This window comes from Hirundo rustica, chromosome 9, assembly GCF_015227805.2.
Source record: "Hirundo rustica isolate bHirRus1 chromosome 9, bHirRus1.pri.v3, whole genome shotgun sequence".
Classification (NCBI taxonomy): Eukaryota; Metazoa; Chordata; class Aves; order Passeriformes; family Hirundinidae; genus Hirundo; species Hirundo rustica.
Window position 1 is genome coordinate 21,111,713 of NC_053458.1, and position 116,929 is coordinate 21,228,641.

General features: G+C 39.5%; 6 protein-coding genes across 10 annotated transcripts; 3 read left to right on the plus strand and 3 right to left on the minus strand.

Moving 5' to 3' along the window:
• Positions 1–855: 855 nt before the first annotated feature.
• On the minus strand, positions 856–23,831 carry SLC25A24 (solute carrier family 25 member 24). The gene is made up of 10 exons (XM_040073295.2): positions 23,561–23,831; positions 12,511–12,637; positions 11,944–12,031; positions 11,421–11,532; positions 8,670–8,828; positions 8,168–8,320; positions 6,999–7,106; positions 5,214–5,381; positions 4,002–4,152; positions 856–3,338 (listed from the first exon to the last, which is right to left on the minus strand). Exons 1-10 carry the CDS (start codon positions 23,744–23,746, stop codon positions 3,160–3,162), a joined length of 1,431 nt encoding a protein of 476 aa, XP_039929229.1. The 5' UTR covers positions 23,747–23,831; the 3' UTR covers positions 856–3,159.
• Positions 23,832–31,317: 7,486 nt separating this feature from the next.
• Positions 31,318–55,241, plus strand: EEIG2 (EEIG family member 2). The gene is made up of 11 exons (XM_040073383.1): positions 31,318–31,536; positions 43,812–43,932; positions 44,566–44,595; positions 45,079–45,195; positions 46,749–46,795; positions 49,169–49,275; positions 49,816–49,911; positions 50,456–50,657; positions 50,745–50,872; positions 51,231–51,300; positions 52,843–55,241. The coding sequence occupies exons 1-11, from the start codon at positions 31,388–31,390 to the stop codon at positions 52,883–52,885; spliced, it is 1,110 nt and encodes a 369-aa protein (XP_039929317.1). The 5' UTR covers positions 31,318–31,387; the 3' UTR covers positions 52,886–55,241.
• A 535-nt stretch (positions 55,242–55,776) lies between these two features.
• Positions 55,777–66,235, minus strand: HENMT1 (HEN methyltransferase 1). Of its 3 annotated transcripts, XM_040073380.2 has the most exons (8): positions 66,174–66,235; positions 65,382–65,577; positions 64,095–64,229; positions 62,474–62,586; positions 60,591–60,725; positions 60,016–60,198; positions 58,253–58,430; positions 55,777–56,718 (listed from the first exon to the last, which is right to left on the minus strand). In XM_040073380.2, the coding sequence occupies exons 3-8, from the start codon at positions 64,212–64,214 to the stop codon at positions 56,293–56,295; spliced, it is 1,155 nt and encodes a 384-aa protein (XP_039929314.1). In that variant the 5' UTR covers positions 64,215–64,229; positions 65,382–65,577; positions 66,174–66,235; the 3' UTR covers positions 55,777–56,292. The 3 variants fall into 3 exon arrangements, with proteins under 3 accessions (XP_039929314.1, XP_039929312.1, XP_039929313.1); XM_040073378.2 differs by lacking the exons at positions 65,382–65,577; positions 66,174–66,235 and adding an exon at positions 65,197–65,349; XM_040073379.2 differs by lacking the exons at positions 65,382–65,577; positions 66,174–66,235 and adding an exon at positions 65,223–65,284.
• A 2,960-nt stretch (positions 66,236–69,195) lies between these two features.
• On the plus strand, positions 69,196–77,677 carry PRPF38B (pre-mRNA processing factor 38B). The gene is made up of 6 exons (XM_040072400.2): positions 69,196–69,535; positions 72,786–72,854; positions 73,136–73,287; positions 73,371–73,431; positions 75,983–76,206; positions 76,459–77,677. The coding sequence occupies exons 1-6, from the start codon at positions 69,257–69,259 to the stop codon at positions 77,312–77,314; spliced, it is 1,641 nt and encodes a 546-aa protein (XP_039928334.1). The 5' UTR covers positions 69,196–69,256; the 3' UTR covers positions 77,315–77,677.
• Positions 77,678–80,773: 3,096 nt separating this feature from the next.
• FNDC7 (fibronectin type III domain containing 7) lies at positions 80,774–93,443 on the minus strand. Its single transcript, XM_040072396.2, has 14 exons — positions 93,364–93,443; positions 92,559–92,688; positions 92,118–92,136; positions 90,154–90,408; positions 89,246–89,506; positions 88,554–88,811; positions 87,049–87,303; positions 86,086–86,343; positions 85,384–85,635; positions 84,724–84,978; positions 83,963–84,235; positions 83,369–83,398; positions 82,745–82,807; positions 80,774–81,652 (listed from the first exon to the last, which is right to left on the minus strand). The coding sequence occupies exons 1-13, from the start codon at positions 93,441–93,443 to the stop codon at positions 82,770–82,772; spliced, it is 2,364 nt and encodes a 787-aa protein (XP_039928330.2). The 3' UTR covers positions 80,774–81,652; positions 82,745–82,769.
• Positions 93,444–93,554: 111 nt separating this feature from the next.
• Positions 93,555–115,848, plus strand: STXBP3 (syntaxin binding protein 3). 3 transcript variants are annotated; one of them, XM_040073339.1, is made up of 19 exons: positions 93,555–93,650; positions 96,499–96,548; positions 97,299–97,380; positions 98,760–98,836; positions 99,484–99,562; positions 100,955–101,055; positions 102,926–103,080; positions 103,951–104,041; positions 104,989–105,113; positions 106,542–106,646; positions 107,151–107,208; positions 107,423–107,488; positions 107,902–107,982; positions 108,615–108,753; positions 109,336–109,442; positions 109,905–110,003; positions 110,889–110,974; positions 112,620–112,768; positions 114,740–115,848. In XM_040073339.1, exons 1-19 carry the CDS (start codon positions 93,608–93,610, stop codon positions 114,829–114,831), a joined length of 1,785 nt encoding a protein of 594 aa, XP_039929273.1. In that variant the 5' UTR covers positions 93,555–93,607; the 3' UTR covers positions 114,832–115,848. The 3 variants fall into 3 exon arrangements, with proteins under 3 accessions (XP_039929273.1, XP_058277781.1, XP_039929271.2); XM_058421798.1 differs by lacking the exon at positions 93,555–93,650 and adding an exon at positions 93,774–93,792; XM_040073337.2 differs by lacking the exon at positions 93,555–93,650 and adding an exon at positions 93,913–94,055.
• The last annotated feature ends 1,081 nt before the right edge of the window (positions 115,849–116,929 follow it).

Genomic DNA, 116,929 nt, shown 5'->3' on the forward strand with positions numbered 1-116,929 from the left:
GGAAAGAACACTGGCAGCGCTATTTTAGATTTCATGCCATTTCCGCAGTGTTTTCTAGTGTTAATGGTACTGAATAGCTGTCACACCCCACATACATCTTGAAGGGAAAACAAATCTTTCACTTTCCCTTCTGGGCTCTTCTTGCAGAGCATTTGCAGTTTAAAGCATTCTTGCCTCAAGTCAAATTGAATGTCGAATTTTTCACTTAGTCGGGAATCATACACTGTGCATCTACCTCTTCCATTACTTAAAAGAAAACTTCTAAATCTTATGTTGCAACAACTGTATTTGCAGTAGAGACCAAAAAAGCTTCCCCTAATTTGTTTACAATTATCTTTAACATTTGAAGGATTGGTGTGAAAAACTCAAAAGGAGCGGTCAAAACCTGGCTGCTAACAAGCTTTTAGTAGCATAGCCAAAAGTAAATTAAGTCAATTACCTTGAAAAGATGTTATATTGATCCTTTGACTAACGAGTAAGATTAACAACAAAGCAAGATCAGCAGTAATGCAAGCATGTTTGTCCCTGATTATTTAGAGTTGTCACGCAACATACACAAGAAGCAAATTACTGGCTGATACTGTCCAGTGAACAAGCGAAAATATATTAAACTTGTGGTCTCCCATTAAGCAATGAGACAGTTTTAAACAGGATGATAATCAACTTATCTCAAACTGTTTTCAAGTATCAGTGTAATAGCATAGTCTAGTCTGGAACCTATTTTTAGATCAATTGCCTTCATTTTTTACATTAAGTATTATGCATATAATGCAATAAAGAAGTGTCATATATCAGACCATGAAAAAAACCAAAAAACAAACGAACAAACAAAAAATCAGCACACTGCAGCCAGATAAGGAAACAAAGATTTATTAGAAACTGGTACTTTTATAGAGCTAGAAAGGTAAACATCCATTTAAGAGACGAAGAATACACAATTGAATACAGTCATCATCAAGGCACATAATGAAAAATCAAATCTGAAACAGCTCATCTTTCCAACATTTGAAAAGGTCACCATAATTTCAATACTCATAATGGCACTTGCACACTATAAACAAAATGGAAATGTCTGGAAGATAGAAATGCTAAAGTCACCTTTACATCACACACAAAATACATTTTCTCATTGGTCACAGTCAAACAAAATTATCAGCAACTGATCTCACAAATCCCACGAAGGTAAAAAGATATTGGCAAAAACCAAGAAAAACTCTGACCAGAAAGGCATTATACATATAAATGATTTGGACAGAATGATTTTTTTTTTTTTTTTTTTAAAGTGCAAAGTCCAACGTTTCCCTAAGGGGAAGGCGAAAATACAGCTAGAGCTGCCATTTTCTGAAATGTGATAAAAAATTTTATAATACAGATTTTATGGAATTGTTATGTATCAGTTTATGGAGAATAAACACCAGCCATTGAAGCACTGAACACAAATTTACATATGATTGCTGTTTGAACAATATGGCCCAAAGCATATGTAGAACAAGGGAGACTGAGGCAGTTATTTTTGCTTGCTTATTTGTCTGCTTAAAAAAAAAAAAAAAAAAAACCTAAAAAAATATGCACCCCTCATGCCCACCCCAAAAAAGAAAGAATTAAAAAGAAGACCCTTAATGACCTTAACAGAATGAAGGTCTTCCTTCAGTAATCCAATTTCAGAAAGTGGTCTAAGAGCAATTGCTTTGAAAAGGTCAAGGTAAGTATAATCTCGAATTTACCAAGGTTAAGACACTACACATTACAGAAAGCAGAAAAAGCCTAACAAATGAGTCTGGTAATAATTAATATATTTCAGTGTTCAGGCCTGAAGGCAACTGTGTGCCCCTCCACACACACACACACAAAAAGTCCCTTTGGAAGGACTTGTACATGGAAAAACCTATCTTTCTGCATTGAGGAAGGACTGCTGTGTTTCTTGAGGAGGAGCTGTTTCTCAAGCACTAACAGGCCTGTGTGCATGCTTTGCATGCTACACTGACATCAATCTGATGGGCACCCGAGGTCAGCACTGCCACTTGGTCACTTGGACAAAACACTTCAGTATTTCATTATCCCAATTTCACACCCACAGCTAGTGTGCACAGAAGACTGATCTCACATGACAAAACTGGAAAAAAGCCTTTACATAATAATGCAATCCTCTGCTGGGTAAAAGCACATAGTGGATGCAGCCCTCTGAATAAGGGAAAGAATGGAGAGCGCAAAATGAGAAGCATTCCTGTTCCCAAGGCAGCTATGAACAGCTCTGCCATTGGCTGTACTACAATTCCTACCAGCTTCATGTTGGATCCTCCATCCTGTTTTTAAATAGCAACTTGCACTTGTATGGAATGGGTCTGATATCCCAGCTTTTCCTGTTCCTTTGTATTATTATCCCATAAAACCTGCAGCTGTAACCCAGACTTTGCCATGGTTCACAGTGCTGACATTTACAAGTGCAATGAAAAGCAGGTCCAGTGAAGCAAGTTATCAAAATTGCTGATTGCATTACAAAAATACCGTGTAAATCCATTTGAGGTATTCCGATACCGCAGAACAGCAGTTTCTCAGGCTCTTTAAATAATGAAAAATTAAAAAGAGACGACAAAGGTGATGGGCTACATTTTAATGTGTTATTCCATCATCGTGTGTATCCAAGATCCTATTTCTTATGAACTTAATATTCAGTCTTCAAAAATATTAAAAGTGCTCACTTCTAGGCATGCAAAATGTCTCCTGTGAATTGCTTGAATATAGGCAGCGTGACAAAATAAAAAGTCACTTTCATATATTCAGTATCAAGGCAGTATAAATTTCTCCTACCTTTGGTTTGATCCAAGACAAATACACATTTAGAAAGGACAATTTTTTTAAAAAAAAACCCAATGAGTAAAATATGCATTATTTCATAAAAATAAAAACATACTGCTGATTTTAAAGACAGTTTCTTGATTTTTTTCAACTCAGTGACATTTTAAAGTGCAATATAGGTATCTGTTTAGAAATGGTGAACTAAAATTTAAGAAAGTTTCTTCCCACTTAGGGGCAAATGTGGAAGTTGCAGCATCTCTCTATAAAGATCTGTCTCTAACTGTGAGAGCAGATTACTTGAGAAAACATTCTTGTTCTGGTGTTTCCAACAGTATTAGAAGTATCTCACCTTTTTCCTTCATTTCATGCTATTCCCAAATTCTGTTTCATTTTTTCATATACAACATAGCTGATGCTGACAGCTGGAAGCACTTTCATAAAATTAGGGGCTATGCCCCTATAAAGTCCTCGGAGTCCCTCTGTAGCAACAATTCTTTTAAAGAGACCAACCATGCTTAGCTGTGGAGCTCCTTCCACTGAGGCTAGAACAAGAAGATAAGGTGTTATAAAACAGTTCTAGTGATATTAAAAATCTTGAGCAAGTTTCAAACACCTGGATCGTGAACCTGCTATCATAGGGCCATTGAAAAGAGATCTTTTAATCCCAGACATTTGGGAGATATCCATGTGTCTAAATCCCACTGGAAAGCATTATCCACCTAAGTTCCTTTGGAAATCTAGGCTTCCATCCTTAAATCTGTGCAGAAAGCTATCAAACAAAAATCTCAACTATGAAACTATGCTAATGAAATGTCCTACAGAGCAAACATTGCTGTCTACCCTCACAGGACAATTCAAGCCCTATCATTTGACCTCTAAAATTTAGAAAACATTGTAAAGTTTAAAAGAGTGTTTCCAGACTAGGACAGGGGCTGTGTCTGGTAGTCTTGCATGGAACGTGGCTCTCAGAAGATACAAAGCACCAGTGCTTGAAATGTTACTTCTTAAACTGAGCATGAAGAACAACAGTATTGGGGGTAAGAGGGAGAAGGGACCAACATTAAGAAGAATTTTCCAGATATATCCTTAGTTTTTCCAAGTTTTGTTTGTTTGTTTTTCATTCCTCTGTCTCTGCTCGAGCTATCCCCACATGATACAATTTTCATGTGACCACACAGAAGCACTTTCAGCACAAGAGGACTCACCTTGAGCCTGCATGCGTGTTCTGATAAGGGCGAGGGGGTAACTGGCTAACTGCCCACACGTGCTGGAAACGGTGCCACACCCCAACAACACAAAAACACCTGGGTTGGCAGAGCTCGAGGCGTAGTGTTCTAGCCACGTACTCTTTAAGAGCTGCCAAGGTATAAAATTAAACAGTAAGAGGAGAGATCTGCATTCAAAAAGGTAAACAAATACATCTTTATGCATAACAAATCCTAAGGGCTAAATCCTGAAAAGCACCGCTTTCACTGGGCCGGTTCTACATGCTTGGAGTGCACAGGTAAACACCTTAGCACACAGGGAAGGACTCCAACCAGACTACAACACTGGTACCTAGAAGAGAAATCCTTAAAAGATCCAGCAGCAGGAAAGTGCCCATGCACCTGTAATACTTTGGGGGGAGGAGGAGGGAAACAACTCAGCACCCCACAGGGTACAATGAAACCTCCACACAGCTGAGCACATCGTCCCATGCAGAAGTAAGGATGCCAGCTGTAGAAAATAAATTCCATACAGCTTTGAAAATGTTTATTCAAGCAGTTCTGGTGATAACTAATGCAGTGTTAAAAAAAGATTTGTCTAGACTAGAAAAAAATTAATCTGTGCATATGAGTTATTTAACTCATTTTGAAGTAACAGATATTATATAAGGTAGATGAAAGACTTTCATCATTGCTGGTGGGTGAAATGGGTGCCAGCTTCTCTGGAATGGAAAGACAGCAATGTTTCAAGTTCCTCAGAAAAGCTGTGTCAGCCAGAAAGAATTCTGGTTGCAGAGACATACAAGGAATTCAGGTTAATATAATCCACTCATAAACCTAACAACTGGCAAAAACCCCCATATAAACTACCATAATAGGGATATCCTTTTAAAGGCACATATTTCCTGTAAAATGGGTATGTCTAACAAGGTTAGGTGAGTATGAAAGCTTGCGGTGCTGCCAAGGTCTGAGTAATCCTCTCAGCACATTTCCTGCTTGGTACTCTTGCATGGAAGGGCCCATCAGCCTAGGCACTCCTCAGGGGGAGCAAACAGAAACACTGAGGACTAGTAACATTAGTGCAAAGTCTCGTTTGTCTCTTTAAAACTGAACCAGCTGTAATAGTACAATAATACAAACATTCTAAAAAATATTTACGCTTTTTGTGAATTAATTAATGACAGCTACACGTATTCAGTGATCTAAACTCACCTCATAAACAGCAAGGTCAATGCCAGCATAAGGAATTATACCCAGAATATTAGGAATATAGCCTTTGTAGAAGGCCTTTGGACCTTCTCTTTTTAAAATCTTCTTAGCACAGTCAAACATCCCAGAATATTGCCCTGTTTTGCCCACAGCCAATCTGGTCTTTAAAACCTAAAAGGAAAAAAATAGCAGTCTTAACTACATACCTATTTATTAATCTATTTTAGATACACAGCAGATTTCTGCTTATTCCATTCTCTAGAACTGCTTTGCACTTTAGAGCTGCAAATCTCTGATTACTGCTGCACTGTTAGCAGCAGGCTTATTCAGGTTCTGTCATCAGTGCAGAGCACCACACATTACTATATACCAGCTTACAGATTCTTAGCCTTTTAAATTGCATTTTAGCTTTATTTTCTTGATTAAAACAGGCAGATATTTGATCAACTTGAAGGCAACAGTGTAGGCAATATTCAATAGAAGTATTAGCTAAGGTGCAAGTGAGGGTACTGACATGCTAGCAGATGATACTTCTGGTCTGGGAACACTAAAGCATATTAAGAAAATAATATCTCAAAAAGTATGACACTTAGAGAGGTAGTTGTGGAATATAAGGATTGTGTCTCACTACTGAAATCCAGCACCTGATTAATAATTCAAGTAAGTCTGTACTGCATCTTAGGAGTAAGAAATTAATAACAGCATCCAAAAGAAACCACAGAGGAAGTTTCCTGAGCAACAATTTGGTCTACTTTAAAGCCTCATAAGATTGCATCTTTCTCAGGAATTTCCTGGCATTTGGCTTTTCTCTCTTACTTAGAAATATTCTAGAAACACTTCTAGGGCAGTACCATATCTTTGTGAGGAAAACCAGAAGACACTGTAGAACAGTTCCCTTGTCTCCACTGATCAGTGTCATGCAGACAATCTACATCATGTTTCAGTTCTTCCCTAACTTAACCCATCTGTGTGCTCAGGTCAGCTGGGATTCACCCTCTGGAACAGCAAGGATGCTCTTTAAAGAGGTCATTATCACTTCAGCAATGATAACAGTTCTGTTGCTGCTGAAATCCCCAGCCATGAGAAAGCTATTTCGGTTACATTTGCCATCATCACCAAACTTGATGTTGGTATAGGTTTAGTCCCAGCCCCAACACCTATTCCACCAAGGATCTGCACAAGTGATAAACCTTCTGGGGAACCAGCAGTAAAGAAAACACATGCTGTTTCTGTGAAACAGTGTGTGACAGTTACACTGGAGTGGTTAAGATAATAACACTAGTTAAATTGCAGTGTGTAGTACCACCTACAGGTATGTCCTGCAGGGGAAAGAGCAGCCAGTCCACCCAGCCTGAGCTGTAGCTGTGACATCCTTCCCCCACACTGTTCTCTTCATCAGGCACAGCTTCCCATCATAACAGAACTTCATGTCTGTCCAGACAAGGCCATTCCTTGCTTACATATAGCAGGAAAAAGGTTTATGCCAAATTTACAAAATGCTTGAATACATACTGAATTTTAAATGTTCTCGTGTGATCTTTTTTCCTGCACTAGGTGTTATTTAAATATTGTTTTAAAAAATATCATACAGCAAAATAAATGGAAAAATTACAAGAATCAGAACACAGAGTATCTAAAATACCTAGCACTGAAAGCCTGAAAGGAAGTCTAAAGTAAAAATAAATTAGGATATCAGATTAGAGAGGAATTTTTACAGTATTTTCAAACACAAAATTTGGTTTACTTAGGAAACAAACCTAAGGCTCCAGTGGAAGCAGATTCTCTTACCTCCATGGGATAAATAGACGTTTGTGCTGTTGCTCCAGCCAAAGAACCAGATACAAATCTTTCAACAGTGCCTAACTTCCCATCATCCCTGGTGAGTATCTTCTTATACTGTACAGTTAAAACACAAAAAACCCACACGTTCTTCAGGAGTGGCAAGAGTTATTACAAAAGGGAAGAGTAAAGTACAAAATGCCTTTTCAAGCCGTTCTTAGTTTTTCATGCATTTACAGTCGCATCTGCTAACGCAAAAAGATTCTCCAGAACACAATAAACACTCCAGCCTGCAAGGATTCTTTAGATTAAACACCTCAGTCACCCACAGCACCATCAGGCGCTCTGCAAACAGCCAACTCAAGGGTACTGGCGCTAAGAACTCCAGAAAACAAAGAGCAACCAGATTCCCTTGCAGATCCAGTTGTCCAATCAAAGAATGGAAGATAAATTGTCAATTCCACGGAAGCACATTGAGTGCTGTACATACTGTGCCATTCCACAAGAATAATGTGCCCCAGGTTACTCCGTGGCACCAGAATCTGCTGTTCAATCTTGCACCATCCCCCCTGAGTTTATTTGGTATTTTGTTGCTTTTATCTCCTCCTGGTACAGAGATAAGCGCTATGCTCATTCGGTGTTACTTGAGGCACTAGCAAGCCCCACGGAGCAAAAATAAAGCTCATTTAAATATACCAGAATGGGAGTTCATTTCCCAAAGGAGGATTAGGCCTTAACATGATGCTTAAAGCTGATTCAGAGGTAAATATAACTCTGAAATCCAGGATGAGGGCATCATACATAGCACTGTGATATTTGACTTTCAACGGATCCCCTGTAAGTTCAGCTAGCGTAATGTGCAAAGTTTTTGCCTGCTGTCACTTCACAGCAACAATCTGGATACTAATGCAGTACACCACACAAAGCCATGCAGAATCAGGAACAGCTTAGAACATGTAACAGGTATCGTTTATTTGCACTGCTTATAATACAACAGTAAAATCTGCCCAGTAGTAACTATTCTATAGGCTATCTTAAATCTGAAAGTCACTCAAATTACTATGACAAAATCCCCAAGCACGACAAGTCCTATATAATACAACAGTGCCAATAATGAACAGTGAGAGTGATTTAGGACTTTATTTAGCGTTATTTTCATTCTTGGTTTATCATCCTACCTGTTCATAAGCCCAGAACTTAATAGCTGTTTCAGGAGCTATTTTCACAACATTTACACCATTCCCCCTCCAAAGGGATCGGACACCACCTTCTTTCAACATTTGCTTAAAACCGCTGGCTATATTCATTTTGTTTGACTTTGAACCATGAACCTAAAAAAAAAAAAAAACAAAACCAAAGTCACAGTGGAGAACACAGCTCTGATTAGATTATAAAACTCATCAGTATTAAATTGATTAAATATATCAACTAGTGAAACCATATGCACTAGTGAAAAAAATCTAATTTCAGTAGCACAAATACTGTAACATTATGCTTACATTTTCCCCCCACTTGTCTACAAAATACCATTTTTATGAACACAAAAACTGGCAATTGTCAAAACATAGCTGGATCCCTGCAATTTAAACACTGACATCGGCCCTCAATTTTTTCCCAACAGATCTCCAAAAACTGAAGTGATACACTGGAAACCAAGAAATGCTTGAACATTTTACCTACCTGCATCATGACTTTAAGACGATCTAAGGGTGCTGTACCTGTTCGAGAGACAGCACCAGCCACTCCTCCTGCCAACAGCTGCTTCCACCACTGCCCAGTCTTCTTCTCTTCCTCCGTGAACTCATCTGGAACAGTCAAACTATCTCCTATATCCAATACCTTTATGAATCCAAAGCAAAGGTGTGCAAATAATTATCTCATTCCATGACCTCAGTTTTATCCACAGTTCTAATTCCAAATTAATGTACTACCTAAGAACGTGCAAATAAAGTGCCAGTTACAAATAAAAAATACCTCTAATTTACATTCTATAATTAACTTGCTATGCATTGCTATTCAATGAAAAGCAGCTTTAAGTGACTTCTACATAGATATTAAGCAATAACACCACAGACCCACCATTTCAAAGACTGCACCATCATCATTAAAAATTATGACAAATTTCCTCCTTGAGTACGGCCCAAGCAAAGACATTCTGTCATGGTCAGCAGTCCTTTAAAGTCAGCACTAAAGCTCAAATGCTTATACGTTGCAGCTAACCTTTCACCAGACAGTCTTGTGGGATTACTTTGGTAATCTCCTAAGGTTGCTAACAAGAGATTTCTCTCACGGTAATTTATTCACACATGTGGGATGTCTCCTTCCCCCACACTCCCCAGCATTTTAAAGCAGGGTTTTAACAGCTGATACACCCGAATATTCTGTCTCTGATAACTGCTGCGTATTATCCTACAAAATGAGAAGTTTGAAAAATGCCTTATAGATTTTTCTTATCATCAGTTATACTCAAAGACACCTTAATTACTTTTTTCAGCTATAAAAGTTTGAAATTTCACTAAGGGGGGCATGTTTGTTTTGCCATTGGATTTGATCAAAGAACAACATTAAAATAGGTTTTAACGATAAAACATCACACTATGAAATCTCACATGTCACTTCTGCTCTAAGCGTAACCTATAATCATGGTACATGAGAAAAAGTACACTGCAAATAATGCAAATCTGCTCTCACACATAAATTAAACGTATAAAAAACCCAAAAATGTATTAATAACTGATAAGTACTGACCAGAAAGTGTATTAACTGATAAACCTTTGAACCATCATCGATTTGTAGACATTACATCCCTAATTTATGCTGCAATCTCTCTCTGTTAGTAGACAGAATATTGCCCTGGTCATTTGGAACAAAAATTGCAGAATGCAGAGTGTAAATATAGCCACTGTAAAAAAAAGATAAGCACCAACTGTTCTGGATATTGAACACAGAACAGATTAATTGGAAAATCCTTTCATCTTTCTCACATTTGAGGTTTCAAAGTAAGGTGTCACCAGTTGCTCAACTACATGGAAACATCAAAAGATCAATCAGAACTCTCAAAACAAAAACTCAGTGTTCTAAGAGATATTATGCATCTCTACCAGGGTTTAAACCTTGTGTGTACTGAGACCTAAACAACTAAGGAAAAAAAAAATAAGAATCTGCGGGTGTTTATAACAGAAAGGCCACAGCTACCATAATAATTCTATGTCAATGTAGCTATCTGCTTGGGAGAGTCTGATAGCAATTGTATAATAAAAATGGAATGGTAAGAGCTGTCTGTCAATGCCAGCGAGGCTGGGAGGTCTCACATCTGCTCTTATCTCAAAGACCAGCTGTGTTGCTGTGTGGCTGGATTTTGCCTGCTGTGATAACTGGGTCATCAGCTGACTGCAACACTAAGATCACAGGAGACTCCCTCAGTTATTTCTCTGGGGCAACTAATGACATTCCATAATTAAAAAAAAAAAAAAATACAGATCTTACGTTTAAAAATCATAAGAAGCATTCTATTAAACTTTTTAAAAGAGTTTTTTTTCTACCAAGTAAGCTGTGACCAGGACTATTTGACCTCACAGCAGTGCTTCAAGTGCTTTCTTCAGCAAACAGGGAGCTAACTCCCTTTTAGCAAGCATTCCTGAACTGAGGTTGTACAGTGTCAAACACTCAAAGCTCTCCGATCTCATAAACTGGTTTTTTATTATGGAAATGCTGACTAATCCCCAGAGATATAAATGGTCTCACTATATTCAAAGGCATCTAACCTTATTTTATTTCCTCCAATAATCTACAGGAAGGCTATTTAGCAAATAGGATTACTGTTGGTTTACTTACTTTATTATTGTTCTTAAAAATCAGTCACTGAGGTGTCAACAGCTCCATTCAATAAAAAGTTAAAAAATTTCTTTGCACAGTGAATAACCTCTTGCTGTATATTCTGTATGCTTAAATTAAATTCTATGGCACAAAAGAGCACAATGTGCACAGAAAATCACCAGTAAAGACAGCAGTGATTTTATGATAATTATAATGATACTGTATAACTGCAAATACTAATTTCAACATAAGAAAAGTTAAAATGTCTATATAAATTGTTTCAACGAATCAAATCATACTGTAATATGCAAAGAAAAATATTTAATATTGTGGTTATTATTTTTCTGTGAAATATTTCCAAAAGAAGAAAAAGATTCTGTCCTTAGAATTACTGATAATTAATTGCAAAGTTCAGATGAAGTTGTTCGTTCAGAAGGAACTCATCTGACACAAACTCGTTTGTAAATGGGAGAGCATGAAGTGAAAAGGAAAACCAAACAATACTGATATGCTTGAAATGTAACAAGTGTGAAGCTGTTACACTCAATATCACAAATTAACACAGCAGAGATGAACCTAATGGCTGCACTAGGTTAAAAGAGAAGTTGAACTTACAGTGGAATGTTTCCAATACCGAATTATTTCTTCAATGTCTGTAGCTGGATTGAACATAAAATGATCTCTCCACTCATTCCAGTCTACTGTCATTGTCCCATCAGCATCAATACTGAAAAGAAATTGAACAAAACTATATAAGGAAATGGTAATGGTGGGGGGTTGTTCTGGTTTCCTGCTTTTTCTTCCCCCTCCCCACCCCCCTTTTTTTTAACTTGGGTTATCACATCAATAACAACTGACTGTGAATTCCATATAGTGACTTCAAGGCTGAATCTGCCATGGCCTTTCAATACTATGCTTCTCTTATCCAAGTGCATCAGTCCTATTCCATTTATAAACCATAATACAGTGCTTCTTCCTATCAACAACATTTACAGAGAAATAAAGTAACATTCTCCTCCCAGAACCAATGTTCCAATGGTAACTACCAACACCGTCCAAAGTCATAATCCCATTTATCCCCTTCTCTGAAACAGAAAAATAAAAAAACTAACAATACAAAGAAGATGAAGTTTCTGACCTTTGCAGGATCTTTTCTGCCTGTTTTTCTGAAATGTTTATACCCAATATCTTGAGGGACTGGACAACTTCTGAGGCTTCAATTTTTCCTTGAAACATTAAAATAAAGATGATACATATTTAAAATGTGGATCCTAATAAACTTAGCACCTTGGAACTCATTTTAACAGCTGAATAATTGAGAAGATTAGTTAAAAATTAACTTACCACAGATGATGTGTTTTGATGTCTACTACAAGGACCAAGTAAATGGGATGCAACTATACAGTTAGTTAAAAACTGGTTTACCTTTAATAGCTAGAAATAATCAAAAATTTCCTCACAGTTTCTCCATCTGGAGAACAAGGAGCCCCAGTTCAGTATACTTAGAGAAAATAGAAAGAATGAAGACTATAATAGTATTTTTTTTTTCAATCTATAGCAAACTTTAATTATGATCATGTTAAGAAAAAGAAGTAAGGATTGCATAGTCACAACTTTTTGTTCAGTTTAGACAAATATAAGTTACATTACTTTTATTGTAGTTTCTTTAAACAATGTTTGAACAAATAAAATAAATCAGGTATACCATCATTGTTTTTGTCCAGGCTCTTAAATGCCAGCTTCATCTTTTTCTCATGTTCTTTAAGATACTGCATAAATTCTTCAAAATCCAGCTGTCCATCCTGGTTTGTATCCCCAGCTTTAAAAATTTTCTATTGAGAGAAAAAGGAATGTTTTATTTGTCCAAATTACTGCAGGTCACAAAGCATCATTTTGTTTTCAGAATTTAACATGCTCAGTATTTGCATACAGAGAGAAAACACTCAGCAGTAAATATATATTTAAGAAAGCATTATTTACATAACTTTTCTGTGCAGAAATTTTAAGGTTTCTTACCAGCACTGGCAAGTTATACCTACAGGTATCAAATAATTTATGGAGGAAGAGATGCGGAGAGGAGAAAAACCCGAGAGATAACAAGTTTCCTATACGTGAAATCTGTCAGTAAAATAAACAGAACCTTGATCACCATCTTAATCAAGTGGTCTATTAACTATGAATTATAAAGATAAAAAATACAAACAGCAATTAACTCTTCAAATGCTGACAAAAAAATTACAAAGATCTTTCCCCACTGGCACTTCTAGCCCCCAGAGCCTGAGAGAACATGGCTTTGTGCTCCAAACTGAAGCCCTGAGTACAATTTTAAATGAATTGTAACAAATACAAACACACTTATCTTCCTTTCTTGCATGTGCTTCCTAGGAATTGTCCTGCAGATAGAAACACTTTGTGTAAAATTAACTATGCATTGAATGCATGGTATGCAATTGCCAGGACTGCAGGAAACAAGTCTCGAGCAGGCTGCCAGCTTCTCCAGGAGTGTGCTGTGGGATACAGTGTCAAAAGCCTTGCTAAGTCCAGGTAGACAACAACCACAGCCCTTCCTGCATCCACCAGGTGGGTCACCTGGTCATAAAAGGAGACCAGGCTGGTCAAACATGACCTGCCCCTCCTAAACCCGTGCTGGCTGGGTCTGAGACCCTGGCCATCCTGTAAATTCTGTGTGATGACACTCAGTACAAACTGTTCCATGACCTTACAGGATACTGAGGTCACGCTAACTGCCCTACAGTTACCGGGATCCTCCTTCCCACCCTTTTGTGAATGGGTGTCACGCTGGCCAGATTCCAGTCACCTGGGACCTCACCAGTGAGCCAGGACTGTTGGTAAATGATGGAGCCTTCACAAGCTCATCTGCCAGCTCCCTCATCACCCTGGGATGGATCCCATTTGGGCCCATAGATTTATGAACATCCAAGCATCTCAGCAGTTCTCTGACTGCCTCTTCCTGGATAACAGGGGACCAATCTGCTCCCTGACACATCTACCAGCCCAGGAGGACAGCTGTCCTGAGGACAAGCCATCTTCCCACTGAAGACTGAGGCAAAGAAGGCATTAAGCACTTCTACCTTCTCCTCATCTGCAGTTACTAAGTTCCCTCCCACACAGCACTTCAGGTTACCTGTAAAGCATATGCCAAAAATTCTTCCAGGTATCTTCCATTTAGCAAACTGCCTTGTGCAACTGTAGTTTCTGCATAAAGTCACCCCAGGACATTAATCCTCAACAAGATTTGAACGGCTGTTCTAATCTGCAAAATCTGGTTTTAATTTTGTTTACTCCTCTTTAATCAGCAGAAGTCCTCAAAAGACCAAAGTCCAACAAGTTCTAGGCTACAGAAACTAAACACAGAGGAAGCAGAGAACTGGTGCATTTGTTGCAAGTGTCTGAAAAAGACTGAAGACATCTAAGTACATTTATGTTGCCTCCCTCATCTTCCCTATCCCTCTACAAAAAGTAATGTACCTTAAAATTCCATCTCAAAACCCTAACATTTATCAATTATCAAGGATTTCTCAATGAAATGGAGCAAAATTATGTGGCACATCACCGTGAAATGAGCAAATTATTTACCTCCCATAATACAGCAAGTTCTGCATAGACAGATAGGCTCATCAATTCAGTTTCGTGCTTCTCTCATATGGTTAGAGCAGTTCAGAATTTTCCATTACAAAAAAAAAGGTTAGTTCACATTTATAGATATCATGGATACAGTCCTGACCACAACCTTCTAACAAGAAACTAAGAAAGGCTAGTAGATTAATAATAATAATAATAAATCCAACCAAACCCCACCATTAAAAATTTCTCTAGTCTGAAGGGTCCCCTCTCAAAGACTCTGCTATCTCCAGCCATCTTTTCCTCCACACACGGCACCTCATGCTGCAGGGTCCCGGTGTCCTGCTGGGCTCCCACCTCTCCTGAGAAGAGGTGACTTTTGGGGCACTTGTAATCACTTTGCCCGAGTTCCACTCCACACAAATTGTCACTGTTCCCAATTGCTACCCAAACTACACAAACCAAGATGCAGAACAAGGAAAGATCTGTCTCACAGATAGGACAAATCTAAATTATAATTGCAAAACCTCCGCTGCTGAAGATGATGCAAGCCAAAGAAAACAGGAACGCCTAAGAAGTTTATCTGATAATTTCTGTGTGTGAAGGGGGGCACCTTTCAGTTCTTCTGCCAAAGAAGTGGATTCCATATTGCAACAATGAGAAAATGGTAAGGACAAACATACTCTCCGTTTCCTACTTCTGTTTTGACAGTTATTTTCCAGACTTCAAGGCAGTTTCAGCCACTCTCAGTGAAGCAGAACAGAAACAACAGGCAACAAAAACGTATGGCACATGTGTTATTCTCTCAGCAGAAATCTAAAATCTCATGCAAACAAAAGCCTCTTGCTGTCTATGAAATGAACTAATTACGTGGGTGTTAAAGTTTCAGATTAAAGTCAGTAATTTGCAAGTTTGGGGAACTAACAGGAACAACGAAAGAAGCCTGTCTTCTACTTGGCAGGCAGAAACTTCCTCCTGGGGGTTCCATACTCCATGGGCATAGCCAGCAGGAAGACACCTCCTGGATTCTGTAGGGACCCTGGCACACTAAGTCCAAGGTACAAACTGCCCCTTCAGAGCATCAAATAATAATTCAAGTTGGAAGGAACCTCTGGAGTCCATTAACCTCAAGCCCAGCTCAAAGCATGTCTAATTAGATCTAATTAGATCAGGTTGTGTGGGACCACATCCAACTGAGCCCTGGACACCCTGAAGGATGGAGATCCCACAGCGTCCTCAAGCAAACCACTCCATCAGTCAATTCAGTTCAACACTGAATCCAACTCTGCTGTTCTACATTTAATATACTACCAGATTTTTCACAATTACAGCCACTTGTCACTCTGCCAGTGCCTGGGTCACCAACTTTTCAGATGGAGGAGAACTGGATGCATTTTAAAATAGGCCTGCTTACAATAGAGCAGGAACCAACCAAGGTGCCAACACTCCCTTACAAGTCCTGGGAAACAATGTTTGGCATGCCTGCCACATAAAACCTGCCATTTCTTGTTACAGCCTTCCTGTGGGATCACCTCGCCTTTACAAAGGCCCAGACCCAAATGTTTGTTTTTCAAGGCACACCATTTCTTTTCCCATAATCTAAATACTGTAACCCCAAGGAATTAGGATAATTCACTGGATAAAATGAAATGGTGACCACATAAAGGATTGGTAATTACTGACAGGTATAGGAGGACATGATGATGACACGAGCTAGCAACGTGTATGTGCAGCTCAGAAAGCCAATCATATCCTGGGCTGCAGAAAAAGAAGCGTGACCAGCAGCTCAAGGGAGCTTCCATCCCTCTGCTCTGCCCTCATGAGACCCCACCTGGAGTTCTGTATCCAGCTCTGGGGTCCTCAGCACAGGAAAGACATGGACCTGGTGCAGAGGGCCCTGAGGAGGCCACAAAGATGATCAGAGAGCACAGGCATCTCTCTGTGAGGTGCTGATGAGGAAAGGCTGGAGGTTTGCACACTGAGCAAGAGAAGGCTCCAGGGAGACCTTACTGCAGCCTGCTGGTGCTTAAAGGGGCTTATAAAAGAGATGGCGACAAACCTTTTAGCAGGGTCTGTAGAAATAGGACAGGGAGTAATGGTTTTAAATGCAATGAGTGTCAATTTAGATTACATATAAGGACGAAGTTTTTAACTGTGATGGTGGTAAAACACTGGCACGGGTTGCCCAGAGCCTGGCAGATGCTCCACCCCTGGGAACATTTGATGTAAACTGGGTGGGGTTCTGAGGAATCTGATATAGTTGAAGATGTCCCTGCTTATTGCAGGGGAACTGGACTACAAGACCTTTTAAAAGTCACTACCAATCCAAACAACTCTGTGATCTTTCTTTTTAATGCTACAGGCCTTCACAAACAGACTAAAATGCCCCTATGCTGACCTGTTTGGTCATGACACTGTCACCTTTGCCTTTTCTTCTCTTTTCTTTTCTTCATAATTCTACTATTTTTGTTCTTTTTCTGTTGCATATTTTGTTAATACAGGTACTTTCAAAGTCCTGCACAACCAGGCAACACCAACACAAGAGGCCAAAAGCAGACCAAAACACTGAAGGTATTTAAAAAAAAAAAATTCCCCATTATATAAATCATGTTGCAGTGTTGAATTCCTGCTCTGTCAGAAGACCTCTGTATTTGGTGTGGAAATGCAAGTAAGTCAGCAGGTCTGTTGAAAAAAAAAAAAAAAAAAAAAAGAATTACAGACAGGCTTTATATACACATCAAAAACTCCCTACCCTTCTCTGTAAGCGTCCTGATGAATTATTAGATTGCCCTATGCCAAAGTTATGAACTTCAACACATTCATGGCTACAACATAAAGACAAAGAATGTAATACACTAGAAATCTTGATGTTTTATGCAGACTTTTCTTTTAAATTCACAGTCTAATTTTTACATTATTCATTATTTGTGTATTGTGCATGAGCCTTCACATTCACATGTTTACAAAATTGAACCATGCATGAAAGGTGGGGCTGCTGAGTACAAAGGATTACCAATCTATTCATCAGCTTGTTATTTCAGTTAATTAATATAATGTAAAGAATATTTAAAAGGAAGTGATTCATCAAGAAGTTACTGGCTTCCTATCGTGCTATCTACAAGACACAAGCACAAAACAGCACTTCAAGATACATCACTGGTGCAAGTAGCAATTAGGCGTTCTGCAATCTGCAAGCAGAGTTCCAAAGGGCACAGACACAAAAGCTGCATACAAAGAACTCCAGCAGTACAGTAAGAACATCATCATGCCTTTAGACACTCACACATTTTACATTTGCTTTTAAAATCAGAACTACTATATATAAAACCAAACACGATTTTTTCTCCTTTTTCAATTCTTTCCCTCAAAAGTATTTTTTAGCCATTTGCATAACTCTGCATTCTATTATTTTATGTTATACAACTGTAATATTATTGGATGCCAAATTCAGTCACAGCTGAAGTAGACACAACACTTCTCCCTTTATGGGACACATAGCGGACAACAGTCTTCTCCTATTTATATCTGCTAAGACTACACAAATTTATGCAGACTTTAACCTAAAAACCACTAGCAAAGATTATTAAAGTCAGCCTTGTCAAACATGAGTTGGGAGATAAACCCAGCATAAAGGGAAAGGGCCTGAGGACGTGTTCACACAGCTTTATAGCCCAGTGAGTCCACATAACACATGAACAAAACTGACACTTCACCTCCAGAAATCCAACACAACACTGAGTAAAACGGCAATCTGCACTGCCCCTAAAGGCCTCCCAACTTGTCCAGAATCAGCATTCATATTTACTCTCTTGCCTCCCAAAGGATACTACCAACATGTAAGCAGTATCCAACCAGACCCTTTAAACCTGCTACAGCCAGCCATTAGGAGCCCCCCGCTCCGGTACAGCAGACTTGCACCCTAGAACAGCAGCAGATGTTGCTGTCAGCTGCAGAGCTTCCCTTTCCTGTTCCTTGCCCTAAGCACTGCTCCTCCCTGCAACAGAACAGCACTAGCAGAGATCTTCTCCCTGGTCCATCTCAGCTAACAGAATCTCTAGAGAACGAGACAAAAAAGGACAAGATGCAAGTATGCTCTCCCCAAATGTCTCACAGAGGCTGCTCCTCCAGGACCTGGATAAACTCTCTCAACTCATAGCTATGAATTAAATTTCAAGAATCTGAAGCAGCACACATGGGAGATGCAAACTATTCCTTGAACTTTCATTCAGCATTCTTTGCAAGTTACACTGGTATTTTTGACTTTGAACATACTTGGTAGAGTGAGTTTTCCCATTAAACAGGATCACTCTGCTACAGAGGCATCCTGGCCATGGTCACCTCAAAGATTTAACAGTTTCCCTTGTTTGTTCACCTGGGACACACTGCTGTCTCAAGACAGGGATTCAGCAAAGCATTTCAACATAGAAGTTAAGACATGTCTCAGAGGTGAGGCTTCCCATATTTGGGAATTCTTGGCATTCTTGCACTCTGCAGCAAAAGGAGGAAGAATTAATCGTTCACTGTACCTGTCATTGTTAAGTAAAAAAACCCTATCAAGATAGTATTAAAAAATAATTCATTTTATCTCCTTGGATGTTTAAAGCATTCTTCAGATTCATCTTGCTCTTTCATATGGAGACTTAGAGACTACAGCACATATGAAAAAAAGCCTCTGAAGCTGGGCACACAGAAATGAAATAATGATTTACATGTTTGCTTACAATGAAAGCAAAGTAAATTGAATACATTCAATTTCAAAGTTACAAATTTTCAAAGTTACAAATTGAATACATATTTGTGGTATTTCACAATTAAGTCCCCATAACCAGTCATAATTATCACATCTATTATCACCTGAAATGGGAAGTTTAAAGGAACTAAATAGTTCCAGTTTTCTACAATCACATGACATGACATCTGTTTTGATAAAAAGTTGAGGATGCCAGAGTACTCTAAATCTATAATACCAGGGATTGGGCAAACTCTCAAGTTTGAGAGAAAGCTTCAATGCATATGAAGAACGACACAGAGACAGGGAAGTACTGAAGTGTTTAAGACTGTAAATCTGTATGTATGGTATACAGGTATGATAAATTCTAAGAGTAGATACAGCGTGATATAAGATATTCATGTATCTTCCTCAAAGTTGCCAAAGTAATCACTGTTTCCTCTGTTTCTAGCCAAGCTGCAACATGATGAAGGAGGCTTCAGTTACCTTGGTCTACACTACCCCTGTAATTTTGCCACATAGGTAAAGTTACCAAAATTGAAATAAGTGCAAAAATCTTAATAAAGCAGTGGACAAATATTTGAGGACATATTTAGCTCAGTCACTAAACAAGTGTGTGCTTTCTGGACTAAGAACTGTTCAAGCTCTGAAGCACTATATAGCTGCAGTTTTTAGAGGCCCAAGAAAAGCACAGAAGGAAACAATACACACCTGGGCCGTTATCACCCATCCTCATCCTGAGACAGCACTGAAACACAGCACAGAGGCCTGCCCACCTTGACAGAATTATGATTTTCCTGTGGTTAAATGCAGAAACGTGTTTCAAGTGTCCCCAGTATTTTTAGACTTGATTGGACTCAAATTTTCAGAAACAGTCAATTACTCTAAACAGAGTATAGTCTGATTGTTGCAAATTTAGCCTCATCAGGCCCTGTCTCCACCACACAGAGTTGTCTCTTCACACTGTTTCTTTATCCAAAAAGCTTTAATGTAGCCAAAGAATTATGTCAAAATGTTGCAGAGAGTCAGTCCCAGTAGGAGGATTAGACTGGTTCCAGAATGCAGTTACACATTTCAGTAAGAGCCTCCTATTCCTAGCTCCAGAACTCAATGTATAAATAGTACCTGAATTTGAATACTTGGCTGTTCCTATCCCAAACTGAAGCTTGAAATATGGGGTTCACCTCCTACAGATTTATTGTAAGGACTGATTGCAGCAGAAGGATGAACAAAAATAGTACTTCATCCAACCACTCACACCATTTATGGTGCTCATGGCATTCTGAAGACACAGCATGAGATCACTTGCGATCTGATCCCAGCATCTATTTTGTGTCTCTGCTTATCAAAGTCACTGTACAATAGCTGTTAATATTGCTTACAGAGCAACATTTGATAGTTACCACCCTGAATTCCTCCTTCATATATAATGACGCATTACGTCGGGAATCTTCTGCAAAGCTTTGCAAAGTAACCCATTCCTGGCAGGTAACAAACTACAATATGAAACAGGAGTCACCCTGGAACCCTGGCGGCCTCCAAGCAGCACACATTCCAGATTTCCCATCATTTACTTTTGTCTGTCAGATACTGCCACAAGGCAGGTCAAGTAGAACACAGTCAGGAGGTTCTGTCAGGTTGAGCTATGATGTCTTGCTATGTGAAAAACGATTCTTCCTTAGAGGGAGATGCAAGCCACTTCCAAAGCGTACCACACAAATTCACAGCCGATGGAAGGTGCACACCTGTAGTCTATTACTCAAATGGATAGTAGCTTTGCCTCTTTTAAAAACATGCATCTTCCTTCTAGAGAGGAACTGCACTTCAACACAAAAGCACAAAGCAGTACTTGTAGCACAAACACTAATTTATACAGTGAACCAACTGACTTTGCAGTGGAAGCCAGGAACACTCAAACAGTCCCTTTTCCACAGGTCAGCCAGAAAGCAGCTGTGCAGCTCAGAAGAACAATGGCCAGCCCTCCCACATATATGGATTTCATACTGTGTGTTGGAAGCCAGCCTTGCAAGAGATTTTTTGGAAATCTAACACAGACCAGCATCAACAGAATAAGGTTTGAGTCTCTAACGCACTCATGAGGCACCAAAGCCGACTCTGCTCTAGGATATCCCAAGCTCTGCCCATGCCATGGTGCCACTATGCTGAGCAGTTCAGTAGATAACACTTTGCCCCATTGTATAATATTTTCATGTCTCAATTCCTTACTCATTAGTTATTAGCAATTATAAGACTACTTCTGCCTCTCCAAATATTATGATCTGACTTCATTAATAAAATACCTTTTTACCAAGCACTAAGAAAAATGAATTCAACATCACTTTAGAGCTTGAAGTGGGAGAAGGCAGCTTTGAGCTTCAAGAAAGTACAGGAAGCAGATTAACCACATAAAGGCAGGAAAGAAGCAGAAGGCAGGACTTACTGAGGCTCTCGTATTACAAAAAGTCTAGTTATTAACAGGTACACAGCACTACTCTAGTTTCTGGTTCCAGTTGTGCCCACCATAGTTTAAAACCATGAGCACACAGAAGTTTCTCTGCACTCCAACAATTCTTCCACCCCTCCCAAATGAGAAGATGACTCATGGCATATTTTGTTTACTCTGGGTGTCTTTAACAACTAAGGCAGCAGTTCCTGCTCTCTGTTACATCCAAGTTATGTCTATTTCATGGGTATCCCTTTCAGTTTATCCTGAAGCAACTGAGAATAATCTGACACCTACTCAGTTGTTCACTGTTAGTGAAGATCACTGATTTTGAGAAAGAACTTGAAATTTCAATGCTAAGTTGCTCAAATCTTCAGCAGCACACCAGGGCTTTTGGTGAAACATGTGGGAAGACCACCTCTGTTAAACACCAGAAAATTAGCTGGTCACCTGTTTGCCTGTTGTTCAATATAAGCAACCCCCCCAAACTGTTACAGTCAAACTGGTACAACAGGTTTACAACAATGTGTGTATAACGTGTGACTGAAGTTCATAGCCAGCATGCTCTGAACACTGACAACTCTCATGGATAACCAAAAAGGCCAACCTCTGTCCTCCTTTAATTATGAAAACCTAAGAACACAAGAAGTGCCTATTGTAAAGATGATTTTGACCAGCAGTAATGCTGAAGTGAAAGTGTGCTTTCATTTATACTCTTGCATAAACACCATTCAACTCAAGAGGCCTGTTGGATACTTTTCTCTTAAGTATAGGAGACGGAGAATTAAATATAACAGAAAGAGGCAAAACAGAGACCAAATAATGAGACCACAGGGAAAAAACTGTCACACAGTCAGCATAAGGTCACTGAATTATTGACCCAACACATCTTTTAACAATGGAGTTGAAATTCAAGTTCCTTTTCCTGCACCTCTTTCAGAAAGTATGCAACAGCTAGTCTAGGCTAGGCAATGGAATGCCATGGAATCATTCTGAAACCGATTTCATCAAACTGAAACAAGCAGAATTGTTACAAAAGTAGCTCCCCCCACACATCTCACCTGTACCTGCTCAGCCTAAATGAACCTATGTGTGTCTTGCCAGCGCAGACTTACCTTACCACACAAACACTTGTGCCTACAGAACTGCACATTAAATGATTTTATATGCTGAAGACTGGGGATTACTGAAAATAATTAGGAAAGAGAAGTTTCTCTTCCAGGTAACAGGTCAGACCTGCTAGAGTAAGTCAGCATCACACTGGAATGCTTGATGACTTAAGTTTTACTGACTCCCGAGGTCACAACATTGATACAAGGGACAAAGGAATGCAATAGTCCAAGTGACCACTGCAGAAGCCACAGCACAAAGAGTTTCGGCACTGTCGGTTTCGTGGTTTGATGGCCACTGTTACAAGCGTGCATTTTCTAATAAAGGGCCTCGGTATCTGACAACAATCCATGCCAAGAAGAATAACTTCCATGTCTATGTGTTTAGCTTAAATAACTAGTTCTGAAATCGCAACCTACGGCTATGCAGGTTTACACTACCTGCTGCCCAAAGCAAACCCTAATGTACTCTGATCTACATTATGCATGGGTGGTGCGGCGGAAAAAAGCTGTAAATTACCGTCCTTTATCATGCTGCAAGAGGAATGTGCTATCGAGTATCACTCAACAAGGAATCAAAGGATGTCAAAAGTCCACACGCGATGAGTAAACCTACTTGGCAGAGGAACCGCCGACAGCCGTGCGCGCTGGGGACCTTCTGCCTACAACCCGGGGCGTGCCCGCACAACACGGCCCCCGGCGCTGGAACAGCGGCCCGGGGAAGAAAAACGTCAGGCCCGAGGCCGCCTCCATCAAGGAGCGGCCCCAAGCCCCGGAGGCGGCTCCGGCCGGGCCGTGCCCCGTCCCTCGGGCCGAGCGGCGCCGGGCCCGCCTCGCCCTGCCCTCCCCAGGGCCGCGGGGCGCCGGCAGAGCCCGCTCAGCTGCCGCTTACCTCCTCCGCCTCCTTCCCCAGAGGGATGCCCATGGCCCGGAGGCCCGTCTGGAGCTCGGCAATGTCCACCCTCCCGTCCTCGTTGAGGTCCAGTTTTCGGAAGAGGTTGGCGTACCGGGAGTCGCCATCCCTGTTGCCGTCGCAGGCGGCCGCCGACAGAACGAAGCCTCGCAGGAGCTGGAACATGTCGGGGCCGTGCAGCGCGGACACACGCACAATGTCCCGCCAGCTGGGCGCGGACGAGGCACCGCCCGCGATGCTGCCAGCGCCCGCGGCTGCCAGGGGCGGGGAGGGGAGGGCCGGGGAGGGCCGATCCGGGCCCGCCCGGCGGCGAGGGGCGGAGGGAGGGCCGGAGGGAGGGCGGGGAGCGGCGGGGAGCGGCGGGGCTCGCTCCGCCCCAGCCTCCCTCCCGCCGCCGGGCGGGAAACGCGCGCTGAGGGAGGGGAGCGGCCCGCAGCCCCCGGGCTCGTCACAGCCCCCCGCCCGCACTCACACGCTTGTGCCAGCTCAGCGTTTCCAGCACAAGCAGAGAAATACCGCAAACGGTGCAAAAGACCTCGTTTGGATACTTGGGCTCATTCTAGTCCCCTCCATTCTAGTCTAGCGTGGAGGGCTCAGTTGGAGGTCTATGAAGAGCATCCCAACCTAAGAGCAGTCTCAAAGAGCTTGTCTACTTGGCCTAACAGGATAAGCATTAGAAGAGGAAACGTCTAGGGTTTTTTTCCTCATAATGCTTCATAAATAAATCAGTGGAGTTAATGGAAATGTACACAGCTGGTCTGAGAGTAAATGGATAGAAAATGTCACTGAACAGTCTCTCTCCCCACAAGAGAGTTGCAGTGAAAAGGAATTTCAGCTGCCACTGAACTGAGTCTTGCTTTCCTGGTGCATATTCAGCCAACGCACAACCATGGAAAATGCATTTCAGCCTTACAGCAAAAATGTAACCTTGCTCACAGAGTAATTAATAACACTGATGTGCTACAGTGTCTGACCATGGACTAGTGTTTGAAAAAGGGCTACAGGCTACTAGGACTTGCATATATAAAGGCTACTGGATAGTGTTACAGGTTCATTGTGTCACAGAGTAAGTGGGGTGGGAAGGGACCTCCTGCTCAAAGTAAGCTCATCTGTGGACTCTGACCAGGTTACTCGGGTCTTTATTTCGTCCTTGAAGACCTCCAAGGATGGAAACTGGACAATCTTTGCAGGCAGCCTGGCCTAGAGCCTGACTATCCTCACAGGGAGGAAGATCTTCCCTTCTAAATGCTGAGCTGTTCCCATTCCACTTTGTGTCTGCTGTCTTTTATCATCTCACCACACCCCACTACAAGAAGCCTGATCCAATTTCCTTTGTAAACTCTGCCAGTACCTACCTCTCTTTAGGTACCAGCAAGGTGGAGGCCTCCTTTTAAGTGGCCCCAAAGCCTTACTTTCTCCTGGTTGACAAGTTCAGTTTCCTCAGCCCCTTTTCACAGAGCAAGTGTCCAGCCCCCAGAGATCATGATGGCCATCTGCTGAACACTCCATGATCTTTATCCATGATCTTCAGGTATTGGGAAGCCCAGAACCAGAGTAGTGTATAAATACAGTCTAGCTTGTGCAGAGTAGAAGGGGATAATCTCCATGTCCTGGCCATGCTCCTGTTAATACAGCCCAGGATGCTGCTGGCCCTTGCTCAGATTGCTCTCTGCCGAGACCCCCCATGTGCTCTCAGCACAGCTGCTCCCTGTGGCTGCAAGAGACCATTCCTTCCTATATGCAATACTTCATGTTTGTCCATGAATTTCATAAAGTCCCTGTCACCCCATTCCTCCAGCTTCTCTAAATGGCAAGCACACCAGGGGGTCCTCCACAGTTTGTGGGAAATACTGGAAAACACTGGAACAGGCAGAGCCTGAACATATTTTACCCCTATCTGAAATAAGGAAAGTGAATACTGCTGAAGGTCACTGCATCCCAGCAATGCAATAATACTGCTGGATAATACAGCCTTTGATTCCATTTTTCTTCTCATCCCATCATCCTTACATCTTTATCTAATGAAGTAACATTCTCTTTTATCTCTAACCAAAATACATAAGTAGTATCTGTACTCATTACTGAATACAATACCTAGATAAATGCATGGCAATGAAAAACAGTGCTACCCTAAACTCTCACTGCCTACCAATAGGCTCCTAATAATATCCAGCATTTTCCCTGTCTGAGGTTTCAATGTTACACTTACTTTCTTATGTACCGTACTAAGTGATGTATGTGTATACTAAGACAATACATGAATTAGAACCATTCAAAAGGTAACACCAACATTCTGTCATCAAAACATGTGAAAAGTTAGTGCCAATAGTCCAAAATTCAAGGTAATCAAGTAAGAGATGTATTTGTTCTTCCTGAACAAGAATAAAAAGCTACTTGTGGCAGACTTGGCTTTCATAAATGCATTCTGCATAAGGATAATTTATATGGTGTGTCATACTGTTCAGAGTTGTGTAGGAATAAAGAGGAGGCCACGGGGAAAAAGCAGATAATAGCTTGCTTTGACAATGAATAGCTTGGTTTGACAATGAACTCGTGCAAATAGGTTCTGCTTTGACTTGTATGCACGGCAGAAGTTGGAAGTAGCAGCTGCATATCCTTGATGCAACTGTTTATCCACAATGAGACACAACAGGGAAATTCATTCTTCAGGTTTGTACCGGTCTCCCTGAAAATGGAGTGAATAGCATAGAGCTGTGCAGAAGGCTTCAACGCTTTGACTTTAGTATGACTGGCTGATAATAATGAGGAGATAAGAGCCGCAGGGATTTCACACGTGTTGATAGAGCCATTGGGTGCACATTTGAGAAAGCCATTGCTCTCTGGAAGATACAGACACTCCTTAGGTCTAGTTAACCTCCTACAGGGACGTCAGAGACTGTGACCACAAACACACCTCCAGAGAGCTGCCTCGTGTACATCAACAAGAAAATGAGTCTCCCCATTATTTGGAAGCTAGCTCTAACACAACTATAATTTCTTCTACAAATGACCTTGTTTGGCAGGTTTGGAGCTGTACCATTTACAAAGTCCCTGTTTGTTAAAAAGGAGTCTTGAATAGTCCATGACTTTGCACATTGATTTTTACCTTGCTTGAAGGAACTGCAAATGAGCTGCAAAGGACATCTGAGTCAAGAAATACTTTTGCCCAAGACATCTTATTTTAAATGTTTGGGTGGGGGCTTCTGTTTTTGTGGGGGGTTTTTTTGTTTATTTGTTGGGGGGGGCGTGTTTTGGTTGGTTGGTTTGGGGGTTTTGTTTGTTTGTTTGTTTATTCTATTACATTTGTATTGATTTTAGTATTATACAGCTTTTTGATATCAACACTGATCAGTATCAGAAGAGCAAAAACACGGAAAAAAAAAAAAAAAAAAAAAAAGGCATTTAACTTACCAGAAAAAACTTTTAATTAGTGTTACATCAATACCTATACAATAAATATTTAAATTACATCAATACAATCCACTTAGATGCAGTGCTATAAATATCACAAAACCTCAGAGACTGGAAGCAGACTTGATATATATTATTAATAGACTAAAAGGTAACTGAGCTGAATTACATTATTAGGTGTCTGCTCTAGATACTGTAGCTCTTTTTCCATGAGTAAGGAAGCTCTTCATCATAATCCTAAGATTTTGAAAATCATCTACTGCATGAGCCAGAAATAATTTCTGGCGTAACTCCAAGGACTGCAGGGAAGATGAGTAATTTTTAAATTATCTAGAGATCAAATCCAGTTCTGATACACATTTAAAAGGGCCTGTTAAGTACATCCAGAAGTTTTATGTCACCTGATGGAGCAGTCTTCAGTACACACACAGGAGGATATAATTAAAGAACACAAAGACAATAAATATTTAAGAGGCAACAGACAAAGTTCAGTGGTTTTCATTTACTAAGGTAAAATGAATACTTGCTTCATTATATAGATATAATTAGCTCAGTTTTAAACTAACATGATAAAATAATTCTTAAAAGAGCATATGGAATCTCATTATCATATAATTAACTATAGCAAATTTTATTTATTTATTTTCACATCTTTACCACTTCTTGTCTAGCACACAACATTGGACAGGCTTAGCATGAAAAAGGTACTATGTCTTAATTCAGACAAACTGGTGCCATAGTTCAGGTAAATATCATTTACAAGCTAAGAGATCATGATTCAAAATCATCAGTGGAGGTTCAGCTGGGTTCTGAGTTCTCCTGTGACACATTCCCGTTTTGGAGGGCACAGAACACCCTGGGACAGGGGCTGTTACCTGAGCTGGGTTTACAGCACAGCTTCAAACAGCCAAGCAACACGAAGGCACTGATCTCTCAGAGGGCAATCCGAGGGCCAGCCCTGCGCGTCTGTACTAGACAGGCACAGACACATTTGGAGGACTGAGACTTCAGCAGCATGAGAAATGTTGTTGTTATAGAGTACACACATTGCATTTAGCTCCCACCAACCTCACTTTTTGGTTTAATTTCATTTCAGGCATCCAAATGAATCTCTTCCACGACCCAGACAAAGTGCTTACAATGTGCTGCTGCTGGAAGCACTGATCTGGGTACAGGCTGAACCCCAGACCTTACATCAGGGCCAGAGCAGTGATCCATCTGGAGCCAAACCTTTCAATGCTTTTCTGATGCTACTATTCTCAGGAAAAAAGAGCTATAGGTCAGAATTCAAGTGCCCAGCAGGAAAACGGTGCCACAGAAAACATACGGGCTAAGTGGATGAATACAGATCACGTTAGCGCAACCTCTAACAATGATGATGCTCTGCAGGATTTAAAAATCCCAGAGACCTGTGCTTCTGCTGTCCACTGAGTCACCTGGTCATAAAGAACATTGCTTATTAATTCCTGCAATTTTGTAACTGAAATATTTTGTTCTTCAGGAGAGTAAACAGCTCTTGAATTATTTGTTTTATTCTACTGTAACTGGGGCATTTTGTAAAACATGTTTTTCTTGAATACTTGAGGTTTTGTACCTGTAACATCCAACTTCTTTAAAGATTTAGAAATTTCTACCTCCAGTGCTTTAATCTTACAGAAGTTTTTTATCATTGACAACAAAGGACTGTTACATTACCTACAGTGTTATTCTGTTTTTTAAAATCTCTTCTGCTATTCTGAGAATCTTTCGATTAAAGATTCTAAATGCATTTTAAAATCTACACTTCTGACACTTTTGACTTTGACTCTTTTGGTCAAGAAGGTTATAATTGAATACAGAGAGTCTTTTCTAGTCACCTGTTCAGAACGTAAATATAGCCCTAGAATAGATTGGGCTTTTTCAGATAAGGGTTGTCTTTGACTCAAACCCCCTAAAATCATTTGGCACCCCCGTTTGTCGTTTTCTCAGCAGGCAGCCCCGCAGGCTGGCAGGGCACAGCAAGGGCCAGCTGTGTCCCAGGAGCAGCAGGGTGAGTGCGAGAGCCCAGAGAGCAGGGCAGGGCGGCAGGCAGAGCCCACCCGGCGGGACACGAGCACGGGAGGAGGCAGCACCGCAGGGAGGCGGCCCCGAGGCTGTGCTGGGAACACCGCGGGCTCCAGCAGCAGCAGCCACAGCCAGGAACACCTACAGCAGAGTGCAAGCTAGGAAAGCAGCCTGCGGGTCAGGGCCCTCAGCGAGGCACAGACAGCACGAGAGACTCAGCAGACGAAGAGCTAAACCAAGGTTCCGATAAGGACTGCTGGCTCATGGCTGAGCTGAAAAGGGTCCCTGAGCAGGGGACGGGTGAGGGCCCAGGGGAGGCTGCTCAGGGCTGTCGATGGGTGAGCTCTGCCCAAGGAGCTCGGTTATACGGGGAAGCTGCTTGCATGGACTAGTACTTGAAGTACACAGAGGCTTTTATAATTTATGAGGGTTACTGATCTACTGCTTTCATTGAGTGAAGTAATCCAGTTTTTCTTTAAAATATTGATTAATAACTGGATCAATTGTATTTATTGAACTTTAACAGAAAATTTATCAGGTCTGTAACTCTGTTTTTCTTTCTACATCTTAATGCAATGGACCTTCCCGCTAAATAGGGTGATGTCTTTTATCAACCAGGTTTTTTTTTAAAAAAACCGAAACTTCTAGAGCTGGGTCTTTTACTTGAAAAGAAAGGAGGCTGTTGGGCTGAGTTGATACCGACTAAGTACTAATTTAGTCCCTTTAGGTGCTGAGAGCTTTTCGCCTTCCATTTCTTTGAACAGAGAGCTGATGAGTGCAGTACCCAGAGAATTGCTTTGTGTGAGATATTGTAGGCACTTGTGGTCTGTTAAACAGAAAAGACTTTCAGGATTATTTTGGGAACGTTCTCAAATGGGATATGGCCATAGGTCAAGGTCAAATGCCTAGATCTCCTCTCTAAGATATCTTTTTATTAATTTTACTCCAGTAAAAGACTTCTTTTAGAGCCAGTTATTTCTTGACATTCAGAAGTTTTGTAGGGAATTCTTTGTCAGGAATGCAAAACTAACAGTGGCATCAGAACTACCTTTGTAGTTTATTTTTTACTAGAAAACAGTATATAAATTCCTTTTATGTATGTATTAGGACAGGAAAAAAAGCAAGAACATTTCTTTTCCAGACACTCAATTTCTATGTTTGTTCGTGTTTTTTGTTTTTACTCTTTACTACTTTTTTTTTTTTTTTTTTTTCCCTCCTAGGATTATGTTAGGATGGTTGGGGACATTCGGTATACTTAGCTGCATATTACCTGTGCTACCTGTCTTCATCAGGCATGTATTCTATGAAAAACATATTGCTATGTATTTATACTGAATGAGTGGCAGCACTACTTCCACAAGCTGCGAGAGTATTACGGGGCAGATCACACTGCATACGTAGTCTTACAAGTTCTGTTTCTTACCATGTGATTAAGTGCTTGGTTGTGGGAAGACATACTGTGTGTTCCTTACGCAACGCTGTAAAGAGGAAACTGATCTGCTGTTGGAGGCTGCTCGGAGCTTGCTTCATGTTTAAATCTTCTGGAATGTTTTTTTAAGACAAAGATGTTCCCTAAAGACCCCGTGCCGGCGTTGAACTATACATTAAACAGGAGCGTGGCGTATGTGTTGCCGTAATCATCAACGCCACAGGACAGTTCTAAAAAGGTAAACACTGATATGTATACCCCCCCTTCTCTACAAGAACTTGAGCATCTGTTGCTTGTAGCAGAAGCAGCGCTGGTTGTAAATCACAGGCTGGACGGCTGTACACGACTCCTATATGCTTTAAATTACAGTAGAAGGAACCTAAATTCAGAGTTGAAATGTGGACGCCTAAACGATGCTTTGTTCTGCTCCTGTCGTCCAAATGACGAGCTGTGAGCAGCACAGGAGGTTTCCGCTGCAGCGGGGTCCCTGGGAGGCGGGGGAGCTGCACAAGCCCCGCTGGGCCGAGCCCGCGGCCACGTCTCCGCTCCGGACGCCGTGCGGGGCGTGGGGAGCGGCACGCCGAGCTCCCGTTATCGAGCAGCCTTGTCCCGGCCCGAGCCAACTTCTTCGGGAAACGGCCCGCCGGCGTTCGAGCCCTCGGCGGCAGCGCTCGCCAGCCGCCCCGGCCGCCGCTGGCGGCAGCGGGCGGAGCGGAGGCGGGCGGGTTTGAAAGGGAGGCGCCGGCTGCCATGTAAGCGCTGGCCGGGAGCGCCGCGGCCGGCAGGGGCCGAGCTGGGAGCGGCCGCGGCTCCGGCCCGTCCCGCGGTGCCGCCCCCGCCCCGGGCATGGGAGCGGAGCGGAGCGGGGTGGCCGGAGCGGAGCGGAGCTGCCGCGGGGGCGACCCCCGGGAGGCCCCCGGCCCATGGCCTTCATCATGATGAAGAAGAAGAAGTTCAAGTTCCGCGTGGAGCTGGAACTGGACGAGCTTTCCTCCGTGCCCTTCGTCAACGGTATCCTCTTCTGCAAGGTGCGGCTGCTGGACGGGGGCAGCTTCAGCGGAGAGTCCTCCCGGTAGGTGCCTCCGGGACCGGCGAGCCGGGTCCGGCGGGCTGCCCGCCCCACGCGCGCAGCCCCGGGCGGGCCGCGGCCGCCCCCGTCCGACGGGCTCCGCTCCGGCGCCGCGGGCAGGGGGAGCGCGGCCGCCTCCGCAGCCCCTCCGCCCGCTCCTTGGCTCCCTCGGCGAGCCCGGGGCTCAGCCGGCTCGGGCAGGCGGGCGAGGGCCCGGGGAAAGGAGGGGTGGCTGCCCCGGGGCTCCTGGCGGCTGCGGCCGTGCTGGTCGCCGTTCCCCTCGCCGAAGGGGAAGCTCCTGTGGCACGGCGTGGCACCGGGCGGGCTGTGGCCGTCTTCTCGTCCCGCCTGCTTTCAACGGCGAGAGAACGCATGTGGGAGCGCTTGGAACTCCTCGTCTGCGTGGCTGCTCGCTGCCTGGAGTCGTAACGGTGTAAAATAAATACCGAGGCTCCTAAACACGGAGTAACAGAGGAGAGGAATCCCTGGGTGATGAGGGTTGTCCCAGAGAAACGGGTCTCTTGTGCCATAATGCTGGAGCTGCTGAGCGTATGGGTGACAAGAAGGGAGAGAGTTTCCTGTCCCCAAGCCTGCAGTCTGAGCTGTCCCCTGTGAGTTGTGCGACCTTATTGTTGAATGATTGAACACTGTCTCGCCGTGTTTCGTTCTGCGGATATTTACACGGAGAGCTCAGTTCTATGGAAAAGTCCTCAATTTTTCCCCTAAGCGCTCGGGTCATGGGTTCCCGACTTTGTTCACGCTCAGTTCTGCAGTGCAAGTGTGGCAAGGCAGATGTCTTTTTTTCCTTTCTTTTCCTTCATTTGTGCCTCAGCAATGGAGCAGTTATCTGTTGCGACACTGGCTCCTTAATCCACGGGTAGTGATGGGTAAATAGAGTGCCAGCGCATTCATTTTTTCCAAGTACCAGGCAGAGGCAGAACCTTGTCAATAGGAAGGATGTGTGCTGTGGCTTCAGAGGGGCTGACTCCCCTCCCATTACACTTGTTCTTGTTGTATAAGTTATTGTTTTACTTTAATATTATTACAAAAAGGACTTACTGGAAAATGTCTCATAGAATTCTGGGAGAAGACAGTAACAAATCCATGAATATTCAATTATTTTCTTATAAAAGTACTGTCATTACAGAGCTTTCTAAATTATCTGCTTTTGATTCTGTAAATTAATTTAATCTAGGAAAAGTAATAAAAATGGAACTTTGGCTTAGAATCTCATTTAACTATTCCATTATACTAGCATGTATAATTGAAGATAAATTTTTCTTCTGTATGATTGGAAGTTGTTCTACTCGTTAGTGCTCTGTTCTCATTTCATGTCTTTCTTCAATGTTTTTCTTGTGAGCGACTTCATAAGTAATGGATGATGATGATGACAATCATGATTCAGGCACTAATGTGCCATTACTGTCCTACTCCAGCCCTTATTGCCTTGAAATCATTCCCACAGGCTGACATACATCTTCTGGACAGGATGTCTATTTTCAAGGACTTGCTTTCAGCTGAGCAGATGGTTTTGACACGTTATGGCGATCTTAGGCTTTTTTGCCTTGCCTATTAATGATGCTAAAATTAAAGGCTTGAAAGCCTACATTCATATCTTTATGAATGGTTTATTAGAGTAAAATGTGTTTGGTAGGATGTAGTGTCTGTAGGGAAACTGATGTAAAAAGTTGTGTTGGAGCTAAAGCTTAGAAATTCTTCCATTTTCTTTTTCTGGGGCAACAGCTTAAAAACAGCAGTGGAACATATGCTTGTGTGTCAAGGCCCCTGTGAGTGTAATTCATTCCTGCTGGACTAAGAAATGTTTGGGTTTGCTGGTAGGGAGGTAGAGAATTCTTCTGCAGTGATCCTTCAGTGCCAGTTTAGGGAGTGCCTTTGCTCTTGGCTTAAGAATTAACAGATGAATTTTCAGAGTGGTGATTCAGCAAAGGACTGAATAAATAAGGAAGAAATTAAGTTTACACCAGAGCGGTAGTATTTCAAAACTTGTCAGTTGCAAACTTTCTGATGCCATAATCTTCTAGTTGCATGCATTTGTTAGTTTTGCTGTGAGCTGGCAGTTATATCCCTAAAGTAGTGATCTTTTTAGCTTTATAAGAGATATTCAAAGAATTCTATTCTTTCAGAAAGTAATAGACAAACTCATTCCAAAAAATTATTACACAGGGGGAAACAGACTCTGTTTTCTCATTAGCTTTATTTTCACTGAGGTCTAGTAAACTATATTTTGGAAGTTATGAAGTTTTCTAGTTGGTACCCATACAGACCAGTACCCTGTGGTCTCTTGCCTTAGAAAGTTAAAAAACAAAAAACAAAAAAACCCACAAAACAAACAAACAAAAAACCCCACTCAAAACCAATCAATAGTCTATAAACCACCCTAACATTAGCATTTTATTCCCAAAGCTTGCTCACAGAGAATAAAGTCATAAAAACCCAGGGCAGCAGTTGCCTTGGAACAGGGGCCCATATGTACGTAGCAAGTTGTCATGAGAACAGTTTCAAGTGATTGTCTTGGCAGCCCTCAATGGATCATGCAGTATGAATGATTAAAGCCCCGATCCTGAAGGAAATGTGGTACCTTCATCATCCCTCTGATCACTGAAGTGAGGTGAAAAGAAGACTGATGAAAGTTCAAGCTACTGAAAAATAGGGGCTTTTTCACTTCTCAGATCTTTGCTGAGAAAGAGCTACCTAAGAAATACATTATGGAGACATGGGCCATGTTACTGTAGACTTGTCACAGTCCAGTTACTTTTCTAGCTCCCATAGATATGTGCATGAAGTGTACAGAAATTCTGTGGCCAGGTGAATCCAGTGTGTACACAGCACACAGTGATCTGGCTGGTGTGTAAATAGCAACTACATCACTTTGCATTTTTGTGTTTGCATGTAGTTTTTTAGAACTCCAATTAGAAAACTTCTATTTGAAACATCCCTATGCACATCTGTGAATCTTTACTGTAGGGAAAGAAAATTCTGGATTATAACACTAAATGTTTAATTACCTGGCAAGAATATTCAACTTTAAAAGTAATCTGGTAGTGCCAAATAAAATTTTTATCCAAGGACATTGACCAGTCAAGTGGCAGCAGCATTTAAACTGCGAAAGATGTTTGGGAGCTTCTGCAAGAGCAAGACCCTGGAATTCTGACACGAATGAATGTGTTTCAAGCTCTGACTCTAAACCAGGGAAAACCTTGAAGGGTGTTGTGGAAGGGAAGAGGTTCAGCAAACTGACAATCAGCCATATAGTGGCTCCTGCCCTCTCCTTTTTGAAATTGCTTTCTAGCCTGACTTCTGGATCTTTACCACTGTGTTTTAGATGTTAGAATAAAGGCTGGATTTTCAGCCAATAGACCAGATATATGTGAGGTTATGCTAACAAACCTCATTTTCATTTAGGAAACTTTCCTAACTTAAGCCTGGTTTCCTGTGTGGCAAGGCATCTTTCAACCTTTCCCCGGGCCAATGACATTAGATCTCTCTCTTTGAAACTGGATACATTAATACAGGATACTTGTGCAGATTCCACAGGATACTGTGTGTCTATATACTATATACTGCCTGGTCATAAAATAGTGTGCACATAATGGCTAATGCACCATGAAAGGACACAAGATCATTTCCAGGCAGAAATTACACCTATGAATATTTTGAACAGGAAGAAATACTATTTTAAGGTACAGACTTGACTAAATTCTAAGCATATTTATTCGTGGGCATTCTAACGTAGATATAAATATATAGCAACTTTCTGCAACTGCCCTCATTTTAACAGGCTGAATCAAATATTAATAGGTCCCTAGAGCGATAACTGAGGCTCGGAGGCTGAGCTGTGGCTCAATCAGCAGTAAATGAACACATGGAATATGAGGAAATTCAAGAAATTTTGGGAATAAGGGTCTGATTTCTTGAGGGTGTACTTTCAATGCTCTATTCTATCAACTGAGGCTACAGTAGCTGTAAGTCTGCTTAGTTCCATTTTTAGCTTGGTTTCCAGCTGCACCCCACTCCAGAAAAGGACTTGGTTGGTGTGTTCTTCTGACTGCAGCCTTCAGCTTCGTCATATTCCCCATCCTTTCAGATCTGATTTCTGACAGCAATTTAGACTGCTGATGTTTCTGTCCTCTTTCTTTTACACAATAACATTCTAACTAAGAAGCTGATTATGATTGCTGTATGTGACAGACGCATTCAAGGTGGCCAAGAGCTATAAGTTTTCCATCAAATAATTTTATTTTCCAACAGATTTCAGCAATAAGGGTTTTGTTTTTTATGTACCCTCTTGAGTTCTGAGAGGAAGTCTCAGGAAATCATGCATGAATATATTCTTATTCCTAAGAGGTACAGGCTAGAGCATGTCATTGTTTTCTGTAGAAACTGACTTCTTATCTTTCAGGTAAGTACTTAATTCCAGTGATGCATGGCCACCTCCTTCTCAATTGTCTAAAACTACATTTATTTTTTGTGACACCAGCAATTAAGTTTTCTGCCTCACTGGGTTCTTCAAGTTGTCTTTTTACCATTCTTTTCTTAATTGCTGCTATTGCATTTGAAAAACTCTCCTGATAGTAACACAGCTTAAATAACTCTCTGTTTTTAAATAACAGTAGTTGTTATAAAAACGTACCTGTCACATGGAATCACTGTCCATATCACTCTAATCTTCCTGCGTGACGTATGAATCCTGCTGACAGTCTTCAGAGCTGGATAATGCTACTTCCAATAGCTTTTTCAGCTGTAACTGGATTTGCAGTTGGGGAACTTGAAACAAAATATGTTTTTAAGTACTGCGAGGAATATTGGTAGTGGGATAAAAATCCTACCTTGCCATTTTGTAGCTGCTTTTTTTCATATTCTGGAATGCCCACTTAATGTTTCCTCAGTTGTGGAGAGATACTTGGTTCAGCAGCTTTCAGACCCTGTCTTCTGTAGGGAGGAAAATGTAAGAAGGAGAAGTTCTCTACACAAAGTACAGCTTTTTAACATGTAGTTTGTACTTCTCTTTCATTAATAGTTAGAGTAAAATATGTTGTGCCAACTGATTTAAAGAGTATGGTTGAGAAAAAACAAAGAATTAATCAGAGGAGTAAAGAATATAATATTAGTTTTGAAGGGGTTTGTCTTTAGGATACAGCAGAGGAAAATAAAATGTTTGTACAGTCTGCTCTTTGCATGACGTGTAACTGGTTATTGCAGATATAAAAAAAGCTCAATCTTGGGAGACTCCTGTTAATGTAGTTGTAAGACCTGATAAGAAAAGTCTGAGAAGAGATACACGACAGACATCTGTTAAACAGGGAGAGGTGGTGGGGAAAGCTTTCATGCTTAAGGTACCTGGCTTGTGCAGAACTGGCACTTGGGTTTAAAAGAGCTGGTGTTGTTTTTTTGGTTTGTTTTTTTCCCCTGACCTTAGCACAGTACATGGAGTACAGTATTTTTCTTGCCATTTGCAAGTACCATAGCACCTGATTGCCTTTGTATTTTAAGGACTATTTCTGTTCACGGAATAATTTAGGGTGAAGGAGGATGCTAGAGATGACACAGTCCAGCTGCCTGCTGAAAGCAAGACTAATTTCAGCTGGATCAGGAAGCTCAGAGCTTTGTCCTGTCAGCTTTAGCAGATCTGCAGTAATGGAGGGGCCAGTTCTTGTAGACAACCTGCCCTGTTGTTCACCACTTTTATTGTGAATATTTTCCCCCTTATTTTACTGGAATTTACCTTGGTTTTGCCTCTTTTCCTCTCTCTGTTCCCCACTAAGAAATGTCTGTCTCCATCTTCTAACATTGTAGAGCTGACTGTACATGGCAATTAGATCTTCCTTCACCTCATCATAAGATTGTATAAGTCCCATGTTTCTGAATTCTCCTGCATCAGAGAAGAATCTATCCCTAACTCTAGACCCTCATCTCACACCCCCTGGACTTGCTTCAGTTCATCAGCCTTCTGCCAAGAAGGCTCCAAAACCAAGCACACTGCTGCAGATACAGTCCCAAATGTTCAATTTCCTCTGACTTGCTGACTACAGTCTTCTGATACAGTTTGCCCTTCACAGTGCTAATTCCCTTCTAGGTCTCTGCATTTGCCTGTAATCAGCAGTTTTTCACCCATGATCAATCTATATATCTTTTATAAGAAGTTGTTGACATGAAATGTTGCTAGTTAAAAATGTAACCTGTTTCATTATGAGTAAAAACATGTGGAATAGAAAATGATTACTCTGTTCAAATTTTGCACGTACTAACAGCAAATTAACTGGAGAGCTGTGCACTGTAAACAAGTGGAGCTCTTCCTGCAGAGCCAGCTGTTTGCTTAGTCCTGAAATTTGTGAACCATTGAAGCTCTGTTTGTAAATGACTTGTTTTGTTCGGTTTTTTAGCAATGCTTAGGAAAAAATGTTTTTGTTGGAGAAAATGCATCCTCTTATATGCCTCAGGCATGGGGGAAACAGAGTATTAAAAGAAAAGTAAACTGAATTTGTTCCTGAATGGAGAAATACATTAAGTTTTGCATAAGCAATGTATTTTGGAGCTCATGCTCCAAGCACTTCAAGTGATGCACTTTTCTATATGAAGCCTAAATTTAGCATTTTGGTTATTGGATAACAGTTTAAAGTGTAGCTTAGTACTGGTCCAGGACCCTGCTGCATGGGTAGCTGTATCTTTCCCTGAACTATGACACTGCATGAATTTTACATAGAAATAGATTTTGGGTAGGAGGAGTGCAAGAAAGTATTTGTCTCATGCATTCTGTGTTAATGTACAGTATAAATGAGAACTTTATAGCCAACAATACCTTCCTAATACTAAAGATAGCTTAGGAAATGTTGAATCTTAAAGTACCTGAACCTGAAGTCACTGATAGTGGGGCTACACTGTCAGGTTGTAGGTTAATGCCTTAATTCCTGTCTCTGTAAGGCAGGATCATGACACTGGCCTTTGTTAGGAAGGTGCAGAAGAAATATGCTAGATATATAAAAAAGTATACATATAAAATATTTGCATGAATGGAATATTGCTCCCATTTTAGAAGACTATTTACTACAGTAAAAGAAACTCCAGTCTACTAAATACTGTATTTTTATCTGAAGGACAGAGCTACCTGTATTAACTTTATTCAGAGAGGCGTGAATCAAAAGAAGCTTTAGGTGGTAAAAGTCCATTTACTTACCCACAAATGAGTGCAGTCAGCAAAGGCAGCGGAGGGTGGAGGGCCTAAAATAATACCCAATTCCAGTTATTCCCAGTACTGCCACAGGAACCATCAGCCCATCAAAGCCCATCTACACAAGCCCAGGGACACACACAGGCAGGTGGGGAACTGAAATTAAGGGGACACTCTCTCTGGGCCCCTCCCAGGGCTGTCCCAGGAGACCCTTAGCCCCATTGTCCAGGCAGGAAACCCATCACTTGAACTAAAACTAAAGCCTGTTTTGGACTGAGGGGGGTTGCTGCCTATGAGACGCATCATGGGATACAAGGGAAGAGGCTTATCATGGGACAGTTTGGGGAGGAACTAAAGGTGGAGGAAGGGATGAGTTTGAGGAGAAACAAGTGTGGGGATAAACATGGAGTTCAGGGGATAAAGGGCCAGTTGGATGTAAACAGTTTGCTGGCTGGTACATTTGTCTGTTTCTAATTCATAATTAGTCTCTGCTATTGAAGTACATTGTGACTCTTTCCTGGGGAAGGGCTCTCTGCTCAGTGTGGGGTGGGGGATGTCCGAGTGCCAGCAACTGCAGTCAAGAGTGTCCCAGGACTGCCCGCAAGAGGAGAGGCCAGAGTGAGCACACTTACACCACGGGAGTGGCCCCGTGTGTGCCCTGTGCCAGCAGCTGCCCTGGACTGTGGGCCAGAGCACTTGGAGAGCCCAGATGGGTTACAGCAAATGCCAGCCCCTGGGGTGGGACCGGCAGCGAGATGCCTTGTCCCGAGCAGCACAGAGGAGTGCTGGACACACACACAGAGAGAGACACCTGTGTATGGCTCCCAGGCTCTCCCAGCGGCTCCAGGGGCAGCTCCATCCGCAGGGCAGGGCTCAGGCTGTCGGTGTGCTGCTGTGTGCTGCCAGCGGGGATCCCCGGAACAGCTCTGCAGCCAATGCTGCTTGCGTCTGAGGAGTGCAGTGCAGCAGCCTCACTTCTCTCAGGCTATCTTATCAACATGAGAAATCTTCTTCTAAAATAAACAAACCAAACTTAGGTGGCTCTTCCATCAAATTATCAGCTTTAAAAGATAGTAATAATCTTCTCATTTACCTCATGTAGTGAAAAAGCTAATTTTTCACGGTATTTCTAGTGAGTAGATAACTCATGTTCTGTTCAGATGCTGTAAGATGCATTAGCAAACACCACTTTCTTTGACATAAAGAAAGAAGTGTACTCGCCCAGTTGAATCCAAAAGTAGTTCTGGAACTATTTTCACGTGAACGTAGTCTGATACAAAGACTGAATGGCATCTTAAATGATCCAAATTTATTATTTCTTTGGTGACCAATAAATCTAAAATAATTGCTCTACAAACACAAGCAGTTTAACATAATCATCTCCATATGGCTAAAAATCCTAATAGACTGTTTAGAATAACTCAGATAAAAACTTGAGTAAATTTTCTGATCAATGGAACACAGTTTTTTGGTAAATGTCCACAAGGAGTTTTGGCTTCTTTATTTCAGAGCCTCTCATGCTAAAGCTTTTCCATTTAGCAAGAAGGGATTTTCCCCATGACACTGAAGGTCCTTAAAAGTGATTTATTTTGGGGTTTGTAGCTATTTGCTGGAACAAGCCGTTATTCATAGATTTTATCCATGTGGTAATGAACAAACAATCTGATGAACATAAACACCTTAAAAAGAGTCCATCACTTGTTAACAATTTAGGATGAAGAGGTGACTGGATTAGGATTTACGGTCTATTATTTGAGTCTACTTTTTTTCCTCTGTTGTATGTCAGAAGAAAAATCCAATACTTTTATTCAACATTTCAGGTGACAATTGTGTACAGTACACAAAGCATCTACAAATGATTCTTTTTACACTTAAATCTTGCATTTGCAATTGAGTCAATTTCTCTAAAGAAAAAAACAGTGATGGTAACGCACTATACTTCAGAGTCATTTTATCCTACAGTATCTGTTTATTGAATTTATTCTTGGTTACATACTACTGATGGCACTTATTCAATGACACCAAAGCACTACAGCCTACTATGTACTGCAGTGCATCTTGGTAACTAAGATACATTTTGATTAAGAAAACAACTGGTTTTGCTTTGCATGTGGTAAAGTGACTGGGAGGCTCATAGGAAACTGACTCAGAACGGAAAGCTCTCCCCAGCGTGCCTGCAGCACCGGCACCGCTGCCAGAAGTTATCTGGGTTCATTTCCATAGCAGCCAATCAATACAGCTGTTTATTTTCTAAAGGCCTTGCACTTAACTAAGAATCTTGTAAACTTAGATGTTACTGTTGAAGTTAAATGTTCTGATTATTTCACCTTTTTTCAGCATGATGGGAATAGCTAGATGGTATTACTTTTTACCAAAAATTTTCCTGAATTTAAAGACATCGTTTTTTTCTTTTATATAGTGGAAATAGAAGAACTGTTTAGTGGGAATAGGGACAGTTGGTTGGGTTGTGGAGTTTTTGTGTTGGTCTTGTTTGTTTGTTTGTTTTTGAATTGTGTACAAATTTTTCAAATATCTTGTGATTTATATGCCAGTGAAAGAAACTAGTGATATTTTTTTTTCTGACATCCTTATGAGAAGGAAGCAGAATTCCTGGGTTTATTTGATTTTATTTTTAGAAAAATTAGACCATCAGTAGCCACAACTGAAGCCTTTTTACTGCCACTTCTACTTCTTGTTTGCAAATCCTGGCCTGTGACTCAGTGGACCGAGTCTATTGAAAGCAGAGTGGTTTTTTGCTCTCTTCCTTACTTGAACCATTATACCCATATAGTAGTATTGGTATGTTGAAATAAATTCAAAATCCTTAGAGGTTTTAAGGATACTTGCATTTCTCAAGCAAATGTTACTTACATTTATCTTGTGTTTACAAGAAAAAATGCGTTTAATGTTCACTGCATTATCTTTTGCTACAATGTGAGTGATGTCTGGAACATTGTAACTGTAGAATGTGCAGCTGCTTTGACTTTGCTGTAGAGGCAGGAGGCTGCTCTGAGAAGCAGAAACAACTTCAACCATTACATTGAGTAGTACAAAGATTTTGGCATATCACTTTGACTTCATGAGTTTACAAAAACACTTTTTCCGTGGAAAAAAGTATCATTATTACTAACTAGAAATGTTACAGAAGCAAAAACACTACAAGAACTTAGCAGAATGATGAATAGCAGCAGAAGTGATGCAGTTGTTGGTACAGCCAGGGGTGTCCTGGGTGACAAGGAAAGGGTGGGAAGGACGATGATGGCTGCTGTCCTACTTCTGTAACCAACAGATGCAATGAGAAAGGATTTTCTGACCTTTATGGATGACCAGTGAGCTTTTTCATTTTAGTGTCACAAACATTAGCAGTTATCAATTATCCCTTTTAAGGGTGTACTTTATGTGATGTCTTCTTGTCTGAGCCTATTTCAATAGAGGTGTAACTATTTGTAATTTGCCTTTTTTGAATCCTGGTTCTTTTGTGTATTTAAATAACTCACATGGCAGCAGGATGGGATTCTTTTTTTCCCACAGTTCAGGAAAGTTTGCAATGTAAAAATCCCAGATAAAGAGCAAATCATGGTGTTTACAGAGCATGTTCCTTTCGGGTCACATGCCTGAATGTGACTCAGTGTTGTATCATCAGAATCTGTTAGTCTGTTGTGGTCATTAAACTGACTCATTTTAGGCTGGCTGATTTATTCCCACCTTAGGAAGTCACAGTGCCAGTGAGCCCTGAAGTTGGCAGTCTCACCAGCACAGCAAAGGGAGCTTTTGTGAGTGCCCTGAAATTCTTCATTTTTCTATACATGTGATGAACTCTGGCTCCAGCTTCTGCAGAACCATAGGATTCTATCTGCTAAAGACTTCAGACTGCTTCTTCAATAGTAAGCTGCTGTCAGAAGTTAGTATAAAACATAGGAATGTATTAGGAAAATGGAAATGGGAAAAGGAGAAATATTTTTATATGTGAAGATGGTACTTCAGTGGTTAGACTGATAGAAGAAATGATCAGTTTCTTCACAGTTCCAAGTTGTGAATTTAGAAATATGGAGCTAGAAAAGAACTTTGGATTATTGAGGCAAGTCCTCAGAATCACAGTCCTTATGCTCCCTGTTAGTGACAAACTGGCCAACCTTGCCATAAAATACAGTAAAGAAAGACTTTTTATGTGTCTACTTCTCTTATTTGAAAGCTGTTCCAGAAACTTGCTCTGTAGTTTGGGGCCTTCTAACTTTCAGTTTTAAAGGGATGTTTGGTTATGCTTTATTTTGGTCTTAACCGCTTCTCATTTGACTTAAAAGTTATTTTTCTCTCAACTACTTGACTCACCGGTTTATTTGTTTGTTTGTTTGTTCCTTTTAAGATACAGGGGTTTTCTAGTTGTCCTCCCTGTGCCTGTTCATTTTGGAGTCTGTCTGAGCCTTGCAAAATGACATTCATAACTGAAAGCTTCCTACATCCTGCCCTTTTCTCACTGCATCACACTGTCAGATTGTTATACGCCTGTGAGAAACAGATCCCTTCAGATGTGTCAGCTTATTTTGCTCTCAAATGGCAAACTCACAGTATGTAGCTGCAATTCTCATTTGCCCCAAAAGCATTACTTTGTGTCTAGTTATTGCACATCATGTCCTTTCTACTTTTCCAGGCCTCAAATTTATGTAGTTTTGCTTGTATGATGCTCCTTTCCTCTGAACTGAAAAACAACTTGTCAAAGATGCTATGTTGAGCGCATTGCAAAGCTCAGCAGCTTGGGAGACAGTGCCTGGGAGCTGATGTTCAGGAAAGTTTCATTCTCCTGAGGCAAACTGCAGAAATTACACTCTCATTCATTTGCAAAAACACATGGCCGTTGAATTCTTCTGGAGGTCTAATACTGTGTTCAAGGTTTGAAACAGTTGTTAGTTGTGCTACAGCTAAGAGCAGAATGGGGGATTATTATTATAATTATTCAGGCCTTGGACCAGAATTTTCATGAAGTATCCAATCTACAAAAGAGTGGAACCAGTGTTTGTTCTTGAGCTGTCTTATTGCAGTGTATGGTTCTGAATGTATGTGCAACTAACACTGAGCACATGCTCTCTACTTGCAGGGAAGTAGTACAGGCAAACTGTGTCCGCTGGAAGAAAAAGTTCTTCTTTATGTGTAAGATCAGTGCCAGTGCCACAACAGGGATTCTGGATACTTGCACTTGCAGGGTGTCTGTACGGAAGGTAAGCAGTTTTTCCCCCCCTCCTCTCCTCTTTCCTAGCTCATTCTTCATTTTGTTTTAATTTTTGAATGTCTGGTAAACTTCATAAAGCAAATTTTAGCTTCAATCACATCAGGTATTCTTTAAGTCAAAATTTTGAAGTAATCTTATTACTTACTTTCCTTTGACTAGTTTATGGGGTTTTTATGTTTTTAGTGAAGAAAACCCATTTTCCAGAAGGGCAGCAAAGGAATTTCTCTTCGGTGTTTATAAAGTTAGTTCTTGATTGACAGTTCCAGCAAGCAGCAGTATGCTTGGAAGCCTGAACTATTCTAAGTACCAGAATTTTGCATGGAGCATATCCTACCTCTGGGGCCAGAACTTGTAACAGCCAAGTGCCAGCTGGCGTTGGGCACTTGCCCTTGCTGTCTCCAAGACAACAGTATCATGCTGGCCTGCTCCAAAGGCATTATGAATATTCGGGTCTAAATGACAACAGCATAGTCTAGCAAATGTGTGGGGAGATATTTTAAAATTAAAGATTAATACCTGCTTGTCTAAAAAAAAACCAAAAAAAACCAAACCAAAGAAAAATCCTAAGTCAGTATATTTAATGGCTTAATGGCGTGTCTTTTTTCCTTTTTTCTTATTCTAGGAATTAAAAGGAGGAAAAGCATATGCAAAGGTAAATTGAAATGTAGCTAATTTTGCCTATAGATAAGCTCTTCTTTCTTGCCATTTTATGCCCTTTTAAAGTAATTCCAGAATATTACTTAATACCCATGACTTCCTAATGTGCATTATAGTGACACAGTGCTGTTGGAACTTCCAATCAGTGTGTTTAATAAGTATATAACAATGTAATACCAGCAGTTTTGGGCTGGTATGCCAAAAGGTTTACTAAAAGTAAACACCTACATTAAAAAAATAAAGAAAACTCTCTTCATTCTTTTTCTCTCTTGGCACTTTAAATTTTTAACTGAAAATAGAACTATGTTGAATTTTACACTCTGGGTTTGTTTTCTGCTTTTTGCCTTGTTGCATTCCCTTTAACAGTCACCCTCTTACACATTATTTGAAATAAACTGCTATTGAGTCTCAACGGGTAATTAGCAAGTACCTTCACTTAGCCAAATGCTTACTACTAATTGTCATTTTCTCTTAACAGCTGGGATTTGCAGATCTAAATCTAGCAGAGTTTGCTGGATCGGGAAATACCACTCGTCGCTGTTTACTGGAAGGTTATGATACCAAAAATACAAGACAAGACAACTCCATTCTCAAAGTAATTTCTTTTGTTTATCATACTTAAAGCAATAAAGCAGAGAACAAGTGCTATTATTAAGCATCTAATGAAATTTAAAACTTATTTGCTGAACCTCTTTCTGGAAAGAAAGCTATTTGAAGACAAACCAAAAGTGTTGTTTAGAGACAATCATTAAAACCCACGCAGTAAAAAAATAGCATCTGTCCTATCTTTGAAATGGAGCTGGATAGCTGTCACCCTAGTTTTTTTGAGTTTTTAAAGCCTTTTGATTGTTCAAAAAATGGAGTCAGACCTTTTAGCTACTGTACAATATTAGGAGCAGTTTCTACCTTTTTCCCACATATGTAACATAAACAAATCCTTTGTTTTTCATTTTCTGTCCTTTGTTTGCATATTTCTAACCTGAAAACAATTGTAACTAACGGCTGGTCTGGCCAGTTGGCTGAGAGGTAGAAACTCCAGAAGCCAATCTTCAGCCAGACCCACAAATGTATAAAAAGTAAGAAATAAACAGGGAGAGGGGCTTTTGGGCCTTAGCTCTCTTGGAGGAACCCTCTGCCCTGCGAAATATCTCGTCTCTCGTGTGATTGCTTTGCGTATCCCAGTCACAGACAGCTGTAAAAGAAAAGCTTTTAAAAGGTGTTCCTAGTCTAAGGGGAGCTGAAAAATGAACAAGTTAATATATGGTATCTTCAAGACTGGGCAACTTTCTGTGCATCTTTCTGAGAATGAATCTATTAGTTGGCTTATCTATGTACAAGCCACTTTCAATACCTCCGTGACTCCTGGGATTTTCCTGTTTTCTATCTGATAGTAATCACTGTAAGAGCTGGGGAGAATTCTTGCAAGACACCCACTCTGACATTTTCTTCCCTTAGTCCAGGGAGTTAAAAAAACTGAATACGCTCCATAAACCTGAAAATAATTCCGTTGAGATTGTTTCAGGTAATTAAAAAAAAAAAATCCTTTCCTACTGAGACACTGGGATTAACTTTCCACATTATTCAGTATACAGCCTGTGCATGGACTTTCTGATCTGACAGTCACAGACTGTCCAGAACACTTGGAATTGATGGCTTTGACCTGCCTAACAAGCCTTCAATGCACTGTGTCCTATGGCTTATTCACCCTGTGTGCTTTCACTGTCTCTGATGTTAGCACGACCTGCCCTGAGAGCCAGCAGTTTGCTGAACACCCTCAGCAAAGAACTGGCTTCAGCACCCACGAGTTCTGTTTGCTCATTCAGGTTTTAGGTTTCTTGACTCTGTTTTTCCCTTGAATCCATCTTAATTATTAATAATTCTAAGATTCTCCTTAATATGTGTGTCTTTTTCAGAGTCTTCTACATATAACTATGTTACTTTAAATGGTATTTTGTGTTGTTTGTATGCCTAAGACAAAATATGTCATTTTTTGCCTAAGTGTGTTTATTTGCATGTGTGATTATGACATTTTATTTTCCTTAAATATAACATCTGTGGCTAATATAACTTACTTACAGTACCATGTATGTGTCACAGACAATTTTTTTTTATTATTATTATGGTGGATTTTGTTTTCTTAATGTGTAGGTTTTGATCAACATGCAGCTGATGTCTGGAGACCCGTGCTTTAAAACGTAAGTTTGTAGAAAATCTCTGTGTGGTGGTGTTTTGATCGCATGTTCCATGTTGAGAACGACACTTCTAATTTGTGGTTTTACATATCTCCAATTTCGCAACAGTATTAGGGAAAAAAAAAAAAAAAAAAAAAAAAAAAGGAATGGTAGCTGCCAAAGGACTAACATGGTAAAATTGCCAGTAGAAGTGTCATAGTTCTTGCTGTTAGGTACTTAGTATCAAGCACAGAATACTTCACCTGAACGTTTGTAATGTAAAAAAAACACTTCAGGGAAACTAACTGTTCCTGCAGTAATCTTATACAAATATACTTGGTAGGGGGTGATCTGACTAACACTTGTGTCTGGAAAATGTGCTGCTATACCTTTTATTCACAAATCTCAAATGATTTTGAAATATTCATTTGCAGAAAAAAAAAAACAACCCAACAAACAGAAGAGTGATATAACTTAGTACAAGAGAAAGCACTCACACATACTTAGTTAGCAAAGACATGTTGCAGCTTAGTAAAAGATGCAAGAGGTAACATCTGAGGGGCAGGTAGCTAGGGAAATTCACTGCTATACACTGAGGATCCTTTGGCCTCGTTGTCCTTAATCTGGAGTTAAAGAAGTAATAGTTGTGTTGTGGTTTTGTACCAGTCTAGCTTAGGTGATTCACTTCAGAACTCTTCAATGTCCCCTTGCACCACTAAATGCTGGGTTTTTTCTCTTCTACTAACCTCTAATGAGAAGAATAGAACACTGAAAACTGTAGAATCTCATCTTGTGGTTACTGAATAAATACAGCAAGAAGGTACTATCTGAATTTGTCTGATTGGGCAAAACTTTTCTGTATCCCCAGTTACTTAGCACCTCTTTTACTTCAGAACAACTTTAGTAGGTTTACTTTAGAGTCAGACCTACTAACAACATCACTGGAAGAGATAAACAATTCTTCAAAGGAAACTAATCATTAGTCTTGGGTACTAAGAAAGTAATGTATTTGCTTTTACTGCCCAGTACTGAAGGAGTTGAAATTAGTACCTAGATAGCTTTTTGGCTCCCTAGGAAAAAATTCTCTTGTTCAAATTATTCAGACTTGGCCTTTTCTTCCAAACTGGTGATATAACCATTTCCTGGAACATAAACTTTCAACAGAAACAGAACAAAAAAATTATCTATTCCAGATGTCCTTTGTAGAAGGAAAAATAAACCTTAAAACTGTTTCACAATCTGGAATCAACTACATATTTCATGATGAAGCCTAGAAGGCTTGGTGTTTGATCTGGGATGACGTCCCTGAAACCATTCAGTTCTTGCTTTCAAAAGTGTGTTAGGCAGTTAAGTCACACAGACACTGTATTTCTAGAAGTGCTTTTTTCTTTCTCTCTTTACTTTCAAACATAAGCTAAGAGATGTTATGTTACTCTGCTTGAAGTCAGTGACTAATTTATTGACTAAGGCAAATCTAAAAATGTCAACAAATACCCATTTGTTTGCAGACCAACAGTCTGTTCCCAAAGTAGAAAATAATGACGCATTAAAAAAACATGTAGGTAACATCTTGAAATGTATTTTGGTTGTATTTGCTTGCAAGAGATTGCTCGCACTTTGTCATTTTCTAATTAGTTTCTTTTGCACTAGCAAAATACAAACTAAGAGATCTATTAATTTACTAAGATCTCTTTTGGGGTCTTGGTATTAACTTAAGTACTTCAGCTTTATAAAAAGCCTTTTAATATTGAACCAAAACTTAAATTATGTCATACATTATGCATTTTTGTTTTGTAGGAGGTAAAATCTAGAGGGCAATACATGTAGATGGTGCCATAGGCCCCTTTATTAGGAGCTGGGAGGGTTATCAGCCCAGAATAATTTCTTATCCTATGACAGGGATGACACAAAGCCAGGAGTATGTCACAGCACAGAAGCCAACTTGGCCAACTGTTGTGCATGTTAGGGTTTTTTTAACTCGCCACCTTTTCATGTATTCCATCAGGTACTGAATTACATGTATTCTTAGCATGTAAGCCGTCCTGTGATTCACGCACTTTGAAAAAAAGAAAAAAAAAACCAGAAAACTTCAAATTAAAGCTATATTACTCCACCAATCACCAGAAAAGGAAAAGCCTTTCCCAGGAATCCTAGAAGCCTGAGGGCTGAGCAGACTGATTCTGTAAAATGTCCTTAAGCTCAACAGCAAAAGCTTATTTTTCTTCATTTCCTTCAACAGGAGACTAGACAGCATGTTTCCAGAAAAGAATTGTAGGTCTGTTAACTTGATGCACAGTATGAATTATGCCAACATATTTGAAAGGAAAACTATGTGCTGATCATTTTGGAGGGATTATAACAGAAGTGCAGCAAATCTTAACCACCTTTTTCTTACAGGCCTCCTTCCACAGCAACATCTATAGCAATTGCTGGAGAATCAGAGTCTTTGCATGAAGACAGGAAAGGCGGAGAAAACTTAAAAGTAGCACATCTGGGTATAGCAGGTATAGAATAATGCTCTTAAGTTTTCAATGCTTGTATAACTGGCCTCATAGTTTCAAGATATTCAAAATACTTCAAATCTGAAAGGGATGCTGACAGTTGGCCTGCAGAGGAACCTTCTAACATGGCTTGTGACTTTCTGCGTCAAACACACCTTAAGTTTTTAAGCACGTTAGCTTTTCAGACTGAAAACATCTGGCACAACATTCTACTATGACACTGAAGAAAGAATGGCTATCTACTTAATATTGACACCAGAATAATCTAAAACTCACCAGACAAATCTCAACATTTCATACAAATCTATCTAACCCAATGGTACTTTCTGTTTTGCTCAGATACTTACTATGACTTTTATTTTTTAAAGAATGTCTATTCATTAATATGCATGGTATTTTTGCAGCACTTGAATCTCCAAAAGGTTTGTAGAAAACCAAATATAATCCCTCTGGAAAATGTGACTTTTGAGTCTAATCAAGATTACAGGCAGAGTAGAAATGAAGCTGGCTTTAGGAAAACTGTCTGACTTGCACATGTTGCAGATGTCTCATCGAAGAGTGCCTCAGTCCCAGATGAACTTGGTGCATGTGGACATTCCAGAACATCAAGCTATGCAAGTCAGCAATCAAAACTGTCAGGTAGCTGTTCACAATTTGGTTATGAGTTGTCCGGGAATATTTTTCTGTCACAGGCTTAGACAGTGGAAGATAAGTTTACTTTATGTTTTAAAAAGTGTTTGGGCTGAGTGCCTTTCCCTAGGAGTTTCAGGTGTGGCAAGGGTAACTTTTTTTTTTTCCCCTCTTAAAGTTTACTGGATTCACTGGATTATCTCTTCAGATGCAAGACAGCTTTTTGCCTTTGTTCCCTCCAATTAACATATCTGAATGAGATTCTTACCTCTTCCATGAATAAAAAAATGGAGACTTAGATCTAAAAGCTGGAGGGGATGATATTTATAATTCTGATTGTTCTGATATACACAGGAGCTACTTAGAGCAAAAAGAAAATGGCAGGTGCTAGAATACAAAACCTGGAGTCAGTTGTCTAGCTGATGTATGCAGATGTATTCACAGCACTTTTGAAAGTCCCTTAATAAGAAGAAAAACCACAAATTCTGCTTTCTGAAAGGACCTGGCCTGTTAAGAACATACCTAACCCATCTCTCCTGCATTCTCCCCACAGGATATAGCACATGTCACTCTAGATCATCCAGTCTGTCTGAACTCTGCCACAGGAGAAACACCTCAGTGGGGAGTACCTCAGTGGGAAGTACCTCAACAGGAACTGGAAGTATTCTAGAGCCATGTGAAGAGACTGAGCCAAAAGTAACTGAAGCTGATATTGATACATCTACTGAAGATGCACCACCAGAAAAACAATGCAGGTACACTTCATCTGAAGACACATCCTTATCTAGCACAAATAAATTACTTCATCATGTCTAAGAGTCTAAATATATTTATTTTTGCAGACATCCTGTAAAGCAAGACTCTGTGGAGTCACAGCTGAAGAGGGTTGATGCTACCAGAGTTGATGCTGATGATATAGTTGAAAAAATCCTCCAGAGTCAAGACTTCAGTTTAGACTCAAGTGCAGAAGGTATGGAGATAAATAAGCTTAGGGAAAATTGGTGTACATTACAGGTCTTAGGAAAAAACACTCTCTTCACAGTCCCTGTTGCTCATATTCATAAGGACTGTGGTACATTTTCTACTTCATCTTATCTACCAGAAATTGAAAATACCCTTACATGACTCAGGGAGCTTTCCCAGATAATTACTTTAAGCCTAGAAGAGCAGATGCAAATCTATGACAAAGGTACTTTCTCCAACCTATATCAAGTTGGTTCTTCATTACCTGAAGTATTTGCATCTGAAAGTATCAGCTACAAAACTGGTAGATTTAAAATCACTTAGATTAAAGAAGGCTAACATATTTTTATTCATTTGCCTTTTAGAAGAAGGTTTAAGATTATTTGTGGGCCCTGGTGGAAGCACTTCTTTTGGAAGCCACCATCTACCTAACAGGTATGTAGTCTGAGCAACTAATCCACGGGCAATACTAAATAAAAATCCATCTCACACAGCAATTATTCTGTATCTACATTCTTGTCCTTTGTATCTTTCCATTCTGTGTCATTTAAAAGCACCAAGAGAGCTAGACTGTCAGTTTTTAAAATAGGACACATAGATTAGTTCCAAAACAGAACTGATGTGTCAGCTGAAAGAATTGGAACTTTTAGAGTTTTTGAAGAGTCTCAAGGTTCTTAGAGCAACGTTTCATCAGGGACACAGGAAACAGACACCAGTTCCAAATGGGAGCCTTGTTACATTACTCTGGAGTGGGAAGAAAATTTTAAGTGTTTTACACATCTGCCTTTACAGTATCAAACTGTTATGTCTTCCTGATAACAAGCCTCATTTTCTTCAGTTTATTTTTTCTCACAAATCCTGTTCCATTTGTTATATTACTTGTTTCAATGGTTTGTTCACCTTTCAACTATCTGCAGCCCTAAACTCTTTCTTTTGATAATCTGCTTCAGATTATCTTGTCGTTTAGAACCAGAGGCCTTATTTTTCTTCTCTAAACATTCTTCAAATACCCCGATATATGACTTGACCTGAATGTCTTAATCTTCAGACTAGAAAGCATGAAAACCAGGCAAGAATATGCTCTAATACTGGGTTACTGCAGTCCAATGTAATTCAACATTTTTAGCTGAAGAAATCAGAATAGCCTCAGCATTTCACCAATTTCTATGAACTTAAGTATAAAGGCAGTTGATAATATATTGAAAGTCATAAAATTGCATTTTACATGTGCACGTAATACTAATGGTTAAAAGATGATTCCTTGGGTCATCTGCAAACTGCAAACACCAGTATCTGTCTAGGATCACGTGAATGGGTACAGAACACACTCCTGTAGCACACAGAGATCTGTCCTAGTGCAGCTGCCAGAACAGTCCAGGCACAATACTGTACTAAGGAAGAGCTTCCCCTACTAATTTTTTACATAATACTGCAATTTGCTGAGGAAAACCACCCACTATGGGCTGTCATGTGGGAGATGAGAGAGTTTTGTTTACAATTCAGAGAGAAAAAAAGACAAGATGTTTTTCTTGTATCTTAATGTAAGATGACAATCAGTTTCTGGGATTTTTAGACAATTGATCTGTTTATGTATAAATGTATAGAAAGAGTATTAGCTGTATATGATATAGCTGTGGGGATGTGTACCCTAAACATGATGTTTAAGAAATTCTAGTGAAGTCAAACAGTAACTTCTTGTTCAGTAACATTACTTTTTGTTCATTTTGACTGTAGTTTAACAAAATCTCTTCAGTGCATTAAAGTGTAAGTGACTCCATGGCATAGTAATAATGACAAATGTTTTTTACCCTTCACATTTAACTGGTTTGGTATTTGCTGTTTGGCTGAAGAGGTTTTGTTGGGGGTCTTTTGGGGGCTGTTGGTTGGGTTGTTTAAACGATACACTTGCTGATATGTGATACTTGCTATTTAGCTTCCATTAAATTAACATTGAACTAACTATTTTCAAACTTTCAGAGTAGGATCTGGAGCATATGAGCAGGTGGTGATAAAACGCTAAATGTCAAATGAGGAAAACTTGGAGCTCTGGTGTTGATACTTCTGGTATTGTTTGCTCTGTTGCAAGAGCCGAGAAAGACAAAATGAACTCAATGTGATCTTTTTCTAAAAAGCAGTGGAATGCATCTTGCTCATAGAGCATCATCTTCTGTGGTATAAAGGCAATGTGTACCTTGTGAGAGCACTTGGACTGTTTTTGTAAGCTTTGTCTGATGTTAGTGGAAGTACTTAATTTCTGTGAAACATCTGTGGAAACATGTCCCATTTCAATATTTTATATAAGAGATTACTTGAGGTGATGGACTTTGCTCGTAATGTTGTTTCTAAAGAAACTTCTGAAAGTCGGTCTTAAGAGAACATGAAAAAAGTAATTACTGAATTTGATCCTATATGCCATTTTAGTTATACAGAAGCTAATTACTCCTGTCAAGTCAGTTGTTATCAGGTCAAAGTTACGGCCTTCAAAAAACATGCCAGCTATGTTTTAACATAACCAAAACCTTGTCTTAAAGAGTACTGAGCACAACTTCATTGTAAGGCTCAACAGAAGAGGTGGGTGAACATCACGTACATTTTAAACAAACCCACAAAATGAAATAGATCTAAACCAGCTGCTAATCAGTTGTGTTAACTGTAAATTAAGGCTACAAGTTTAAATGCATCAAATGTGACTTTTTTTTGTTCAAACGATGAAAAAAGTGGGATTCCACACCAAAACACTAAGGCACAGTAGCGTTTTATCAAGAAAGCTGCCTTTATTGATAAATCTGGAGTTCAGCAGCTGCTCCCACAGAAACTCACTTCCATAATGCATAAACATTGAGATTCAATGGGATGGTACTGTTTACAAACCTAGTCAGTAGTTTACTACCACTTAATTTTTTAAATTGTAGTTTAATCCTTCATAGTCACTGCTTTGCTTGTGTTTTGAATGTGCCTTGTGGGATTGGGGGTGTACAGTGAGATTAAACCATTTACAAAGGAATTTAAGCTTTAAAACTAGGTAAACATCTATACTATTATTAATATAACTTGTTAAGAGAAGCACTTTATTGTAGACATACTCTGCACACTGAAAAAGTCTTGGTGTGCAGCAGCAAAACTTTTTTTTTGCTATCTGTCCACTGTTATATTAGGTCAATGTACTGTATTTAAATTTGCACAAGTAGTGATTTGCCTGACAGGCAAGAAAGAGCTCTTTAAATTTTCATTGAGAATATGAAAGAATCCATTTTTAAAGGGATGTGTTGGGTAACAAATAAGTGTAATTAATTGTAAACTGCAACTTACTTAATTTTTTTTTTACATTTAGTGGTACTGTTTATCAGTTAAAGCCTGGAATAAGTAAAAAAAAAGTGGCCACTTTTTTGAAAACTCAGCATGCTTCAAATTTTGCTCACAGTGATGTTTGACATCTTTTTATTGACATAAAAGTGGGCCATATTTAATAGGTTAACTTAGGAAAAGCAGACTTTGTTTTCCAGAAATCCATAGTAGAATTATTACATTTTAATTTGTATTTTTAAGAGAATGACTATGAGCTGCTTCTCAGTCTTGGTACTTGCATACTTTTATTTCTTCTGTTAATTATAATCTTTAGAGTGTCTAATTAGGTAAAAGAATTAATACAAAGATTCTGTTTTAGTTGCTCTTAATAGAAGTGTGGTATTACCAGTTTCTGTTCTCCACAGGAATTTTAAACAGAAACTACTCAACTGCTGTTGAGTATACAACTCTCTCTCAGAACATTATAGTCTCATTTCCTGTTATAGCTAATTCATACCAAAAAATCCCATTGCAAGCAAAAGATGCCAGAAATTTGAGTATGTTCTTTGCTTTCAGTACTCTTTGACACTGCTATACTTGTTGACAGATCTATTAAAACTAGTAGTAGATAAATGGTAGCTTACTTACATTTAACTACGAAAACTACATGTAGTTTGAGGAAAACAGACTTTTAAAAAACACTGTATAGCTACTTACGTAATTCTTAAGGGCATTTCCTTTGCCCATTGCATTTTATGTTAAACAGCTAATGGTCAGAGATTAGATAATTTGTTTACTAGAAACAGTATTTTCTTGCCTGAGCAGATCTTTTAAATAATAGGGAAATTGACATAGAAATCCAGCTTTTCATAAAACTGTATCTTAGTATTTTATTCTTCTGACTTTACTTACAACTCTTCATGAAGTGATAATCCAATTGTGCTTCATGTAAGTGGAACATAACCTTCACATTTAGGTGCTGTATTTTTTGTTTTTGTAAACTGTGTTATATGAATACTGGAGACTTCCATGTTGTAAACCGTTTGGGATGTACTGGTGGATTATGTGGTTTTTAAACTGTATTTAAATACAAATCTCTCAGACATTCAATAAACTCATGTCTTCAGCTTGGAATCCGTTCCTAAACAATTGTCTCCTTTTTTTAATGCAAAAAATTACAAACTTAACTGGAAGTTTGAGTCCATTTCAGTTTCTCTTCCAGTTAAGAACTTATTTTTTAAAGGTTTGGCTTTTTTCTGCTTTTGTGTTATCACAAAGTGACATCTATATTATGAGGAAAACGTGTCATTTAGATCTCATTTGTTTTCTAATATAGAAGGAAAATTTTTAATTCAGAACACTGATCAGAAGTGTTCTGTTCAACTATTGTGACCATAACCGAACAATAGATATCCACATGATTTCCCTTATATTCAGGATACTGCACTCTTTTCTTGATGTTGGTGTTTGAGGGTTTTTTTTGATTGTGTTGTGGGGTTTTGTTCTTGTTACATTTTTTCTATCTATTCTATTTGGATTTTACAGTTTTGAATAACAGCTGCACATGAAAACAGAAAATTTTTCAGGCAAACCAGAACCAGGTTAACATTCACAATTACTGCAGTTCTTTAATTTTTAATTTTTTTTTTTCAAAAACAGAACAAAGATGCCAGTTCCATATTTAAATTCAGCTGGAACAACATTTGGTTTTCATCAAGGTTGAATATGTATTCATCTTGAAAAAGGCATCCATAAATTTTATAGAAACTAAGAAAAAACTTGCCCTAAACTTATGTCTGACACATTATTCAGCACAACACAGTAGATGGTAAAACAAACTATCCTTGAAACTAACAAGAGGCTACCAGAAATAATCTAGTAACGATAGCTACCATAAAGCAATAGAAAGCAAACAGAAATACTCAATTCTCTTCTTGGGAATTAATTATTTCCTTTTAGCCCCTGCTACTCTGCTTGAAACTCCTATGAGTTACTGTTACCTCTATCAGAAGCACTCACCTTCACTCAATGAGAGGTGCTGACAGATAAATACCAGTGATGAAAGGTTAGAAATGATTTTGTGGTCTAGTTAGCATACAGATCACACCATTGACAGCTTCTAAAAAAACCACTTTCATTACTTCACCTGAACTTCATGTGAGAAATCTGTGATCTAATTCTCTTCATTTCATGCTCAATATTGAACACCACAGCAGAACCATCACTGTTCAGTGTGACCTTGCCAGCAATAAGCTTGCATAACTTCTCAAAGGTACCACAAAGTCGATTCACTTTGGGAAAAGAAAAGATTGTTGTGAGAGGTATGTAAACCTCATTTCCACTGACAAATGGTTCCATGCTTTTTTCAACAACCAGTTTTTCAAGATAGTCTGAAAAACAGTCCATTGAAGATTGCAATTTGGATTTTCTCTCAGGATCATCACCGTACTCCTTCAGTTTTGACATAAAACGATGCTTAATGATTTGGGCTGTGAAAATAACTTCACTGATCACTGCATTCTGCAAGTACTTCTCATCTTTAAGACTTGGGTACACTGCTTTGAAGACCTTTACAATATACAAGAATACATAAAATGTTTATCACTATCACACGCTCAGATTTTAAAGTTTGCTGTCCAAAAAAGCTTCTAAAATGTGAATATAGTTTTTTATTCATTCCTGTTTTGCTTGTTAAACAGTTTCAGGTAACAAAAACTAGGCAATATGAGCTGGTTTTCTGCATTACAACTACACTGGTAGTTAACTGAACTTAACCAAAACCCAACAGGCTCTACCTGCAAGCTACACTTGTAGATCAAACAAGGTAAAGCCCTGCAATTCTTTACCTCTTTTCAATAATTCTCTTACTTCTCACACTGTGGGGTTCATTATGGGAACGGTTCCATGGTGATGGAGATTCTACTACTTCCGAAACTGTTGTCTGGAAACTAAGACTACAGCATGTCATTTATTGTTTTCAGAGTAAAACATTAAATATGCTCTCACAGCTGTAGGGAGTGCTAAAAATAAATTGTGGCATCAAAATCTGTGAACCTGTAGTGTGTTCTACAATGAACTACACTCCAAGGCAATTAAGGAAACTAAGTAGGCAATCTCATTCCCACCAGGTTACTAGGAAGTGCTTTATACTAACACACTACCAGTGAAGTTCCACTGTGTATAATTATTTCTTACTTTCCAATCACATCTTGAAATGCTGAATTATTCCCAAAAATTAGTTACCTAATAAAAATTAATTTGATAAGAAAGACACAACAATAACACTCTTGTTTAATCTCAAAGGATACCTGTGCCAAAACTCTCTCCAAAACGACCCTGTAACAGGAGCTAATGAAAGCAATTTCTAGTACGTGTCCATCACCTAGATGTATTTCCAAGCTTGGTGAGCATTAAAGAGCACTTAGTGATTCTGTTAATGGCAGTAGATGACAGGTGGCATTTCACATGCATAGAAATTTCAAATACAGGAATTACAGATGTTTTAATAGCTTGGAAACCATAAAAGATCAAGCCATAACACCACTTTACGTTTCAGTTCAGGTCACAAGTCATTTGAAGGTATTTAGATATTTTTACATGAAGAACTGAAATATTAGGGTATGTTCGCTGAAACAAATAATTTATCACCTTATAAAATTGAATAAAACCCCAACAGTGTATTTATTTTTGCATTGTTACTTCATGTCAACTGTGAAAAAAGTTTGATTTATACCACATGGCATTTATTAAGACACGCTTCTTTAAATTTTTTTATACATCTGAAAAATCTGTCATTGCCAACAGCCACATAATAAATAAAATTAATGACAAGAGGAAAAACAGCTGACAGAAAGGAAATATTTTATTCCAGAGATAGAAGTATCTTAAGATAAGAATTATTATCCATGTTGTTATTTAGCAAATACCCTAAAAGTTTAAGGCCTTTGTACACCTGGAAACACAAAGAATGAGACTGTCTTGTTCTGATGACCATCAGAGCTAAGACAGGACAGTAGCAGTATTTAATGGTAACAACCTCACAGGCAGTCATAGACAACTTTACTCTTTATTCATAGCTCTAAAGGAAGAAAATAATACTTACTGTTTTGTAAACTGGTTCAGTGGGTTTCTCAGACTGAACAGATTCACCAGTTTGAGGATATTTTCTCACAAACACACCTATTTGGGTACAAAACCCAATCTTCTCCATTCCTGCTGGTGGGTGCCCAACACCAGTAAATTCCACTGAGTAGTTATAGCATCTAGCAGTCTCTAGAGCCCTAGGAAAGACAAATGATTCCAATCATATGAAATATTCATCTTCCCATGTGATAAAGATCCATTCTTAAGGAGAAGCAAGACTCGAAGGCTGTGAAGACTTGAACATCATTCCTCTAACAATACTGATAAGCCTGAAGATAAGCACTGTCACATCTTGTTGAACCAGAGCTGTAAGATGCCACACCATAGTCTGAATCGTTTAGTATCAGTAATTTAGCCATCCAAACATTACTGTTTCTTCTAAAATATGTGCATAGAATGTTAATGCTCACAGTTGCTTAGTCACCAACCTGGAAGTGCGCTAAAAACTGATTTTCAAGAACAAAATTATTTCAGAAGAACCCATAAAAAACATACACACCTGTAAACCACATGACACCAGTTAATAGAGAAAGAATGGTTTGCTGTAAATATAGAAAGACTAAAATCTACCTAATCAAGATTACAACAGATTACATAACATCTAAATGAAAAGTAGCTTGCAGTACATCAGCCAGTGTGAACAAAGGGATGGGGCAGGGAACCAAAACTGCATCATTCTCCGTGGAAAGAAGAAAACTAAATTAATATCTCATGTACTTTAGAGAATAATGTAATATTTCTATTTCACAACACAAAGGCTTTCTCATGTTTACAGCTAAAAAAAGGCACACATTTCTTCAGTGGTATCATTTTTTTTAAAATTCACATCTATCTAAAAGCAAAATCTAAATCTACTTGAAGTAAGAGAAATTGTCTCTAAGGTATGCTAAGGTAGCCAATTACAGGCAGGTTGTAGTGTCATTATGTAGGGAAAAATACATGCTTCCAGCTTTGCAAAACTATTTACTCAAAAATCACTGGAAACTTTAAAGTGTATGGCAGAAACAACATCGTTTAAGGGGCAAAATTTCCAGGATAGATATACCAAGTGCTGCCTACTGAGGTATGGCATTCTTTACTGTACCATGTATTTTCTTCCACAACTGCTTGACAGTTGAATGTTATCACAGCATCCCACTTTCTCTCTGTTTAATTTTTATTACATTCCTGATATTAAGGGTGTGACAGATCTCATGTAACCCTCTGTCATGTGCACATGATTTGCACTAAATCCTTCACTGTGCCATGAGCCATTAAACTATCCTGCGTTCAACATGCCCCACTGCTGTGGTTATCTGATAAACCTGCTTTCATTCTCTTACTGAGTGCTTTGATTGCACACCATAATATAGCAAGCCCATTTCTTGGATTTTACAAAGAATTTCTATAGCAGGGTATTATGCAGAAAGATTAACTGATATATTACATTTCAACTGTGTTAATTGTCATAAAGATATATTAAAAGTAAGTAAAAGTTTTAAATCTTTTTTGCAGAGCAGTTGCAGTAAAAGCCAATTTAACCACCATCATAAAATACAAAACCCACAGATTATGCTCAACTGCTCTCAACAGCAAAGAAACCACCAAATTAGGAGGTGACACTGCACTGACAGCAAACCACATAAGGGAACCATTCTGAAAATGCACAGCCACTCATTTCTCACACTACAGGCACTCAGAGCTGCATCATATACACCCAGCATATGATGTTTGGTACCTTACCAGCTTTGAAACTGTGCTTGGCTCCACTCGAATTTGTGGTCTGGATGCCTGTATAACATCGCTCGTGGAAACAAAGGGTTAAATTCAGAATTTGGAGTGCTGATCACAACTATGCTTGGAGCCATGAAACCAAACACCACCTCAGGAAACTTCTTCAGCTCTGATTCTTCCAGGTGTTCTATTCTGAAAAGAACAAGATGTCTGTGTTTAAAAGCACACTATTATAATCTTAACAACCAGTCAAAATAACCCCAAACCTGCATCTGTAACTTGTAATTTTATACATACCTCTGCAATGTGAGCACTGACACCATGGCCCAAGTGACAGCACAGGGTTTTAGTCTGAGCAAATCTCCTCTTGCATTTTGTACATTTTCATCAATATCCTCTTCCCACCACAAGCACTACTTGAATTGCTTAGTATTAAACACAAGTTAGAAGATGCCAATTTTCTACTTTTCTAATTCTACTCTTCTGCTAGAAAGGTTTGATCAGGCCTGTTTGGGGCATGCACAACATTCCAAACTGAACTCTAATAGACTTAAAAAACCATTTTGTATTGCCCTAATACTCACAGTTCAATACATGTCACCAAGTCAAAACCAAGCATGCAAGGATCTTTATGGGCAACTGAACCATGATGCAAGGTAACAGTTAGGGATCTTTCAGATGGTTGCAAATAATCAACAGGAAGAGGAGACAATATATGCCTACAAAAGTATAAAAATATGTTACAGGAAGAACCTTAAGACAAGATAAATAGTGCATGTAAATGAACTAGCTAACACCCTGCATAGATACCTCATAAATCTCAGAAAGGTTAACTGCTTTACATGGATATAAAAAAGAATATGCAATACTAACACTTTTTGTGACTACCTACAGTAGGACAGAAAGAGCAGAAGTTAATCCAGAAACTGTCCTTTATGGTTACAAAAATTTCCATTATACTCTCAAGCCACTTGGAGAGCCACTTGTAAATTATGGTAACAGTTCAATTCCAGACACACAATAAGTCTGTTTTAGACAAGCTTTGCAGGGTTTTGGGGGGAGTTTTAGGCATGCATATTACCAATTTTTTCCAAGTAAAATACACAGAGAAACCAAAGCACATGTGCAAATTTCATTCTGAAATACAGCACTAGAGAAAACACACAATAAATATTAAATATAAAAGGTTACTTCTCTTCATTCTTGAGAAAGAGCAAGAAATCCCACATATTTATTGAAATTGTATTAATCTGCTTTCAAGACACCTACATTCATCCATCAGCCCAATGTTTCAAAGACCTCATTTTAGAGAGATTCTAAACCAAACACCCCACACTGAACTAACCTTCTTATTTTATAAACAAGAACAAGTCCCCACCAAGGTGACTAATAGTTCCATGTACATTTCAAAAAGATCAAAACTGATCTTTCTGAAGACAATAATGCCACATATAAGCATACACAGACATTCCTAACACCATGCATTAGTGCCTTTACAGTGTATTTTTCACACGTGCACACCCTGAGGGCCTCTGCATGACCCAGACCTTTGGCTACATGTTATGGGTACCTACACCAGGAGTCACCAGGCACAGATCCAATGTAACTAACAGTGACAGAGAGCTCTTCATTTGCCAAACTGCTGTTTCTGCAGTTACCCTAATTTTGGAAGCCTGTACAAGAAATGCTGCACCGTGCCACTTTTACTTGGTTTGCAGGGCAAGGTGACCAGGGGGCTACAGGAGGGGCTTCTCTGAGGGGAAGTCCATGCTGGAGCAGGCTCCTGGCAGGAAGCTCTGCAGAAAGGAGCCCAGACTGGAGCAGCTTGGCTGGCAGGACCCGTGGCCCTGGGGGCACCATGCTGGAGCAGCCTGCTCCTGAAGGACTGCACCCTGTGAAAAGGGACCCGGGCTGGGGCAGCTCACGAAGAACTGCAGCCCCTGGGAATGACCCATGCTGGAGAAGCTCATGGAAGTCTGTCTTTCCCATGGGACAGACGACATGCTGGAGCAGAGGAAGGACTTCTCTTCCTGAGGAGGAAGCAGCAGCAGAAATAACATGTAATGAACTGACTGTAATCCCCATTCCTCATCTCGCTGCAACACTGCAGGAGAGGAGCTAGAGAATAGGCAATAAAGTGAAACCCAAGAAGGAGTGAGGGGTAAGGGGAAGGTGTTTTTAAAATTTGCTTTACTTCTTATTATCCTACTCTGATTTTGATAATAAATTCAACTAATTTCCCCAAGTCAAGTCTGGTTTGCCCATGATGGTAACTGATGAGTGATCTCTCCCTGCCCTTTAACTCATGAAGATTTTGCTGTATTTTCGCTCTCTCTCTCTGTCCAGCCAAGGGAGGGGAGTGACAGAGCAGCTTCTGGTGAGCTCCTGGCCCCCAGCCTAGGCCAACCAACCCACCACACCAGTAGGTCAAGACAAACACAAACTTCAAAACAATCAAAGAGCTTACATTTTCTCTTTCATTACATTTGCACAGATATCTAGCCCAGCTAACACTTCAATGCAACTGCAGAATTTCAGCATCCAGAGAAGGCTGCAATCAGCACATCCTAAATCTGCCACCTGTAAATTAGATATTAAAAAATGTATAAACGCTGTATATTTCTATGTAATTTCAGAGACTTGCATAAAATTAAAATTCCATACTTGTCAAAATAACTTTTCAATAATAAAGCATTTCAGAATCATAACTCAAATTTATGGCTGCAAGCAAGCAGAATAGATGCAAATTTGAAAATTATTAAAAAAAAAAAGTATATGAAGCTCCTGAAAGATTTAAAAAAAATATTTAACCTTTTGTTACTACAGCTGTAAACAAGTACATGTAGGACATCCTACTGACTCTGGAGAATGCCTTCCACATAGGTAACAGTAAGGTGTGATTTTAAGTATAAAAGCTGCAGCAATTTTCACATTCACCACTGCTTTTCACCAGGCTGTTCTACCTCCAAAACGCTGAGAACAGGCTCACCAGCAGGCAAGTTAGCAGCAAAGAATCTGCATAAAACAAGTTTAGGGCTCGATCTAATGTTTAAGTGAGGAACTCTGGGAATATTCAGACCATGGAGTCAAATAATAGAAATTCTTTCCTGTAAGCTAAAGAGATAGTTGAGTATGTAAACCAACCCCCACTGTTCTTTTCAGGCTCAGTCAAGGTTGAAGCACACTGCTGCTCTCCATGTGAAAATCCTGAGTTGTTTCTCTGCAGTTTATCTACCATCTGTGTTAACAGCAAGTTCAACCCCCCCCCACCCCTTCTGCATCCTAATCAGAAAATTCAAGCCTTTAAAGACAGATGTAACATGGGTGAATATGTTCTATTTGAAAGCAGATTACAGTGCCACTGCATCATAGACTGGATTAGATTTTTATTAGCTACTAGAAGTATGATCCCGTAAGTAATGCAGGTGCATCAGTTTCTTGCGTGCCCCCTAAAATATTAACATCTGTTCAAGGGTTAAACACTGCATACTTGAGAAAATCTTTTGAGGAAGGAAGTGGGGAGGACATATTGGGTGAGAGCAATCACTACAGAACATTACTTAAATTATTTAACTTTTCACAGTGAGTAGTGAAACAAAAGTTCTGGTATATTGGGAAGACACAGGTGACAACGTAGGTGGAGGGCCACAAGACCTTAAGAAAGTGGAGATGAGTTAGCCTCACATAATCCAACTTCTCGTCTGAAAATATCTACGCAAATGGTGAGGTAAACCTGGCATGCTACACAGAACTAACAGCTCTGGAAAGCAAAACCCAACTAGGAGGAAAGCAGCTTGAACCAAATTCTGCAGCATTAAATTAAAAAAGAATGCCCACTCTCAAAAACAGTCAAAGGCATGTCTCTTGTTTAAATATTCTCCTCTTCCCATCAAGTAAAAATAATTTTATGTACCCCTGAAAGACAACATATCACAAGGTATCTGCTAAGGCCATTCAGTTTTAACACCTCCTCCACTAGTGTTGTTTGATAATTAGGTTAACAGATTATTTACGCATTTTGTCTTCCTCAGATACCTAGTGTCAACTTCCTTTCGAGTTTCCAACCTAAAGAGACAAAACATACCCACCTTCTTAGGTTTATATTTCTCCACTAAATCTTTAACGAATTGGTGGCGTTGTTTGTACAAAGGAGGTTGAAATTTAATAATTTGCGTAAACTCTTCTTGAGAGTTCTTATCCATATCCATAGTATTCTGGCAATGCTAAAATAAAAAGATAGCTCTTATTTTCTGAAGCACTTCATAACATATCCAATCACAAAGTTTGCTGTTTTCAGTGGTGTTTGAGTCCCAATTAAGCAGGGGTAGACCTGATCTGAGTTCTATTCAAAGAATGACAAAAATATTTGGATTAGCATGATTAAGCTGTTCTCTCCACATGTAATTATGTTAATAACCTTATGTAAACAACTACAAACACACATATAAATCTAAAAAAGCAAATTTCATACTCTGTCACTATCCAACCAGCACACCTGGACAGAGACCACAACCAAACCTGGCCCAAGCCTGCACACAACTTCACTGCTCCGCGAGGTCTTTTACACACAAATAGAAATACGTGTTTGTGTATACATTGGCACAAAAGCCGGCTCGGTGCTCAGGGCAGTCCCTCGCCGCCTCAGGAGCTCGGCGGGCCTGCTGGGCTCCCCTCAGCCGCGCCCGCATGAGGGGCCACCCGCGGCACGCACCGCCAGACCCGCCCCGGCCACCGAGCCCCGACAGCCGCTGCCTCCCGAGGCCCGACAGCCGCTGCCTCCCGAGCCCCGACGGCCACCGCCTCCCGAGGCCCGACAGCCGCTGCCTCCCGAGCCCCGACGGCCACCGCCTCCCGAGCCCCGACAGCCGCTGCCTCCCGAGGCCCGACAGCCACCGCCTCCCGGCCCCCGACAGCCACCGCCTCCCGAGCCCCGACAGCCGCTGCCTCCCGAGGCCCGACAGCCACGGCCTCCCGAGCCCCGACAGCCACCGCCTCCCGGCCCCCGACAGCCGCTGCCTCCCGAGCCCCGACGGCCACCGCCTCCCGAGCCCCGACGGCCACCGCCTCCCGAGCCCCGACGGCCACGGCCTCCCGAGCCCCGACGGCCACGGCCTCCCGAGCCCCGACGGCCACGGCCTCCCGGCCCCCGACAGCCGCTGCCTCCCCGCCCAGCCCCTCCCTGCTCCTTGCCGGGCTCCCCGCTCTTCCCGCTCCACCTTCTCTCCCTCGGCGAGCTCCCGCCCGGCACAAGCGGCCGCTCCCGGGGAGGTGCGGCAGCTCCGACGGACAGCCCTCAGCGCGGGGGATGTTCCCTGCGGCACCTCTGCGCGGGACGATAAACCGGCACCAGGGGATAAACCGGTCCGAGGGCCCACCTGTTGTACTGATCCGTGCCAGCTTCCCTCAGTGTGATTAAAAGGTGACTGGCGGCGGCGAGCGGTGTCCCTGCTTTATTGCACTAAGCCCCAAAGAATCTCGACGCTCCTCATGCAAGCCCCTTGCGGGGCTGCTGTGTCTAGTGCCGCGTTTGCTGTGCCGCAGAGGGGAAACGCCATAGGCAGTGAACTAGCCCTGTGTGGGTGAGTGAGATAGAGAGCACAAACATCCAAAATCCATGTATTTTGCAGGGTTTCATTAAGCCTTTTCCACAGTGGAGCAAATTTGTCTCTCAGTGAGCAGGCAGCTGCGTAGCTGCACGGTGAAAGTAGAAAGGAAAGTGCAGCGTTATATGTCCCATTTCTTCTGTTAACAGCATGTAAAGCGTTTGCTAATCACAGGGCAGGGCTATTATTAATAAAGGTAGTGTATTGTGTAGGCCTGGGACCTAGAAGGAGGCAGGACTCTGGTGGCAGCGAGGATAAAGATCTGTTAGATGAGTTAGATCATAATTCAGTGCCCTTTAAGATTTCAGAATATACTAGAAATGCATATGCCAACTCTTGGCTAACATTTTAAGTTTTGTGGCCTAGGCAAAGCACACAGTTACTCTTTTTGGCTCTTGAGTAATTGTTTAACCCTGAACTATCACTTAGTACCTATGTCTCAACTAGATAATTCTATAAACCCTGCACAGTGTTTTTTGTTTGTTTGTTTGGTGTTTTTGTGGTTTTTTTTTTTTTTTTTTTAACCTCAGAGAGAAAGTTTATTAATAGAAGTCTTTCACTTACCGGCTTACAATGCTATGGATTCTGGTATCCTGTGAAATTCTGCTTACAGGTCACTATAATGGATTCTTTAGAACAAAAAAATAGTACTGAGAAGAACAGTAATAAGGTTTATAGTAAAATTCAATTCATAACACATTGTAAATTCACACAATATCCTCCTAAAAGGTCATAAGAATTCACCTCAAAATGTGCCACTGTAAGTGAAACCTTCAGAATTATCAGGTGTTATAATTCTCCACTATGAACAATATAATCCCAGAGATATCCTTTCTGATTGTTCCATACTGGGTGACGACATTGGATTGGAGATCCAGTCTTTGGAAGATTGGCAACATGAAAGAGATGGGGAGCACTATTTGCAGTTTGGAGTTGGAAAATCTGCTTCGACTCCAGGGTGTCTGATCTACTTGCCGAAAAAAGTATTGAAAAATTCTTCTGATTTTCCCCCATTAAATAAAATAAAGGCATTTTTTACTATTTTCTCACTGAAAAAAAAAAAAAATCTTTGATTTAGTCTAGTTGTGGTCAAAATTTTTGGTTTGTTTTTCCCTTATGCAGTGGTACATCTACTAAACAGTGTCAAGGCATCATAGAATAATTTATGTTGGAAGGGACCTTTAGAGGTTACCTAGTGCAGCCCCTACTTAAAGGAGGCCCAAGTCAATGAAGCTACTTGGCAATTTCAGTTCCAAGGTAATTTTCACATTATAATCTATAATTTCAAACTGAATACTCAAATTGTGTTAGCTCAATAGGCCACATATCAAGCAGGAATTTTTAGAGAAGCCTGTTACTTTTGCACTCTACACAGAGCAAGAAATGATATGACTATATTGGAATAAAAGCATCTCACAATACAAAGTCGTGAATCGAGAAATCCTAAACTGCTGACATTTATTTCCTCCAGTAACCAGAATGAGAAAGACAACTGTGTGAAATTCCAGTACTATCCCCATAAAGCTGCAGTGCACATAATTAAATCTGATAGCAAAAGAAACTTAATGCAGCAGTGCTATCAGGAGACACTAGTCCATATTGATATTTGACAGGAATATACATACAGCAGGACTGCTTAATCTGTAATTCAAGAGCTAACAACCAGTCCTCTCAGCCTAAATTTAGAGGATGTTTAGTGACTGGAGTACTAGTCTTTTTCTCCTCTGCTTCAATTAATATATTTGACCCTTTTTAAAAAATTAAGAATTCATCTGTGTGAATGAGAAGTGAAGCTGCCGTTCCACACAAATCACATTCTTCTTACTCTTTTATAATTATACGTAGTTTCTTGTCATTTGCGAGTGAAAATCACCTCATTTTGAGGTTCTTTGGTTTGGTTTTTGGTTTGTTTTTGGTTTTGGCTGTATTCTCTAAAAACCAACTATGATGCCTAAGGGAGGAAAATCTAATCTGGAGGAAATGGATTTATAGGTTGCAGCTATGTTAGGTTTCAGCATCACCACCAAAGAGTGAAAGAAGCATAAAAACATGATCTTATAGAGAGTAAAAAATACTGAGGTTTGGAACATATTTGGCTAAATATTCCAACAGGAAAAGGTAAATGCATGGAAACAGAGTTGGGCAATATAAACTATAACAGAAGTATGGGCTGTATTGAAGTGGTTACACAATAAAAATTAAGGCAGTGCTCCAAACAACAATAACAAAACCACTCATACTCAAAGAAAAGTTACTACTCTAGCTAACTGCATCCAGAACAAGAGCGTTGTTATAAAGACACTTTCTTGGAATTAGTTTTTGTGATTAGTTCTCTGATTTGATATGAGATTGTTAAATTGGTATTTACTGCAACAATATGGTAGAGCCATGCAAGTAATCATGAAGATTTTGTGAACATCTTTGGAAATCAGCCAAGGTGGGAAGAGGAGGCCAAAAGGAGACTGGTGGTTATTTCTACAGAAGAGGAGTGAAAAGCCTCGATAGCAGAACAGGCAGCTTAGAGAAACTGTTAGCTGCCAGGCCCCTGATAACACTTCTCTGCTACAGTACAAGCTCTAAGGTACCTGAAGGGCCAGTGTAATGAAAATAGACTGTTTCTCAATGTTTCAATGTGTAATTAATGTATTTTAATGTTACTTCCAATTGTATTTATCTCCTCTAAATTAAAAATCTTTAGCATATAGAGATGCTATTCCCATGGATGATTTCATATCAGCCTCTCCCTCTACCTGTTTCCTGATGCACTGAGCCATGGGGAGCCCTTCTGTGTACAACTTTGGCACATTATGCCCAGCTTGCAGTCATTTCACTGAACTATCAGTTTATTTTTGCACAGTCATTTGATGTTTAGAATATTTTGGCAATTCTTCTATATCACACTTTCAGTCTCCCTTTTGCACTTTATGTTTAAAGACTGACACCAAAGTATGTAACTAGTTATATTTGGTTTGGGGGATTTTTTTTTTTTATTATTTTTTTTTGGGGGGGGGGGTTGCAGGCAAAATCAAAGAATTTTCTCTTTTTTGTTTTCTGTTTTCTCTTTTATGTTGGTAATTTTATGTAGATGGGGCTTGAAGCAGCCTGGTTGAATGGAGGGCGTCCCTGCCAATGGCAGGAAGTTGGAACTAGATAAGATGGTTAGGGTCCCCTTCCAATCCAAGCTATTCTATGACTTCTTTGCTTTTCCACTGCCGTGGAGGCAGAAGCGGCCAGCGCCAGCTGTGCCGTGGCCCCACTGCCAAAGACAAGGGGACCAGTTTTCAACTCTGTGAAATCGGTGGCCTAATCTACTGAACTCCGTGTAACGGTGTCAGCAGCTGTCCCCCTTCGGGCCACAGAGTGCCCTCGCTCTCCCTGGAGGCGACGTCCCGCCTGCCGAGCCCCCGTGCTGCCGCGGGGCGGAGAGCGCGGGAAGAGCCGCGGGAAACGCCCGGGGCGCCAGCGGGAGGGGCCGCGCCAAGGCTCCGGAGCTCCCCCGCCTTTCCCCGCCGCTCCCCGCGGGTCGCTGACGCGGCCCCGGAAGGCGCCGCCGTCACTTCCCCGGCCGCCATCTTGTCGGGGCTGAGGCAGCGCCCGCCGGCCCCGCTCCGTGTGCGCGGCCCGCCCGCCCCGAGCGCCGACCCGCCATGGCCAACAACAGCCCCGCGGTGGCGAACTGCCAGGGGCAGCAGGCGGCCCAGCACCCGCCCGGCGCCATTCCGCCCGTGCAGCAGCCGCTGCAGAGCGGGGGCCCCAAGCCGGCGGCCTCGGGAAAGCAGGGCAACGTGCTGCCGCTGTGGGGCAACGAAAAGACCATGAACCTGAACCCCATGATCCTCACCAACATCCTTTCGTCGCCCTACTTCAAGGTGCAGCTCTACGAGCTCAAGACCTACCACGAAGTGGTGGACGAGATCTATTTCAAGGTGAGCCCGCGGGCCGCGCTGGCGCCGGGCCCGGGTTGGTTGCGGCCCGCGCCTTTTCGCCCCTTATCTTGCGGCGAGGGATGGGAGTAAATATCGGTTGTGTTGCTGAGCTGGGGGAATCCAAGGCTCTGCCTTCTCTGCCTCACCGAAGAGGCGTGTTCCGCGTCAGATTTGGAATTGCGGAGCTGCAAATTGGGTTTGAAGAGGGCAGCGTGAGCCGGGGCGGAGGGGGCGAAATGGCCGTCTGAGGGCTGCGCCTTCAGCCGGAGAGAGCGGGGAGGGCGCGGATCTGCTGCCGCTGCCAGAGGCCGGCCCTCCCCGCAGCGCGGAGCCGCCGGCGCGCCGCGTAACCGCACAGAAGGGATGGTGCTGACCGAAGGTGTCTGCGTGTGGCTTTCTTTCTCAGTTCCAGGTTAGGATTCTCTCCTCCGTAACTCAGCTTACAACTTAACGAGTTCGTTTTAGTGCTTCTCCTGGCATTAGGTAGGATCTGCTGGGGAGATGAATGGTCTGTATCAGGGCACCTATGTCTCGGTTCTTGTTTTATTAGCAGGATTGAATCAGTTTTGCACCGAGGCTTCCATCAAGCCACTCTCCCAGGTAGAGGTATGCATAATTAATGCTAATCAATGCAGCCACTTTCTTTGTTCGGATAACGAGACCAAAATTTAGATAATTCAAGCTTAGATAATTCAGTTAGTCACCCGTGTCTTGGTCGTTATTGGCTTATTTTTTCAGGTGAACTCATTTAGCTTGATAATGTTATTGTGTCAGCTGGTGGGTTTCATTATATTTGAAATAAATAAAATAAAAAGCAAAGGTAGCCTTTTTGTTTAATTTATCCAAGCCATATAAAGTTACTTAAGGCACTATAACTGTGAAAAATAACTCCACCACAGTATTTTGAGATTTTTGGCAGTTTGCGCTTACTTATGCTACTGTTTTTTCACGTAAAGATAGCGTTTCTCTGCCTGTGCTCTGTCACTTGGAGCTGATTATTTATTTCTCCTAATGCCTAGTGTAACATACATTGTCGGCAGCATCTCTCCAGTTAATTTGCTACAGTGCTGCACGTGTGAGAGACTCATGACTGTCTGAAGAGAAAGTAGCAGAGCGTACTTATGCAACTGATTTTTAGAGCTCAAAAAATGATACATGAAACATATTTTCAGAAAATTTGAGAGCTTACTCTATTTTTAAAGTGAACCCCTTAAGATGCACTAAAAAGTATTTGGTGTGATTTGTCATCTTTGTACTGAGAGAGCTCAGCAGCAGTAAGTTAAATAGTTATTTGCTTGACCAGCTTTTCATTCCAAAAGTGGTTTTATCTTAAATTGGGGAAGAATTTTGACATGCCACTAAAAATCTGCATATTGATCTGATTTGTTTACTGAACTTGACAATTAGTGACTTGAAACTGCATGCTAAATAAAGAAAAAATTCAGCCCCTTACTCACTCATGAGTAATGGCTGTGAGGAAGAAGATAACCTGACGGTTAAGCTGCTTCATTGATATTAAGAAGATTCAAATTTCCTTCATGTTTTAAGACTCCTGAATAATTGCTGTGGAGTTTTTTGTTAGTTGTTGTTTGGGGTTTGGTTTTTTTTGTGTGTGTGTGTATTTTTGTTTTTTTTAATGAGTGTGATACCTGTCATATCAGCTGTATTTTCAAGTGTATTTATCTGTCTAAGAAACAAGTGGCTCTTCCAGAAAATTTTAGAATGCTGGGTGCTGGATTATCAGGAATGGTGATTGTAAGTCAGGCAGGCTAGTGATAAGGACCATCTTTGAAAATATGGGCTGTGTCCAGATATTTGAATTAATTCTGGGCTCCTGTTTCAGTTCTGTATCTACGGAGTGCAGGACTTCCTCTTTCTTTATCCCTGGCCTTAACACCATGTGAGGACATCTCAGCTTCATTGCATCTGTGTATTTCCAACAAGTTAAGCATACAAAGTAGTCTTTGTGGGATCAAAACTTTAAATACCCCTTTTTGAAATGAACATTATTTTCAGGGTTTTGTTTTTTGTTTTGATACCTGTCAAAAGCATCATGTTTACATTGACTATAATTTAAAAAGTTGAAGACTGGCATTTGTGATAAGTGTTATACTTGATCCTTTGACTATAAAATACTTTTCATTTCCTGTGAGAGGCAATACTCTATAACCAGGATATGCATTATTATTTATGTAGTATTTGTGAACTTCTCATGCTAGCAGTACAGGAAGTCATAGTGGATTTTGAATCCTACAGTATTGGCACCTCTCATATTTCCTGTTTGGCAAAGACAGCAACTGTAAAAAACCCATGCAAAGAGTTGAGCAACTTCTGCTGTTGGGGTATCTCTGATTTCATGTGATTGTGTACATAATTGCTTTTATTTCATGTATTGTTAAGGAATATTAGTTAGTGAAATATCATACAGCGTGAACTCTTATTCCCTATCCAGTGTAGCACCATTGTATCCTTTTTTGTCTCTTACATATATTTTAAGTTGATGTGTTTAGGAAATATACTTGTTTTTTGAGCCAGATATTGCTTCTCTGAATTTCAGAATTTCATTTGTAGCGTAGGCAGTTATCTGGTTCTGAGCTTGTTTATGACTCTTATTGTCAAGTTTTAGGAATGGTGTTGATTAACTGTGTTTGTGCATTCATCCCTAAACATATCTCACAAGATTGTTTTGGGCAAATTTTACTTGTTGGTATTAGGAATCATTTAATCTAAGAACATCATTGCAGTCTAAGGGAAAAAGCATGGACTTTATGTTAAAATATGACCCATGATAAACATATTTCTTTTGTCCTAATAGTAAGTGATAAAGAAATCTCTAGTTAAGTTCACTTCAGAAGTGAGACTTAGGAATATGAAACTGTATATTTTGACTTTTGTAGTTGTCATCAGCAGTTATCACTAAACTTGTAAAGAGATGGTTTAAACAAAGGCAGTTGTTAAATTACCCAAGGAGTATAGAATAAGCATGGATATTTCCTTTGGGGTTATGGGATTTGTTTGTTTTAAATTGCTTTCCAGATTTTGCCTGTAATTTCTTAACACGCTAATTAAAAAAGCCAAGTGCTTTGCTTTAATGACAAAGCAGACTTGATCTTGAATTTGCTAGAAGACAGTTTTTTAGGATTGGTTTAGGATATCCATTGTTAAATCAGGCTCATGTAGTCACCTAACATTATGGAGGTGTAATGGTAATTTTCTTTCTTTCCTCCTGTCCCCCACCTCACTCTTTCAGGTTACGCATGTTGAACCATGGGAGAAGGGCAGCAGAAAAACAGCAGGCCAGACAGGGATGTGTGGAGGGGTAAGTAGAAGTACGTGCCTTCTTAAATTTTTCTGTCTGGTAAATAATTTTCCAAAGCATAGATAAAATGTACTTGTATGTTGGCTCAGTCTCTAGGTATAAAACATTTATTACAAATAGTAGATTCTTCTCACTTCCAAAGCTGTGGATGTAAGTAGTGTTGCATAGCTTTGTTTATAGATTTAGATTTTATCCTGTGTTAGTTCTCATATTCTTTTGTAGGTTTGGGATAATGTCTTTGTGATTTCCTGCATCCTCACCTAACTTTCTGCTTTTGAAAGGTGCGCGGTGTTGGAACTGGAGGAATTGTGTCTACTGCTTTTTGTCTGCTCTACAAATTATTTACACTGAAGCTCACTCGTAAGCAAGTGATGGGCCTTATCACTCATACAGACTCCCCATATATTAGGGCTCTTGGATTTATGTATATAAGGTAAGTATGTATATCATCAACTAATGACTGATCTAATATGCAGAAAGCTGTATTAAAATTTTATATTGTTTTTGTGCTTAAAGGTACACACAGCCACCTACAGATCTATGGGACTGGTTTGAATCCTTTCTTGATGATGAGGAGGTATGTCGGCGAGGGTAATAATTTGTTTTCTTTTGTTTCTTTTCATGTTACTACTTTAGGCTTAAACATTGCTTGATAGGGTTTTCTGTAGTTTGAATGTTACAGTGTTATGTTCTTGTTTACATTGTGTGCATTAATTAATGCAGGAAACAGGTTTGAGCTTGGGACCTGGGTGATTTCTCTTAGATTTTGAAGATCTAACAGATTTTTTCATTGGTTTAGATGTCACTGTGTCAGATTTACAAAGCCATGTGGAACAGATGTACTGAATCAGAATGCAGACAGCAGGCTGTGTGAATGTGTGTCTTCTGTGTGTCTTTTAAAATCATAGTTACTTTTAGGTAAGCTGTAGGAAGTCATGAGAGCACTAAATTTGTATTATCTATTTATTACTGGGATAGGGGAATTGATCCTTACATAAAAGAGTGGGAATTATATGGTAGAAACCAACATTCACCTTGAAAAATACTGCCAGAAATCTTTGTGGTAATTATTAATGTCCTGGAACAACTAAACCCAGGATTTCTTCAGAGAAGCAAAAAGCCCGATAACTGCATAAGATGGCATTATTTCTGGAACCTTAATGTCTTTGTTAATGGGGCAGATAAAGAGATGAGTTGCTGAAGAAATTCAGTAAAGAGGTTGCATTATTATGCAGTCAGGGGAATACCTTTAGTATCCTAGTCCTGATTTACTGTTTGGAGAAACAGTCGAGAGCTGGTGAGTGAGGTTTCTTGGGCTATGAAGGTGAATGCCCAATCTGCTACATATTGCTGCAATTGGTATTTTTTGAGCAGGTTTTAAATTACATCCTAAATTTAAGACTAGAACAGGAAGGATCACTTGCCATCTTCAGTGTGACAGTAGGCATCTACTTGAAGACATTTCAAATGTTGTAGTTGCAAATGATGTCCAAATTCGGGTATTAAGAATATTGTTAATTATACCTGTGTCTAACTGCAGTGCAGTGTATTTATTTTAAATGGCTTCTCTCATGCTAAGTATCAAAAACACTGAGCAAAGGAAACAACTGGTAATTTCAGGTAAACCCATGCTGTAGTAGATTTTTAACAAAAGTGAAATCAAATTGGCCTCTTGTTTGAATCGGTGTAGTATCCTTCTACCCTAGGTGGGGCTAGCTAATATGAATTCTCCTTCACAATGTTGGACTGCAATTTATGAGAGCGATTGGGGTGGCTTCATTCTCAGGGTCCCACAAAGTCAATTCCAAGGACAGTAAAGCAGTCACAAGTACAAAGCATTTTGCAGGTCTTAACTGGTACATGTTTCAAAGCACTTATTTTAGTTTATACATTTCAGTTCTTGCTGATACGGGGTATCAAGATGTGTTTATTTCTTGTTTAAAATCTCCCACCATATTTTTGGAATTAGTGTTTCTTTCCCAGCTGCTATCAGTAGCTTTATGTTATGTAGAAAAACTGTTTGGGGCTGCTTAAGTTTCTTACCAGTCCTGGTCAAGCTCAATAGGATGAAGCAAATTTTTATATATGGAATTATTTAAACCTACAGGATTTTTTTTTCCCTCCAGTTCATAAATATGTGGAAGCAGTTCATCTTTTGTCATGCTGCTGTGAAAACCTTCCCAGGACACAGAGTTACTTTTCAAAATGCTTCTTATGTTTATTTTGTTTAACTGTACGTACTCTCCAGGTGCTACGTTTAACTCCTCTTTTTCTTCTTTAGATCTCTGCAGCGATTATATTTGGAAAAACTGTATATCTGAACACTTAAATGTGTGTGAGTGCAAGCAGTTTTACGTTCAGATTTTCTCTTCCTGTTTAGATAACAAATCTCACTTTCCTTGTGTGCTTGCACTATAGGTTTGGGACTGACAATAGCTGACTAACATGTCCTGAGCTGTGAGAGGGCATAGCAAGAAGGCCTTCATGCGGTAATGACCCTTTTCAGAGACAATGGTCATCATGGATTATGCGTTTCCAATTATTTGTTCATTTATTTATTTTTTTACATATTTCTAAATTAGAAACCTCACTGCTTCATGGCAGTTGGTTTGCTATTGCTTCCAATTCTGTTAGGATGCCATTTTGTACTAGAGGTTTTTCTATGATCATTTTTAGATAGGCAATGATGTAGTTCATAAATGATTTAGGCCACAGGGTTGGGTATGATGGTACACAGTTGAACATCCACAAAATGGAGAATTAAATGTAGTTTCAGAGGACTTCTCAACTTTGTGGCATTTAAATACAATGCAAGATCATACGATATAACCAGACCGTGTAAGGGGATTTTGCGTTAATCTCTTCTTCCACAGTCCCTTACCATCCAGATGGCTGCAGGATTAGTATGTGCCTGCATGCGTATATATTAAGTCCCGTTCCCTATCTGTAACATTCTGCCAAATCAAAAGAGTGCAGAGTTTGAATTTCTCTTAAGGAAATGTATTAGAATGAGACAAGTAAACTTTCATAATCATGAGACTTCAATAGGACAGTAATGTAGCAGCATTTTTTTAAAACGGTAAAGAATGTCTTTGACCATCAGGATATTTTTTGCTTGTATTTTGCAGGACCTGGATGTGAAGGCAGGTGGGGGTTGTGTTATGACCATAGGGGAGATGCTTCGTTCCTTCCTCACTAAGCTTGAATGGTTTTCTACGTTGTTTCCAAGAATTCCTGTGCCAGTCCAGAAAGCCATCGACCAGCAAATTAAAAGCAGACCTAGAAAAATCAAGAAAGATGGCAAGGAAGGGATGGAAGAAATAGACCGGCATGCAGAACGTAGACGTTCAAGGTCACATAAACATTATTTTAAAAATTAATGTTAAAAGTTCAATATTGAACTACTTATTACTAGCAACGTGTTGTCTTTTCACTGAGATAGGTTTTAAGGCAAGAGTTTATGAATGCTAGTGGATTAAAATAATCAGATGATATTTGGTATATAAGATTAAATACAGGCTCTGTATGTAAAGTATAAACTAGAAAGAGGATCTCTTAACTATTGAAGGAGGTGTTTCATAAAGAATATCTTCTATTTTAAAAGGTCTCCAAGACCAAGATCCATCAGTCCCAGGAGGTCTCCCAGAAGATCCAGAAGCAGAAGTCACCATCGTGAAGGCCATGGATCATCTAGTTTTGATAGAGAACTAGAAAGAGAACGAGAACGGCAGAGATTAGAACGCGAAGCAAAGGAGAGAGAAAAAGAAAGACGGAGATCTCGAAGTACCGATCGCTCACTGGAACGGAGGCGAAGCAGAAGCAGGGACAGATACAGAAGCCGGAGTCGAAGTCGTGACAGGAAAGGAGATAGAAGAGACAGGGATAGGGAGCGAGAGAAAGAAAATGAGCGGAGTCGTAAAAAAGAGAGAGATTATGATAAGGAAAGAGGTAGTGAGAGGGAAAAAGATCGATCTAGAGAAAGGTCAAAAGAAAGGAAGAGTAAGGGTGACACGGAGGAGAGAAGACACAAGGATGACAAAGATGAGAAGAAACACCGCGACGACAAGAGGGATTCGAAAAAAGAGAGAAAGCATAGTAGAAGTCGAAGCCGGGAACGAAGGCATAGGAGTAGGAGTCGAAGCAGGAACACAGGTAAGCGCAGCAGAAGCAGGAGCAAAGAGAAATCAAGTAAACATAAAAATGAAAATAAAGAGAAGTCAAATAAACGGAGTAGAAGCAGAAGCAGAGGAAGAACAGATAGTGTTGAGAAGTCCAGAAAACGAGATCAGAGTCCCAGCAAAGAAAAATCCAGGAAGCGTAGCAGAAGCAAAGAACGTTCCCACAAACATGATCACAGTGATAGCAAGGACCATTCTGACAAACATGATCGTCGAAGGAGCCAAAGTACAGAACAAGAGAGCCAAGAAAAGCAACAGAAAAACAAAGATGAGACTGTGTGAATTCTTTCAGAAGTGGATCACATTGAATCCTATAAATGTTTGATTAAATCCTGCTTATTTTTTCTTAAAGTTGAGATTGTGCAGTAGTTGATGAGCACTCTTCTCCAACCTCCCTCTAGGCTGCAGATTGTCATTTCCTATTTTGGGTAGGGAAGTGCCTTTGTAAACCCATTCAATGCATTGACGGTTTCAAACCATTTGTTTAGTTTAATTTGTAATGCGGAGATTGTTCTTGCATTTTTATTGTTCAGATGTTTCTGAAATGTACAGTCTGTACATATGTCCTGAAAATGTTTTAATTCCTTTGGCATGGTTGCCATGTTGGTTAAATTTGTATGAGGCAATAAACTGCCACTAATTATACTTTCCTTTTGTAGAGGTGAAATTATGGTTTGTATCCTAAAGTTAGCATGGCTGTGCTTTCCATAATAGTATGGCTTTTAGGGATGACCTGGAATGTGTATTATAGCTGAGATATTTATGTGCGTACAATGTACATTGAGGGCTGCAGATTTAGAACTAACATTTATGTCCACTGTACCTGCTGTTTTGTCCAAAGCTTTTAAAATGTATTATGTTGATCACCAGTGGTGTTAAACTGAGTGGACGTTCAGAGATAGTGGTTTTGATGCAAGGATTTAGATTTCGTGGGGGCTTGTTCATTAATTCTGTAGAAAGGCTACCTCAAGCGGACACTGTAAAGGTTGACGGATGAGTACCGTAGCCATCTATGCATTTTATTTGTTTGAAGAAAATCCATGTAAGCTTCCTTTTTTTTTTTTATTAGGAAACACAGTTTATCCATTTGTGGTCCTTTAATGTTTTTAAGCAGCTGCACTCTGTCGTTTATGATAATCCTGGGCTAATAAAGGCATTTAAGATGGGAAGAGGGAGGTAGGAAGAAGAAAAATATTACAGAGGATTTCAGTTTCAAGCTTCCAAAGCATTTTTATAAGTGTAAACATTTAAAATAAGAATTAACTGATAGTGTCCTTTTTTAATTCATATTTTCTACAAACAGTAAAGATCACAGTTTGTGCTGAACATTTCATCTGGCAGATTTTTTTTTTAAACTGGTTCTTAGAAGCAAAAACCAAAATGCATTATAGAAAAAGATCATATCATTAAAGTCCAAATCTATTTCATAGATTATTCTGATGACTTGTATACTAAGTGAGGAGAACCATCTGGAATAAACTCTCAATTAATTCCTTTGTATTGAGTGTCAGCTTTTCCCTGCATGTTCATTGCCAGTTAAAGAGTGCTTCAGTTCCTCCACATTTTATTTTCAGATCAGATCAAGTGACACTTTGTATGAGCAAGGGATTTTATGTAATAAGTAACTTACAACAAAGATGTAGCAAACAAATACCCCAGTCTCTGGATAGGAAGAATATGAAGCGGGACTCAATCATGAAGTAACCTGAGGGTAGACATAAAATATTTGTGCCTTTTTTTTTTTGCTTCCGTGTGATGCAGGTCATCTAGGCATATTTTAAGTATCTAAGGAGAACGGTGTTCTCCTTAGGTACTTCATTCCATAGTATTCCAAGAAGCAAACTCGTTCTCCCCCTTCTGCTTTTCCTGTTTTCTTAACTTTTAATAGTGTTTCCTTTATCACAATGATCCTTAGTAATCAAGATTTTTTAGTTTTGATGTTGTTAAGGTTGTGTGTTTATATTTGTTTCACCTCATTTTAAATCTGAGCTTGAAACAAACTTAAGCTTCAACAAATTCATTCCCTTGCAGCATAAAACTAAAACACTGAGCTTTCATTTAAGATTGGAGAAGACAAGAAATACCCTGTCTAGTAGATTACTGGAATTGTCTCTGCAGTCTGGCAAGGGATTGCATGGATTCTGTCCAAACAGTGAGGACAACTTTAATTTATCTTGGTTGTGTCTAGAGGGCTTCTTTTGGCCTTGTTTTTAGCCTTCAGTTTCTGAAACAAATATGTTAGTGGACAGAGAGGCTGTAGAACCAGCATTTTGTCAGAGAAAATGGATTACTGATTTCCAGTTGTTCCTTCAGGGCTCTTCCTCATCTTCTGAGACTCTTGGGCAATACAATGAAAGAATGGATTATTTGCAGGAAAAAAATGCAGGTATTTGAGAGAATCTGACCTGAATGTGGACAAGCACTGTTTCACTACAACAGAGATGGTAAACATTTTGATACAGCTTGTGCAAAGACTGGCCCATCCCAGTATCTCTTTACAAGTGCAGTAATTTCAGGACTGTTTTATTTTCCTATTTTATAAATAGTCCTCTTTGACCTCTGAATTTAGTATGATCGATGTTATGTACTTGAGTTAGCAGTGTAATGGACAGCACAGTATTCACTGCCAACCAAGACCCATGAAAATTACTTGAACCAAGACGTGTCTGAAATTATCCTTGGGATTTACTATCGTACAGCTCTTGAGTTTGTATCTGGGGTCTCTTAATTCCTTTTTGTCTTTTTGGTGCCATTTTATTTCATGTGTGCCCACCCTTAAAGGCAGAAGGAACTCCAGGGTGGTGAAGGCAGCTCTGATGAGCAGGGGTGAGCTAGTGGAGGTGCCAGTGTTGTCCACTCTGGTGCAGTTCTTGCAATGCAGTACAGCTGCACTGGACATTCATCTCGGGGGTATTAGAAGAAAATCTCTGCCAGTTTTAGCTGGAGGAGCTGTGGTTGCAGAGCTGTTGTTTCTCAGTCTGTGCATTCAGTTCTCAGGGTAAATGACCATGACCGAAGCACTATGAACCCAAGTTTCCATAGTATGCCAGATGTCCATAATAGCCTAGCTGGGATAGTTATCCTTGTGAAGCCTCATCTGTCTTGGAAATTTCCTGTGGCTGCAATGCTGAGTACTGGAATGGTAATATTAACAGCCTCCTACAGCATACAAGTTCCCCTCTTAAGGGGAACCTGAAGGAGTTTGATGAATTCTGTTGGCTTCAGATGTCTGAGCCCTTTGCCCCAGTGTGAAGCGCATGTAGCTTTAGGAATGGATGACCACCAGCTATTAAGCAAGGTAAAACAGCATTTAAGTGCCACTCTTGATGTTTTGCAATGAGGTTGTCATTGTGTCTTTTTTACTCTTCACCAGCAGTGGATGTGGTAGAATACTAAATCTCACTAAATTCGGGGTCATGTCTGAAATCAGCTGAAGGGTAGATTTTTGCCAGTTCCTTCAGTGGATTGAAAACCTGAGTTTTGAACTATTACTTCTGTGTCAGATGCAATTAAAAATGACGTGTATTTTAAATAATATTTAAAATTTTTTGCAAGTGTTCATATTTGTGTAATTCCAACTAATACATCTTTACTATTATGCATTGAATTTAAATATTTTATTAAGCTTTAATGAAGTCATCTGCTGTGAAATAACCTAGGTGGTTTTTAATCTGTTAGTCCACATGATTTCACAGATTCTGCTCTGAAAGCATCCATTTCATATATCCATATGTTGCCTACCTCCTAGCCTTCTTCAGGAATTTTCTTGGTTCTCAAGTCCTCTTTCAAGAAGGGTTGGGTTGCTTGGAGTTTTTTTGGTAGGATTTTTGTTGCTTGGTTGAGAATTTTTTTGCTTGGGTTTTTTTTTCTTCATGAAGTCCAGAGCTTCATAAAAGTAAATACTACAGAAACAGTATCTATTAAAACATGACATCTGATTGTCCTTTCCTGTGATCGTAAGTCAGCATGACCCATAAAAGTGCGTTTACCTCAGTCTGGAGAGAACCTGCAACCAATCCTGACCAAACTTTTAATCAGCTCAGTGAATGCTAGTGCTATTTCACATAGCAGCAGTGTTAACTATTAGACAATTGTTATTCGACAGTGTCTAATACCTGAATAACAACATCTTGCAGTTACACACTGCCACAGTAGGAGGTGTGTATCTGGCTCAGGTTCATTGTGTTCCTTCTCAGTTTTGCTCATTGTACACATCTACCCACTTTTTTAGAGCTGAATCAGTGTTTTTTTCTTGAAATCACGACTTCTCTTCAGCTTTTCACTTTTTTTTCCCCCAACAGACATACAAATAATACATTGTGATACAATTACACTTCAGTGACCAAAGGGAGAGGAGCTGATGTAGTACTACGACGTTTGTAGTGTGTAATTGAGGTGTTAAAGTCTGTATGCTAGGGAGAATTAAGAAAACGGACACCAACAGTTTCAAACGGCTTAAAGTACATTAGAGTTACTATTAGAGCATGGAATGATCAGAATTGCTGTGGTGAAAAGAAGTAGTTTGGAGCTTGAATTTGGTTCCAAAAGGAACCAGTTGTTCAGATATCTGAAAACCCAGTTAAACACTTATGCTGTGGTGACAATATTTGGCAATGATATCTGCAAAGAAGAAATAATTGAAATAGAACCCTCAAGGAATAAAGCTGTTAATTTTTTAAAAATTATTATTAAGTGAGAAATAAAGCAAACTTTCTATTAACTAATGCAGAGCAGTTTTAAATAATGTTTCCTAAAGAAAGATTTATTTGATTGTGACTAAATGCAGATCATGTTTTAAGAAGCAGCACATAATTCCTGGGCCATCTACAAGCAACTTACTGAAGTGCAAGATTCCCATGAGATTTTGCACAAATGATCAGAGGCATTGGCTAAGATACCTAACACCTAATGTGTTCTCTGAAGAAAGGCAATTTCCAGAATGGATAGTATCTGTTTTTATAGGCTGAAAATAGTGCTTAAAAACCCTGTTGTCTTTGGATACCTTTGTACACATGAGCTTCTGAATTCTGTGTTAGATTACACATACATTTGTAGAACTATTGACCTTAAACTTTGCTTTCGAAGTTGGCTGAAAACCACTGTGGAGTGTGAGAAAAGGTCCTGCCTGGATTAGGTCTCAGATATGTCTATGTGTTCAGCTTCCCTGCTTCCAGTCCTCAAGCAGCTCTGAATGTTGCAGTTAATCACAGATGTGTCTTTCCAGCTTCAGGGGAAAAAAGACTGAAACTAACAATTTGGGAGAATGGTGTTACGAATAATCTTAACATGCAGTCAGGATAGCAGTAGGTGAACAGCAGCAAAAAGGAGATCAGCCTTATGGGGAAAATGTCAGCAGTGATTACTTGCCATCCCTCTGAGACAGGAGCAGAAAATAGTCCAGAACACCAGGAGAAAGTAAATGAGTGCTGAAGAACATTTTTATCTGTTTGGATTTTAAAGGCTTTTCTGGGGAACTATAGCATGGTGACATGAAGGCTTAATTAAGGGAAAGAAGGTTGTTATAAATGGAGGAGAGGACAAATCAGTTGTGCTAGTAGAAATAAGAGATTTCAGAGGTAAATATGATGGATTTTAACAAACCACTTAAGATACACAGGACTGTGAAGTGTTTCCCTCCAATCCCAAAGATTTAATCAGCAGGAAAAGTTGGATTCATACATTCTAATATGAATTTCAATTCTTATAACTTACCTCCTTATCTGAGCCAGAATTTCATCTAGATGTGTTTTGCATTGCTCTTTCCTCTGTAAACAACTATAAAAGAAGTTGGAAATTAAGACAATTACAGTTATGGAAAAGCAACTGTCTTGAGAAATTTTTGTTACAGTGGCTGCTTTTGAAGTTGTTTCTAGCAGTTTCTAGGCAAATAAAGCACTATCCTGCTGAAACCCAGAAGAAATAAGGTAAAATAGATTGAGGTGGGGCACTTTTTTTTTTTTTTTACCCTTCTGAAAATAGAAAGCAGAAGTGCCACCTATCTTCATTTGTAATGGGATGTGGGAAGGCTATAAAAGATAAACCTGCCTTATTTTGTGCTATCAAATAAGTAGGAAGTGTTGTGACCATGCATGATACAATGTTGTGACATGCAGGTCACAATATAGGTAAGGTGGGGTGTTTTTGTTTTGGTGGGTTTTTTTTTTTTTTTTTTTTTTAAATTATACATTATAAGATGGGGGAGGGGATGAGATAAACCTGCATAACACTTCCAGAAGCCTTGACTATCAAATCTATATGCTATATGCATCTTATTTGAACATGATGTAAAAATATTCTATAAACTTCATGAATTTTTAATGAATGTACTGCTCTTACCCATTCCAACAGAGCTTCCAGAGCAGGTGACTGAAATGACATGAAACAGTGGTACAAGTGTTAGGTGTCAGGTTGTAAGCTGGAAAATATTATTAGTATGTAGTCCATCCCTCTATACTACTATGCAATCCCATCAGATAGCAGTAGTTTTATAATGGATTAAATCCATGCCTTGGGAAAGGCAAAGTAATTTCTTCCCCTTTAAATTTTTTTTTTTAACTTAAAAAATACGTTTAGGAGTGATTCATTGCAGTTATTGTTTATTTAAAAAATACATTAAAAATGCTCAATTATTTGCTTCTATATTCTAACCATTCCTAGCCTCCCAGCTGAACATTAACTTTTCTGTATTCACCAGGATATGGGTGATCCCATTAAGAGGCACCTGTGTAGGTAAGTGTGCCCACACCCAAAATGCTGCTGTGAAGTTCCCATCACAGATATTGCAAGAATGCTCTCATAAAGTTTACTCTGCAGTCAACACTAGAGCAGAAAAGTTCTATTCCATGCCACCTTTACTGGCGTAACTTTGGATTATGTTTTTACCCATCTAGCATGCATGGACCTAGGGGGGAAAAAAAAAAATCAATCTACCTGAATATATTTTCTTAGGACAAAATGAAGAAAATAAAGTGAGCTTTGGCCCCTTGTCAGTCACTGGAGCTACCACCACAGTGTAGACATCTCCACAAGGTATCTTGGTGACATCACAGTGACTCAGACCCGAGCTGGGGGTACAGCTGAAATTGCCCTTTGAGCCATGTAAATCAGCTTTGTAGTTTATTGTTTCATCAGGAGTTCTCCAGAACACCCTGATGCCATTGTTGCTGAGTCTGTAGAGCTTCACTCCAGAAGGGCAGCAAGCACCTAAGAAAGTAAGAAACAGTCATGAGCAAATTTTGTGAACTCAATGTATTATAAATTTCTAGAGTCCGGTTTAAACCAGATTAATATGATTACCAGCATTTCAAGGAGAAAATTATTATTTCACAGAGCCAAAATAATTCTTGAATTGAACTAGGAGAGAGAAGTTTTATTAGTCATTTTATGGAGCTGTAATTCAGTCATTGTTTTACATGTTGGAATATTGTTGCCATAGCATAATTTAAATTTAAAAAATTGTTTCTGGAGCAATATTATTAGAACTTCCTTATATGGCAAACTGATGGCTGTCATAAGAACAGATTATATGATTATATGAAAATAATCCAAAGTGCATTTATTTAAAGAGGGAGTTGCAGGTGTATTAGCTGTGTGTTGAATTTCAGCTTTGCTATTTTTATGAGAGGAACACCATACCAAGTACACTGTGTATTGAGTGTTTTCCTTCCCAATTGCATTTACCCTTTACGTACTGGAAGAATATCCCTGATAGGTGCAGTTGGATGTCAAACCCGACTCGCTAACGGCTCTCAGAGACACTGTGTAGTTGGTGCCACATGTGATACATCCCAGGAGACAGTAGGTCTGAAGTGTGTGACACTTTGCCTGTCCTTTTGGAGACTCCAGTGTTGTTACATATGTCTGTGCACCCCTCCCAAGAGACCAGCTGATATTGGTTACCGACTGTGTCACTTGAGTTAGTTGCAGGTCATTAGGGCAACAAGGAGCTGAAAGAGAACAAAAACCAGAGAAGTGAATTCTGTTTTGTACCTGGAAAATGGAAGGTATTTGGAGGGTTGCAGGTAGAATAGTATATGATCAAGAGTAAAGGAATAAAGATGTGCATACTTTTCAGGCATGCTGAAAAATAGTTGACTCTGCTGGCAAGCCTCTAATAAACAGACTATCAATATAAGATCAATTTGTCTCTCTCTGTCTGAGGCAACTGCCAAATGACCTTCCTTGTCACACACACAGACGGGTTTACAGAAAAAGACATTCAGCAATACATAGTACAATGTGCACATATTGTAAATAAAAAATAGCCAAAACCATAGAGTCATGGAACTGTTTTAATATTATGCTGCTAAGTATGTTGTATATAGTTTGTAACTAGATACATTTTCCCATACCTGTCTCTAAAGGAATACTGTAGCTTGGGAAGCTCTGTCCTGCTGGTGATCTTGCTATAGCACTTACAGAGAAAGCAGATCCACAGGGAAGATCCATTAGGGTACAGGAATTCCTGGTGCTTGTGCAATGCCAAAGTCCAGCCTCTCCTCTGGCAGTGACAACATACGTAGCTTCTTCATTGTTAGGTTGCCACTGCACACTTACAGATAGACCCTCCTTTGAGATATTTTTAATTTCAGGACTGCAGGGAGCTGAAATATTTTGTATTAAGAGTATTTAAACAAATTGTTTATGCATACTATATAAGTCACATGTAAATATTAAATTCTAATTAGAACTGGCAAATTACTTTGGAAAAGTATATGATGAATATATGCTTTACTCCTGGTGAGAATTTAGAAATTGTGACAGAAGACAATGTAAGGATTTTGTGTATAAATTGTAATTCTGATTTTCAAAATATTGGAGCTATCATAAACTTCCAATACAAATTTGATATAAGTTCCCTTCTTACGGTACATTCTTAAGGACTTTCAGTCTGGGGGTTACTGGTATTTTGGGTTTTCAAAAAATTTTTATCAGTAAACTTAGTAAAACAGTTAACCGGTAATTTAGCACTCCAGTAACGTTTTTCATCCACGAATAAGTGTGGTGTATAATAATGATTTCTTCAGCTAAAGGAAAATGGGTGACCACATTACCTGTTGCCACGTACTGGGGGGTACATGAGGTGTTGCTGCCCCTGGCCTCGCTGAAGGAGTACACGGTGATGTTGTAGGGGGTGCTGCACTGCAGAGCCGACAGGGTGCAGGCCGTGGCCGTGTCCCTGCAGAGCACCACACCGCTGCCGCCGGCCGCTCGGGTCTCGTACAGGTCAGCGCCTCGCACAGGAGCCCAAGTGACCCGCACCGTGTCGCTTGACGTGAACACGGCCCTGAAGTCACTGGGGCAACAAGGAGCTGCGAACAGAAAAGGCAGACAGGGAAACCCGAATGGCAGTGGAAAACCGGTGTAAAAAAAAACCTTGTTTCATTTATCCTTGTGCTTCATGTCTTCTCCAATGGTGACCAATACTGTGCAAACAGTCCAATGAATCACAGATTTACTTCTTACATTAATTCAGTACCACTCCTTCGATAGAGAACATACTAGTGTTTAGGTCAGACACAGGAGCAATTATGAATTATGTATATCCTTGGTTTAAAATTTTAAAGGTCTAGAAGTTAAACAACAATGTTCTTCTCAATTTCCCATTGAACTTACTACTTATTTCATTTACCAAGTATGAAAACTCCCTATAAGGAAGTTGAAGACTTTGGTACATTCTTCCTGAGGTAAAGCTAAAAAAAAAAAAAAACTTGACAGGACTAGAGTTCAAATGTTATGCCAGGTCTGTGTGTTATTCATATGTCCTTGCCTGATGATTGTGAATTGTTAAATTGTTTTCAAGTTTGTATGCATGTCATTGCACTTGACTATGCAAATTAAGTTTAATTGCAATGTTAACTGTTTCTTTTTCTCTGCCAATCTTTGTGTGTTATACCCAAAACCTGAATAAAAATAGAAGATTAAGTCATTATCTTTCCATAAAAATGTCCAAACAGCTCTACCATAAGTACAGTTAAAGGATCCAAATGAATTTGCAGGAATACATGGCTACTTACCAGTAGTGTAATTGAATACATCACCTAAAGGACTCTGCCCTGCCTTGTTATATGCAAAGACACTAATGAAATAAGTGAAACCACAGTCCGACTGGAAATGGCATTGAGTATACGATGTGTTGCAGTGCACTTCGAAGCCATCGTCGCTCTTCACAAAAACCACGTAATAATGACCCAAACTGACGCTAGACCATGATACCAACAAGTGACCAGGTTCATCCTCCTCAATTGATATGTTCACTGGTGCACAAGGAACTGAAAAAAGAAAAGAAAAAGAAAAAGATCTCAATACAATTATTTTTTTCTTTCTTGAAGTTATACTCTTGGGGAATAAAGGAAAATCAGGGATATATAAAATTATTCTACTCAGCTTGAAGAGTTGGTCTGTCTTGATCAAGAAAACAGCAACTTAGCTTCCTTTGCAGAGGTTTCTGCTTATATTTAGATGATACAGAACAAAATAGATGCTACCATCATGTTTTACAGCAACATCTCCTTAAGGAGCCCTCTGAACAAAAACAGTGGCACCAGACAATATTTCAAAAGGGACTGGCACAGTGTGTGCTCACAAATAGTAGGTTTGGATAATCTGGATAATTGGAATACTAGCATGAATACCATGTGGCATCCAAAAGCCTCTGTATGGGAAAACCTTTTATTTTTTTGTATAAAATTTATTGGCTGTGTCTGAGTAGAACTATCCTTTGTTTAGGTTTCTTTTCTGTTGGCATTCCAAAATGCCACATTAAACTGCAAACTCCATGGCTTTTGTTTAAATAACATTTACTTTCTTTCTATTTCAGTAAAGTGTAGCTTGCTGCTATTTGAATATACGTGATCTAGCTGAAGCAGTGTTGGCTGAGATTACAGCCCACAGCTTAATAGTTGTCTCTTGCATAAGGCTCTCATCCTGTTAGATGCACCACAGAGTTGCTCACATGATTGATCTCCTAACTCCTATCAAAAGTCAAAATGAGGCAGGTTACATCAAATAACTAAGTAATAATGTTGTGTATTTCAAGTAGCATATAATAAAAAGAAATAACTTAGATTTTGATTACATGGGCAGTTCATCTAACAGGTCAGGAAACAATCTGACATGGCAGTGGTGCTGTAGCTGAACTGAGCAAGCTCTTGTCCTGAATATGGTTGATGGTTTCTTAATTTAGTCTAGTGGTGTTAGTTTGGCTGAATGTGCTTCTGTTGGCCCCCTTTCTAACTAACAACTTGACGTGGCCCAGGACAATTCTACACTCAGAGGCAGTCCTTCATGGCATTTCCTCACAAATTTGTTCCACCACTGCAAGGTTTTGTCGCAGAAATATGAAGAATGTTCAGGCTCTTACCCCTGCAATAGAAAAGTATATGGCACAATTCATGAACAAAGGTCAAAAGCAGAACTAGTTGCAAATCACCTATGAATTGCAATGGACCCATTTACATTTGAAATTAAAGAAGTAGATGTTAAAATGCCATAAGCTACATAACAATCAGAAGACACATACTAGTTTTTAAGCTTACTGCATCAGTAGGTTCACTGGATCCAGCATCATTGTATGCTGTGACAGACACATGATATTCAGAGCCGCACTGGAGGGATGGCACCATGCAAGAGGCAGAAGATGTGTTGCACCTCAGTTTCAGGAGTCCACTGGAGACTGTGACACTGTAAGTTAGAGCTCCTTCTGATGGCATCCAAGACACAACAGCTCTTAAAGCACCGCTATTGAAAGCTACTTTAACATCCACTGGTGCATTAGGACCTACGGTATATCAATTTGAACACATAAATATAACTTAGATTATGGCCTTCAGACATGATCTCTTTCACAACTTGCAAACTAAATGCATTTTTTGGGGTGCAAACCTTACCCTCATTCATGTTAAATTGCCATTTTTAAAAAGAAAAGGTCGACTAGAAATCAGTCTGAGCTTGTGTGACCCTTATCCAGACCTGTCCTAAGTACAACTTCAGTGACAGTAAATGTTATCTTTGCGTCAGTAATGTTCACTAAACATAGTCATGTCATCTGAGCTTTCATAAACTTGGAGATGGGGCAAAAATACAATCTGAAAATCTGCTCAGTGTACCTTTGAAAAACAATACAATCATACATTCGCATAAATACTTTCTGATATATTGTTGCTGTGTTGTTTTTGGAATGCTGAGTTGGTTTTAGAAAAGAAAATTTCATACTTGTTCTTTGGTTATATGTGAAATCATCTCCAGGCATCCCATTGGTGTTCCAGGCATAAGCCTTGATAGTATAGAGAACTCCTGGATCTAGATTGGTAAATATCAAGGATGTATTGGTGGTGTTCTGCTTCAGCATTCTGCCCAAACCATCTGATCTCGTGAGTGACACAGAGAACCCAGCTGCCATATGCACAGCTTTCCAGCTCACTGCAATGGAGTCACAGCTCAGAGAACGAACAGACACAATCGGAGCAGCCAGGACTGTTGAGAAAAAACAAAATTACGCTTTTGGTTTTTCAGTAGTACAGTTTAAAAAGGGCCAAATTTGAAATGAATATACAGAAAAAACAATCACTAATCCTGAGAGACAAATCAGTGACAAGAAAATCAGAAAAAATAAATCAATGCAAGATCAACAGAACAAATTTGGAAAGTGATTTGGTGCATCAACTATTGTATTGGACGTTTTGTGAAATGAACAAGAGTTGTATAGAAAGTGTGAAGGGCTGCATGTGTTGAAGAATGAAAATCACCAAGAAGATACTGCATTTCCTGTCCTCTAAGTTTCACATTGTCTTACTATTTTATACTTCTGGTTGTTTCTTCATTTCTTCTATTCCTTCAAGTTATGCTTTTTGTTAAAGTAAAATACATATATTCATACAAATTCTAGTGAATCTTCCAACTGAACTTTTAACTTACTGTACCATCTTAAAGTAAACCATTAATTCAGACTTTTGTCCTGGACATTAAGTCAGATGGCTGAATTCTAGTCCTCAAAAACTGAAAGAAGAATGTGATCAGCACTATTTAAAATAAAGATTATAATAATTCAGGACTGGTACATGCATGAATGCTTTATGTTATAATAACATTAAAGAATTTGAAATAATATTTTGAAAGCCCACCTGTTTTTACTTTTCTGAAAGGTGAAGGCTGGCTTTTTCCTCCTGAATTTATAGATGTGACAGTGACTCGGTACAAGGTGGCAGGCTTCAGTCCCATCACTGTGCCTGGAGAATTTTTTACTATAGTTTCAATGAAGGAATCTCCATCTTGTGCAGTCAGCATGTAATTAGTAGCCCCAGGTACTGCTCTCCATTCCACTGTGATACTGTTGCTAAGTTTTGAATAAGCTTGGTCAATAACAGGTATATCTGGAGCTAAAATGGAAAAATGATAGAGATACTGAAGTTGGAAAACACAGTCCTGTAGAATGCTGCGTGCTCTGAACATTTCACAATGACAAAATGTAGCGCAAATACTCTACACTTTCTATGAATGATTAAAATTTAAGTTAAATGGACTTTCAGTGAACATTAACAAAATACAGTCTTGCGATATTCTAGACCAAATTTCATCTTTCCATAAAAATACTCTAGTACTCTGAAATCACTATTGTAAGAACATTGTTTAACCTAGGTTGCACTGAGAGGTTCTCCTTTAACACAAATTAACTATATTACCAACTAAAGCAATACACAAAGCAATATATACAAAGAAGAAGTGCGTGCTTATAGAAAGCAGTCTGAAACAGGATGCTGAACCATAGGCATTTCTATTAGAAAGCAACATACAAATAATCTAGTCTGGAAGGGATCACAGGAACTCACCGACCCCCTTGCTCAGGAGCAGACATACTTAGGTATTCAATAACATAACCAATCAAATATTGTAATAATGCTTTGGTGTTATACCTTGCCATTCAGAAAGAGCTCTTGTGTACTGCAGACACAAAACTAACTAGAGAATGCATTTCATGACCACGAGTAATTTATGTTCAGAAATCAGTATTTTCGTACTAAAATCAGCATTTATAAAGCAATTGCACATATTGCAAGGCTGCAAAGCACTCACTAGAGGAGAAAAAAGATAAAATGAAGGTACATCCCACAAAAAATTAAGAAAAGGAACATAGAAGTATTTGAGATGAAGTAGGTACCTTGAGGCAAACTCATTCATAGCAAGGCAGCCCATGTGGGACTTGGGAGACTTGAGCAAGTGTAACACACAGCTGCTCAGCTAAGTGCTGACATCTATGTGCTGTATATTCTCTGCTTGACTGTTAGGCAAGACTTAGACCTGGGTAAGGACTTCCTGCACAGAAATCTTTATGAATTTTTACCTGTGGTATTTCCTTAGGTTACCAAAGACAGTATTTTAAAACAAATTAAAAAAATATGTAGCACAGAATTTTACACCATGATTGTGAAAGACCCATCTGCAAATGTCCCACAGGCATGGTCAGACAGAATATCTGGGACTATTTTTACAAATGGGGCAAAAGAGGGTGTCTGACTGTAACTGATAAGAAAGTGCTTGGGACTAAGAGCAGATGTCAATGCTTAGTTGAGTAGCTGTGTACTACATTCCAAAACATTGGAAATATTTGTGCATAGGAGATTGTTCTTCTTTTGGTGTTGTTTTTGGTTTTGTGGATTTTTTTTTTTTTTTCGGGGGTGGGGGGGGAGAGTGATGGTGTTTTCTTTTGTTTGTTTTGTTAATTATTAAAATATACAACAATTAATTGGTTGCTAATATGGGACAGTGTGAATCCCATTTATACCACAGCTATGTAATGAACAGCAGAATTTGTTTGTCTGAGTGTTCTCCTTGGTTCACACTAGCATCAAGGCACAAGTCTGAATACTTGTTTGAGTGTCCAACAGAATTTTCACCCCTAAAAATACAATTTAAAATTTATGAGGACATCAATGTAATTTTAAAAGCCTGAATCTAACATGAAAACATTTTTTGTTTATAAAGCTGCTAGAACTTACAGAATATTTTATTAAAAATCACAAGTGGGTGTTCTCTTCAGACCCATTCAAAAGTAGGCAGGCAAAACCAGAATACCATCTTGAATATTTACCTGTGTTTGCCGAAAATATCTGAAAAGGAAGATGTAACAAAATTAGAAATACAATATGACATTTTCTTTTGAAAATTAAAAATCTAGGAATGTTAGTAACAACAACATAAATTACTATGTTTATTAACACATTTTACTGATATGATGTATTTGCTCAGATTCTTTAAGCATACACAACCAATGAGATTTGGTACAGTTATGCAGATTGTACTGCTTCTGCATTTTCCCATCTGAACCTGCCTATTAATCCTGTTTGCAGTTGTTGACACACTTTGAAAGTATTTTTCAGTCCTATGTAAACAGTGCAACAGTGTTATATTAAAGAAATACCAATGTGGAAGCGGATGTCTGATAGCGCTCCACCCCAACTTTTAGTTTACTTTTCCAAAGAATAGAGTATCATCGCTAAAAGTACCTCTACAGCAAGTAAGTCGCACTCACCATTTTCAGGCAGCTGAGAAGCACTCCAGTAAAGGCTAACGATTCACTTTTTGCACCGCGCATCTTGTCAGAACTTCGTTCCAGCTTGACGCTGAGGCCGATGCCCAGCGCTGTTCCAGCGGCGCTGTCACTGCAGGCGCACTCCCGGGGAGAGGGGGTGGCGCTGGGCTGGCCGCTCCGCCCCGCTGGACCTCAGCTGGACTCGGCTTCTGGCCGCATGGCCGGTGGCTCTTCCCTTCTGCTATAGGGCGCAGATTCTGTACGGTTTACACAAGAATCATAAAATAATTAAGCTAAATGAAATTTGCTCTTCTGCTCGTTGTCTATTGCATTTTTGCCCGCTCACAAGGATCTTCTTTTCTGTGGGGAATGATGCCCTCATCGTATTCCCCTTTGAATGGCACACGGCCACACAGATTGGGAACAAACTATTCCTCATTCCTGGCGATGGGGAAAGAGAAATTTTCCTCGCATTCCTTCGTATTTGTTCCAGCTGCTGGTTCCCCTTTGAGAACGCAACTTTATGTCTTCAAACTGTAACTTCTGACACGATTATAGGAGCCAACAGCCGCTATCGTTGGACGACCCGACAGTGTTTTCCTTCGTTGTTCACACGCATGTATGTCAGCGGGAACCTGGGCGCCTTCTTCGTGAGGGAGCCCCGGTTTTCCCCCGAGGGGAGCCGGGACTAGGGCAGGTTTCGGGGGCCACCCTGGCCAGGCGGTGTCCAGCTCCCCCCTGCTCCCCACACCTCGCCAGGGGCGGCCTCGGGGATCGGGAGCGGCTCCCGCCGTCCCGGGCTCACCTAAGGCAGCAGGAGGCTCCTACCTCAGGGGACGAGCCCTCGTCACCGGGCACTTCCCCAGAGGGAATTTCGGACCCCATGGTCGCAGACGAAGAGAGCCCGGCTCCCGGCTGTCTGGTCCGGGCCCCTGAGGGGCCGAGCCCGGCCGCCAGGAGCCGCCCCGCCCGGGATCGGGCTGCGCCCTCCGCCACCGCCCCTGAAGAGGGAGGGGAAGGCAGCGCTGCCAGGCGGGGCTGGCAGCAAGATGGCGCCGGCGGTGCGGGGGCTGAAGGGCTTCGTGTGGCAGAGTGAGTGACTGTGGGCTCCTTCCCCGGCCCCGCGGCGGGAGCGCCCCGGGGCCGTTCGGTGGGCGCGGGCCGGCCGGGAGCCTCCGCCGCTGAGGCGCCGGCTCCGCCTAGCCCCGCGTGTGGGGTCGCGGTGCCCGCCGAGGTGGGGTCCGGGGCCGCTCCCGACGCGGCCGGAGCCGCGCTGCGTGTCGGAGCTGAGGGGGCCGAGCGGGGTTGGGGTCGGGCCCGGGCGGCTCTGTGGGCAGCCGATGTCCGGCGGAGGCTGTGGGTGGCGGCTTCTGCGGCTATTACAGGTGGTGACTCGGCGCGCTGGTGGGAGGTGGCTGCCCCGGCTTGCAGCGTTGCCGCGGGTGTCCGCAGTGACAGCGCTGCACGGAGACGCTTGTGCCTTTTTCCGGGATAAGGGTGAGCTCTGCCGGCTACAGCCCGCCTGACGGGCTCTTGAATAGTTTAAACTTAAGTCATCTCTTCAAACACTTCTGTTACCCCCGAGCTGCTACTTTTGGAGAGTGCTCCGGCCCCAGAAAGGGCTCTCTGCTCTCTCTCACGGAGCAGCACTTCCCACTTTGTGTTTGGCTTCAGGGTTTTCGGTAGAAAAAGCTGAAGGTGTTCCCAGGTAGTCTTACAAATGACCTGCAGATTTTTATCTCCATGTGTTGGAGCAGGTTCTGCCGGTGTTTGTTACAAAAAACGAAGTTGTAACTGCTCCCTTCCTTGCTGGAGTAGACAGACTTACAGTATTTCAGGTAGTGTGAGACCTTTGGGGAAAAGGCATTAGCAGCCGTCTCATCCCGAGCTTAATTGTACTGAGGTTGTGACTCCGTGAGCTGCTCAGCCAGCCTGGCGACTCCAGCTGAAATGGGAAGGTCCTGCTGCCGCCTTGTTTTCATTTTTCTCCTCTGCTTCCACCTGAAAGCTGTTTGTTTGTGTCACTAGAAGTGGAAAGCAGACTGTCCTTCTGGAGTTCAGTCCTCAATTACTGGCACTTGTACCCTGCCTGGATGAGTTAGATACCTTTGTTTAAAACTTAAACTTTAGAAATTCTCACATTTGCTGCTTTGCTTATCCTGCTGTCTTGCTCTGTTATTTGTGCCTATGACTGTACAGCCAGTGTTCTGACCTGAGATATTTTAGGGAAGACTTGGACCTTAAAGGGAATAATTTAATCAACGCATGAGTGTGTCACTAAGGGCCATAAAGACTTTTGAAAATGGTGTTGCCAGTGTGAAGAACAAAGATTAGAATGACAGCAAAACAGTGTGAATAATAAAACATTTATATTGCAAGCTTAGTTCAAAGGAACTTCTGAAATGAATGCTTTGTTAGTCAGCTAGTTCCTCTTGTCTTTCCAAGACTACAACAACGAAATTGATGAACTAAGTTATAGACATTGTCTGGCTCTTTTTAAATGGGTAATTGAAAGCCATAAAGTGCTGCTTCCTAATGTTTCAGCAAACGTGTAACTTGGGGTTTTTATTAAGGCTGATTTGTCTGTCTGAAAATAGTGATGCTGATGCTTTATGTAGCAGCTTGTGTCAGTGTGTATCTTGTTCCTGCTCTGTAAATAGGCATAGAAGTTACACCTGTGGTGTGTGGAAGTGAAGCAGAAGTGCGTGGAAAAGTTAATTCACTCAAGTTTGTTGTCAGTTAAGCTCGCAGTTATGAGGACAGAGAAAGCTACCTGTATTTAGGAGACAGCAGTTCCTGTGGATAAAGTCATGAGATACAGAGAGATGCTGTAGACAGTTAGTCTCTAAATGAAGTCCTTTCCACGAGGTATTCTGTCTTTTATGTTTTTCCCTCAACTTTAAATTGTTTTGTAGATGTGTATAATAAATTCTAGCCTAGCCTAGCCATAGATAGCTATATTAATTTTTGTAAGTGATTCAGCATTTCTGCAATCCTATTTTTTGTATCACTTGCCTAACAGTCCTTTCTTCAGGAAGTGTGTTATAAATGGGTCATTAATTTTGCCAAGGTGTGGTTTGCTTCTTTTTTTTTTTTTTTTTCTACCCACGGTTTAGCAGCCTGCTGTTCTGTCAGGGTTGTGTATAATTCTTTTCCTAGATTGTGAAGTAAAGGCAGAAGGAAAAAAACCTTTGTAAAGTAATTGAATGTATTCAGAGAAGACAAAATCTGAAAAGGCAGTTAGGGTGTATGGTTGGTATAAAGACTGTGACAAGAAAATGAAAGCTTGGACAAAAATGGAGCACTAACCTGGGTTTGGTTTTGGTGTGTGCAGAGCACTTGCAGGAGAAAAAAGATTTTGAGATCCTGTAAACCATTGTAGGCCAATTATTTGGCTGAAGCAGCTGCAGGTTGTTGAGGGCAAAATAAATAACAGTTGGAATAGTGCAGGGGCAAATACACAGTGTCTGGTGCGCTGATAGCTTGGAATAAACTTTCATTTTTTTATGAGACAAAATGGACTTCTATTTATTAATTGCAGAAATGAGGTTCGAGACAACTGAACTATGCATTTGTATGTTCTCGTGTCTTTTGGCAAATATTGTGGAAAGAAAAGATGTTTTAGATTTTGGACAACATTGTTGGGCACTCAGTTTATTAAAAGAAATTTTATGTAATGCTAAAAACTAATTGGCGAGAGTGGTCCCAGAAAATATGAATATTAGTAATTTTTTCATGTGGTTATTACACCTGTGTTCAGTCCTAGAAACAGGCAGGGACACTGTGTTGAAGAATTCTGTGCAGGTATTCATCAGCATGGGTGGGTTTTTTTATTTTTCTTTTAGGGCTTTGAACATATGAGTCTAAATGGATGAACTATTTTTTTTCATTCTTAGTAACAATTTGATTCCTTTAACTGGTAAACTGTTTCTTCTTACAGAGCTGAAATCAGCAGTATTTGATGACTTTAGTAAAGAGGAAGAATGGAAGGTACAATTTTTGTTAAAATTTTTGTTAGAATTCTGTCCTCACTTGAACAAGAATTCTGTATTGCTGAGCAGAGAACAAATACATAAAATGAATGGCTGGCATTTTCACTTAAGATTGTTCTCTGTCCAAGTAATAGATTTTAAGATTTTACCTTTGGTAACTCAGTTCTGTTATAATACATACTGAAAAATCTAGAGGCTAGTACAGGAAGAACAAATGGTTAATAGTCTCTTTTTTTTTTATTAGTTGTGAAGAAAAATTAGAAACTCTTTGTGTATGTCTTCACTTTTCTTTTGAAAGACTTGTACTCTGTTAATTTCAAAAATTACACTGCTCTGCAGTACACGTGGAGCAGGATTCAGCAGTATGATACCTGTTAGGACTGCTTAATCTATAAAACAGTTTTAAAATAAATGCAGATATATTTGAGCAGGCCATGGGCTAAATTAGCAGGAACTCAAAGGATTTGTGTCCAAGGTGAAACTTTCCAAGTACTTTCTAGTATGAGAGGAGGGACCAAAGCACATATTTAAGATTGAGCTCATCTTTGGAAATCCTCTACATTAGGAGCTGCCTTCTGAGATTAATTTCCCTCTGCAATGTTGGTGTATGCAGGTAATGAAAAAAAATAGAGTAATAAAATAGTTTTAGCTGCAAACTTTTGTGGCAAGCTGTTGAGGAAATGACATGGGTTTAATAAAGCTGATTAATTTATCTAAATACTTGTGTGTTTTCTTTAAATATATTTAGATAATGCTTTTGGATGATTACACTACTAAATTACTGTCACTGTGCTGCAAAATGACTGATCTACTGGGAGAGGGTATCACAGGTAAGCATAATTCTCATTAATATGCCAATGGCAATATCCTGGTAGGAAAAAGGGAAGGACTGAAATTGATAGTACCCTTGAAGAAATAGTTTTATTTGGCTGATGAAGACAAGTAGTCATGGGATATTAAAATAGTAGACTTTCAGGCTTCTACAATAATTAGTCAATAGTGGTGTGTTTTTGTTTTTTTTTTTTTTTTTTAATGGAAAAACCAAATGTTGCACTGCCTGAAAGCTCAAATCCCCCTTTAATTTTTTTTTCCTAGAGATTGCTCTGAGGAGTTTTTTCGTTTGTTTGTTTTCTTGGGTTTTTTGGTGTTTTTTTGGCTTGGTTGATGTGGTGGTTTTTGATTTGGGGTTTTTGGTGGGTATTTTTTGAGGAATGGATATCTGTTTGCTGAAGCCTATTTTTGAAATTGAAATAAATTCCCAAAATGTAAATGAACTAGTTTTAATTAGCTTTTAGGTCTAGATTTTCAGAAATGCTTGTGTAAGAGGGCATTGTTTACACTGGTTATTTATTCCACAATACTATTTTTCTTCCAGTTATTCAGCATAACATGATTATTCTGGAAATGCAGTAGTAGAGCTGTATCAATTTTGCTTTTTGATGTGTGTTTTAAATAAGTGCTACTTATCCTTTGTGAGAAACTTCTGGTGACATGTATCCTCTTCATCAAGAAGAAACCTTTTATTCTTAGTGAGCACACTGCTGAAAGGAACCTGTCTTTCCACATCCAGATGTCTGACGTTACTTATCTTCCTCGTTCCTCCCCACAAAAATTTCTGAGCCACGAGAATCTCTCTGCATTCTCAAGCTAGTATATTGTAACACTATACAGTAATGACTGTATTAAACAGAGAAAAACAAGAGATGAGTGAAGCTGATTTGCTGAAAATGTCTTAATTTGTGCCTGCAATTATGTTGAAACAGAGTAATTGCCCAGGAAATAGGCAAACAAAGGACAGAAGAGGCTGTAGTCCAAAATGATGCCCTGCATAGTTTCTTCCTCTCCTTCAGTGTGCTAGAAAAAGAGCTATCCTGCCAAGAGAGTTCCTACTGGGTCCCATAGTTGGGGTATATTTGCATTGCCATTCTGATGTAGAAGTGTATAGAGTACCTAGGAAGAATTTAGTCCTACAAATTTAGTTGTTACTAGACTGAGAGTTGATAAAGCCTTATGGTAACATTCTGGTTATAAAATAACAAAGAAATAAATCCAAGTTCTTGGCAGAAGGTTTGTCCTTACCTCTAATATTGTGGACAACTTGATTGCTGTTATTTATTTTTATCAGCTCTATATTAAAATATATGCAGTGTTTTCCTTAAAGATGCATCCTGTTCCTAATTATAAAAATGTATTATTTCCTACTTTGTAGTGGTGGAGAATGTATATAAAAACCGTGAACCTGTCCCACACATGAAGGCAATATATTTAATAACTCCCACCAAAAAGGTTAGTATGTTAAAGCGTTGCAAGATCTTTCAGACTGACACCCCCCCCCCCCCCCTTATTTTAAAATGTTTATTTACTGTGTACGGCTATGCAGTACTTCTGCATTTTCTGTGATACTCCTCTGTGTGATGCCTAATTTCCCAAGATGAAAAGACAATGTACTGCCACCATGGGGTATATTGCAATGGTGTGCCTTGTGGTCAGTGTAGGCACTGTATCATTGCTTTAACCTCACTGAAAGGAGGTTACACGGAATGTTGTATCTCATAATGTTGCAATACATTGAAAAACAGAATTCAAAGTAATGGCTATGATAAGAGATTGCAGTTGCTTCCTAAAAATTCTTGAGGGACTAAATCTCAGCACTGTTACAGCTGGAAAATTATGCAAATACTACAATGTGTGCGCTTCCTGAAATGAGCTTGGTGCATGACTGGCCATCTGTAGTTGCTTGTTATTCTTCTTCCGGAATTAAAAATCTTAAGCTTCAGTGTTTTCTTATATGTTGAATTGCAGTGTTCCTAACTGGGACTTGGTAATAGGGCAGGAGGAGATGAGGAAGCTTTGTCTGTTATGTGTAGAAAGGCAAAACACTGGCATGATGTTGTTGTGTTGTTTTTTTTTTTTCCCCCCTTATTTTTCATTAGTCTATAGATGGACTGATTGATGACTTCATCACTAAATCATCCAGCAGATACAAAGCAGCATATGTGTATTTCACTGACTGTAAGTAAGCTTTTGGGTTGTACTTTGGTAACTTTATGTGTGTAAATAAGCAAGCTGCTCACTTCTCTTGTGTGTAGTTCAAAATAAAAATGCAAAGTTTGGACCCTGTTTCTTGCTAGAAGGTTTGAGACTCAAGTCATTAACCATGTATCTGGGTTGCCAGGTTGTGGTCACCCTCCTGTGTAGCAATAGTAATTTCTTTCACAGTTGCTAAACAGTCTTGATTGTCCTCCACCTCTGCTTTTAATCTAGGTAATGTAGGTTTATTTTTAAGTATTTCAGTCTACTCCTGTGTTGGAATGTGGAGGAAGACAGTTTAAGTCAAACTATGTATCTCTACATAAACAAAACAGTACTAAAACCATAACTGCATGAGGACTTTCTGCAAGAGCTGTGTTAGTAGTTGTTGCTGCAGGTAGTTCCTTCAGACCTGTGAGCCAGCTTTTTCCCTTCCCTGAAAGAGGGGCCCTACTGAGCCCTTGCACGCACGACCTAAATTGCATAGCGGAGACAATTAGTGGGAACGGGGTTAATGTGACTGCACACGCCCCTGCAGTCAGTCAGTGTGACTAAAATGGCCTGTAAAGAGGGGAAAACAAAAAACCCAAATGTGCTGCTGAAGGCAGAGGCTGAGGCTTGCCTGTCTTTGTAGACTGTGTGTATCTGCTACTGGATGTTCTCAAAGCAGTATTAAATTACTATCCAAATTCTTGGTTTACTTGTTTGATTTCATGCTGAAGCAGCAGTTATTGTTCTGGAAAATTACTGCTATCTTGCTGTATGCTCCTTGGTTGCAAGTGGGCAAGCTTTCAGTTTGAATACTGGCCAAAACTTTTCCTGCTGAGGGGAATAGCTCCTTAGTTAGAGAAATAACTCTGTCATTTCCAAGTCTGTGTAGTATTTGTGTCATGCATGTATTCCTTAAATTCAGTTTCTAGACTGAGATCCAATGTAGCCTGGAACTATGGTGGAGCACCTTAGAGATCTATAATTAAATTCTGCATTTCTGTGTTTTGCTCTCAGATAAGTACACAATTTCTTTTTGTAGCTTGGGAAATGTTTCTTCTCTCCCACATGACAAGAAAGAGCAGAAACATTTTCTTTGATAAAATCAACATCCTTCACAGTTACACACTGCTAACGAGTGTTCAACAACCTTTTGCTTGCAAAAAGCCAGTATAAATTGAGCAGTGGTGCTTTTCAAAAAAGATCTCATAAACAAAATACTGATTATATGATCTATTTCACTTTAGGAAGGGTAGGCAACTTTTTGTATTTTATGTTTAGTCTTAATTTAGAATTGTCTGCTCTGAATGCTGTATGCTTATAAGTGAGCTGACAGCTGGAATAGTACAAATTATTTATACTTAGAGTCTCTTTTTTTCCCCCTAGTTTGTCCTGATAGCCTATTCAATAAAATTAAGGCTTCATGTGCAAAATCAATAAAGAGGTGCAAAGAGATCAACATTTCCTTCTTCCCTTATGAGTCTCAGGTAAGTTTAATGCTTAATCTTAGCAGTAGTCTGGAGGATTATTTTCAAGTGCTGCTGACCTTTTAGAAAGCAATGAAACAGAATTGTAGCTTTTGACTGACAAACTGTGTAAGATATTTCCATTTGAGCACATTTCCGGTGCTTGCTTATGCTTTTCAGATGAAAACAAACGCTCTTGTACTCAAAGGTTTACTCTTTGCACTTGACCTCTTTGCAAGAAGTTGGTGTCAGTTGCAATAAGGAGGTTAAAGAAAGAATCTGTTCCCTAGGAGTAGGCAAGTATTCTGGGTGGTCTTTATTAAGAGTTGATTACTGCTGATACTGAGGTGTTGCTTTGATATGTTGGGTAGGTTGGAGTAAGTAGGACTTGGTGACAGGAAAGGAGAGCAAATGGACTAAGGCAACTGAAGGGGAGTGGAACAAAACCTACTGCAACTTGACAGTCTTTCCATTGAGAGGAGAACACAGAAATCCTGTTTTCTCAAAGATCTATTCTACCAGTGGAAACCAATGAGTGTTTTCCATGTGCAGCCACACAGTGAGTGTTGTGTTGAGAAATAATTTGTTGCTCATGCACTTCATCAGACACAGAGGGCTGAAATGCACGCCAATACTCACTAAGACGGTGAAGCCTCCAAGCTCTGCCCAGTTCTAGGAGTTGGAGAACTAACCAGAACTAACCATGAACGTTTCCCATGTCAAACATTATCAACACATCAAGGGTAACAACTCTTATGTATACCAAGTGGCAGGTGAATATAGGAGGGATTGCTTTCTCACTGTGGTCCAGTTTCCTGATTTGAAGGCACACTCCTTTTTATTATAAAGGGTTCTTTATTATTTTGGAAGAGAATCCATCAGGGGATAATGAGTATGAGTAAATAGTGGCCTGTTTGTTTGGTTTCCAATGCGGTTGATGCTTACAAGTTTTGTTTCAAGCTGTTTTTGGGAGCCTTGCCAAAGCTGCTCTTCTGTACCAAATAAAACCTATGAAAATGTTGTGGTCCTGGTTCTCTGGAGGACTCACCATGAAAGCAGAAATCAGGACTACTTTTCTGAAATTGAAAATAAGCAGCAATTAGGGTGGGCAGCACTCTTCTTGTTTTTACTGTAATTCTATATTCTCAGTATCTGGGGATGTGAGAACCTTTTGAATCCTTAGCAGAGGAGCAGTGTTAACTGGTCTGCCTGCTTTCTGGGATGCTAAGAGTAAACAGTCAGGCTGAGTTCTGGGCAAAGTCCAGGTGATTATTTACTTGAGAGAAGCAAACATCTTTATCTGGATGAATGTTCTTCTTTGACTCTGTAGTTACAGAGTCCATCTGAAGCTAGAGAAAATCTGTTACTGACAATGGGATTGTTTCCATGTTTGCATTCCATTTACAAAACTGCTGAAAAAGCCTTTCATCTCTGTAATACTAAACTGCTTTAATTAAGATTTAATGCATTTAAAGAATTTCTGCTATTGAAGGTAAATTCTTCATATTAAAAGTAGATAGAATATGTAAAATTTTACTTTAAACCAATTTAACCTTAATACCTGCTATGATCATTCTGATGTTGCATTGTATAGCTCTGTGCAAGATACTGACGGGTGTTAAGTTCCCTCCTTCCATCCGTCCTGTAAGCAATTTGAAAAATAGAGTAATTTATGTAGCAGAGTAATAGGGAAAATACCTGAGAACAAGAAGATGAGCTCAGCAGGGGTAGAGGAATGAAGTGTGTGTGTTTATTCGTTTGTTTTTCCTTAAGTGTCCTATGTATGACTTTTTCTTGCAGCAGAGAGTTTTAAATTATTGGCAAACTTTTTACCAGGTGTTTTGGCAATCTGCAAGTTTGGCCTTTTTTTCCTTGCTTGTGCTTTACGTAGGTATTTACTCTCAACATCCCAGATGCATTCTACCGCTGCTACAGTCCCACTCTGGAAAAGACAAGGGATAAAGACGCTGTACTGCAAGTCATGGCTGAACAAATTGTTACATTATGTGCCACACTAGATGAGAATCCAGGAGTACGGTATAAAAGGTGGGGCAAAATTAGTGTTTTATAGCAATTACTTTAATTTCTAGGGCTTACCACATTATTTGGTCATAGCTCCAGTGTGCAGCATAATTTGATTTTTTTTTTCTCGTGGTTGTGGATTAATTGTTTTTAATCCACAAGTCTGAAATATGGAATGATAGGAATTTGTAAAGTGTAGGTAGAGCAGTGTTTTTCTGTGTACATTCGTGTGACAGTACTTGCTATACCCTGTCTTGTTCTGAATGGTTTGTTTCATGTCTGGTCAGCAGGGTGATGCTGATATGCTGCATTCTCGTTTGCCACATGCATAATCCTGTAACAGTACTGCTGCTGTTTAGTTGTTTGCAGCTCTACTTGGCACCAAGGAATTCAGAAATTGCTGGGGCACACGGGATCAGGATTTCTTGTAGTAGAGATATTGAGAAGAATGCCTCTTTTGAGCTTTGAAAGGGATTTACTATCTTTGAAGTCAAAGTAGGCTTCTGAAATTGTATTCAAGGACTGCATTCTGTGGTATAATGTGGTGTCTTATTCTCTGCTAAGGTAACAAATAATTGCTTGATTGGGGTTTTTTTCTGTTATTTTCCTTTTTTTTCTTTCTTGTTTCCCACCTCTGAGTGAAACTTTAGGTGCTGGGCGATGTGCCAGCTAATGCCAATCTTTTGGCTGAAGCTGTTTCTGTGTGAAACACCTGAAGCATTCAGAGAGTGAAATCATAATGTAAAAGCGAAAATTTATTGGAAATACTTAGAATGGAGTTCAGAAGATCTTGAAAGCAGAGGATGAATCTCAAGAGTTTTCTGTTTTAAAGATAGCATTTTAGTGTTCTGATGAAGAAATTTAAGTTATTTTTGCATGCTTGCTTTTTTCCAGTGGACCATCTGATAGAGCAAGCAAACTTGCACAGCTTGTTGAAAAAACTCTTGAAAACTACTACAAAACAGATGAGAAGAGCCAAATAAAGGTAGAAAGTGAACTAAATATATATATTTTTTTCTTTCTTTCTTTTCTTTTTTTTTTTTTTTTGTAAGTCTGAGGGGAAAAATCTTTGGAATATTGTTCAACTATTAAGTTCTACAAATATAGATCTTATTTAATAACTAAGTGGCAACTAGTTGCCTTTATTGTTTTTGTGTATGAAAGCATTGTAGAGGTAATGACTCCTGGAGTAAAGCTGTATTTGTATGATCAAACTGCTTTTATTTGAAAAATTAGCCCTATGGTAACATAGGGGGATGCTACAAGCAGTGGATATATGTTGTTTTAATATCATTTTCCATAAGGCCATGTGCAGAAGGGGTTTCCTGTGGAATTGAAATGGTTCCCCTGAAGGGATTTATTGTCCACAAAATACAGCTCTTCACATAAATAATGGCTTTGATCTGTCACTACAAAAAAGGCCTGATTAGGGCAACTGCTTAAACACAAAACCATGGGATAAACCATTCTGACTCTGACTTTGCGCTTTGCTACAGAAATAAATGTACCTGCTGCCACTACCACTTCACTGAATCCCAAAATGAAACTTTCAGTTGAATGTTTGGAGGTCTTTTTTTTCTATTCCAGCACCATCTGTTCTGCAATACAAACAGTGAAGTTATCTATTAAATCTCTGGGCAGCAGAGATTTTGGGTTTTGTTTGTTTTACATTTTTTGTTCACTAGATGAATAAGATTCAGACTTCTGAGTGTATTGCAGTGGGCTAAGAGCATTACCTTAAAATTAGTATTTAAAACCATTGTATACAATTAAAATGTTCAAACACTTGAACCACACTTGAACCATAGTGCAGTGTTTTTCAGTTATTTTTCTAAAAATATCTGCAGTGCTGTGACTTAATGCAAATAGCTTTAACATGCATTAACTTTGTACTGTATGTCTTAAATTTGTGTTTGTTTGACGGCTTTCTAGGCTAAAACCCATTCCCAACTAATAATAATTGATCGTGGCTTTGACCCAGTATCAACTGTGCTCCACGAGCTCACCTTCCAGGCAATGGCATATGATCTGCTACCCATTGAAAATGATACTTACAAGCAAGTACTTAAAAAAAAAAAAAAAAATATATATATATATAAGCTAAATAGTTTATTATTGATTATAAAATCCCTGAAATTGTTTAGCTCAATTTCACCATGGCAATATTAGGTGCTCATATTGCATAACAGTTGCTTCATTTATTGTTAGTCTTTCCTGTTGGATTTGTAACTTCATCTTTTTCTTGACTTCCCCCCTTAGTTGAGATTCGGTAGGATCTAACTGGCATTTTTGCTAAGTTTTGAGTCCAACAAATTGCATTTTTTAAGAACTAAGAACCTTGTACTACTCTTGAAGTTAAGCCTTGGGAGTGCACACTGAGATTCTCTAGATTTTCCTTCATATTCTCAACTTTTTTGGCATAACAAGACAAGCAATACCACTAACTGAATACTGAGAAAAAGCTAGGTTATTTCTCAGGAATTCTCACTTTTATAACTCCAGTCATTTAATTTGTGTAGTTACTAAAATTTACGTGTTTTATTGTAAATACACATTTAAATCAGTCATGTGCAGTTTATAAGCACTGTTTGGAGTAGTGTAATGTTAATTTGCCTGTGTGCTTTACTCTCTGACTGTTATGACAGCAAGGATTTTGGTAGGACTTTGCTTTCTGATGACCCCCTACAGCAAAAGAGACCTGATGGCCTCATTGTTTAGCCAAGCAAAGAGGAATGGGTATCTTCAGTCAGAAGCACCGAGTGAAGGTTTTATTAAAAAGCGTAGAGTTCTATGAATCTGGGTTTGATTGCTGGGTGTGAGGATATAGCAGAGTATGTTTTCTAGGTAGTCACGATCTGACTTTGATCACTAATCTTGTCATTTTTTCATTCTTTTGCTTTCTGGCAATCTACACTGTGTGAGTTTCTGTAAATGTGAAAATATTATGTGGCATGATTGCTGTCTTATTTTAGGTTTATTGCTGTTTATAGCTACGCTGTAATGCTGTGCAGCAGTTTCTTTTATATGTGAAGTACTTTGTCCTGCTTAGCATTTTGTTGGTGAATGTGACTTAATTTTCCTTTAGTTGTAAAATCTTACAGTACACAGAGAAAACTGCACTTGGTAATTGCAGTGTGCATCTGAAACCAAAGGGAAATTGACACTGAAAACTGAAGAGAAATGGAAGTGCATGTAAATGTGTTTTTAAAACTCTAGTTACTGTTGTTTAAAAGAATATCCAGAAGCTATTGCCCCAAAGAATCTAAAATTCATCTGCTGCTTCTGTGATAAAATGTGTAATATGTAAAATCCTTCTGTAAATTATGTTTGGTCAGGCAGTAGTTTGGCTTATAAATTAAAACCTTTGTCTATTACTGCTGTTATAATTTATGCTGATTAAACTGTTGCAAATAGTACTGTAGTAAGTGATGAGAATTGGGGGAAACCCAAACCCCAAATAATTGTCTGAATTTTTTTCTTGGAAGATACAAAACAGAAGGCTCTGGTGGGAAGGAAAAGGAGGCAATTTTGGAGGAAGATGATGACCTGTGGGTGAAGATGCGGCACAAGCATATTGCGGATGTGCTAGAGTATGTGAACAAATAACAAAGCCAGCTGGTTGGTTTCTTTGGGAGGGAGGGTGTTTGAGCTGTTCAGTGAGAATGCAGGCAGTAATGGATGTGATTTGCAATACAGATGGGATTCAGTTAAGTAATCAATGCCAGGAAGAAATTGTGCTTCAAAAATAAAGTATGTACCTGGGTATGCAGTTATACTAATGCTACTTGCAGTTCTTGAGAGTAAATTGAAATCAAGTAATTTCCGGGCAAGTATTTTCAAATATTTTAAATCTGAAGGGATTATTTTGCATGCAGTACTACCAAGCTGCTGCATCAAATGACATCATGAAAATATTGCAAATAGAATGTTTAATATTTTCTTTGTAATAAATCACTCTTTTCTCTGAAGATAGACCTGTATTTCAGGCTTTTACTTTCGTCAGGAGTTCTTGTTGCACAGTTCTTTTAAGATTTTAAGAAAAGATTTAAGAACTCATGTGCTGTTGCCTTTCATTATTTTCCTCTTTTCTTCAGGGAAATACCAAAACTTTTGAAAGATGCTTCATCAAAAACAAAAGCAGCGGAAGGAAAAGTAAGTTATTTACATTGAGCTATTGTTTCTCCTGGTTATTTAGTTATTTTCAGGTGATCAGATCCATGTAATTCATGGATCTACATCAAAAATTAAGGCTTTTCTCAACTAGACTTTTCAGGGGTTATGGGGGAAGCAAGGCTACAGCAGGAAGGGAAATAAGCATGTCCTTTATTGGGGGAGCAGATTTTCAGCTTGTGTCATTTCTTTCCAGTTATCCATATCTGCTCTGTCCCAGCTGATGAAGAAGATGCCACTCTATCGTAAAGAGATTAGTAAGGTGAGGGGTCTTTTGTAATCACAACTTCACAGTAAATAGTTCTGTGCACTTTGTTTTCTTGAAGTCTAGTTTTAGTCTGTAGTTTTCCTATTGTGTGTATATATATATATATCTGTATATATAGGGATATAGCTGTTCTCCAAATTAATGTTTTTACCTCCTGTAAAATTGAGAAAACTTGTTTCCATGTGTTTCATTTTACTGTGTAAAAGAATGAAAAAAATTGTTGCTTTAAGGATTGAAAATAAAAGTTTGATGTTTAACAAGGTATTATGGGGGTCAGTCTTTAAGTGAAGGGTTGATGGTACTGAAGGATTGACTCTTGTAACCAGTAAAAATGATGGATGTGCTAGAAAAAATTCAAGCTACAGCACCTTGTGATTTTTTTTCTTTTTGTTCTTTCTGTCTTATAGCAAGTTGTTCATCTTAACATAGCAGAAGACTGCATGAGCAAGTTCAAATCTAACATAGAAAGGCTCTGTAGAACTGAACAGGTATGTTTAAAAAAGCCACAAACCAAACAGCAACTTTGCAAGTACTGCAAGTACCGCTCTTTTGTTTGCAGGAATAGAGGCTTCTTTTAACTGACTAAACTACTATGTCTCTTGCCTTTATTTTGTGATTAGTTTTTGAGGCGGTAGTATTAAAACTAAGGGTAATATACAAGCCTCTTAATCTCCCAACAGAGGACACCAAAGAAGTGTTCCTAAGAGTTTTGGGGTTTCTTTTTGTCTTGCAATCTGGCTAATTTGTATAAGGATCACCTTTGTTTCCATGGCTCAAAACTGTTATGAAGTTGCTTTAATATGTTGTGCAGAGGGAAGCCCTTTTGAAATGTCTGGGAAAAGCACCTTTTAGGGTGAGGCATTACATTGTGACTATAATTTACATCTCTAAGAATGCTAGATATCACAGTTTTAAATGTTTAAGAGGATGTTGTTATAATGCTGTAACTATTGAAATAAATATCACATTTGTCATACTGAGTTTAAATTGATGCAGCTTGATTGTTTCCTGAAACTTGTGGTTTCATAAAAATACCTTTCAAAATGCACAGAACAAGGCTGATTTAAATTATTTTAATGATTTTAACCATGATGTCTGTTTTTATTTTTGTTTAATTTAGGACTTGGCTCTTGGAACTGATGCAGAAGGTCAAAAAGTAAAAGACCCTATGAGGGTCCTCCTTCCAGTTCTGCTCAACAAAAGTCATGACAGCTATGACAAAATCAGAGCTATTCTCCTGTATATCTTTAGCACAAATGGTATGACAAGTTGCCCCTTTTTTTTTTCTGTCAGTGCTATGACCTTGAACTCAAGTTTTAGGATAGTACAGTAGTTTTAGTTAACCTAAGTCTCTGCATTGGAGTTGATAGCTGGATTTGAAAGAAATCCTGTCCAACCTCTGTATCTTCTCTCAGTTTAGTAGCAAAGATACTGTTGGTAAGGATTTAAGAGATGTAATTGAAGTATAGATTCATACAGTGTTTTAACATCATTCTTATTCTTGCATGTGTGCAATAGTTTGTTCTTATTTTCACATTATATTGAAGCTGTTAAAGGAAGAGCTTCATGTCTGTTGCATCCTGAAAATTAAGTCAGTGGGGAAAAATTTGTTGTAGAGAAGGAGCAAATTGGCAGAATGTTGGTCTGAGGAATCTGTAGCAACATTGAGTTTTGGTCTCAAGAAAGGACCATTAAACAAAATTTTATCTAAAATATGTTAAACTGGTCACACAGAACAAACAAAAAAGTTCTGCACTAAATAATAGCCCAAAATGTGTGACACAAAACTGGTCTTACTCACGATCACTTGATAATTGTTGTCTGTTTTCCATATATTGAAGGAACTACCCAGGAGAACTTGGACAAGCTGATCCAGAATGTACAAATAGAAAGTGATAGTGATATGATAAGAAACTGGAAATACCTTGATGTTCCTGTTATCTCTTCAGTAAGAATGTATTTATTTATTTTGTAATTTCGTACCATCCGAGGACCTACAGCTCTTTCAGCATCTCTTAGTGATATTATCAAGGTCTGGGTTTGGGAGGAGATAATTACTAGGAATTTTTTTTTTTTTTTTTTTTTTTTTGGTAATGTGTTTAAGTGGTAGATCCTTTGAAAATGATTCATGTTAGTTGTTTAAAGTAAGATACCCATAATGTACCCTCTGCAGTTATCAGGTGGTGACTTGAGCTAGTTGATTTTGGAAACTGCCTGCTTACTCCATTCCTTATCTCTGAAGTTAGTATTTCTAGTGTATCCTGAATTCTAGAGGCATTAATTATTGTTCTTTATCATTATTATTTCTTTAAAATCTCATACTTACCCCCCTCCTTCTGCTACTGACTGCTAATAAGTTTCAAAAATCCAAACACGAAATGGTGCAACCTTATTTTGAAAATCTTTTCAGTTTGTTGCTCAGCAGCATAAATACGCACGCAGGGACCGTTCCAAAGAAGAAACCTTTCAGCTTTCTAGGTGGACTCCTGTTATCAAAGATGTTATGGAGGTAAATTTCACTGACTAATTAATTCAAGGGTGCAGTGCAGAAATTTACTCGAGTGAGCTGCTATATCCAATCTTTTGAATTCCGTAGTATTTTGAGTTAATTTTGTTATATACATCTGGTGGGCAAAGTGATCACTTCTAGTCTGTCTCTAATATAGAGCATTAGACCCTGTTAGCAATACTAACCTTATTAGAGGTCGTTTTAAAGGTGAAGCAAATGAAAGTGAAAGCAAAAAATCTTTTAGAACAGCTTATCCTGGGATTGGCAGTATTTGGTATAATTTAAAGACATGTATCTTCTTGGTTTTAACTCCAATAGGTCTTGAAACTGCAATTCCAATCTCAACTGTAGTGTGGTAGAGCCTGGAAGGTGTTACTTGCCAGAAGTGTGGTTTCATTGTTCTTAAACCTCTTCCTAAGCATCAGTCAGTGACTGATGTCACACTGGATAGTGAGTTTACTGGAGTGTTAGTCTGATCTAGTGCTGCCATTCATAGATTCTTGGTGGCTTTCACATGTTCATTTCTGTATTCAGGGGACTCTGACTTCTCTCATACATTGCCATATAGAAATTAAATACATTAGGGTTATTACAGATGAAAAGCTGCTAGTGAAATCTGAACAGTTAAATCAATAATATGTGTATGAAAAAAAAATGTGTACTCACAATTCCTTGTGATATACAAAACACTTACTATATTTTAGCATTATGTGATACAGCATTTTGTTACATAGGAGCATTACTCATGAAATGTTACTTGAAATTATTTGTTGGGCTGCATGTGTTGGCATGAAATTCCAGTTAGACATTCTTTGTGAAAGCTGGAACTTGGTGGGGTTAAGATCTGTATGGCTTTTTAAAGTGTGTCTTTATTTTGCACTGCAGGATGCTATAGAAAACAAATTAGATTCAAAAGACTGGCCTTATTGTTCCCGGTGTCCTCCCACCTGGAATGGTTCAGGAGCAATAAGGTAAATGGTTCTGTTTCCTGAAACATAACTTACCCAGATCTCAGTATTTTTGTCATTCACATTCTAAAGCCTTAGAGAAGTGTGCTTACTGAACAGTGAAATAACACATGTAAGGTAATGTTAATGTGCCAAGCCTATATTTTTATTTCATCTAAAATATACTGAACTTGGTTGTTATTTTAATAATTCTTAGTATATGTATAGATTTTTTGTTTGTGGTATCTCGGTTTTGCTTCAAGGTTAGAAATAACATTTCATATTCCCAGAATGAGAAGTTTAAACCTTCAGCTTATTAGAGTGAAGTAGTTTCAGGAATGAATGTTCAAGACTTCAGTGACTTAGGTAAAAGGAGTGTTTTACTTCTGTAAGTTCTCTCTGCTGTGTTAGTGATGGTGACATTATTTGGGTTAATGACCTCAGGAACTTAAATTCATCTTCTGTAGGCTCTCTCATTAGGAAATATGGGCCTGTTAGGCATTTGACCCCTGTTGCCAGGGAGTGGTTTAGACAAGTCCAGGACAGTTGGAGATCTTGAAATGAATTTTCTGCTAATGAACGTGAAAAGTGTACTTGCATATTTAATGGTTGTCACTGAGAGGTGTTTTTTGGAGATTTTTGTTTTAGCTCATCTGTACTGTTCCTACTTTCTAATTTCACTAGCTCTTGAACCTCATGACCAATACCTGCCAATTTGAGAGCTTTATCACTTTTTATAGTGTTATTTAAATGGTGAGACAAATTAATAAAGACTCCCAAAAGTGTTTCTATCACAGGAATGCTCACTAAGAGTGTTCCCATCTCAGGAATGCTCACTGCACTAATCAGACGCTGGAATTCAAGGAGGGAAACATTAAGCATATCCTAAGTATGGAAGACACACTTGAACTGGAATTTGTACTACATTAAAAAAAAAACCAAAAAAACCCCAAAAAACCAATAACAACAAAAAAAGAACAGATACACAGCCTTAGGAAAATAGGTTTTTTACCTCTACTTCTAATTAAACTGTTGGTGGTGTATCCTGTTCCTGGATATGTGCTAGGATGATCAGTGTAATGGAATACTAGAGCAAGTCCCTGTACAGGAACTTGATCACTGTCTTACACAGAAATGTGGGAATCTTGAGGGCACTCTAGCAGAGAGGTCAGGACTGCAGATGACTTAACCTGAGTCTGCAATTACTACATGTGTATTAGACATCTAAGCACTTCAGGCTGCTTTTGTTTTTCCTGGGTATCTGAGTCTGATTTGATAATGGACAAATATTTTCTTAAGTGATTCTGTTCATGTTAGGAGATTGAAAAACCTAAGACTCCAGCTTTTTCAAATGAACCTCTCATGAAAAATGCCACTTGAATTGGGAGCATGCAGAGTTAAGCTGCTTGACAGGAGTCCTTGGCATGTTAGCTGTGTGTGCCAACAGGGTTTTATTTTGTATTTATTTTCCCCGGTGATACCTAAACAGTTTGTGTGATAATTTAAAAAATTTAATTTAAAAAAGTTATCAATTTATCTACTTTTGCTGAAATTATAATCAAGCCATGAACTGCATGGCAGAAATTACTACTGCTTGTTGACTGTATAATTTTAACCAAAAATTAATCAGGTGAGCTGTACAAATGCCATCTTACGAAATTTTTTGCAGTGCGCGCCAGAAGCCTAGAGCGAGTTACAGGGAGGAGCGAAGGAGCGGAGCAAGGCTGATTATATTTGTGATTGGAGGAGTCACGTACTCGGAGATGCGCAGCGCTTACGAGGTTTCTGAGGCCTACAAGTCCTGTGAAGTTGTTATTGGTAAGCTTGCCATGGGAGAGGGTGGGGTGTGTGCTGTACTCCATGTGGCTCTGGAAAATGTAAGTTGTTGGCTCACCACACTGATACTATAGTCAGTGTATTTCTTAGAACTATGCACTTAAAAGCATCTTTTCAGGTTATCTCAACTGATGTTTGGAGGGATTTTTTTGCCACAAGATGTTAAGGACAAAACAGTTATGCTCTACAAAAGAATTATATCAGAGATATGTCAGTGTATAGCAAACAGGATTTCAAAATACATCTATTTCTTTGCATTAAAATTTCCTCACAGTCTTTTGCATCTGCCTGTGCTTTACCTTCAGTGGCACTTGCTACTCTCATTGCTCTTGGAAGTAGGAGAGCTGACAGACTAGTGCAAGGTTGCTCCCTTTGGAAGGAAGATAAGTATTAACCCCAACAATCCTAATCAAAATTCCACGGAAAAAAACCTAAACAAATAAACCCCAAACCACTTTTTCAGTGTAGCCCAGTTGACTTTTCAGCCTTTTCTAGTTGTGGCTACTTGAGAGGCTTTGCATAAACCACGCAATGTTTAACTGCTTGGGTCCTGAAAACTCCCCTGCTTAGGATTTGGCAATTAGCTGCTGGTGTAGTAATCTCTCAGCACTTTAGAGGTAGTAAATAATTGTTCAGTCAGCTGCTGTGCTTCAAATGAATTTTAAATAGCATTACAGGAGATAATTGGGTGTTAAAACATGTACATAGATATAATGTATAGTAACAGAGCTCCTTGATACAGAACCTTAACACAGACCTGTGTCCATCTGCAGAGCCAGCTGATGGCTGGGTGCAGGGTCATCTGAGGCATTCTAAATTGCTTGAGAGGTCTGCATCTGGCATTTAAATTAAGTCTTGAGATTCAGATTGACTCTATCAAAAACTATCTACCATGATTTTAAATAAATACACTTCCCTGAAATAATGCCAGCCTTGATTCTGAGATGTAGAGTCTGTTACCTCAAAATATTCAGGAGTATTGTAGGTGTGTTTGTGTGTTGTTTGTTTTGGTTTGGTTTATTTTTTATTTGCTGGTTTCATTGGTAGTGGTTGAGGTAGGTTTAATGCTGGTTCTAGTTCGGAGTAGTAATGGAAAGACCAGGACAACAGGAACGTAGATCGTTTCTCCATCTGTGACTTGTTTACCATGTTTAGTGCAGGTGACTCTTCCACTGGGGTATCTGGCACTCACCACAGCACCATCTTCCCTTTTGTTTAGAGATGATTCTTGTAGTTTTGTTTATAATCCAGATTTCTGAGGGATGATTACAGTTGCCGAATTCCCACATGGATTACTGAAAGATGAAAATTTGGCTGTGTTCCTGATTCAGAACTCAGGAATGTTAGCCCATTCAGAGTGACACTACTTGTTTTCAGAACTGCAGGGTGACCATACATGGCAAAAGTTATAATCACTCTTTGTGAGAATGAGAGGTAGTTGTGCATTGAAGAATAATAAGGATTTTCTTTGCTGCTCAAGACTTGAATTTTGTTTTTTCAAGGAAATGTTAGTCAGTAAAAGCCAATTTTCTGTAACTGGTATTTCTGTGGAACACCACTGTTTGTGATAATCCTGAATCCAGATAGTTTCTTGATTCTAGGGTAAAGCCTCTCATTAGAACTCACCCTCTGACAGAATGGCAGGTTTCTTGTAGGCTGAGACAATTGCCCAGGTTCAGCCCTGTCTTTCAAACAGGGCAGAGCAGGACTTGAAACTCATATGTTCAGAGTATGAATCCTGATCTGGATATCTGAGTGTGGGAAGAGGGACATTGCCTACCTGATGGTGACACTTACATGATGGTGCTTTACATGAAAACACTTTGAAATGTTGCACTTGTCAGTTTTCTAGGTGTAGTAAGAAACACTGGCATGTAACTGATGTTTTAAAGAGGGAATGTCTGAAACTCAGAATTTGACTGATACAGTTCATACTTAATGTTCTTTTGTCAGGTTCTACTCATATTTTGACACCTAGAAGACTACTGGAGGAAGTGAAGAGCCTTAGTAAACCCAAGGATATGGTCTGCATTAAGGATGAATAGATGTGGTGATGTTTATGATGTATTAAAACCACAAGCAATATGTACATATTCTAATGGAACTGACTTTTCCAAATGCTGCACTTCAGTACTGCATGGTTCCTACTGGGAGGTCATATTTTAATTTAAATTTGCTGCTTTTGGGGAAGTAGAAGGCAGAGAGATGAAAAGATAAACACATGTGTTTCTTAGGTTCTGTTTAGTATTACATAGATTCTATTTATTATTGCAAGTACTTTTTCAAAAGGGCATGTTTGTTCCTAACTAATTATGCTGGAAGTTATTGTAAGTGTATATAAACTGGAATTGTCTTTGAGAACTGTGAAAGCTTTCTATAATAGAATTTATTTCTAAAAATGACTGAATTTAAAAGGGCCTAGGCTCTTGGGTAGGGACTTCAAGAGAAAACTTGTAAATATGGGTTTATGGTAAAAATGTTTCATACAAGTTCAGAGTCTTAAAGTGCAATGTTTTCTGTAAAAATAACTTGCTGAAAATTCTTTAAATATGTGTAATTGTGAAAAATCTAAAGGCTTTTTAGATGGTGCTGGGTAAGGTAGATAATTATCACAGAATTATTGAGCAGTTCCAATCACAGTAAATAACTTTGGGGAGATGCTGTCAGCTGTGCACTGAAGTACACTTTATATTTAAGTATATACAGAGATTATTACTGAAGCTTTTTTAATTAAATGAACTGAAGTTAATTTCTAACAAATTCCTTATGATTGTCTACATAGTCTATCTATTTCAGAAGTTGAATTGCCTGTGATACAGAAATTTCAAAACTAAGCATGTCTCTTTGAGGAAGTGGAAGCAAGGGGAAAGGAGAGGACAAAAAGGGAAGCAGCTCAGTCTTTCAAAGGGCTTGGTAATTTGAAAAAAAAAAAAAGCATGAAGCAAACAAAATGACAAAACCCAATGTACTCAAGAGAATTTATTTTTTAAAAATTTTGTTGCATACTAAGAAAGAAATACTTAAGTTTGCATTGAAGGGAATAAAAAATCAAATTGTATGAATTCTGTAGTACTGGTCATGTTTTGTTTTCTCTTTAAAAATCACTTAATTAAAATTACTGAACTTTTAATGGGATATTGTATTTATGTGCCTTGAAGTGTTCATTGTATGTAGAATCCAAGAGAAATGTTATAATGAAAAAGGACAGATTACTCATGGCCTTTTGTTTACATTTTTTCCAATGATGAGTATTTATTTTTTGTTTTGTGATCTTGCACTTTTCCCCTTTATCTTTGCTCTGAGGTTAACCAATACTTTCAGAGAACATTCTTGTTACATGAGTTCATTCAGGGTTAATTAGAAGGTGGAAAAAGGTCAAGTTCTCCCCCTACATCAGAGAGGAATGAAAGGGGAGAACATGACATGATTTTAAAATGTTGCAGGACATGGGGTGTGATGAGAATAAGTGGCTGTAGCTTTCAAATGCACCCAAATGAGTTTGAAATTGAATCTACACTGACTTTTTTTTCAATAAATCTAGAGAAGCAGCACTCTTAAATCAACTGGTTCATCAAATACCATGTACAATGCAGCAGAAATATCTGTGTTATTTTTGTGAATTCTAGTTTATAGCTCTATCACAGTAAAAGTCCAGAGTAAAAGTACTTACCTAAGAAATGCTGTGTTCAATGTTTTCTTACTAAAGATGCACACTTTGAAATTGGCACTGAAAAATTACACTAAAATGATCTATATTTCTTACACCTTTAACAAGAAGAGCCCAAGTTTGTTGTAACAGCTATATGTAGATGCATTTTTTTCCCCTATTCCTAAAGCTGGAAAGTAGTTAAGTACAGAAGAAAATAGCTGATATCAGTGTTACACTTAAGGACTGAAATAATTGATTTCAGTAGTGTATAAAATCCAGTGTGTTGATATTTTTTAAATTGCACAGAGTTGAAGAAATACCAGCTCACAATTTTGGATTATTTCTGTATATTTAGGAGTTAAGTCTTTTTCCACATCTCTGTGTCAGGCCTAAGTGCTATCAACAGCTGATAACTCAAAAGTCTTAGGGTGGGGTGGTTGGTGTTTTTTTTTATTTTTTTTTGTTTTTTTTTTATTTTTTTTTTTTTTTTTTTT

Excerpts from the sequence above, each read along its gene's own strand:
- SLC25A24 (XM_040073295.2), bottom strand. The coding sequence starts at position 23,746 with ATGTTCCAGCTCCTGCGAGGCTTCGTTCTGTCGGCGGCCGCCTGCGAC. Across the intron at positions 12,032-12,510 it reads CCTGGACAAAAACAATGATG|GAAAAATTGAAGCCTCAGAA; the intron begins GTATACCTGATT and ends TAATGTTTCAAG. Across the intron at positions 5,382-6,998 it reads CGTCTATTTATCCCATGGAG|GTTTTAAAGACCAGATTGGC; the intron begins GTAAGAGAATCT and ends TTTTCCTTTTAG.
- FNDC7 (XM_040072396.2), bottom strand. The coding sequence starts at position 93,443 with ATGGGGTCCGAAATTCCCTCTGGGGAAGTGCCCGGTGACGAGGGCTCG. Across the intron at positions 88,812-89,245 it reads CACATATAACCAAAGAACAA|GTCCTAATGCACCAGTGGAT; the intron begins GTATGAAATTTT and ends GATATACCGTAG. Across the intron at positions 84,236-84,723 it reads CTATCAGGGATATTCTTCCA|GTGCTTGCTGCCCTTCTGGA; the intron begins GTACGTAAAGGG and ends TTACTTTCTTAG.
- STXBP3 (XM_040073339.1), top strand. The coding sequence starts at position 93,608 with ATGGCGCCGGCGGTGCGGGGGCTGAAGGGCTTCGTGTGGCAGA. Across the intron at positions 97,381-98,759 it reads ACTGGGAGAGGGTATCACAG|TGGTGGAGAATGTATATAAA; the intron begins GTAAGCATAATT and ends CCTACTTTGTAG. Across the intron at positions 107,209-107,422 it reads CAAAAGCAGCGGAAGGAAAA|TTATCCATATCTGCTCTGTC; the intron begins GTAAGTTATTTA and ends ATTTCTTTCCAG.
- EEIG2 (XM_040073383.1), top strand. The coding sequence starts at position 31,388 with ATGGCCTTCATCATGATGAAGAAGAAGAAGTTCAAGTTCCGCGTGGAG. Across the intron at positions 43,933-44,565 it reads GCAGGGTGTCTGTACGGAAG|GAATTAAAAGGAGGAAAAGC; the intron begins GTAAGCAGTTTT and ends TTCTTATTCTAG. Across the intron at positions 49,276-49,815 it reads AGCACATCTGGGTATAGCAG|ATGTCTCATCGAAGAGTGCC; the intron begins GTATAGAATAAT and ends CACATGTTGCAG.
- PRPF38B (XM_040072400.2), top strand. The coding sequence starts at position 69,257 with ATGGCCAACAACAGCCCCGCGGTGGCGAACTGCCAGGGGCAGCAGGCG. Across the intron at positions 73,288-73,370 it reads CTTGGATTTATGTATATAAG|GTACACACAGCCACCTACAG; the intron begins GTAAGTATGTAT and ends TTGTGCTTAAAG. Across the intron at positions 73,432-75,982 it reads CCTTTCTTGATGATGAGGAG|GACCTGGATGTGAAGGCAGG; the intron begins GTATGTCGGCGA and ends TGTATTTTGCAG.
- HENMT1 (XM_040073380.2), bottom strand. The coding sequence starts at position 64,214 with ATGGATATGGATAAGAACTCTCAAGAAGAGTTTACGCAAATTATTAAA. Across the intron at positions 62,587-64,094 it reads AGAAATATAAACCTAAGAAG|GTGGCAGATTTAGGATGTGC; the intron begins GTGGGTATGTTT and ends TCTAATTTACAG. Across the intron at positions 60,726-62,473 it reads AATGTAATGAAAGAGAAAAT|GCATATATTGTCTCCTCTTC; the intron begins GTAAGCTCTTTG and ends ATACTTTTGTAG.